The sequence below is a fragment of the Vanessa cardui genome, chromosome 16 (genome assembly GCF_905220365.1).
Source record: "Vanessa cardui chromosome 16, ilVanCard2.1, whole genome shotgun sequence".
Lineage (NCBI taxonomy): Eukaryota > Metazoa > Arthropoda > Insecta > Lepidoptera > Nymphalidae > Vanessa > Vanessa cardui.
Window position 1 is genome coordinate 11881197 of NC_061138.1, and position 102186 is coordinate 11983382.

The following is a 102186-nucleotide window of genomic DNA, read 5'->3' on the forward strand; positions in this document are numbered from 1 at the left end:
TGATCCATTAATGCGATTATTAACATAATTCATCCTTTGTGTGGTCCGAGCTTTATAGTTACGAAATCGGTTATTATTCAATAAAGCAGTGATGCCCTAGCGGTAAAAGGCGCTAGATTTAAAAAAGGCGCGAAATTCCCATCGACAAAAAAATGGCGCCTTCTGTCAAATGTGGACTTTTTTTATACTAAATTGAGCAAAATAAATTAGATTCAGTATATTGATAAGATGGAACGGCTGTATTGAATAAACTTATTACTTGACCATCACTTTAAATAATATTAATGAATATTAATTAAAATTGTATTTTCAAATAAAATAAAATAAATAAATATTGTTCATTTTTAATTATCTGACTATACATAACCATATTCAATATTTTCTATACTTTAGAGTCTTGAAGTACTATAATCGTTTTAAAAATAAGCTTTGTATAATATAACTGAGAGCCGGTTGTGTACAATTGTACAGTTTAATTTATTTTGTATGTGAATGTACGTTCAGTAAATTGTAACGAGTGAAATGAATAATCGGATTCAGCAACGATTTTACTATCGATATTACTGGTAATCAAGTGTATCATATATTTAATGTATCGAATGTGTTGTAACCATAGACTAAAGAACTATAGAAAGGAGTATTTAATTTGATTAAGTTCCTACCCAGTGCGACAATAGCATAATGTTGCTATCAAATATTTATTGCAGATTGATAAATGTTGTAGTAAATATATCAGTATTATGGAATATTGCTACTGCGTAGGTCCATAATAGTGATTTATATTTTTGTTTTTATTTTGATTTGATATCAATCTGCAGCATTTATTTCATAGCAAGTTGCTATGCTATATCTGTAATAGCACCACAGCTATCTTGCTAATCAGCGTGGAACATATGAGAGATATAATCATAGTTTTATTCGCACATGTCCTGTCATGTCATGACGAATTAAATAGGAGAGAATGCTAAAAATGTCTAGAGCAGTTCAAAAACCTCGGACCGTAGACAATATCTTTAAATCAAAAATGTCCAAAAAACATTAAGTAAATTTTGCTGGACGATTTGTATTTTGTTTTTACTTTTTCAGCAATTAATGAGGTGTTATTATAATGTTCATTTCATTCTTTAACTGTCTATGGTTCAAGCACATCTGACGTTAATACATCTATGTTAGTTTAGATAACAAAAAATGTAAATTCCTAAAATATTCGCATGTGGCTTCTGTTTTAAATATGATATAATAAGGTAAAGTAAATCCAAATTGATAGAATTGAACGGCGGGTTACCCGTTATCACATTATTAAATCATTTATCATTCATTAACACAACAAGGATAAGTTGTTAGAAATGATACTTAATATTGTATTATAAATTAGAACTTGTATATAAAATCATACATTTAAATGTAAATTCGTATGAAATAATGATTCACTATTATTATTAATACATTGAAGCAGCATTTGAGTGCAGCGCATATCTTAAACCTAACTTGTAAAGGAGGCTATCGAATATTTAGAGCCACATGCATAATACTATTGTATTATCTACCGTTTAATTAAAATGTTTCAATTTTTTTAATTTGCTACGTTTTTTTTATTTATTTATTTTTCATAGTCCTCCAATCTTGAGCTAAAGGTATTGAAAATTTCAAGGTTAAGTCATTGTTGAATTAAATAAAAATATTATAAAATTTCACCGTAACGAACGTTGCCCCAGTAGATTTAATTAAAACGTGCTAGACACATTTTTTTTTAATTTGTTTTATTGATGAAAAAATATTACTGTCAGATCATCCTCTGTTAAAATCACCAATGACAACACTGTCTGAAGTAATTTTTGCTAATTCGTTAAGTTTCCGTTTTTTTCTTATACGAGAGTTTTTATTCCTTATTGTACTCAGACAGATTTGCTACGAAACGCATATATTACAACACAAATTAGATGTAGCATCGGAAAATGCAATGGAATGAAAATAAAACCGATTACTGTCGATTTACACAACCAATAGAAATAGCTCCCTATCGCGCCATTAGACGCTATTCGTCGCTATAGATTCACGCATCAGAGAAAGCAAGTGCATGTAAATCGACGCGTCAAATTGATGAATATATTAGGTCATATGATATTACAAGCTATTACATTTGTGCAAAGACCATATTCGCATAAGAAATAAATATTGATAATTTGGGATAGCGTATTTAATTCGGATGTGATCGGTTTTACGAATTTTGCCGATGCGACATCTAACTTGTGTCGTACTATACGTAAATATAGCTAACTATTATCCTTAGTCGAGTCGAGAGTACTTTTAACTAAATGGTAATAATTGTATTGATCTTAACTTTTTTGTTCTAACTAATATATACGATTTTACGAATTTGAAATTACTTAAAGAACCTCTCTTTTTATTCTTACAAATGAAAAAGTGTAGTACGTTTTAGTCTTGTCAAAACAGTTTAGAATCTTCAATAAAAATTTTTGAATAATTAATATGATTTTATATGATCCATATTTTTTTTTTCGTTTCGATTTTAGGTGTAATTAATAAATTTAAAGATAGAATCACACCAATAATCGTGATAAAATCTTAATAATATAATTATGTTTGTAATCAAGGTATAACTCTCTACAATTCGATTATTGATCAAGTGCCGGATACTTAATTTTGTTTGAAACTTTCCAAAATGTTTTGAATTATAAAACATTTTAATTTTATTAAATTAATGATAAAATATTTAAATGATCGGTGTGCTGAAATAGAATAGAATAGAAATGTATCCGGTATCTGATCAAAAGTCCAGTTCATCTATAGTTTAAATCTATGGCAACTATGTGTTTTTTTTTTAATATATAGTAATACAGTTCCTCGACCATCACCAGTCTCTCGTGAAAAAAGCTATGCAAGTGTATTCATTATGGGGTACGGTAAATTGTAATTGTGTAAATATATTATGATTGTTTTATTTAAGTTCCTTAAATATTAATAAAATGTGACGAATGTAAAATAATAGAAAACTTCACCAGACTTTATGAGATAAAGTATTAATTTTGATTTTTAACCATTAGAGATAGATTTCACCACGATACCCAATACAGACAGCGATTTCTAACTAGCCAGATTTTCTTTAGAATAACAGATAATTAATGAAATTATTAACATTACATACTAAGTCACTTAAATTGGTTTTGAGTAACTCAGTCCAAATGTCTAATTTCAAATTCCTTAATGCAACTTATGTTTATATTGATATGAAATAACGCTATTAGTACTTTTTCAAAAATGTACATAATATTTATTTTTAAGATAAATTACCTGTTTTCGAAAAAAGTTACTTTGAATACTGGTTTCAGAAATATTGCTTGATTGAAAAAATATTGTTTTATGAGACATAAAGTATAACTTATGTGAGCGTGATGGAAACAAATAAAATTAATTTTAAATTGTGGTGTTTTATTCTAAGTAAATATTTAATTAACAATCCTCAGTGATGTATGTATTTTCATAAAATTATAACAAAAATATGTTATGAAATTCACTCATATACTCATTACATGGATACTTAAAACAGCTAAAATTCAGTATTTTTTTAAACATAAAAAGTTTTTGCTGGTTTTTCATCACATCAAAATAATCTCTTTGGGGTAATTCGACCTCCATGGTCGAGTGGTGTGTACACCGGTTTTCTTGGGTACGCCACTCTGAGGTCCCGGGTTCGATTCCCGGCCGAGTCGATGTAGACTACCATTAGTCTGTCTTAGGTCTGGGTGTTTGTGGTACCGTCGTTACTTCTGATTTCCATAACACAAGTGCTTCAGCTACTTACATTGGGATCAGAGTAATGTATGTGATGTTGTCTCATATTTATGTTTTAAATTATTTTGTGACATACCTAACTTACACTGACCAGAAAGCTATGTCAACGCGGTATTAAAGAACTCGCTTTTATTATCAGGGATCTATTCTTTTCTTCCTAACTTATTTTTTATGACATATTATTATTTTATAAATGAACGGTGTTATTAAATATAAATGAAGATTATAATAATACTATCTCTGAAGACATCGAAGAAATAAAATGATACAGATTCAACCAAATTATAATTTATTAAATTTTTCTATCACATTAAATAATACTTTAAAAATTCGTATTAAGTTACTTAAAACGAAATATTGAGAAGGAATGTAAAAAAATTGATTACTTAATTTAATAAGTAGAAAATAAACAACATGCCATCGATGAAAATAAATTCTAAAATCATAAAAGTATAAATATATTTATATTATCATAAACATTTTCTTTATAACTGTATACCTACTTAAGTATGATTTCATATAATGGTAAACATATATATAATTTAAAAAGCAGTTGAATTTTATTTTGAGATACTTATAAAATAATAGACACTAAAATATAAGATATAATATAAATGATGGTTTTTCCTCTTGTTATTTTTTGGATTAGTCTGTTGTCGAATCGTAAACCATTTTATGGAATTACTAAAGAAATAGATCTTCATTTTGACACAATTGCAATATAAAAAGGCGCCAACTTGACACATACAAACTTTTTTTTTGTAAATCATGCAACGACTGTTTATTCCAAGATGTCACAACAATTAACCGGTTTATTTTGTACTGGTACCTACATTCAGTAAAAACGTAGATCTGGAGGTCTCTTAATATTTTTCTTCTTTTAAATTGACTTTGGTTATTTAATGAGGAACTCAAAGATAAATAATTATAAAAATTTATACATATTTTATAAATAATACTATATATTGTTAATTAATTGTAAAAAATAATTATGCTACTATTTCTTAAGTTGGGACCACTGGTAAGTTAGTTAAGTAGTAGTAACATAAATGTTACCCTACACTAAGGTCAACTTCTAATCATGCACGCGCGTTTTGATCACTATGTGACTACTTAAGTAATTAAATTACAGCGATGGCTTCTAAATTAAATTACAAGAACAGTACGTTAACTTGCTAAACTAATAAAGAGATAAATAACGGTAACTCGATAAACTTAGCGTCGGTGTGGCCCCAGCATTATATAACGGCTATGAAATTTTAAAATTTGAATTTCGGTTCGAATTTCAAACCGACAATTTGAAAAATTAAATAGATATCTAACTAGTTTCACCGTAATTTTCAATATAACTCCATTCTTTTTGAGTTTAACATCCGTAGTTCTAGCTGATTGAGGTGATGGCGGGCTCCTAGATGCGGTCGGGCGCATAGAGCGGCTCCCAGTGCGCCGGGCAATGCAGGAAGTACTTGCGACACGCCGTGCAGAACCGGCGCCGATACTGTTCTGGTGAGACCACGGTAGGCTGGCCGGAGCCCAGGTTCTTCTTCACGAGATGCTCCAGTTTCTTATCCCACGTGAACGTGCGGATGTAGTCTATGGGTCGGTATGTGAGCAAAAACGATTGACAAACCAAACAGAGGATTGCACGGATGATTTGCGTAAGATTTTGGAGTTAGTAGCCTGTGTAACTGTGGCCTTATAATTATTTATAAGGCCACAATTACACACACCATTATTTAGGTTATAGACACAATTTATCGTTTACCTTACCTTATGTTACCTTACCATGTTATTAGAATTTTGGTGAGCTGAATAGTGGGGTTATTGAATAAGGATGCTCAATTTTTTCAATTTAATTTAAGGTTATTTTGAAAAGTAAAAATGAGTAAAAAAAACGGAGATTTCAATTTGAGTGTGAATAAACTATAGCAAATTGTCAATAGTCTAGTTACGTAAAGTGATACCGTGCCAATCTTAACAAAACCATTATTAGTATAATTTTTAATTTCTCTCAGCCTTGACACACACAGTATAGGTGATACTGTGTGTGTCAAGGCTAAGAGTTCCGCTTTGTAATTTGGAGCTGAACAAGATTAAGCTGTTTTAATGGAACCCAGATCAACAACTCGCTAGAAAATCGTTGTGTACTATACAATAGCTGAGGGGTACTAAACAATAGCTAAGCTAAAAGCTCGCATAATTGTGTTGGGTTTACAGTAGTCTTTGGTTACGTGATTAAATGGGTTTAGACTAGTCTATCAGGTCTGACATCGGAGATTCTCTAATGTAAGCGAAACCAAAAGAGTGTAGGGACAAGTACGGCTCACCGATGACGCCGAGCACGAGCGTGCGGCCGTGCAGGCCCAGCAGCAGCGAGTAGTCCATGACGCCGTGGTCCGCCAGGAAGCGCGTGTCGCGCTCCACGCCCGCCCACAGCGCGCGCGCGCCGCCGCCGCCCACGAACAGCTGCTGCTCCCAGCGCACTGCGGGCGCGCGCCGCGGTCAGAGCGGGGGGGGGGGGCACACAGGGGGGAGGGGGGCGCACTGCGGGCGCGCGCCGCGGTCAGAGCGGGGGGGGGGCACACAGGGGGGAGGGGGGCGCACTGCGGGCGCGCGCCGCACGGTCAGAGCGGGCGCGGGGGGGACGGGTGAGGGGGGGAGGGTGATGGGGCGTCACTCACTGCGCAGCAGGTGGTCGTCGAGAAGCACGGCGGTGGCGGCGGGCTGGTGCGCGGCGGGCATGCGCGGCCGCGCGGCGCCCTTGAGGTCGAAGCGCTGCGCCACCGGGTGGCCGTACCACACGTGCTCCGTCACCAGCACGCCGCTGCCCGCGCCGCCCACGCTGAACACGCCCAGGATGCGCGCTGCGGGCCAGGACGACACTCTCGACTGAGTCTCACTTAACACCGACCCACTCGCAACAGTCTCACTCACTGAGAGTGCGGCTGGTACGACAAGCCCTCGTCACTCGCAACAGTCTCACTCACTGAGAGTGCGGCTGGTGCGACGATCGCTCACCTAGTAGGCTCGGCAACTTTTTCTGGCGGCAGTTGGTCACGTAGTTGAAGTAGTGCGGCGCGAATTCGAGGAACTGCTGCCACTCCGGCTTGGTCATCTCCTTCAATACGTATCGGTCATCTGCAGATAATGTACTCTTCAGTCATATTATTATGCCGTGATATTATATGGCATTCTGAGTCATCACATTCACATTCTGAATCATCACACAATTTTGTATATTGGTCCGAGGGTGCATTTAGTAATCAAGGTAACTTTACACAAATAATTGAATATATGTAAAAGAAAAATACCACCCACTGTTTAATCACGAAATATCAGAAATTTTAAGACCCATAAATTTAAAATTTGACAGGTAGGTTCCTTATAGGGCCTTATACACTATCTGCTAAGAAGGCACTTTACAAAACTTCACATCTAAGGGAGTAAAAACGGGGCTTGGAAGTTGGGTGAAGCCGCAAAATCAGCTAGTGTGCAATAAACGAAATTGCTTTATAGTAAGATTCAAACCTTTGGTCTTGTTAAACGTAGACCCCGATTTACCGCCCCGGGCCGCCCACGGCACGCAGTGTGCGAGCGACCTTATGAACCCCTCTTCGATTTCACATAATCCTTTATCTGAAACAAATTGATATATTGTACTCGCGATTTTACCTGTACTGTGAATACAATAATAACAAGTACTTAAATCTAATAAAATTAAATTAAATTAATTTTTTTATAATGCCAAGAATAGCGGATTTACCAATAGGCTAAGTAGGCTGGAGCCTAGGGCGGCAGATTTAGAGGGGCGGCAAATTTAGCCCAAATTTGTTATTATCTTACAGAAATAAAAAAAAAATATAATTTTTTGTTTTCACATAACCTCCGTCATCTGTATACTCCGTATATAATCAATTTGGAAAAATAATCTAGTAACTGATAGAAATATCATCTAGTTTATAATCATACTAATATATAAAAACCGATGTAATGAGGACGATAGAACACAAATAATAAATGTTGCAAAAAACAGTAGGGGCGGCAAAAATTAAATAGCCTGCTAGCCTAGCTAGAAGATTTAGAAAATACTGGTAGTAATTTTTTGATTTGAATTATTTACTTACAGGCTGAAAAAAATCTGCAGAATAATATGCATCCAATCTTAAAATTCTATTTTTAAAAGGATTCCAAAATTACAATACAGAAACTAAATTTGTACGAAACAGACGTGGTGCAAGCCGTCTGGTTTCAACCACTCATCAGATATTCTACCACCAAACATCAATATTTAGTATTTGATGTTATAGTGGGGCAATGTAACTATACGCAGAAGGGACATAACATCTTACTTCCCAAATTACTGTCGCATTGGTAGAAATTGTTCAAATTTTATAAGGCACCAATTTTTTGAGTATTGTATATATAGATGACAACTGCATTAATTGATTAAATAAAAAAAACTGCCGATTCTCTATAAAAACAGGCACTTTGTTTTGGGTCGTTGTGCTGAACGAACGTGTTGTTTACATTGTTATAACTTTGAAATTCCGATTTGTTATTTTTTGTCATTTATAACGATTTGCTTATTGTTAATTTTGAAATCATGTACTATTTAGTACTAATTGATTATTATTTAAAATGTGATTTTAATTTCTATGTCTTGTTGTTGTGAAATATATTTTTTTCAAGTAGTTAGAACCACCCAGTGGTTAGAACGCGTGCATCTTAACCGATGATCGCGGGTTCAAACCCAGGCAAGCACCACTATATATATGTGCTTAATTGTGTTTATAATTCATCTCGTGCTCGGCGTTGAAGGAAAACATCGTGAGGAAACCTGCATGTGTCTAATTTCATCGAAATTCTGTCACATGTGCATTCCACAACCCGCATTGGAACAGCGTGGTGGAATATGTTCCAATCTCTCTCCTTAATGGAAGAGGAGGCCTTATCTCAGCAGTGGGAAATTTACAGGCTGTTACTTTACTTTTCTTTTACTTTACAAGTAAAACCGCTTCTGAATACTAAAAATATATTTATGAGTTGGGATGTTTGCACTAACTGTCCTTGTCTTTGAGGTCCTCACAGCACTTCCCTTCCTCCCAGTACTGTTTATTCTCCTCGTTGTAGTCGAGGGGCGCCAGCAGCATGTGCCTCAGCTTATGGAACTGGGCCGCGTAGTACACCCGGCAGAGGAGACCATCCTGAAATAAAAGTATAGATAATAAAATAAAAACAAATATTAATCATAAAAATCGACGGTGTGTATATGGCTTTATGTCTTCAGTGTTTATAAAGACGAAATGTTTAATTGTTAAAATTAAAAATTTCTTCAATTCTTTGTTTGAGTCGGAAATTATTAATTTATGGGATTGTTTTTGTCAATCATTGTTAATTCTGAATTAAAAGAGTATAAGCGAATTATCGAATCTTTGGGAGAAATTGTTATAAACATTTTTTTATAATCTATGTATATACTTAATTATTTATTCTTTCTTTGCCCCAATCAATTGAAACTATTGGACTTATTGGACTATGACCTTGGGACAATGACTAATCAACAAGACAGATTATAAGATATTCTTTTAAATCCCTTAAATCTTTTCCGTTATTTTTTTTCAATTAATTCATAATACATTTTAATTATTTCACGACGTGATCACGACTTCGTATAGCGACTATTTTTAATCGATATATTTTTATACAAATAATTAAACATCACTAGTGTGGTACCTTTAATAAGACTTCGATGTGCTCGTTCGCTTTCGCTTTGGCCTTGTCTGCTTCGCTCTTCTCTTTCCCGGCCGAGTTCTCACCATCGTCGCAATCGCTTTGACTTCTAAAATTTGAATAAAAACTTTTTTGACATTTAGGCTGTATGATATTTGCTTAGCGAAAAAAGAGTTCACAATCAAAATAGTTTTTATTGTAATATAATATTCTCGAAACAAATTTGATATGATCGAAAATAGTGCCATCTCTTTTCAACATATCGAGTTAATTAGAATATTGTCGTATCGTAAAGTGTGCACTGTACACCAGTTCTGAGCACCGTCAGCTCGTTTCATCCCCATTTAGGGATATGTATAAGTTGAATTACAAAATATAAAGGAGGCTTCCTTGATACCAAATACTTTTCTTAGTATTCTTTTTTTTTTTTTTTGTGTGTTGTGTATTGCTGTTGGCCCTACTGGCCTTCGCAGCGTCACCTGTCTTTCGGGCGAGAACTAATGTCCCCTGCCCTGAGGTTGAGCGCGGGGCTCTAAATTAAAACTAAGTTAAAACTAAAGTTCGTCCTGAGGGTGTCTCCTATGAGATCGCACCTCGGCTCAGAACGAAATCGGTGGGGTGTATAAGTTGAATTACTAGCCTGCTTAATACCAAATACTTTTCTTAGTATTCGTTTGGAGGGGCCTGTTAAGGAGGGTATCGACACTCTTACGTGGCGGTTTGAGGGTGTGGGGGGGGCGTGACCTGTGCTGCAGCGAGCGCTGGTAGGTGGGCGAGGCGAGCGCGGCGGCGATGACGGAGCCCACGTCGCCCGCGCGCACCGACACCACCACCAACCCGCTCGACACGATGATGCCCTCCTGCACACACCACTCACCACCACTGATACACCGCGCGACACTGCGCCGCGTACCAAAAGCCAAAAGATGGGCACTTTTGGGCGTGATAAAAAAATAATTCAAAGGGGAAATTTCAAACGATTCTATGTTTCAGAGATATGAGGATATTCCAGCATAATTAACAACTACGAAGACTTCGTAACAAATACCTTAAAAAATAACAACACCAAGAGTTATCTAATACGACACATACATACACTAGTTATTGAACACAGCGCTAAATCGTCCGCAAAAAAAGTTTAAAAATATGTACAATCAAATTTATTATTAAATTGCTTATTGATGGAAGAGGAAAAGCCATTTTTATTAATATTTATAGTAATTGTCCTGTTTTTACAATAAAATCGAAACGATTTTAACATATTGCAAATCTATGAACTCCGGTTTAACGGTATATCTGGGGTTACTATACAATATTTTAGAATTAATGAATGCTAATTATACACGAGAATATTTAATTATTCTATATATTAAGAAATTTTATCTATAAAAAATTATATCTATAAAAACTATTAATAAATCCATTTAGGAGATCCCTTTATCCATACAACTGGCTAGAAAAAAGAAACAAAAGCGCGCGAAACTGAATTAAGCCGCCATTAATTTATCTTTTTGGACGGTCGATATTGGCGCGACTTGTGATGTATTAAAAAGTGTTCATTGTGTTTCATTTGGATCTTAAAGCTCAATTGAGTAAGAACATACATACATCAATACCTATGTATAATTTGGTCATTTATTTACCTTAAGATGCATTCAAAGTTAGAACTATTTTTATTTTAGTAGTAAATTGTTTTAAGTATTTTAGTCTTGTCTTTTAGTAATCTATTTCACTCCTGTGTTCCTAATATAATTTAACTAGCGTCCTTGCTTAAATATACTGCATAATTTATTTAATTACGACATAACATTAGAAACTTCTAAAACTCTCAGTGTTTCTTAACTATTACAACAACATCAACAGCCTGTAAAATCCCACAGCCGGGCTAAAGGCCTCCTCTCCCTTTGAGGAGAAGGTTTAGAACATATTCCACCACGCTGTTCAATGCGGGTTGGTGGAATACACATGTGGCAGAATTTCTATGAAATTTGTCACATGCAGGTTTCCTCACGATGTTTTCCTTCACCGCTGAGCACGAGATGAATTATAAAGACAAATTAAGCACATGAATCAGCGGTGCTTGCCTGGGTTTGAACCCGTAATCATCGGTTAATGCACGCGTTCTAACCACTGGGCCATCTCGACTCTAGGGAACATGCAAATATAATATTCATGAAAAATTTGCTATTTAAATGTTAAAAAAATATAAAAGAAGGGCCACTGCAAGGTAATTAATTGATATAGTTTTGTTTTTTAACAATAATTACGAATTAAAGTAACGTGTAATGGAACGTATTTTAAAACACTAATAGAGCGTTCAGTGACGTCATTCCTGTAATGACTACATATTTGAGGTTATAGTTGTAAAAAAATGAACATTGAAACGAAAATTAATTGCGTTTTTCGAATTAAAATGGAAGTTGGGTTTGTGAAAGCAGACTCCAGATTCCTCTTTTCAGCTTGAAACCACTTTTATCTCTGTTTTGTGTCAGAAGGTCCTGTCAAAAACCATTTATTTGAAAAATTTATTGAAGTAAATAGGCACAAACATATGTCAACAAAGCTTATTTGCGTGGTATCGACAGCCCGTTTTAAATTTTTACAAAAAAAGTATCACATAGGTCGAGAAAAATGCATAAGAATGAAAGCCAGCGAGGACAAGTACGATCAAAGGGCATTCACAGACAACAGTGACGTCATACGACATATAGTGCCGTTTTCGCGCGAAAATTTAAATTGACATTTTGAAACCTCATTTTTTGCCGTAAATTACAGTGTTTTAGATTTTTAATATAGTTGTGGTCTATGCTATATGGAGTTCTTTAAAATAAATACAAAAATAAAAATATTGCATCTTCCCTATTGTTCATGTCCACCTTCCTATCGAAGAACTCTATCTATTAAAAAAAACCACATCAAAATCCGTTGCGTAATTTGAAAAGATCTAATCATATATAGGGACAGACAGCGGTAAGCGACTTTGTTTTATAATATGTAATGATTAATGAGTAAATATTATCACCTGATTGGATGGATGATTGTTGGAGAGAAGCTGTGATAATATCTGTTTGACGGTCTTTTTATCTCCGCGCTCTTCATCTTCCTCAGTACCTACATCACATAGTATGTTAACTAACCGTTTCTCAAACATATACATATCTTATATAATTGCCTCTCACCCGTATGTTCCTTATCCGTATCCTTTAGTAGATTTTCTGCAAAATTAATTATCATAATTTGAATAGTTTTTAAGCGAATTAAGTTACAATATATGCAAGTTATTTTTCAGTACTGACAGCAAAAAAAATTGAAATAAAATTTTTGAACTTCACTTTAAGGGAATTTAAAAATGTTTGAATAAGTTCCAAACTTTCTATGATGGCAGAGCGAAAATATTTACACTGATGCGAGATATTTATGGGTTATTTTTTTCTTTTTTTTTTACTGACAGTACGATAGTGCTCAAATTGTATAAGAACAGATACATAAATATATTGTTAATTTTTTTTATTACTTAAATATCATTAAGTCTCCGACTTACCTGCAACATCGCTGCTACAAGTTTCTGTAGTTTCTTCTAAATCCGGTTTCTCTTCCACTAAAGTTAAAATACACAAAATTATTTAATTACACAAAAAAATGTCTCGTAAGTGTCACGTTATGAAATGGCGTGTTTAATCTTTCCATCAAAACTATCAGCATTGATACAGATTCTGAAACGAATGAGAAGATGGTCAAGCGTATCTCTAAGTTTTCTCTTTGAGGGGAGAAGAAAAAGTACTACTCAGAGATTAACATTTACGTAATATTACTTTTTATAATAATATAAAATTTATGTAATATTACCATATTATATTAAGTTGTACTTTACTTGGTAAGGATTTGTGCAGGCTCGTTAACTACTACTTAGTTAACGAGCCTAGTGCGTAGATACCACACACTTATCAGATGATTTACCGTCAAACAGTAATACTCAGCATTATTATATTCCGGTTTGAAGGATGGGTGAGCCAATGTAATTAAAAGCACAAGGGACATGACATCTTAGTTCCCAAAATAATATTTCTAACAGGGCCAATGTCTATGGGCCACCACCTTCCACCAGGCGGCCCATTTGGCCGTCCGGCTACATATGACATCAGGAGTCCGTGTAAGTAGTGCGGGGCGTCACCGAGGTCGGCGGCGCGCGGGCGGTGCGCGTCGCGCAGCATCTTCTCGGCCGACACCACGCTGTCCTGCACGCCCCACAGCTTGCGCACGCGCTCTGCGCACACACACACACACACACATGTGCAGTCGGGGTAAGAAAACGTTCGTCACCTTAAGATCTACTTTCAGGTGCTAAGTATAAGGTACAATCTGCTTTACCGATCGAGAGTGACATATTGCGTCGTAATGATTTGATGTTTAGATTAAAAATGCACTAAGGCTCTGCGCACACACGCACACACGCACACATGTACAGTCGGGGTAAGAAAACGTTTATCACCTTAAGATCTGTTTTCGTGTGCGATAAGCTTTACCGATCGATAGTGACATATTGCGTCGCAATTATTTGATGTTTAGATTAAAAATGCACTAAGGCTCTGCGCACGCACACACACACACACACATATGTACAGTCGGGGTAAGAAAACGTTCGTCACCTTAAGATCTGTTTTCGTGTGCGATAATCTGCTTTACCGATCGATAGTGACATATTGCGTCGCAATTATTTGATGTTTAGATTAAAAATGCACTAAGGCTCTGCGCACGCACACACACACACACACATATGTACAGTCGGGGTAAGAAAACGTTCGTCACCTTAAGATCTGTTTTCGTGTGCGATAATCTGCTTTACCGATCGATAGTGACATATTGCGTCGCAATTATTTGATGTTTAGATTAAAAATGCACTAAGGCTCTGCGCACGCACACACACACACACACATATGTACAGTCGGGGTAAGAAAACGTTCGTCACCTTAAGATCTGTTTTCGTGTGCGATAATCTGCTTTACCGATCGATAGTGACATATTGCGTCGCAATTATTTGATGTTTAGATTAAAAATGCACTAAGGCTCTGCGCACGCACACACACACACACACATATGTACAGTCGGGGTAAGAAAACGTTCGTCACCTTAAGATCTGTTTTCGTGTGCGATAATCTGCTTTACCGATCGATAGTGACATATTGCGTCGCAATTATTTGATGTTTAGAGACAAAACGTACTAAGAGCTTAAGACTTGATGAGGGATTGAATTTGAAATCTGACGAAGGTTTTCTTAATCTGACTGTACATACATTTCTTATTGATTTGACATTTCTCGCGATAACAGTCACATTAAGAGGAATTTCGTTGCAACGTTTTATTAACAACAAGTAACAGATTAAAATATATTACGTTATTTTCACTTACTGCACTTACAATAGAAAAGTGTGTATATTACAAATAATTGAAGATACCAATTGGTAAGTAATAATGGATATATCATTTGTAATGTCTATATAGTCCTACACATATATAATATATCTAATGTTGGAATAAGTTCCAAACTTGATGACTATGACGACCTCCGTGGTCAAATGGTGAGTAAACCGGTTTTCATGGGTATGCTACTCTGAGGTCCTGGGTTCAATTCCTGGCTGAGTCGATGTAGAAGATTTATTAGTTTTCTACGTTGTCTTGGGTCTGGGTGTTTGTGGTAACGTTACTTCTGATTTCCATAGCACAAGTGCTTCAGCTACTTACATTGGGATCAGAGTAATGTATGTGATGTTGTCTTATATTATATTTATTTAGATACCGTCGTTACTTCTGATTTTCCATAGCACAAGTGCTTTAGCTACTTACATTAGGATCAGAGTAATGTATGTGATGTTGTCTTATGTTTATGTGTCTGTTACCCGCCAGCGAAGTGTGCTCGTGCGTGGTGAGCGCAAGATGCACTTGCTCCATATGTAGCTTGAACGACGCATAAGCCTTCTCGCTCTCTGGTTCCGTCGCGTTACTGAACGTCTCGTGGCCTGAGACAGCACCATACAATATTATAGCTTCTACTGGTGATAGGAGTCGAGATGGCCCAGTGGTTAGAACACGTGCATCTTAACCGGTGATTGCGGGTTCAAACCCAGGCAAGCACCGCTGATTCATGTGCTTAATTTGTCTTTATAATTTATCTCGTGCTCAGCGGTGAAGGAAAACATCGTGAGGAAACCTGCATGTGACAAATTTCATAGAAATTCTGCCACATGTGTATTCCACCAACCCGCATTGGAACAGCGTGGTGGAATATGTTCCAAACCTTCTCCTCAAAGGGAGAGGAGGCCTTTAGCCCAGCAGTGGGAATTTACAGGCTGTTGTTGTTGTTGGTGATAGGGTTTTATACTATAGTCTGTTCGTTAAGAATGCAGTGAGTTGTCATTGTTTACCGGCTTTACTCCGCCCTTTGACCAATCAAATCTTTTTAAATTACAAAGTCAAGTTCACATTTAATTAATTATTAACTGATATTTTTATAAATTAAATTTTGTTTATTTATATATTTATATTTAGTTTATTCAAGCTGTACACGTAATAATTAATGTAACTTATAGCTACTTAGATGACGTTGAAAACTCACTGCATTCTTAACGCGAACAGACTATAGTTCGTCTGGTATACTATTCCCTCATAAGATGATTTACCATCAAATTATAATTATTGCAACCCGATTTGAAAAAGCCAGTATAGCTACATGCACAAGGGACATAACATCTTAGTTTCCAAGTTTATGGTATTGGCAATAGTGACCATCTCCCATGAGGTGGTTAATTTGCTTTTCTGCCAAATAAAACTTCACTTAGTTAAACGCTTCCACCAACCCGCATTGGAACAGCGTGGTGGAATACGTTCCAAACGCTCTCCTTAATGGAAGAGGAGGCCTTATCTCAGCAGTGGGAAATTTACAGGCTGTTACTTTACTTTTTACTTTAGTTAAACGCAGTCATATTGAATACGTAAAGCTTTTTACTTTAGTTAAACGCTGTCATATTGAATACGTAAAGCTTTTTAATTTAGTTAAACGCAGTCATATTGAATACGTAAAGCTTTTTACTTTAATGTTGTCTTAAATTTTCGCGATTATTACACATTTAAATAAAACTAATTATAACGGATGAACTACCCGTGACCACGAACACTGCAAATTGCTCGAAACGTCGGGATGTTTAAAAATAATTAATATACGCGATTCATCCGTTATAATTAGTTCTTTTTACTTTAGTTAAACGCAGTCATATTGAATACATAGAGCTGTGTGCGCACCTCTGAGCATGAGGTCGTTGAGTTGCGCGATGAGCGCGTCCCGCATCTGGCGCGTGTCGTAGTTGATGGCGATCACCTCGGGCGGCAGTTGTACCTCGTACGTCGAGATCTTGTTGTATCTGCGGCAGTCGGACTGCTTTATTACAAGAACTTGCAAGCGTGCGGTGGAAAACACGGGTACTCATATAATAAATATAAATATGATACAACATCACATACATTACTCCGATCCCAATGTAAGTAGCTGGAGCACTTGTGTTATGGAAATCAGAAGTAACGTTACCACAAACACCCAGACCCAAGACAACATAGACAACTAATGGTAATCTACATCGACTCGGCTGGGAATCGAACCCGGGACCTCAAAGTTGTGTACCCATGAAAACCGGTGTACGCACCACTCGGTTGTCTATTAATTGGTGATAAGTTTTTGTACTTAGTATTATTAGGTACAAACTCGTTATTTCTTTGTGAATTTGTTTACGATTTCAAAGTGTGAATCCAAGAAGTATTCACGCACCGGAAGCAGGCGGTGGTGAGGCGGCTGACGAAGGCGTGCGCGTGCGCGTGCAGCGGGTGTGCGCAGGCGCGTGCGTATCGCGGCGCGGCCAGGCGCGCGCGCACGTACTGCGCCAGCGACAGGCGCAGCGCCGCGCGCGACAGCCGCGAGCCGCCCGACACGCCGCCGCAGCGCGCGCAGCGCGACCAGAACGTCACCTGCGTCAATTCGCTACTGAGTATCTCGCCGATTCTATAGGAAACCGGCAACAAACTCAGTAGTTAATCCTTTCCAACATTTTAATTGTGCGTGTGCATATGATATCAGGCCCGCCGCTAGCTGTTTTGTCGCCCGCGTGCAATACCTATGATGCCGCGCTTTTTTTCCCTTGCAAAAACGCATACCACTTTTCCTCCACATGAGGTGGGGGGCGCGGTGTATACCTGCTGAAAACCAACGTTAGCCACCCGCTCCGTCTTTTTGGATGATGTCACGAGATCGTTTGTGCATACTACCGTGACGTCCTGAAGGTAGGCTCACCTCTGCCGGGCTCCACTTCCTAGGGAGTTCTCGGGGTACAGAAACCCTTAACCTCGGGACATTTATGGCGGGTGGAGATGACATCCATAGCGAAGACCCCTTCTTCTGGTCTTCTTCGGCAAAGCGGGTCAGCAGCACTGTTCCCACGGTCCCGTAAGATAAGGGAGATTACATTACAAACATTAAGAGAGTCCAACCAAATAGGTGTATTTTCCATCCAAGTACAGAATCAGCAAACAAATTCCATACCATTGCATCGAGGAGTGAGACAAGCGAGACGTTATTTCCCCAAATTGTTCACTAATGCAATGAGGATATGTTCAAGACGTTGAACTGGAAAGGACGTGGCATCAACATCAATGGCGAATACATCTCTCTCGTGAGATTTGTAGACGACATCGTCATTATAGCAGAAACGCTGCAGGACCTACAACAGATGCTGAACCAGTTGGCTGATTCTTCTGAGCGCATCGGTCATGTTCAATGAACATGTTCTACCGGAACCGATTCAGATACACGGTACCGTCGTCGAAGTTGTTTTAAAATATGTCAACCTTGGGCAGACTTTGCGATTAGGTAGAAACAACCTTGAGGACGAGGTGAATAAAATAATTCAGCTGGGTTGGGCAGCGTTTGGGAAGTTACGTCGAATCTTTACATCGTCGATCCCACAGTGCCTAAAGACGAAAGTCTTCAACCAGTGCGTCCTACCCATCATGACATACGGAGCCGAAACGTGGACACTCACGGCAAGGCCGGTCCACCAGTTTAAAGTCGCTCATCGTGCTATGGAAAAGGCTATGCTCGGCGTTTCCCTGCGGGATCGCATCAGAAATGAGGCGATCCGCCAGAGAACCAAAGTCATCGACATAGCCGGATTAGTAAGCTGAAGTGGCAGTGGGCTGGCCATATTTGTCGCAGAACCGGTAACCGTTGGGGGAAACGTGTTCTAGAGTGGAGACCGCATCTCGGCAAACGTAGTGTAGGACGTCCTCGGGCACGGTGGAGTGACGACTTACGCAAGACGGCTGGCAGGAGCTGGATGCGAGTAGCGCAAGAACGATCTCAGTGGCGTGCAATTGGAAAGGCCTATGTCCAGCAGTGTACGGAATAGGCTGATGGATTGGATTAGATTTATTCATTTACTATAAATAAAAAAATGCCATAGAGCGCACGCAGGTAAGGTCTTTAAGGTCCTCCTCTGTTGGCATTGATGAGCTTCAAGCTGAGTTGGACAAAATGTTGCCCGAAGCTCCATCTACCATACAGGGTGAGGCCCTGATCCCTCATATGTGTCTACGCCCTAATTACCGTCCCTTGGAGGGCAGTAAACGCTCTTCGAGGAGACCTCTACGAGGGCCGAGAAACCTACAAGACCAGCATCTCGATTCGATCCACCGTAAACGACACTCCGACCTTAGGACCGCCATCTGAAAGGTTCGCTCCGTCACCGTGATGAAGGCGTCGTCTGTGTAGGACATCACACCCATCCCGATTAAGGTCGGTGTCCGCAGGAGCCGGTCAAAACCAACTACAGACGCTGGACAAGTCGTCCATTGCCCCCTCCCAAAGGATCACCTGATCCTGGATGCCCCAACGGCCTTCTGAGAGAGGAAGGCAACTCGTGATATCGAAGTGCATCCCCTATGGTCACGAAAGGACGACGGCGAGCTTGAAGTCCAGCGAATATCAGCTGATGTTAAATAAAAATATAAAATATAAAACGCCAAAGTATATATGTAAAATATAAAAAAAGACATGGGCAGCTACGAGCCCGTGGATGTCGTAAATTAAATTTAAAAAAAAAAGAAAGGATGGCTATTGAAGTCGTTCGCCAAGTCCGGTGATACCGTTGGGACTACGTTCCCTTGGACCACCGCCTCCATTGTCCGGGTCGTCAGGGTGTTTTTAGGGCGATGGTTGAGTGACCCGCCCTGTTTCCCGGAAATAGCTCCCCGAACAGTCACAGGAGATCTGGCGGTAGTTATTCCGTAGCAGGAGCGCCGTGTGTCCGGAGCTTCCTCGCAAACCACGATAGGGGCGCCCTTAACGCCTTTTCTAACTTCTTTGTCAACTGGCGATGTGCGGTCCACAGCTGTACCCCTAAGTTTGCGTTGAGCACGTTGCGCCTGCGACAGCGAACGTATGCCCTCCGCGCCCGGTTTGACGGTGCCCGTAGCTCTGCTATTTTGAGCGACCACCAATATACCTTACGGCGCAATACAATTCAAGCCGCTCTACGACAACGCTTATACAAGTACGCATAACCTAATCTACCAATTGATAAGGAAGCTTAAAGGGGATTCTCCTAACTTCGACACTACTGTTTTTCACAGGACAACAGACGACGGACTTTTAACTTTACTCAGTGCGATATTATTCGATGCTTTGAATAATTTATTCTTCTTAAGGATTTGTGGGTATTATAATAATGACTTGAATTAGGTACGTGATGTATTGCTCAATTTGCCGCCCCCTGGGCGTTGCATACCCGCTTACGGCGGCCCTGCATATGTTATTGACAAAAGAAGCGATTATTTTTTTTGATATCCTGCCTTGAAATTAATAAATATTAAACCACGCTTTAATACAATCTTGTATTGAGTAATATGTCATACTAGCTTTTGCCCGCGACTTCGTTCGCGTGGACTTCAGGTTCGTCCCGTCTAGTCTAGTAATCGCTTAAAATCGCTTCGTAAATAAGTCATTATTTCTCGTACAAAGTAAAGGATAAAAAATGGTTATTGTGGGTTATTCTAAGAGATAAACAATGACTTTTTTGTAGACCTTTTTAACTTGTACAATACTGTAGTACATTGTTTTGATCTATCTTGTAGGATTCAGTCAGCGTTTGCAATGTAAGCGCAAAAAATGTGTTTTTTTACGACCTCACATTAGAAAACTCAAAAATTGTAGCCTATGTGTTATTCTGATGTATAAGCTATATTGTGGTAAAGTTTCATTTAAATCCATTCAGTAGTTTTTACGTGAAAGAGTAACAAACATCCATACATCCATACATACAAACTTTCGCCTTTATAATAGTAGTAGGATTTTTATTTATACATTTTTTAATAGGCAGATTGAACGATCGACTCACGTGCTTACTCTGCTCCTCCTTGGCTTTGTCCACGTTGCTGTGTCCGATCGTGTTGCACGTGATCGTTATGCAAACGTCCTCGTGCACGAACCTGTTACAACATTACAGATCAACTGTCAAAAGATTGTCTACTGCCGTCTATGTGAGTCCTGTTTGGAGACGAGTCACTATAATAGGCTATTTGACAAAGCGAAAAATAAATTGTGAATTATTGTAATCAGTGTATATTATGAGTTAAAAAAGGTTATTTACTAACGAAAGTTGAAAATAATTCTTAATTCATTTAAAAATCAATAAATAAAAATGCATTTTTTCAAACGTTTGTCACGTGACACAAAACGCTCCTGATTGGCCGGGCTTGTGATGAAGTCACTTTCTTGTAAACTTTGCTTTTCTACTATATGTACCACAGATAAAAATACAGCAAAGTGTCGTCACCGACCCCATTGCAGCGCCATATTGTCCAAGTAGCGTTTTCGCGTGTTATTTAAATATGGAATTTTTAAAATGATATTTTTCGGCAAATATGCACTAGAAATAAAAAAATCAAATTTTAATGGGTTCCTTAACCTCTACTAAATAATATAAAATTAATTTTAAAAACCAATCAAATAGCCTATTACTAATGAAAAAGTAATTATAATTTAAGCATTGATCTATTGACACCAAATAATAAAAAAAGTAAAAACATAATCGGTGTTTATGTACTATATATATATATATATATATATATATCAGTGGATACAATAAATGAATAAAATTTTCCGCCTCGCATTCGTGGTATGCAATATAAATATGAATATGAAACTTATTTCACCAACTTCCTAACGTGCTGGTTCATCGGTATGTGACAATTGGCCGAAGGGCACTTGTGGTCGCCGTTGAAGCAGTACTTCTCCAAGAAGGCGCCCAGCGATATGTCGTTCCGACCGTACATCTCCATCGTCACAATCCTGAACAAAAAGAAATTCAGCTGTGTAACTTAGAACACACAACGAAACTTTTAGATCAACATTAAATGAACTCAACCTTGAAATAACATTCTCAATTCAGTCTAAAAAAATATCTTTGTGATAAATCACTTTTCAAAAAGCATTTCCGCCTCCGGTTAACACTTGTTACCATTTCATGGTACGCAAATACCAAAAAATCTCTCACTATCGAGACTCTATAGTTTATTTTTTTATGGTATAGGTTGGCGGACGAGCATATGGGCCACCTGATGGTAAGTGGTCACCATCACCCATAGACAATGACGCTGTAAGAAATATTAACTATTCCTTACATTATCAATGTGCCATCAACTTTAGGAACTAAGATGTTATGCCCCTTGTTACAGCAATACTGAGTACTGTTATTTGGCGGTAGAATAACTGATGAGTGGGTGGTACCTACCCAGGCGGGCTTGCACAAAGCCCTGCCACCAATTAAATATATATACTCGTATATTAGAACGAATCAAACGCAAGCGCGATACAGAATCCAGTCCTTTCATACAAAATTTACAATCTTAAGGGTGACCCACCAACTATGCACAACATATTATAGTACACAAGTCTGCACAAGAGTTCAGGCGCACGACTAACGGATATACGCGAATTCTTCTAACTTTCAGTCTCCGGATTGTTACTGAGAATTTTGCAATGGAACAAACCAATAACTGTTTTTATCAACAATCCAAGATCACACAGAGACATAAGATCTCGAGTCAATAGTTAGATAGATAGATAGATAAATAGATAGATAGATAAAGACTTTATTTGGATCACCCCACATGAGTAAAAATAAGAAGAGAAAAAAGAAATGACAAAAGTAACACAGAATTTAAATTAATTTATGACGTAGAAATAAAAAAAGAAAAAACTAGTTCACACCCTAGGTTGAACTAGTGGCTAATTGGTACCAGATCAACAAAGCAGTTACAGTCCCCTTTATATAAAATTCTTGTATCAAAAGACTAATAACTGTTAACAAAATAATAAAATTTTTTTTTTTTTGAAATTAACCATGGGTTAACGCAGAAGTCTGGCACGTTGGGCGACTTGCTGCTGTAACTGTATAGCAGCAGACTCAGGCGCTGATGGTTCTCAGGGGAAAGCGGATCCAGCGGTTCTGGCTCGGTAGGCTTGCTTGACTCTTCCTTTTCTATCTTCTTCACCACGGACGGATTGTATCTTGGGCATTCAGCTGCAAAGAAATAATTTCAGTTACAGATTAATCAATAAATAAAATGATATGACATAAATATATTTTGGAATTGGAAGGTTTTGGAATTGAGCATTCGTTTTTGAAATTTCCTCCACATAAACTATGCTGTATGGTCCTCACAATTTAGGTATAAGCTTACTACTTTTCTTTTGTAGGTTCAAAACCACCTGATAGCGGAGTACTAAGCTTCTACTAAAACTATCCTTCCAGGCAAGAATCCTTCCTCAAATAACCACCAAATTCTCTTTATGCAATGCACACTGCGTCAACAAATGATGAAACTAATATACAAAATATTTCTCACCTTGAAATTATTTAAAGAAAAGAAGACAATTTTTTTAAATGCTTAGTAGTTTACTTACGTTTATGGGTATCGGCCGCCAACCGACAGCCCGTGGCCCGGAAGTGTGCGAGAGACGCTCTTAGCGCGGGGTCGTCTGCGGGCGCTGTTATTGGTTGGTCGATGAACGGGTGGTTTGCCTGTGTAAAATGATCAAAAATGCCTGTTAACTATACAACACTACCTATCCTACTTCACAAGGGTAGCTTAAGAGTATACATAAAACGCTTCATAATAATATACATCTCCATTGGTTATGGTGTTCATAATTCCAATGAAAACCAAAACCATAGTGACCATAGTCACTTTTACTTGGTGGTAGGGCTTTGTGCAAGCCCGTCAGGGTAGGTTATTGTATTATTCAGTATTGTTGTATTCCAGTTTGAAGGGTGAGTGAGCCAGTGTAACTACAGGCACGAGGGACATAACATCTTAGTTCCCAAGGTTGGTGGCACATTGACGATGTAAGGAATGGTTTAGTTTTCTTACAGCTTCATTGTCTATCCAAACCTTTCCCCTTTAATGTCATCGTCCTTAACTGAAAACTAAATAAATTCCGTTTGATAGCTTTTTGAGTTTGCTGCGTGCAGACGCGGCGGCATGACTTTATTTTATCATATTTGTAGTGATTGCACTTGAGCATACATGAATACTAGGCGTGAAAGGTACCAAACAATGAAAACCCTTATATTTTAAATGAAGCTAAAGTCTATACTACTGTATAGTAGCAGTTTAGTGCCGTACCCGCGGGGCGCGCGTGTCTAGGCGGGGGGCGGGCGCGGGGGTGCGCGGCGCGGGCGCGGCGGGCGGCGCGCGCGGCGGCAGCAGGCGCAGCGTGGGCGCCGGGATCACGATGTTGGGCGACATCGACAGTACCACGTCGTCCGTGCACCATCTGCGCCAATGTGAGGCTGGTGATGGTAAGGCTTTGTGCAAGCCTGGCTAGGCTAGATATTCTATGGCCAAGCAGCGATGCTATATTGTTGTGTTCCAGTCCAAAGAGTGAGTCATTGTAACTACAGGCAGTTTTTTAACGTTTTGCCACGGTAGCATGCGTAAGAGATCCCGTGGCGGTGAGGGTACCGCTGGTTTTTTAGTGGGTAAACCCGGTGGACCTGGGCGTACTCGGCGTCCAGGAAACCGTGGAGTCCCACACACCCCCCCACTTTCCATCACGTGGAGGAAGCGCGTAAAGCGTTTTTCCAGCGAAAAAAAAACATAAAAACAAGGAGAGACATAACGTCTTAGTTCCCAAATTTGGTGGCACATTGGCGATGTAATTAGTGGTTAATATTTTTTAAAGCGCCAATATCTATTCGCAACAACCAATCACCGGGTAGCCCATATATCCTGCCTGTTCATGTATGTATATCTATGGTTTCAATTTTTTTTTGAATTTCAATTATAATTGGTCATAATATTTGTCTAACCTATGTTTTATTTTTATGACTTATATACAGAAATTTAAATTTATGAACATAAAAAAGAAATCGCCCAAAATCTTCGGAAATCTTATACTTATATAATTTGACCTACCTTTCGCTATGCGTATCAGCTTTCAACTTGGCCTCTTCTTTTGGCAGGAAAACATCATCATCTATGGACATCCTAGATTGAAGAGGATCGCTGAAATCTTTGATCGGAACACCGCAGCTCAGATTCTTATCGCTATCCGTTTTACGCGAGAAATTTTTAGATTTTTGCAAAGGATCATCTATTTCCGATGTTTTATTCGTTTCTGTATCACTGCGTTTATTTTCGTCATTTGATTCTGTTATATTATCGGAGTTTTCATGAGATTCAGATTCATTATTGGACGATTCAATAACTTCATTCGATTTTACTTCAGTTAGAGATTCAGTTTGAGTATTCCCGAAGATATTATCGTCCGCTTCCGATGTGTCGTTACTCGACTTGCTATCATCGTTATCGTCTTTGGTGTTTGAGTCTTTCTTTAACGTTTCGTCGACGTCATCCGTGAGCTCGTTGGGCGCTTCGTCGTCGATAAAGGTTCCCGGTTCGGGCAACACGGCCCCTATGTCGCCCCAGAATGCCTTCTCCAATTTCCAATTGTAACAGGCCAGCAGCATGAATTTGACGATTCTCTTCACGCGAATCAACTCCTGCAAGGAACCGCCTCTGAGCAGGATGCAACATCCCAGCTGAGGTTCCGCGCAGCCCTCGAGAACCATGAGCGTCTTGCTGGAAACTGAGGAAACCAAGTTCCTATATTATTTCAGTTTCATGGCAAATCTTTATCGAATTTAGATGGACCGCAATCTGGTCGGAAATAAGTACCCCAGACATGATAGTCTTTAGATTTCGAATTATTTATTACTTAAATTCCCATTTGACAGATAGACAGTTCATAAGATTGGATTGATTAACTTTAGAAAAACTAAGACATCTAATAATCTTAAAAAGAATCGATCACTATGTTAGGTGGTCTCTCCCTACAGAAATTTCGAATTATTTATTACCTAAATTCCTATTTGACAGATAGGGCATCCATAATATTGGATTGGTTAACTTTAGGAAAACACATACATCTACATCTAATAACCTAAAAAAGAGTCGACTACTAAGTTAGATGGTCTCTCCATACAGAAATCACGGTAACCAGGTCGTTTGGTTGTCTGGGGGCGCACTCACAGTTGCGCACGTAGAAGTTCCGGCAGGAGCCGAGGCGCGGCGCGCCGATGCGCGCGTCGATGGAGGCGAGGCGGTCGGCGCGGGCGCAGCGCGCGGCGCGGGCCAGCGCGCGCTCGCGCACGGCCGTGGCCAGCGCCACGCCGCGCGCGCGCAGCGCGTCCTGCACGCCGCGCGCCGCGCCGCCGCGCACCAGCACCACGTCCGGCCGCAGCGCCGCCACGCGCGCCGCGCACCGCGACAGGTACTCCTGCTCCTGCACGACACGCGCTCTATGCCTCCGACTTCACGACTTTCCGACTCCGCTCTTTTAACTTTGCCGTTTAGTAAATTCAAATCGTTTGTTAATAATACATTGGTAGAAAAAGCATACTATTCGATACAAGATTTTGTAGATGATAAAAAAGCGTGGAGTTAATACCTGTTGACTTCCAAGCAGGATACATTAATTGAAATAATTGTATTTAATTAACATGACGTTGTATTTTTTAAATGTTAAAAAAGAGTAACTACTGAGTTTCTTGCCGGTTCTTCTCAGTAGAATCTACTTTCCGAACCGGTGGTAGCTTCACTTAATTGTAAAATGACGATTCAAAAGTGCTTATAAACGCCTACTTGAATAAAGTTTATTTTGATTTTTTTTTGACTATTATAAAGGCGAAAGTTTGTATGTATGGATGTATGGATGTTTGTTATTCTTTCACGTAAAAACTACTGAATGGATTTGAATGAAACTTTACCACAATATAGCTTACACGTCAGAATAACACATAGGCTACAATTTTTGAGGTTTCTAATGTGAGGTCGTAAAAAAACACATTTTTTTTCGCTTACATTGCAAACGCTGACTGAATCCTACAAGATAGATCTAAACAATGTACTACAGTATTGTACAACTTAAAAAGGTCTACAAAAAAGTCCGTGATGGTATATTTATCTCTTAGGAATAACCCACAATAACCATTTTTTATCCTTTACTTTGTACGAGAAATAATGGCTTATTTACGAAGCGATTTTAAGCGATTACTAGACTAGACGGGACGAACCTGAAGTCCACGCGAACGAAGTCGCGGGTAAAAGCTAGTAAAGTATATACGACACTCGCCTGATCTACATTATCGGTGCTGTGTCTAAAATACTAGGAGGGCGGATCGTAGGTATATAGGATCGTATATAATATAATGTCTGTCTAGTCTTAAGATATTTTTATAAAATACGAAGCATGTTGTGTTCTCCTATAATTGTGAGTGCATAGGTATAGGTTAAGTTTTGTGAATGTATTAGTGTAAGTTTTTTGTGTACTAACGTTGGAGATCCTTATAAAATAAAATAAAATAAAATATACATCTATAGGATAGACTACCAAATCTATCTATAACAGTATTGAGAGTAACTAAATTTCAGGTGAAAAATATATTAAATATAATGTCCTACAAAGACGATAAATGGTTTTATACGTAAGAATTGTTTAGGTCTATTAGTCAACCTGCATTAGTAGTGGTTCCAGGGAGGTAAGCTTGCCTTCCACTCTTTGGTACGCTATGGAACAATCCAGAAGCAGCACTGTCGCATTCGAAATCTGCTTGGGCATTCCCCTGAAATAAGTAAAACATTCTGTTGACATCTAGTCTCGATAGAAAACTATATTCAACTAAATATGTTAGAAATAAAAATTTCAAAATTATAAGAAAAGTAACATTTCCATATCTCTTATTAACAAAGTCAAATCGGAATTTATAAAAAAGGTGCTAGCGAACCTATGGGCGACGTTCTTGGTCATGACGACTCCGGGTATGACGCAGCTGTCCGTCATATTACCGCCGGGCACTTTTGTGACTTGCACGTAGTTTCGGACATCGATGTCATTGCTCATCATATCTACAAATATCGGAGAAGACACATTATTAATACGCGAAACATACTGTTATATGATGATAGCGTTCTTCTGAATGATTTGGGGCACGGTGTCCAAGGTGAGACAGAGAATAGTCTAGTATTGAGAAAGACTTAGAAGTAAAACAACAACAACAACAACAGCCTGTAAATTCCCACTGCTGGGCTAAAGGCCTCCTCTCCCTTTGAGGAGAAGTTTGGGAACATATTCCACCACGCTGTTCCAATGCGGGTTGGTGGAATACACATGTGGCAGAATTTCTATGAAATTTGTCACGTGCAGGTTTCATGTTCATGTTCGATGTTTTTCCTTCACCGCTGAGCACGAGATGAATTATAAAGACAAATTAAGCACATGAAACAGCGGTGCTTGCCTGGGTTTGAACCCGCAATCATCGGTTAAGATGCACGCGTTCTAACCACTGGGCCATCTCGACTCATAAAAAACCTATTTTTATTGAGATGACCCAGTGTAAGCCAGCTATGAGACCAATGATGCTGATATACATATTGTTACATCAGACAGTTGACCTGTCTGCTTTTAGTGTAGTGTAAAGCAATCATTCAGATTAGCTTGACACGGACCGTACTTTTAGTGAGATAAAAATATGTCTTGACGACCTCCGTGGTCGAGTGGTGTGTACACCGGTTTTCATACCACCACTCAGAGGTCCCGGGTTCGATTCCCGGCCGAGTCTATGTAGATTACCATTAGTTATCTATGTTGTCTTGGGTCTGGGTGTTTGTGGTAACGTTACTTCTGATTGTCCATAACACAAGTGCTTCAGCTACTTACATTGGGATCAGAGTAATGTATGTGATGTCTCATATAAAAAAAAAAAAAAAACTAGTTTAATCTTGATATTGATGTGCCTCCGGAAAACATACAGCATTGCATGTGAAGAAGCAGTGTATACTTTGCCATTTAGTAACGGTCTTTTGAATATGTTATCTGTGGTACAGCTACCCTAAATGACGGTAGTAGAAAATCCAGCTAGGACACGGTTAACCGTTGGCGCTTTGATCGTCATAGCGTTGTGTACTTTCGCCGAGTGCGGTCGTATTCCGAAAGTACTTAAATAATCCGTAGAATATTTCGAAAAATAATTTTCCGAAGTGTTAGTGAACTAATATTAAATCAATACCTATCAGTGTTTTTGATTTTTAACGAGAGTGCACCGTGAAACGTGTAAAAGTTATAAGTGTAAAGGTAGTAAGTGCAGTGTACTGTAATGAATCACGCGCCGAGTGAGGTGGATGAAGTCATCGAGGCAAACCGGCCAAATGACTCCGATTCACCGACGACCGAGAGGGACCGAGGACGCGGGGAGGATGAGTCTTCCTGCTCCAGCGATGCGGCAAGCAGCGACTCTGAACCTCCGCGCAAGAAATCTAAACGTGATGCTCAGGTAACAGTCGATTCACGGATCGACGTGTTACACGAACAGGTTAGTTTCCTTACTAATTTAATTATGCAACAACAATGTGCTTTATCATTAAACACAAATGTAACCGGTAAAACTAATGACGTCTTTGAGCAACCTGAACAGAGTAAGGGCGATTTCTTGATCAATCCTTGTACTAGTACACCAAAATCATTAGATTTAGGTATTTGCAAAACTAATTTCGATGAGAAAAAAGTGTTAAAACCAGCCGATGAACAACGTTTAAAACAATTAATAGAATTACAACATTTCAATTCGTCTACGTGGCAACATATTCGATATAAAAAAGCATTAACAGACATGCTTGCATTCCCAGGTTTTTGTAACTTAAAAATTAATGACGAAATATGTTGCTTAAATAGAGGCAAAGATTTTCTTGCCTCAACAGAAGAAATTATGGCTGCAATTACCAATGCTTTATTATCCCAAAGGCAATTATTACAATCAGGCCTACAAGAAATTGTTAATTGGTCTCACAGTACTCCTGCAGAACTAACTCCTAATAATCTCTTCAATAAAATAAGCGAAATTTTCGGAACTACATCGTCGTCTTATAAATTATCTGAACAAACATTACAAATTGTGTGCGGTAAACGAGCTGAATGCATAGAAACTAGACGTAAAAGATTAATTAACGAAATTCCTGATAAAAATATTCAAGCAGCTCTTGTAAGCATACCCCCTAGTGAGGAATTCCTATTCGAGAAAACACAACTTATGTCGTTGGTACAATCCCTCGGAGGGCCCCACTACTGGTTGTGGCCTCAACAGGTGGTCAAAAATAGGACGCAGGCAAAAAGGAAGTATAACGAATCTACATCATCAACATTCAAACCTAGACCACAAAGACAAGATCAGAATTATCATCAAGATACCCACAAAAAATCAAACGCTAAACAAACATACAAAGGAAAGACTGACGCCTACAAACAACCCAAAAACCCGTCCTTTCGAAATAAAGACAAGAAGAAATGACTATCCGACACACTTCAGGGGGGGGGCGACTAAAGGCATTCAAAAACCGGTGGCAGGCACTTGGCGCGAACAAATTCATTATATCAGCAATCACGGGTTTTCGAATACCTTTTTGCAAAAAACCTCCTTTAATAATGCCAACAAGACGGGTTATGACCCGATTCGCAACCAAACCGTCTCCGGCCTTGACCCAAATAGTGCAAGACCTTTTAAAACAAAAAATAATGCAACCAGTTACAAAATTAACCCCCAGTTTTATCTCGAAGCTATTTCTCCGGAAGAAAAGCGACGGAACGATGAGACCGATTTTCGACTTACGAGAATTAAACAAATTCGTAAAGATAAAGCGTTTTCGCCTTATCTCTCAAAGTACAGTGCCAGATTTTCTTCAACCGGGGGACTGGATGATAAAATTAGATATCTCTCAAGCATACTTTCATGTAGCGGCAGCAAAAACACACTGCCCGTTCCTTCGTATCAGTTACCTAGGTCATTTGTACGAAATGACATGTTTGCCTTTTGGCCTGGCCTCGGCGCCACATCTTTTCTCTTCAGTAACATGCTGGGTCGCGGAGACCTTGCGTGCCAAGGGATGTCGTGTACTAGTCTACCTAGACGACTTCCTTTTGGTCAACCAAGACCAATCCAAGTTATGTCTTCAGGCCTCGGAGGCCGTGAGGCACTTGGAAGATCTGGGCTGGACAGTCAATTACAAAAAGTCGATCTTAACTCCGACACAAGACCTAGAATACCTCGGCATCCGTTGGGAAACTTTAAAGAACAGGATGTCGTTACCGGAAATGAAGATAAACAGTCTCAAAGCAAACATACATCGATCGTTAGTAAGAGGTCAGATCGCGCTTCGCGAATTGCAGAGCCTGCTGGGTCAGCTCAATTTCGCCAGTTTTGTCATACCTCGGGGAAGGTTACATTGTCGACAAGCACAAATCTTGCTTCGGTATTTCAACAAGAAACAACCACGGCAGAGAAAATTAATTCCCCACATGGTGTATCAAGAGATGAGGTGGTGGCTCGGCGCCACACTTCACTCTTCGGCAATTCACAAGAAGCCGGTTACCCATTTCCTAACGACGGACGCTTCCGATTTAGGTTGGGGTGCTCACTTAAATGGCCATCTAATGTGGGGAACCTGGTCTCCTCAACAACGGAGATGGCACAGCAACAGGAAAGAGCTCTATGCAGTAATGGCAGCTATCAGAGCAAACACTGCAGCCCTATGCAAATCTCACATACTCATCCAATCGGACAATCGAACATTAATTGCATACATTCGGAAAGAGGGCGGAACGAGATCGTTGACACTACTAGGGTTGACATACGAACTTCTAACTCTAACAGACCAGTTCAAGATAACTCTATCGGCACAATACTTACCAGGAAGGTACAACACCATAGCAGACCGATTGTCACGGAAGAAAGAAGTTGCAGAATGGCACCTCTTGCCCCAAGCAACTGGAGAAGTCTTCAGAAAATGGGGTCGACCAGAAATAGATCTCTTCGCTTCCAGTCGAAGTGCTGTAGTAACAAACTACGTATCAATAGATTGCAGAGATCAATCGGCAAGCTATATAGATGCCTTCAGCAGAACTTGGCAACACAAACTAGCGTGGGTGTTCCCCCCACCGAGCCTATTGCCCAGAGTTCTGGCACACTTGAACCGTGCGACGGGGACTTATTTGATAGTAGCACCGGAGTGGCCCCAGGCTTTCTGGCTGCAAGACCTGAAGGCCAGAGCGTTGGATCACCCACACGAAATACAGAATCTATCGAAAACGATGATAGACATGACAACATTACAAGCACCACCTCAAGTACATTTATTAACCTTGAATGTTTGGAAAATTGGGGGTGGGGTTCCCAAATAAAGAAGTGGTCTACCCAAGAGAAGGAGCTGCTAAAAAACAGCTGGCGACAGTCTACTTTAGCAACATACCTGCCTGCCATTCAGAGATGGTTGAAGTGGTGTAACAGTTCTCAAGTCAACCCAAAAGCACCTAATCCGGCTGATATCGCAAAATTTCTAATTTATCTTTTCTTAAATGAAAACTTATCTTATAACACTATTTTAGTTCATAAATCAGCAATATTAACTTTCTGTGGCCCTTTTGTAGAACAACAAGCATTTACAAGCTTCATCATTAAACATACCCTTAAGGCAATTGGGGTAGTCAAACCAAAATTAATTAGACCTTTAATTACCTGGGACCCTAGAATTGTTTTGGAATGGCTTTCAGCTAATTCACCTAAAGAATCGCTGTTTGAAATATCTCGTAGAACAGCAACAGTGCTGCTACTAGCTACTGGACGTAGAGTCCACGACCTTACGCTGCTGCGAATTTCCAAAGACAATTATCTTGACAATGGGGAAAACATATATTTAATACCTGTATTTGGGTCAAAAACTGACAGACATGATTTTCGTCAATCCGCTTGGAAACTGTCTAAACACCCTGATAAGAACATCTGCCCTGTTAGTTTAGTTAGGTGCCTAATAGAGAAAACTAAACAGAGAAGATCGGATATTAAAGGCTTAGATAGCCTTTTCATTACAATTTGTAATAAAGTTAAAAATGCTTCGCGCACTGTAATAAGCAACTGGGTTCGTACAGTTCTTAAGGAAAGTAGCATTGAAGCTACTCCAGGGAGTTGTAGGTCCGCTGTAGCTTCACTAGGGTGGTTAAATAATCAGCCCTTAGATGATATTTTAGCTCGGGGTAACTGGAAATCATCTTCTACATTTTTTAATCATTATTGTAAAGTAATTGAAATATGTAAAAATGATTGTAGTTCCTTTTTCAATACATTTACATCATTATAAATTTATATAAATTAAAAGTTATCAATAAATAATAATTAAGAAATATACAATTTAAAATGCGTGTTTAATAAAGATTAAAAATTGTTAATTAATCAATGATGTCATTAAAATAAAATTATTTAACCTCCAGGTTAAACTTTTATTTGTCTCATTTTATTATTCATCATAGCGTTGTGTTTATATGTGTGTATATATATGTATATATATTTCACCAGCAGATAACAAACACGTCTTCACATGCAATGCTGTATGTTTTCCGGAGGCACATCAATATAACGGTTTTACATAACAATAAAACCGATATTATGTGCCGAGAAGGAAAACATACAGCATTGCAGGAAGTCCTTCCTGGTGAAGACTATGACGATCAAAGCGCCAACGGTTAACCGTGTCCTAGCTGGATTTTCTACTACCGTCATTTAGGGTAGCTGTACCACAGATAACATATTCAAAAGACCGTTACTAAATGGCAAAGTATACACTGCTTCTTCACATGCAATGCTGTATGTTTTCCTTCTCGGCACATAATATCGGTTTTATTGTTATGTAAAACCGTTATATTATTGCAATATACATTATTTTAAACAAGTACAATTAATTTATTAATATATAGAAAAGAGTTTTTTCTAATGATAGAGGCAGGCCGGACAAATGGGCTACCCGGTGATGATTGGTTGTTGCGAATAGATGATGATAGAATAGTGATGTTGTCTCATGTTTATTTATTTATGTGTGTACCGGGCACGGTGAGCTCAGCGGCTTGCACGCACAGCGGGTAGAGCGCGCCCAGCCAGGCGGCCGGCAGCGCGTCGCGCGCCAGCCACTGCCGCATCAGCAGCCGTAAGTGCTCCTCGCCCGACTCCGCGATCGCGCGGCACGGCGCCTTGCCGCCCTCGCCCGCTACCGCACACAAGCGACTCAGTGCACCGCCCGGGGATTATTTATTTATTTTTTTATTTATCCATTCCTTCATTCATTCATTCATTCATTCATTCATTCATTCATTCATTCATTCATTTATTTATTTATTTATAGTTTTCGAAACACCATCGGCATATTCACAAAACATTAAGAAAAAGCAAGAAATAAATTCATGTACGGTGTGATACACTACTACAGGCGTTTACATTTTACATTTCAAATTACAAAAACATTACACTCCTACATTAATAAATCTTTAAAATATAAACAAAAATATGCAAGAATTATAAAGGAATAAAAAAAAAACAATTAGTAAATCACTCAAAATTAAAAACAAATAAAAGTAAAAAAATAAAAAATCTTAATACTAATTGAGCAAAAAGTCTAATTTTTTTCTTAAAACTATTGCTGTTATGGCTAAATATATCAATCTCATGAGAAGTGATATTATTGTAGCGGCTCATATAGCGGATCACTATTATGGTACGAGACCACAACATGTATAGATAGCGCACGAGTTGAATGCAGTCGGGGCGTGAGGTAAAAAGCGGGAACACCTCCCCCGCAGTGTAGTGTTGTTCCATCCTTGACAGCTATCGTACGCTTGCCGTGTTACCGCATTATTATTGTTGAAGTAGTGTTATTTTTTTATTTGAATAATGACCACCGATTCAACCATGTATGAATCTGATGATAATAATAATAAATAAATTTTTGTGTGTGTTTTTTTTTATTTCGTTTTGTGAAATAATTAATAAAAATGTATGATCAGTATTATTTTGCCTTTTTTTTTTCATTATGCTAACCTAGTAAAATTATCGATATTAATTACTCACAATATAATGAGTATTTTGGTCATCAATTATAATTAGGTCACAGCACTATTGAATTCCTGAGCTCTGCATTCAACTCGTGCACTATCTATACTTACCTTCACTATTGTCCAGCATGGGTTGTTCATCATCACTGGATGGCGTTGATTTTTGCTCTATTGGAAAAAAAAATATTTTATTTTTAATATTGGCATCACACATATATTCAACTGGCAACACTTTTAATCGTTACCTGTTTTCGTGGCCTTGATCAGTCTCGCTGAACTGTTGCCGAGATTGAGATCGAGGCAGTACGAAGACACGCTTTCAACGAGCCTGCTGCTGCAGTCTTCAGCATCGGCTTTCGATAAAGCGTTAAGATATAAATACACATTTATTAACATCAATTACTTACACTAAACAGTTAGTTATCTTAACAGATTAAGAAGCTCTTTTTCGAACACATTTTTTTTAATGAGTAACAGGAAGTTAAGAAGGCAACGGACGGTTAAAACTAGTCGTCAAGTATTAAGTTGCCGTCAAATAAAAACTACTTTAAATTGAGATGACCTCTTAATAATCTAATAATAATAATAAACATATGCGACAAATTGGCCTTACATATATGGAATTAAAGATATATTAATCAAGAACTGTTAGTAGTGGAAATAGCAGACCTTTTAGCAAATCACATGAGATATATAAATTATGATTTTGTTTATCTTTAATGCTCTTGCCGTTTGATGCCATTGGAAGCGGGATACAAGATAACCAAAACATAGATTTACAAATTTCATAGCTATTTTGCTGACTCAGCTATATTGTGCACTAATAACAGTTTATGATTAATATATATTTATTTATAATAGAACACGAATACATTTAACTACTAATTTTATCGCAAATCCATAGTGAATATCATAGACTAATCAAGCTCTCGACCAATGATACCACGACAATTTGGTGTCAAATGTTGTTTATTTAGAGTCGAGATGGCCATGGTGGTTAGAACGTGTGCATCTTAACCGATGATTGCGGGTTCAAACCCAGGTCTTTATAATTCATCTCGTGCTCAGTGGTGAAGGAAAACATCGTGAGGAAACCTGCATGTGACAAATGTCATAGAAATTCTGCTACATGTGTATTCGACCAACCCGCATTGGAACCAAACCTTCTCCTCAAACGGAGAGGAGGCCTTTAGCCTATAAGTGGGAATTTACAGGGTGTTCTTGTTGTTTATTTGGCTTTTCTCCTGCTATGGTTGGAACAGAGTATAAATACCCGGTGGCGGATCATTGGATTCGCTTTCTCGTGCCAGCTGTATGGGTCGATAGAGGCCGTAGTCTGCAAACTTCGCGGGTTCCGTCATGCGCTCCATGAAGCCATTGTTTAGGAGGGTCTGGCATAAAACTGTCGCTTGAGCTCTGTATAACACAAATTTCACAATAAAAAAGGCAAATAGGTTAGTGATCACCATATTCCATAAAAAAGTGAACTATAAGAAATGTTAGCCATCCTTATTCACATTCCAAGCAACATAAGAGAGAATAAAATACAATATTAAGAATTAGTAATCACCTGGTTTTGTGTGAAGTATTGTCAATTACCCACTGCAGAATGTCACAGCCGCGCCAAACGTTATTGTATCGTACCAGACGAAATCTGAGCATAGACAAAATAAAAAAATAATGTAAAAAGTAGGCGACCACCTACTACACCTAAGTGGTCCTAATCATGCAAAGACATTATCTGTGAGAAATATTAATAAACCCATTTGTCTCTATTTCACCACTCTTGTTATTTGTTATTTTTATATAATACCTGTGTTGTTGGGTCGGTACTGCAAAGTACAGTTGCCTGAATACATCATGTATAGATTCTCTAGTGGAGCTCCTAACTTCACAGGGCTCCTGTTCTCTGGCGAAAATGAAATCACGATTCTTGTGTTGGGTCTTGCTATCTGGGAATTTAACCTGGAAAATATTGAGAAGATTATAGAACGGAAGGCTTTAAAAATATATTTTCGTTACCATCTTTCCAGTGAGGACATTCCAATGGGCATATGCCCAAGTTTTGTCAAGGGTTTTATAGTGTAAATTAGTTTAGTAATGTAACTGGTTTGCATGTAAAGTAAAGTTTTATACAATGTAAAGAGTTGCACACATTGATATTAGGGTCTCATGAAGTAAGGTGAATTAGGCCAGGGATACAAAAAGAACATAGGGAATGTTATAGCTGCTCTTAACCCTACCCTCTCATGCAGAAGAAGACAAAAGTGGAAACTAATAAACTGGACCAAAAAATTTATAATATATACTCGTTGGATTGTTTAGTACCTGTAAACTCTCTTGTAAAGTACGAAGATCTGGTGAAATATCTCCAGTCATGTCATTTTCTCTAAGATATGTTAACACCACCTTACAGCAGTATGTGCATACCCTTAAACCTCCAGCACAACCAAATATTTGACCTGTAAATATTTTTTAAGCAATGGTCAATAAAAGAGATTTTACTAAGAATATATTTTTATTATTACATGCAACATTTAATGCACTTATATTAAAAGAATAACTCTTAAATCTATTATACAATAAAGTTCCTACTGCACATGATAGTTATATAATGCATTGATATTTGAAATCACTAACAAATTCATCACAAAAAAAAACAATTCTGATTTATTTTGTGGAAATACCAATACAGATAGAGACATAAAATTAAGCAGGTATATAAATATTGGTCATAACATAATGTATACAGGTAGCATTGAATGATTCAAGAGTACTTTTTTTTATTCAAGTGGAATGAAAATAAGTTATGTCAATCTTCATATATTAAATTAAAAATTATAATAAATTTATATTTCTCACCTGGTACTCTTTGGCTACAACAGCGTGAACAGAAGATCTGTCCACACACACGGCAATGGTGTCTCCTTCTCAAAGCACTAAATCGTGCCGCACATTCGTAGCATTCGCGCGAGATATCGTCCGGCATCCAGTAGCGAGCTAATTCTGTGTCTTCATATTTGGTGCCACCCTATAAACAATTAAAAGTTAAAATTGAATAACATTTTAATTTTATTTTTAATATATTATTCATTGAAAACAAAATAATTATACTGATAATTATTAAATAATAAAACGGTAATTACCCCTGATCCTAAAGCAGCAAGGCCGCTGATTCGTTTTAAAATATTTGGCAAACTCCTGCCTTCGTATTCAACAACATCATTCCCGGTTTCAGTTTTAATATCTTCATACTCCTTATCGTCGTTGACTTTAGCTGGTTCAATGTGTTTATCGTCACTGGGAGTTTTATTATCTTGACCATCCGCAGTTTCACTGGGTGTAAATATAGGGAATTTCCATAATTTATTTAAAAATGTTGTAACGCCACTCTGATTCGATTCTGACTCGAAACGAGGAAACTCTGTGAGCTGGGAAGTATCGTACTTCTCCATGTTTTAGAGCAAAATATTGCGTTAAAACTTCGCTGAATTACACTAAACAAAACTTTTTTTTTTTTTTTTTTTTTTTAATATATGGCTTTTATTTGTGCCAAGAGAGCACAGATTATTTCGCCAATGTCACGTGCGATGGAGAAGACACGATGGAGATTGAACGGTGCGGTCGAGATTGCAGGCTTAAATTAATTTTAAGGGCACAATAGTAGTAGACTCTCTGTTAACCCATAACCTAAAACAATACAATATATAAATAATTAGATAAACATATTACAATATTATTAAGACATCAAATAAGAACGATCACAAAAATATTTACAACTTAATTTTATTACGCTCAATATATTTACATAAAAATTTACAAAGTGGACTAAACACACACATTAACAAACATTCAACATTAATAGGGCGAGGAACTTTGGGAGGGAGAACGTCATATACGGGGTGGAGGAGATTGGGGCAAGAAAACAGTATATGGGATAAGGAACCTTCGTCAAGGCCACATTCACACAAAGAGTGATCTCTAACTCTAATTTTACAAAGATGAACGGGCGTACATGCATGTCCAAGGCGTAAACGGCAGATAGTTGTGGTGACCCAACGTTTAGCTTGCCTGTGATGAGAAAACCAAGGTCGCCTCGGAATAACTGGTTGTAGACTTGCGTAAAATCTACCTTTAGATTTTGATGAAACTTCCCAAACAGAGTTCCAGGATTTAACAAGATGAATTTTCGGTAGAGCACACAAGTCCTGTGTTGAGTTTTTAAAATGATCAAGAGAGCCAGTTGATATAGCAGATTTAGCAAATGAATCTGCTGCATCGTTGTCGGGAATACCAGAATGGCTTGGTATCCAGACAAGCGATAAATCTAGCCCTTTTTGATGACAAGAAAACAATGCTTCCCTGATCTTAAGGATGATGAAAAACTTTCGTTTACTACGAAACGGATTTTCCTTAATTGCCAACAGACAACTCAAAGAGTCTGTCAAAATTATCGTGTGTCTGAGGTCATGGGAGTGGACAAAAACGATGGCTTCTAAAATTGCAATCGCTTCACCGGTAAAGATGGATGATTCAGGAGGGGATTTAAATTGAAGGACAATTTTGAATTTGGGGATCCAACAGGCTGAGCCGACGCAGCTTTCAGGGGATAGTTTAGAGGCATCAGTAAATATAAGTAAATGATTTGACCAATTTTGATGAAGAAATCTTTGAAATTTTGAGTTTGTATCAGGGGCCCCTTTAATAAGACCAAGATCTGTAATGATTGACGGATTATAGACTAGAGATCTAAATGGAGTGGAAAAAAGAGGATTTGACTGGAATCTTAAGATAGGATGTGGGAGTGTAGTAAATTTTAAAAAACTGTCTAATAATAAGGATGGACTTCTAGAGCGAACGCAGAGTTGGGACAGTTCGCTTAGACGGGACCAAAGAGGATGAGAAGATAACTGTAAAGATTTTACTACAAAACGGTCGCATAAAAATTGTCTTCTCAGTTGAAGCGGAGGATCAACACATTCAACCTGCAGAGCGTTAGTGGGAGTAGTTTTCATAGCTCCTAGTATTATTCTGAGGCATTTGTATTGAATTTTATTAAGTTTTTCAGAAACGGATTTACTAAGTGGTTCTAAGACAAATAGTCCGTAGTCTAAATGACTACGAACTATTGCATTGTACAGTAGTTTAAGAGAATAGGGGTGAGCTCCCCACCAGACTCCTGAGACTGCTCTAAGGACGTTAATACCCTTTTCACATTTTTTAATAACATGCTCAGAGTGACAAATTCCATTCAGTTTGTTGTCGAGAATAATGCCTAGAAATTTCGTCTTGTTGGCAAAGTTGATGCGTTGATCCCCACAAAACAAGTCGAAGACAGGAATTTGTCTTTTCCTAGTGAACACAACTGCCTGAGTCTTATCAATAGACAAAGACAGGCCATGGTCAAAGAGCCATAGGTCAAGATAATGTAAAGCAGAGTTTAATCGCAAAGTTAAATTTTCAACAGATGTAGATTTAAAATATAAAACGATGTCATCAGCATATTGAAGTATGTTACAGAAATTATTCACAGACAATTCGAGATCATGGGTATAAATGCTATAAAGCAGAGGGCTAAGGACTGAACCTTGCGGGAGACCTTTCCAGACAATCCTGGGGGGAAGAATACAATTTTGGTATTTAACAGAAATTGATCTGCAAAAAAGCAGATTACATATGAAATGAGTAATCCTCGGAGGGATACTCAGCTGTTGCAATTTTTGCCTGAGTACCGGAAGAAGAACATTATCATATGCAGAAGTAATATCTAGAAAAACACCCACAAGGTACTCTCCGTTAGAGAAGGCTATTCGAATGTCTGTCGTAAGAATGCTGAGACTATCAAGAGTGCTCAAACCCTTTCGAAAGCCAAATTGAGAGGGCGAGAGAATATTTCTGCTTTCCATTATCCATTCCAAACGGTTTTTTAGGAGATGTTCAGTAACTTTCACTAGTGTAGACGATAAAGCAATGGGTCTATAAGAATTGGGGTCCAAAGGGCTTTTTCCCGGTTTTAGTATGGGGATAATAATTTGGGACTTCCAAGATTCCGGGACGATTCCTGTTGAGAAAAAAGCATTAATTATATTCAGATAGACGCATTTAGCTTTATCACTGAGGTTTATTATAAAGGAGTAGGGCACGCCATCTTCCCCTGGTGACGAGTCCTTCAGTCCGTTCAGAGCTGTGTGTAGCTCTGAGATAGTAAACGGACTATCCATATCATCTGAGGTAGATGATTGAGTAAAATTTATAAAACTATCTCGACATGGAACAAAGGGGGGAGCAAGTTTGGTAGTAAAATCATTAAGCCATACGGATGGATTATAGGCGTTTGGGTTATCAGAATCAAGGGAGCGGCGAAATCTCTTAAGATTTCTCCAAACTGTTTGAGGGGGAGACCGAGGACTAAGGGATTCACAGAAATTGGTCCATCCCTGTTTTTTCTTTCTGGAAAATAGTTTTTTAATTTTGGCATCTATATGCTGATATTTGATAAAATTTTGTGAAGTCATAGATACATTATATGACTCTTCGGCTTCAGATCTCTGTTGGACCAAGGAATTACACTCTTCATCCCACCAAGGCGGAGAGATGCAAATTTTTTTATTAAGATTTTTTTGTGGGAAATTGGAATCAGCAGAGGATTTAATAATATTAAGAAAAAGCTCGTAGCAAGCAAGAGCATTTTCACCGTTCACAAAATCAGGGAGAGAGCTTAACATGACATCAACAGAGTTAGAGTATGCTAACCAGTTAGCATTTTTAAGTTTATATTTAAGGAGAGGGGAGGATTTGGATGGAGCAATGGATCTGTTGTTTAATGAAAGAAGGATAGGGAAATGATCACTTCCAAACGTAGATGGAAGGATATTCCAAGATATTTGCGAGGAAAGGGATGGGGATGCTATGGATAAATCAATAGCAGAATTAGGATTTTGATTAGGATAAACCCTACGAGTCGGCGAACCATCATTGAGAATGCAAAAGTTTACATCATCAACAATGTCCACCAACAAGGGGGCAAATCCATCACAGAAATAGGAACCCCATAATGTATGGTGGGCATTAAAATCCCCCATAACAAGAACAGGGCTTGGGAGGGAAGAAAAAATGGAGTGTAATTCAGGAACAAGTGAAGGGTTAGGATGAGGAATGTAGATAGATAAAAAGGAGATGTTGAAGGCTTTGATAGCTACAGCATTGATTTGCTGGCTAAAAGGAGGTAAGGAAATTTGGGAGAAGGGAATGGAGTGCCTGATCAAGATGGCACAACCTGCATACCCATCATTTCTGTCATCCCTCAAACAGGAGAAACCCGGTACCCGAAAACGAGAGCCGGGAATCAGCCATGTCTCAGAGATGGCAATAATGACAGGTTTAAATGAATTAATAAGTGAGAGGAGTTCAGGTTTCTTACGACGGACGCTTTGACAGTTCCATTGAAGGAATCTGATTGGGGCCATTATTAAGGATTGTAAATAGCTGGGATAAATCATTGGCAACGTTGGACGGTAATGGGACATCATTACATGTACTGAGGATATTTAGGAGGATTTTGGTGAGTAATTCCAATAAATTAGGATTATTATTAGGTGGGGAAGGCTGAGGAACGTTTAGAGCGCAACCATTAGGAGAGGAGGAGGGGCAATTGGCAACTATGGCCTGATGGGCGTGTTTATCATACCCCTTTCCTTGAGGAAGTCTAGGGGAGGGAGAGCGGACAACGGTTTGTCTGTAAGATTTAGTAGGACTAGGGGTGGACCTCGAAGGACCAGGGATGGGTGGGACGTATGCAGGAACAGAGAACAACTCTTTTGCTACCTCAGCATAGGATCTGCGGACATTAGGGAAGCGAGAGGCAGCTTCCATGTATGAGACATTATCTTGTGCCATTACAATTTTAATCGATTGCTGACGAGAATACTCAGGGCAATCCTTATCTGTGGCAAAGTGTTTGCCAGAACAATGTAAACATGTAGAATTATCTTTAATAACCTCACACGAATCACCCGTATGAGATTGAGAACATTTAAAGCACCTGGGAGTAGATCTACACTGAGTCCGAATGTGGCCATAACGACAACAGTTTAAACATATTATTGTGGGGAGATTGTATATTTCAACGGGAAGGGATGTATGAAATGAATATATTTTGCTAGGAAGGATTTGACCTTTAAAAGTTATGACTACCGATTGAGTTGGTACCCAAGACACAACTCCTTCGTTAATAGTCTTCCGGTTAAGACGCCTCAATTTTATTACTTCCCCACATCCATGAGGAAGCTCAATTGATTCAATTAGATCCTCCATAGACCAGTCTACCGGGATGCCTTTTATTAGACCCATTCTGGTAATATTATATGTGGGTAAGTTAGCAGCATATTTACAGAGTGCTAGAAGTGGGTTTTTTAGGAAACTATTTGCAGCTTGTGCTGAAGTAAACTGTATTTCTATTTTGTTCCTACCAACATTCTTAACACCATCATTCATAATAGAGCCAATCTTGTGTTTATGCAGAAATTGTCCGAATTTAATGGCTCTAATAGAATTACCTGCAGCTGGATCAGCTACTTCCCGAGAGACATGGACAATGAAGGGACCTTTGTCGTCATCCGTGTAACTTTTTGGGCCATCAATAAAGGAAGGATTAACATAAACATTCTGGATAGAGGCACTAGCGGTAGAAGGGTGGATAACTGTTTTCTTTGAAGAGGAATCAGGAGAGCAAGAAGACTTATCGCCGGAGCGTTTGCGAGAAGAGGATGTTGGAGGATCAGTTTGACATTCTGAACCCCCGGGATCAGGAGGTTCGGGAGGTGGATCGACATCCATTATAAACTAACTACTGTAACTTAACTAATATACTATAACTATAATCAAAAGAAAAATAACACTTACCGAAACCGAATTATGTTAGTAAAACCCAGAAACCATAAAATTAAACTATTTGCACTGAAAATTCATAAAAAAGTTACACAGAATTAATATAAAAACACAGATATCTCACTAACACGTGTGTCAACCAAAGCTAACGCAAGCGAAAAACAAACAAAACATTAGTGCGATTTGCAAATAAAATTGACATTAGAAACTAGACGTTGACAGTGATTTGTTATGACGTAGGATTGTTATCTATTAATGATAACTTTAGGTGCAAATTGAGTATGAGTGCATTACTATGTAAGTTTAATACTTATGTCATTTATACAGAAACATTAGTTTTCATTCATTTATATATATTTATAATAATTATATTAATTATTAATTCGTTTTAATCTGATACTGTGTTACAGTATAGTGTTTGTTATATGTTTACTCTACATATGTAGGTATGTACATAATTGTAAATTTGACATTTGTTTGTGACAACTGACATTTATAATTCATATTACTCTGCTGATTCTGCAAACGATTACCAATTATTTATAATTAACATTATTTCACATTCCATATATTTATTATCAATAAAAAAGTAAGTAAAAATGGGCGAAGTATCGTTAGAAACATCCGCCTATGCAAAACTAATACTACATGCGGCGAAATATCCGCACTGTGCCGTGAATGGAGTGCTACTTGCTGATGGTACTAAAATCAGATCGGGAGCCAAAAACCAAGACTTAGATATTGTGGATACGGTGCCATTGTTTCATCATAGTCATTATTTATCCCCAATGGCAGAAATTGCCCTCACACAGGTAACATTTTAATTGCTATTAGCATAGCCTAACAGACAGACTGAAATTATAATTAGAGTATAAGTAATTAATATTTCTTTAGTTTCTATTCCTGAGCAATTAATTTTTTTTTTTATTTGTAGATAGAAACAATAGCCCAGGCTGATAACAGAGTTATAGCAGGTTATTATGCTGCCTGTGAGAACTTCAGAGATAACACAGTTGAAAAGTGTCCAGGGCAAAAGATCGCTGAAAAGATTGTTGAACACTTTCCATCAGCTGTCTTCATAGTCGTAAGTGTTTATAAAACATTATGAAATCAATAACAAATGTTATGTGTTTTGGAGTAATTTTTTTTAAGTATTACTATTTTTCTAATAAACTTTTTAATTTAGATTGATAATAAAAAGTTTGTGCAACATTTGGAGACTCCAGCTATAAAGCTGCACAAATACACTGAAGGAAAATGGAAGCCAAAGGATGCCAACAAAGTGCTGTTCCGTGAGTATATCTTCCTTTATCTGTATCTCAAGTAAAATTCCTTACTTTTAAATCAGTGGTGGCTTTATTTAGTTATATCATTGCCTCAACAAATTAAAAAAGTACTGATATAAGACGTGTTGTTTAAGTGAATGTTCTTAAAATTATAATTTTTAGTAAATAAACTGTTTCAACTGTTATGTTATTCAGCCACTTAAGAAAATAATAATAATAATAAATATATGTTTTCAGAAACACCATATGTATTGGAAACTGTTTCGCACTTACTACAGCGTGGTCTACAGAAGGACCTTATAGATTTTGACAACTACTTGGATGATCTCTCACAAGATTGGACTAATCTAGGCATTGAAAAACTTATTGCCAGTATAAATGCATCAAACTCTATAGATTGTAAGGATAAGGCATATTAACATATGGTATATTGTGTTAGTTAATAATCAACCTTTTATATATCTGGTGGGTTAGGAAAACCGCAATTTACCCGATAACTGGGTTGCAAGCTTTAAAGAATATACTTATGAAAATACATCATTTATTATATATAAATTTTTTCTATTTCAAAACTAATTAAAGTAATAGAATGTTTGCCTAGAAATTCCCACCAGGATTACAAAAGGTTTATATTTTATATATAAGGTTAACACAATGGTACTAATTCTATTGTAAGCAATCTATAATTAATCTATCTATTAATCTATAATTAAGCTATCTCTTTCTTAGGTATGGAATTTCCAAAGGTCTCTCACTTCCCATATCTTAAATACTGATTAAAGTCATAATATAGTATAGCAGGTAATCACGCAAGAGCAAATGAGTCACTGTTTATACTAAACTAATTTATAATATATTATCTAGACTATTAATGCAACAGATTATAAATGCCAAATATGTTAATCCAGGTTTAACCATTGGTTAAAAATTGAAGTTTAATTTAGAGATTGTTACAAGAGTTAGTACCAGTGTATGCTGTATAATTGAACAGAATAAATGTAAAATGGTATAGGTAAAGTTTTATTGTTTTATTCCTGGTAGAATTGTTATATTAATTATATGACTTATATATGTCACTGAGACATGTTTAGCGGATTTATTTTAGTTATTATTAATTGTTTTGTTTAAGGACTGTTCTTTACCGAGAATAATTGAATTACTTACTGGTATTTGTTTTGATTTTATAAAAAAACCTTCTATAACATTCTTGAATGAATTATGAAGAAATAATTATGAAATTATTTCCATGAACTGGCTTCAAAATATTTCAAAGCCAAAGTTATTTCAATAGGGTACAATGGAAATTGTTTTACATATGTAATATGAATGTATAAATAATCTGAATATTTAAATAGTGTATTTATAAAGCATTTATAGGTCAAAATGAAACAAGATTTATTATTTTTAGTAAAATTATTTATATCACACAACATTATTAAAGTAATCTTCTATTAACTTCTTACATTTATTGATACCTCCCAAGTCACCGGCTTTTCCCTGGAATTTACCATTCTTAAAGGCACCTTTACATTTTAGGATATCAGTTATTCTGAAAATAATATAAATAAAACTGTTATGTTGTTGTTCAAACTGGAATAAAATTCTTAGTAGTGCAGCGTGGTACCTACCCAGATGGGTTAGAACAAAGCATATACACTATATATTTATGTAAATCTAAATTTCTGCATTTATCAGTCCTTATGCACAAATTTAAAAAGCCGGCAACGGCATAATAGTCAAATATTTTTCTGTGTTAAATGTCTACCCCTATTGTATGAAATATAATTATGTAAAATGAGAAAGTATTAGTGATCCAAATTACATTCTTATAAAAACAACATAGAGTTTATTCATTAATTGACTACCTACTATATTTAAAGACACTTACTGCTGCCCTAACGCTTTGAAGTCACTTTCTGCACCTTGTATAATAATTTGCCCTTCTTTAGGCTTATCCTGGTCTTCGGACGCCACAAAAACAAATATGTCTTCATTTTCCAACCCCTTACAAATAGCTCGGTTGAAGTCAGGGTTAGCTTCCTTTTTAAACATAAATAAGTATTTTGGTGTCGGTTGAGTATTTTTTATTTTATCAACTTCATATTGAGCTAACTCTGACAGAACATTTTGTAAATTCTTATTCGTTATTTTCAAGTTTCTCTGCAATTTCGACACTAATTCCTCATGTTTCACTGGTTCATTCCTGTAAAGCAAATATATATATATATATATATATATTTAATATACTTTATCCGAGAGGGAAGAGAAATGGACCTTATCATCTTATAATATCCATTTCAAAAAATGGTAGTGAAAACCACCTTTAATGTTGTCTGTGATAAATGGTCTTTAATCAATCAGCATTACTTAATATTAAACGCCATGTTTTCACTAATCCATAATGAATATCATAGATTATTCAAGAGCTTGACTAATAATATCGCTTCAATTCATCATTTTAAGCGTTTGTCTTTGCTTCTCCAGTTGGAATAGGTTATAATTATTTATAAAATTTAATCCCGATTTTTTGTTTTTCCTGTTTTTGATCGCGTACTTTTTTAAGTTATTTATATAAATGAAATTAGTTGTACCTATTCTTATATAATAATAATGCTATTATTCCTTTTTAAAAGTGTTGTGGACAGATATTTTTTGTGAAATGATATTTATACTTACTTTAACAATCCTATTAATGCCTTCTCTCTGTCCAACATCCTTTGGAAAGATTTCGTAACACGATTACCTACAAGAAACCTGAGATTTGTCTTGCCTTTCTTCCCCGGTTCGACACCTAATAGTTTTATCATTTGCAACTGACTGGAACAATGTATAAGTGACGAATTTTTATAGTGTTCTTACTTAAAAAGAATCGCGATTCATTAAAAGCGATTCTCCAGTGGCGGATTTATCAATAGGCTAAATAGGCTGGAGCCTAGGGCGGCAGATTTAGAGGGGCGGCAAAATTAGATCAAATTTATTATTATCTAAAAGAAATTAAAAAAAAATCTTTTAACTATATGTATACACATTACGTCCGTAATCCGTATACTCGTCACTATATAGCGAGTTGGAAAAATAGTATCTAGTATATCACCTAGCTTATAATCATACTAATAAAGGAAAAAACCGATGTAAGGACACAAATAATAAATGTTGCAAAAAAAAATAAATATGGGCGGCAAAATTTGAATAGCCTACTAGCGGCAGATTTGTAAATCCGCCACTGCGTTTCTCCTTGAAAGACAACATAATGGAAGATGCGTAATGTAGCGAATATGCAAAGCTGTTAAAGTAATTTTAGCTCCTAAAGTGATGTATACCTTAAATTAGTAACATGTGTGCCACAACACATGTTCTCGTCAATATCACCGATGCATATCACGCGTATTGTATCCATGCAGTCTTTAGGCAGTCCTCTTGTGTGTGCCTAAAAATATTCAAAAATAAATCTGACTTTATATTAGCTCGTGGAACAGGGATAACCCTATGGGAACAGCACGAAAATCTTGACTGAGAATAAATCCAGTATTTTTTGCCCGACATTTTTGGATGCCAATTTGGCTTTGTCATCCAATAGACCACGGAACTATCGGAATATCGGAACCGGAATCTTCTCAAACCATAGAGATACAACAAATGATTTGTTTTTAGCAGTCGTCCAGGAAAACCTGTAGTTATATATCGGTCCACCAAACCACATTGACGTAAAATAACCCCCGAACCTTCTCTTCAAAGGAGGCTGGTACTGTTTCTACTGAACTAATATGAACAACAACATATTAAGTGCTTCTTGTTTAAAAAAAAATACTTTGAACATTCAATGCTTTCATGCAAATTTATGTGCTAGAAAATTAATAAAATAAATCTTTCCAAAATGTCACAAGGGTGGGCACACTCAGCCTAATATGAAACCTGATAATAAATAAATTATATAAATACCTCATTTAAGTCAGGATCATTTGCTTTTAAAAATTTTACAGTAACAGGTGTGGCCGAACGTATGTGTTTGTTGCACTGTTCTTCAACAACCTGTATGGTATCATCACCGACTGATGTTGAATCAAGTTCAACGAAACATTCATCCGCACCCAACCACCAACTGGTTGTGGGTAAATTGTGATCTCTTTCCAATATCGCAGATAGTAAATGTTGACCTAAAACCATGATATACTAAACAGTGACGTAATTTTTCAGTTCTATTAAAAGCACGACAAACTCCTAAAAATATTATTTCTAGGTTTATAATACATTTATGAGCAAACCTGAGTGTTGCTGCATATGATCAAACCGTCTAGACCAATCAATTTTCTGTACTACATCCGTACCAATTTCTATTGGTTGCTGGGTGAAATGAATAGCTTGATCTCCTTTCCGAAGCACTTGCAATACTTCTACATCATTTAACCAGCCTATATCAAAAGGCTGTAAGTTACATCATAAAAATTAAGTCTTTATTTTTTTAAATCATTAAATTTTGTAGTCTTTTTAAACATATATGTTTACCTGGCCTCCCCCGGCTGGGAAGAGTATTGTATTTTCTAAAGTTATTTGGAAACCTTCAAACTTGGACACTTTGCCATATTCAACTATTGGCTCCTTAGTTTCTTCACATTTAATTACTTTGGAAGTGAACTATTGGAATATAAGCATAATTTTATTTTACAAAAATATAGTCAGTAAGTATACATAGAAGAATATTTAATGTGTATTTTATGAAATGGTTTAAGAAATTACATAATTGCATCATTCCAGTTATAAGTAAATAAACTGATAAATTATCTAATTTATGGAAAAGGTAATTCTTTAAATATGGTTATAGTATAAAATAAAGCAAAAATATTATATACATGATTTTTTTTTTATTAGATTAATTATTATTAAGAATTGAACAGACAGGCTTAAGGTTACCTCGGTGAGAAAACTGTCTTCTTGACACTTGAATACCATTTTTTAAAGTATTTGTATTCTTTTATTTAAAAATATATATGTATAAATCGGCTTTATTTTTTTTTAGTATTATTATTTATTGCAGGTACTAGATTTGTAGTCTGTATTGGCCACAAATCAAATAAGAAACGGCGAAGCCGTTTAACAAAATTAAAGAAATAAATACATTATTTTTATTACAGAAAAACTGAAACAACCAGCGATAAAAACTAATTAATTGCAAATGAAATTTAAACATTCATATTTCATACTGACATTGACCGCTATAAATCCGTCTAGAAATGTTACGTCTCAGAGTGTCAGTAAGCACAGGAATAAAAATAAGATCAGCATAATATGATATAAATCAAGCTAAGAAAATTTGCTGTTGATTTTCATTTATTAGTAAGAATTTATAAAGTTAAAATTTGAGTCATAAGCACAAATGAATGAATGAGGAAAAAAAAAACTGTAAGACGGAAGTCAGTTTTGGGCTTACACTTTTGTTCAGCGATTTCGGATAACAATTCTCACTTCTCTAAATGATTTAAGGAAGGATTTAGCGTTATATGCTCAACTTTTAAACTTTTTGTGAAAGATTATCTGTTATCAGCGAACAAGTATTTTGCCATCAATTGCTTTAAAGTAATCGCAATTTTAATAGCATCACTTATACTTATACAAAAAGTTTTGTCCAATTTCAAAAAAAGACGTATATCTAACACGTGGAATATCATATCAGCCAAGACCCGGAGCAGAAAATATATATAATAGTATTAAGTTCAACGTAAATAATTGTTTTGTATATATACAAAATTATCATTATAATATTTGTTAAATTTAGTTATAAGTGTATCTAAGTGTAAAGTTTATCGAGGAACAAATATAATTACAAATTTATTACATACACGTTCCAAGTCATACCTAATAATAAAAGAATTCTTATCGAATTATTAAATAAAAAAAATAAATTATGTTATATTTTTTTTTAATTAAGTACAAGCTATTTATTTTTCTTATAATTATTAAATACTTGATCCAAAACCGATATGGCACAATCGACATCATTTTTGTTGATACACATGGGTGGTTTTATTCTCAATACCTGAAAATATAAAAACAGTAAGTAACAGGCATTCATATTAAACATTCATTTATTTTAAAGTTTTTAAACTCACATTATGCCATCGTCCTCCAGTTCCGATTAGGATACCCAAATCTTTGATCGATTCCAGGATTTCACTCGCGTCCTCCGAATTCAATGGCTGCTTCGTTCCCGGTTCAACTAACTCTATTGCAATCATAAGCCCTTTACCGCGAACATCACCGATCACAGGATGGCAATTTTGTAAATCCATTAATTGTTCGAGAAAATATCGTCCAGTATCTTTACAGTTTTGTTGTAGACCTTCCTCTTCAATAACCTGAACGTATGAAAGTCATATTTTTTATGAAACGTAGAAGCTCTCCACTATAGAGATTACGTATTCTTTTCACAAAATAATATTTATAAAACGGTTCAATAAGGTTCAATTGTTTATTATGAAAGGCTTATTTTGAAATATAAAAGCTTTCAAACTATTTTGTAATACTTATTAATATCCACTATAAACAATTATTAAAACAGTTGGCATTATTAAATAGATCCTATTCATATACATTTACCTCCAAAACAGCTTTCCCAACTGCAGCGGCCATTGGATTCCCTCCGAAAGTATTGAAGTAGGAGTTTCTATTATGAGCGTCGGCTATAGCCTTTGTTGTGACAACCGCACCGAGTGGAAAACCGTTACCGATTCCTTTAGCCAAAGTGACTATATCTGGTTGCACACCATGCCCCTGGAAACCCCAAAATGCGTCGCCTGTGCGACCGAAGCCGGTTTGCACCTGATGACAAATAATATTTTACAATGTAATCATCAACCATGATAACCATTAACCTTTTACGCTAAATCAATGTCTGTTACCTCATCAGCAATATAAACACCTCCATGTTTTCTTATCAATTCAACTGCTTTCCTAATATATCCCTTTGGAAACTGAACTGCGCCGTTTACACCCTGGATAGACTCCGCAATGAATGCTGCAAGTCTGCCTGCAGGTACTGAATTTTCTATAAGCTGATCAAATCAAAATACATATATTACAGATAAAATTACTATTAAGATGGCTAAGATATTGTATAGTTGGTTCTTTATTAAGTATTCTTATGTAGACCCTACTAGAACACATATTTAGGAAATACAAAAATCACTATAAAAATAACACATATATTATTTAAATAAAACTAGTTATAACGGATTTGAATCGCGTATATTAATTATTTTTGGCATCCCGAGGTAGGTCTACCCGTGACCACGAACGCTGTAAAGTGCTCGAAACGTCGGGATGCCAAAATTAATATACGCGATTCAAATCCGTTATAACTAGTTTTATTTAAATGTGTAATAATCGCGAAAATTTAAGACAACACAACACATATATTACTTATATAAATAATAATCAACTGTCATCATTAGAATTCTGTTACATACCTCTGAGAGCTGATGAACGTATTTATCAGAAGTCACGCAGTCGCCCTCGCAGGTGCACGAATTTTTCACCTGAGAAATGGAGTCTCGACAACCGCCCCAAATGCCCCTGTAGGGATCTGGTAGCATCGCCTGCGTACGTTAATTCATTAAAACTAATAATATGATTTACTTCTCAGCGTAAGTGGTAAATATGTCTTAGAACACAATATTTTTAATTTTTTTACAGTCTCAAATTTATTCGTAGATTTATACGTAATATATTGTATAAATCATATAATTTTATTTTTTATAATTAAAAATAAATGTTAATTAAAAACAAAACTCACATGATGCATGCCGGAAGGTATTGGAACGGGCATTCGGAATGATTGCATAGCTGTTAATCCCATCATAGTACTGGAATAGCCGTGGTAACAACTTTGTAAGGATATGACGTCATTGCTGTTCGTGTACGCCTTGGCAAGAAGTAATGCGAGATCGTTTGCTTCTGTTCCGCTGTTTACTAGGTACACTACCTAAATTTTATCAAAGAGTATTAGTGAAGCATAATTATTTATATAAGGTATGAAGCGTGCATGTCTAATCGAGACAAAAAAAGATATTCGCTATATGTGGTTTCGCTTTTTATTTGACATAAAAAAATAATTTTAAAGTTTATCAATTTTATCACTTTTGACCCACGTACTTGAGTTTCACTTAGATCTCTAACAACCTACCTTTAAATCCCCAGAAAACTTAGCAATAAGTTTTTCAACGTATTCATAGATTTTCGGATGTCTATAAATGTTCGTTACGTGCCAGAGATTGTCTATCTGTTCGTGCAAAGCAGCCGATACTTTACTAAAATCAGAAAACATTGTATTCTAGAATTAATTTCATCAATCATACATCTGTGTCCAAGAAAATAAATGTTGGACAAAAATCAAATACCAAATGTTTGGAAACTCACGGGTGGCAATGTCCTACCGATACTGTAACGATTCCTCCAAAGAGGTCGAGATATCGTCTTCCATCATGATCGAAAAGCCATTGCATGTGTCCCTGATGAAGCACCAATGGTCGCTTGTAGATATTATATAGAGCTGGTGCTATGTTGTCTGCTTTTATTTTGTCCGTCTTTTGGACAGATGGACCCTAAAACCAAAATAATTTACATATCGGATTTAGAACAAGTCCGTGTCCTGGGCAAATTTCATAAGTGGGTGAATTTCAACAGGTCCAATAAAATCTTCATTTCCGTGGATTTTTTATTCTGCAACTTTAGAACAAGAAAAAATAGTGTTTATTCAAGTTTTTGATAATATATGTATTCTTGCTTAATATCTAGCAGATAGCTTAAAAAACTAACTCGATATACAAGATTAAAAATTTCGTGCCGCGGCGATGAAACATGGATGCACGGCAATGAAACATGTGTCCACGGCAATGAAAGAACTGCGCCACGGGAATGATAGAATCAATCCACGGTAATGAAAAAATCCATGTCTCTGAGAGGGAAAGGCATACACATACACATGCACTCTTTTTACCCTCTTCTCAATAATCTTCTTGCATAGGAGTAAAATTAAATAAAATTTTAATAGAATCAAAGCAACACAATCATTTATTTTAAGTTATTTCACACAAAAATTAACAGAACAGAAATTAACAAATAAAAATAAACTTTTCTAAAGTATGCAATAGGTATTGCTAACAATATATACTTAACACAACATAATTTTACAATTCGCGAATAAACAATTATTTATAATGATTAAATCAAGTCTGGACAAATCGTAGGGCCTACCAAATCACAGCCTTATTATCAACATAATATTTTTTACCTTTTCTCTATTAAATCTTATATTTAATACAGACTTACAGTATTGGATTCAACAAGATTACACCCTTTGTCTACGGTTCGTTTTTAGATATGATAGATATGTGTAGTGTAGCAAGAAAGATAAACCATACAAAAGGGTGTGAACTTGGTATGTTCATCGTTTTCCAATAAAGAAATCTTATTATAGAATACAATCAGCCTTTCTAATTAACACTTACATCTAATTAATTGGAACATCAGCCTACAAACAGGAATATCAGCCTTTCAAATTTACTCGTCTCATTATTATTATCTATACTTTAATATTAACTTAGATCACAAAGATATATTTTTGCACATCACAAATCAAAATAGCCTACTCATCTTCTTTTTTTAAATACTCCTCTCGTAAAACAGGGTCGCTTCTTAATTTTTCACGTCGCTTTTGTTCGGCCAATCTTCTTATTTCCTTTCTCTCCTCTTCCGATAGTTTCGGTTTAGGCATCTTGGTTTTCTAAAAATAAACAACCCATTATTATGTTTATAATTAGACTCTAATATATGTGTATGTGACTGTAAGTTTGTGCGTGTGTGTGTGAGTCTTTGTGCGTGTGTGAGTGTGTGCGCGATTGTGTGTGCGTATGTTTGAGTGTCTATTGTGTCCAAATGTATATAATTTCGTAAGGTTAACGTGGAGATATATTTTTGTAGTTGAATGTACATTACAGATTGTTTCTTTCCTTAACTATACCGTGGCGATGAAAACATAAGTCACGGAAATGAAACAACTGCTCATGGCAATGAAACTAAATTGTTTTAAAAGGCATGGCAATGAAATTTCGTTTCATCACCGTGTCTTTTTTTCATTGCCATAGCAAATTTTGGCCACGGAAACCATGGCAATGAGAGCACGGCGATGAAAATCAAGGCAAAAACATCAAGTAGCCAAAAATCTATTAATTATTCAGAGTAATTAACACGTCACAAATAAACATAATACAAATGGCATTCTATCGAATGCCTAATCAAGAGGACAAACTTATTCAAATAGAAGTTAGGTCTATCCACGGCGATGATAGAAAAAATGTCCAGTAACATAAAAATCGAATACTTACCTTTATAGCGCGAAAACGTAGGCACGTATGCACGTGCTTCCACGTGGAGCACCGAGCGAAACTATCATGCAACGTTTAGCGCACAGGTGTGGGGGACGCAAGTCCTTATATAAAACAATATTCTTAAATATATTTAGGACACGGCGATGAAAGGTAGTTCTAGGACAAATGTATTTTTACTAACCATTCTTTGTATTGTTTAAATATATGAATAAATGTATTCCGTAACAATACTTTAACTGTTCACGTATCAATTAAAACTTGGTTTTAATATAAATAACCAATAGATTTTTATCAATGACGTATAATACACATCGAGGTAATGTGTGGACAAACACGGCAATGAAAGATTTCGAGGTGTAACTTTTTTTTTTGAGCTTCTATTAATCCTATTTAACTTCATATTTAGTGCTACACATAGATTACTATATCACCTAACCAGAAAAAAATGTTAGAACATTATAACCATGTTTTATAGTACCGATTTCATTGATGCCACGTAATTTTTGTTCCTGGGAAATTCACCCAAGTAAAGCTGCTGTTTCTGTACCTGATTGTTTGATTCTCATTGTTTGGTGTTCAATCGGATTATACGAGTAAATAAATAGGTAATGTCTGTTTTTATTAGTTTTTACAATCATACTTGTCCGTTATAAATTATAGCCATGCATTAGTCTCCTTTAAGATTCGCCGATATGCCCAAAATCAGCAGTATTTACATGGTTATAGCTTTTACAAGAATGTCTGGGTAGGTACAAACATTTTATTGCATAGGCTATAACTTATGATGTCTTAAACCCCAAAGATATTGGCGAGTGACGATGGATGGATGAAACCTGGAATAACTGGAAAATTGTGAATACTTACTGAATAGGCATTTGGCGTAAAGTCACATTTTGGTAAGGCAGTTGCAAGCTGTCTTGTAAATATTTTGTAGTAATATCTTGTTACTGAAACGTAGAAAAATAAAATAACAAATTAAGAAGATTATTCTAAATTTTCGTAAGTAATTTATATGAAACAAAAACATTGCTTTCCATCGATACCTTTGTTCGCCATTACTGTTTATTGGCACTGTTACCGTAAGACTACAATAGAATAAAATTAAATTTGAAACACTCCCGCGACCTTTGTCTCCGGAATAAATTATCGCACTACAATATTATTGAGGCGCATTTGGCATAATCATTTCATATATGTTATGATTATTATTACTCATCATCATCACTACATATTATTAAACAAAGTTCCCTGGCCGCGTCTGTCAGTCTGTATGTATCGAAACTACTTAACGGATTTTCCTGCGGTTTTCACCAGTAGACATATTCATTCATATTTCATATCCATATATGATATTCATAAGGATGAATGGATTAATATGAATTCATAAGGAAGGTTTAAGCATCATTTATTAAGGATTTTTTTTTAATATAAGTTGAAAAAGGACGACAATTGTTAAGCATGTCGGAAAAAAAAACAAAAATAAATAATTATATTTATTTTAAAAAAAACATCCTTTGTGCGGTGTCGGGCGGGCCGCTCTAAGAAGTCTTACTTCTTAAGTCTTCTTAAGTCTTACTACTTATAAGAAATAGATTTAGATGCGGTTTTTTCAATAGATATAGTGATTTAGGGATATAGTTTGAAGTTGAAGATTAATATTAAACACAATTTTACTTAATCGTGTCATAGTGAATATGTTACTCTTATAATATAAATTAATATTAAAAAAAAATAATAATAATCAATTTTTAATACTCTTATAATTTAAATTAATTTCTCACCATTAATTAGCACTAAAATCTTAAGTGAAACTTGTGAACGACCAAACTTTAAATAAATTTTACGTACAATGCTAAACACAATGTTTTTTTTATGATTTTCCACAGTATGTCAAAGTTTTACTTATGCGATAATAGAAATGTTAATCAAAACGGCATAATAATCATCTTTGTTTATAAGCATTGAACTTAACGTATAAGACAGATGACCTCTCAGTAGATTCATAGTTTAATATATGTATATATATAGATTATAGGTACTTATTTGATATTAATTTTATGTTTACTACAAATTGATATTGTTTTAAAATGATAACAAGTTTATTTTTTGCAAAGTAAGCATTACTGCTTACTTTGAAAAAAACAAACTGTGATTTTAATAAGATTTTATTGAGATTGAGTCTTTCTACTACTGAATTGGACGAAATATCAACCAAAACCAGAAATGAGGATAAGTTTTAATGTAAATATATTTTATACGTTATTTTATACTTAAGTTAATTTAATACTAGCGACCCGCCCGGCTTCGCACAGTTTTTCAATCGTAAGACAATACAACGTGCTGTGTCCCTGCGTTTTAATATTAAATCTGTAAAATCTTCAAAGACCCAAATTGATGTATATTAAATACATAATATTTTAAGGTATGGTATATAAAGTAAGTTAAAATGAGTATTTTTTTCACGTATAAAGTAAAGGATAAATAAAATCAAATCAATTTTATTCAAGTAAACTTCACAATGAAGCGTTTTTGAATCCTCAATAATTAAATACTACCACAGTACCATTGTAGATTATCCCTAAGATTATCTTTTTATGTATACTATAGCAGACTTTTTTAAAGATCTTTTTAAAGTGTACTATACTGCAGTATATTATTTTGATCCATCTCGTAGGGTTCAGCTAGATTTTGCAAACTAAGCTCAAAAAAGGTTTATTTACGACATATTATATTGTGCCCGTATAACATATTTATACCTTCCTCTCAAATCAATCTATATATTAAAAACCGCATCAAAATCCGTTGTTTTAGATAAACCATATACCATTAGATAAACCACTACTTGTAAGATAAACCACACTCACATTCGAGTTTAAATACTCCCGCAGTTTGTAAAGGAATATTACTCTTGATAGGTCTCTAACACCTGGGATCCACTTATTAAAAATTTAAAATCCCAAATCCAACAGACTGCAAAACCTAAAGATACAGTCAGTGCCTTCTGCGTGCAACCGGAACGTTACTCAAGATACCAATTGAGAAATCGTTGGCGGTAGTTGTAAATAATATTTATTTTGTTCTTCAAATAGACAAATGCCACCTTATTCTATCCGTGAACACGAACACTGTAAAGTGCTCGAAACGTCGGGATGTCAAAAAAAAAATAATAATATACGCGATTCAAATCCGTTATAACTAGTTTTTTTTTTCAACAATATTGTTTTTTATTTATCTTTAATAGTTTTTAAAATTGCGTCTTGTCCTAAATAAAAAAATCTTTTTTCCTTCCTCCATTCGTATCTTGGATACTCTACTGGAATCAGCCCGGTTCTAAGGGAAGTTATTAAAAATTACAGCGCTAGAGTCTTTACAGGGAAAAAGTCATCAGAGTTTAATATAGATGTAGTTAAATAAAAATATAATTGTTTATAATACTATATCTTATATTGCTATTTTTGTGTTGTTAAGATAATTTTATTTGACCCGCATTACAAATTTGATACACCCGATATAAATTGGGAATGGAAAAATAATTTACATGATACAAGATTTTGTAGATGATAAAAAAGCTTGGAATTAATACCTGTTGACTTCCACGCACGATACATTACATACATATATAATTGTATTTAACTAATATGATTGTATTTTTAAATGTTGAAAAAGGGTAACTACTGAGTTTCTTGCCGGTTCTTCTCGGTAGAATCTACTTTTCGAAACGGTACCACCGTTCACTTAATTGTTAAATGACGATTCAAAAGTGCTCGTAAAAGCCCATTTGAATAAAGTTTATTTTGATTTTGAATTAGGCGCCTTCACTAACAACAACTAACTCGGCCTACACTTGATCAATCAGCAATCTCAAGGACTTAGTTGGCCCTGTAAGCGCCACGAGAATTAAGGGACCAACTAGGATATGAAGGTTACGTTGGATATGTAAGTAAATCAATAAAGTACTATTATAATAAACAATAGTTTTAGAATTTTTTCATAGAAAGTTATGCTTTTACGTTTTGTTATTTACTGTATGTAAAGCGTAAATGTGTTGTATTGACATTTTATTTATAAAAACTTTTTTATTTTTTGAAAACTATTTTATTTTGATTACAATTGTGGTTTAAGTTATAAAGTTACTACATGTATTATACATGCACATTAAATATATATAACATAAACAATATGAAGTACGCATTTTTTTGTAGATGATGACAAAACCGATAAAATGTAAAATACGATTTTATTATATTGGTATTACATTTTGTTTTGAGCAATACAATATAACAAATTAAAATTAATTCAAAATATATTTTAATAGAACATTTTAAAGATATTATGTGAATACACATTAAAAACGGTAAATTTTTCGATTTAATATTTAGAGCACTGTCGCACTAGTGACAAGTGTTCCTTCCACGTCAATCGAGTTGGATATAAAATTGGCATTGGTGAGATTAAGTTTACGCGGTGGTGGCCGTATTGTGTCGAGTGAAGTGAATGGTCCTTAGTCACCTCTAGATATTGACTTGTTTTCTTTAGAAGTCTTAAAATAAAAACTTATAAAAAATGAAACTAATTTACCTCACGTTATTGGTTTTACCAGCGGCATTGCTTTGCTTCCAAAGTGGTGAGTATTACGCTACTTTTTAATAGAAAGTATTTGCGGAATTACGTGGCATTGCATTCGTTTTATTTTAGAAAGAAAGTTCCTATAAATACATCGACATTTGATATTATAATTGTAATTATTACCCGAATGAAATGAATTGGTATATTACTAATATTATAATATAATATGGTTAATAAGGAAAGTTGCTTTTTAAACTTCTAAATACATTTTGATGCTAAAATTATTAATTAAGCTATATTACACTCCTATATATCCTTATAACCCGTAAAATATAGTATACAATTACAACACTTTATCATAATGCTATTTAATTTTGCATCACATAATATTTACTTGTATATCCAATTTTGTGTCAATGAACTTCATTCCTATATGTTTCCCTAATACAATATGTAATTTATATTACTTACTTTATATAAAATGTAAGGGCTCCATGTATTTTATTGTGTATATCAAAATCAATGAATTATTAAAATTCTGTGATAACATATGTTCATACCAAATACATAATCAAATGAGGTTTTATATTAGATAACTTTTTATTCCAGCCAATACAATCCTCGTTCGGGCAGATGAAGATGAATTAGATGATGTAGTTGACATTGAAGGTGAAGACAACCAGGTTGTTGGTGAAGATGCACTAGGAGATGATGATGATTCAGTAATTAAGTCTTCACAGGATGTAGACACAAACATTCTATTCATTAAACCAATCTCCAGTTATGGTGATGTGGCATTCGGTAAGTGTTAAATGAAAGTGAATTTATTCATAAAAATATTTTCATTGAGCTTAACATTCTAATTACATATATCTTTAAGTGAGCTTTGATAAATTTTATGTGGTTCTAAGTCAGAAAGCAGACCATTATTTTAATAATATGAAAAATTATTTCAAATTGTTCAAATAAATAAAATTAACAAGTCACATGTGACTTTCTAAATCACTCAAAATAGTTTCAAACCAAATTACTACCTAATTTCAGTCAAAATTCGAACAATAGATTAATCTTTACTTTAAATTATAATTTCAGACCTTCAAGCCGGATTTCCAGTAGAGTTCCTTGTTGGTTTCGTCAACAAAGGCTCAGAGGATTACATTGTTGAAACCATGGAGGCATCCTTCAGATATCCAATGGACTACACATACTACATTCAGAACTTCACAGCACTGCCTTATTACAGAGATGTGAAGCCAAAACAAGAGGCCACATTCGCTTATTCCTTCATCCCCAGTGAATCTTTTGCTGGCAGACCTTTCGGACTCAATATCCAGCTTAACTACAGGGATTCCAGTGGAAACTTCTACCAGGTATTGATATGTTTATAAAACGAAATAATAAAAATGTTTTTCATATTTTAAGAGAAGCAAAACATACAATTTTATATGTCAACAGTTTTATTATAAAAGCTGTGTAAAGCACTTTAATGATCGCTAGTAATATTAGCTTATTTAATACAAATTGGGAATTAACTTCTACTACCTATTTAATCTTATTTACAATTTATCTTATGTAATCTACAGGAGGCTGTGTACAACCAGACAGTGAATATTGTTGAAGTATCTGAAGGCTTGGACGGAGAGACTTTCTTCCTCTATGTATTCCTTGGAGCAGCGTGTGTGTTAGCTCTGGTACTTGGTCAACAAGCTCTATCATCTCTTGCCCGCCGTCGCTCTCCTCGTGCTGCCCCTAAACCCCTTGAGACTGGTACAGCTAATGATGTTGACTATGACTGGCTGCCCAAAGAAGTTGTAAATCAGCTTAGTAAGTACAAAAAAAAAACATTTAGAAAAAAACAAAATACACACCAAACAATTTTTTTTTTTTTTATTGACTTTTGTAATGTAATTTGAACTTTCTTGTTACAGAAAAATCACCTAAGACACCCAAACAGTCACCACGCTTGAGGAAAGCGAAAAGATCTGCTGGTGATGACTAATTTCTAGCTCTTAGTTATTAACTTAGGAACACCAACTTTTGCCTAAATGTAGGCTAAGATGTGTATGCGTAAAAACAAATAAAATAGGATTAGACAATAATAAGTTCTTTGTCTATGAAAAAAATCTCTAGTGTTGTCCCCTCGTGGTCTATTCCTATTTTGTATTGTTAAGTGAAGAGACTGTGTGGATTTTAGTTGCTAAAAGTGTCGAGTAAATTAAGGAACAAATAGTGTGGACAGCTTTGTAATAACGATTGCGATTATGAGAAGACATTATTTAATAAAACCGTTAATTTTTTACAATGTTTTATTCATTTAATAAAAGTACATCACACAAAAATCTAATTTTAAAATTATTTATATTTTGTTTTTTTTTTCATTACAATAACCGAATATTAAAACTGCTCAAATAATTTTAGTCATATAATACATAAAATTTAATCAGTCATACATATAATGTACATATATGAGATTATACTAACTACCGAAGCTGTCGCACGGCTACGGATTAAATTTTACCTCATGATAAAATAAATGACACAAATAGCGCCAAGAAATATAAAAGGATACAAATCATTTAAAAAAATGTAGAGCAAACATCAGGCCATATTTCGTAATTTACTGGTCCAAATAATAAAGTACAAAGTTTTCCCAAATATATTTTATATTTTGAGTCAAAACAATAATAAATAAAGTGTATATACACATATATATCTATATAAATATTATTTATATCTAAATCTCAACTTTACAGTTTATAGTAAAGTTTATTTTTTGACTAAAGGTCGAATCCACGATTTCAAAGCGAATATTTTCAGAGAAGTAGATTTATTATTACATACTTTTAATTTGATATAAAACTACAAAGCCTCCATTTCTGGTCTAATTCCTACTGACTTAGTAGGAATTAGACCAGAAATGGAGGCCAGTTGTCAGGGAAAAACTCACGAAGTCTTGGCAAAGACGAATTAGACGTGTGCGAGATTGTCCCGCTCGACCTGTTGGAACGATGTTATTTGGGCATAGCCAGAGAAGTTTTGCAGTTTTTGTTTTCAATCAATCAATCAGTCCATTTTTGTCAGCAGTCTTGCGTAAATCGTCACTCGACCGTGCCCGAGGACATCCTACACTACGTTTGCCGAGACGGTAACAGATAGAACACGTTTTCCCCAACGGTTATCGGATCTGCGAGAAATTTATGGCCAGCCCACTGCCACTTCAGCCTACTAATCCAGAATTCGATTTTTGTTTTGACCAATATACAGTTGGTAGATTGCGTAGAAGACCGAGGAATATAAGCAAACCATGCAGTTTTTGTGATCTACGAAAAAGCCTTTAATTATATATGCTGCCGAAACCTGAGCAGTGCTTGAGGCACTGAAGAGATGTCATATTGATTGGAGTTATATCGCGATGTTGAGACGCCATTGCAATCACTGTCCAAATCCAGGACTGTAAGATGAAAGCAACCAAATAGCGCTGAGGGGTTGGGCAGGGGGCATTTTGTTACCAAGACGCTGGATTAGACCAGTGATATTTTCACCTCAGAGTCAACAACTTACCAAAGTTGTTTCAGAGAGTATATTCTAGTGAATATCGGTCTCGGTTAATAAGTTTTGATAATATTAAGTTTATGTTCAACAGTCATATAGTCATATACCATTAGAACTCAACTTCGATACGTTCACGCAATTAACTAAACAAATGTATCTTTTGAGTGTATTACGCCAAATTATAATTTTGGAAAAATTGCATTTTCTGTTACTTTTACATTGATAAATTATCGTACATATTTTAGTTATTTCGAAGATAGATATATTTTCTTTAGAGACATAACGAATATTTAATATCTGTTTAATTAATAATAATAGAAACTGTAATTATTTATTGATTGATACTGATCATAGGTGAAAATAGCTGCTAATATTTTTTTTTTGATTTTTAAGACTATATTTTAGTTCAAATAAAACAGCTGGAAATTAAAAAAAATATCTTTTTTTTTTTTTTTTTTTTTGTGGCTTTTATTTGTGCCAAAGAGGCACAGATTATTTCGCCAATGTCACGTGCGATGGAGAAGACACGATGGAGATTGATCGGTTCGGTCGAGATTACATGCTCAAATTAATTTTGAAGGCATAATAGCACTAGACGAATTGGAGACCCATAACCTAAAACAACACAACAATAATAATTACATAAAAAGTAAATAAAATAAGGCAACTACTATTAAAATGCATAACAACAATCACAAAATAATTTACAACTTAATCAAAAAATATCTTATCCGATTTTGCTCATTTAGTTGTCATTTTCTATTTAGCTCGAGTAAAGCACAACACTAAACCGATAAATTTATAGTAGAAATTTTTAATCTGTGTTTCTGTCCTTTTTCGTATACGCTCGTTGCGTTGCACGTGTATTTTCCTTTATTCGCTCGATATCTAGATTCTAGAAAAAATGGACAAACCCAACGTTCTTGCCCGCGTTGTTAAAGTTCTGGGTCGTACTGGATCCCAAGGTCAATGTACTCAAGTAAAAGTAGAGTTCATCGGAGAAACCAGTCGTCAAATCATCAGAAACGTGAAGGGACCGGTCCGTGATGGAGACATCCTGACACTCCTCGAGTCTGAGCGTGAAGCTAGAAGACTAAGATAAGCGGTAATTCAGTGTTACTTAGTTCGTATACTTAGAATAGCAAAACTGTATGTGAAGATAACCTCTCATCAATTTTGATTTTATTCTTACCATCGAAATTTGGTTAGATTAATGTAAGCTAACTTGAATAAGTTTATGTATTACAATAATAAAACAACTAAAATCTATTCAAATAAACTTTAAAAAATGTTTTTCTTCATCAATTTCATTGAAATTATTTAAATGATCACTCAGTGTACTAGATAAAATACTTACATCAACATAACCTCAACTAGTTTGCTTAGTTTTGATTTAGTGTCATGGTTAAATAATATCATCGATGACAAGTGTTGGCAACTCAATCTTCCAATTCATGGTTGTAATATGACTAGTAATTGATATCTTTCTTGTTTCAGGGTCAGGAGAATCTTCATTAGGTTAAGTGCTATATGTATCAATCCAATTTATAATGTAAACATCAAAACCGTCAAAGATACCATCTTGTAACCAGCTAATATATAATTACTTAACAAATTTACGTTGTCTCATTTATAAAAACTATCCCAATTAATTATATTTTAGTTTTCAGAAGTAATATAACAAATGAAATATCTTTGAAAAACATCTTCAATTGAAAAATGTGTCTTATAAATAGCATTAAATATTACAGATATGGAATAGTAAATTTAAAATTGGAATATGTTTTATATTTCCAAAAGCAAGCTTAGTATGTCCTAAATTAGTAGGTAATAAAATTTAACAATGGAAGCTATAATAAAACCTTCGTCTATAATGATTACTAGACACGTATTGAAATACATTGATGATATATTGTAACATGTTCATCTTTGGTATACTTCATGTTATAATAATGATTGTTGATGTTTGCGGTACACAACTTGATTATATCATTTACATAATGCGAGAAAGTACCTATCGATACAAATTCTACTGTCACTTGTATGTATTATGGATAAATCATATAATCTTGCTTGACGGCAATGCGTAATTATTTATCATTGCATAACAAATATTAATTGAAACATAGATAATTATGTTACTGTATCTGTTCCCTAAAGAGGAAATTCTATATTTTTAATTACACCATCGATATCACAATATAATGACTAAGAATATACTTGATCTGAAGAACAGAAAACAAGTAAATGATAGGACAAAATCAATGCAAAAAGTACCTCATTTATTCTGTTTATTGAAACAGTTAATGTTTTGTAGTTTGTTTATAGTGTTACATTGACTAAAGTTTAATTATTATGTATTTAAATTCAAATTCATAGTTCTAATATGTGATGATGTTTACAACAGATTAGTGCCAAATGTCAATATTTATAGATCAAGATAGGCTAGTGCAAATAGTCATGCTACGTAATTAGTATTATCTGTATTTAGATAATATGGTATACCATATAATCTTGGGCCTTTCAATATGTATAGTTATGGGTTTCTAAGTTATTATAAAGTGATATTATACACAATTTTTTATATACTTCAGTGATATTCCCTTTATCTTATCATGATAAAAAATAATTATATGTATGTACGTAATTGTATCGACAAGCTAGATAATAAATTATTTCATAATTTATTGTTTTAAAAATAATATTGATAATTAGCATCTACCTTTGAGTTAATATATTAAGGTCTACAAGGAATTTTTAATATAAATTTTTACAGTCTAAAGGTTTATGAAAGGGCTTGGGTATATAAACAAATAATAGTTAATAAACTTTAAATTTTGACATTTTTATTCACAATATGATAACAGATATCTCTAACAATAACCATATAATCATTGCGATCACATAATTAATAAAAATAACAAATGAAATACATAAGTACATGTCAGTATCAGACTCCCTTATTCATACACCACAAATTGTAAATAAAATTCATTTTATTTACAAAAATATCTTATTTCGTATCGTTTTTTTTATGGATTTTAAGAAGTGGCAAAGACTCAAATCCAGTGGATTTTTACATTGACACTCGTTTTTCGGTTTCAGGAACACTTGTTTGCACTTTGAGCACGTTGGAGCTTACTCTTTACGGGAAGCGCTAAGTGTCATACTTCTCACCTTCACATTGGGTCGCCCAGAACAGGCAATTGCCGATACCACTATAACAGAACAGAATGATGGCCGCTAGGAATACAACACTGCAGACTGTACACGGCTTCCTCTCCAAGAAAAATCCGATTAGATATAACACCATAAACATGACGTGTGTGTTCACTAACGCCGGGTTTATTGGTTTCGGAATCAGAAGCACGGGAATCAACCATTGTAAACAATACATTTCGAAGGTATCGGCTCAGAATTTGATAGATTAACTTTTCTGCGTCTTAATAACACAAACTTTGACTTTCAGTGTAGAAATCGACATGTTTTGAATGATATCATAGTCGATCAGTTAAATAATGTCAAGGTATTAATTTAATATTCCGAATGTCGACATTTATTTTGACAGTGACAACATATCTAGCCATATTCCAAGCTACGAAATTACGACTGTCGAGTGTCGACTACGACTTACGAGTCAAATAGTTAAGTAATGTTACCATAATATTAAATAATATATCCCGAGCACAAAGAAGTGCTGTTACTTGTTATTTCTAAAATCTCATAATATAATTATCAATAATAAGTCAATCTAAAACTACCTAAATGTATTCAAAAAATATTAATTTTACTCCTATATTATAAAGCTTTTGTGTAATTTTTGCTCATATTATTTTCATTTTTGTAATAGCACTTGTCTTATTAAAGTACACAAATTTAATTATAATAATGAATAAAAACACAACATAGTATGTAAATGTAGACTTTTCACTACTATTTTGAGTAAAATTAGAATAAAACTTTTTATTTTATTTAACGTTATCTATTTTATTACAGATAGTAGTTGTAATTTATAAGATTTCATCACTTTTAAATATCTCAAGTCTGGCAGCGCATTAATCTTTTATAAACTCTGAATCGGAATCATTTATATAAATGACATTTTAAGGACCAATTTTTGAAATTGTAATACGCGGTATTTTTAATATATAAGACCAGTTTATTTTTCATATAAATTGAACTTACTGTACCTTAATATATCAAACAGTTATATCTAACATATTTTAGAACGTATTTTAACCTAACTTACGAGTAGTTTAAACATGTATCTCTAAATGTATTACCTTATGTGTCTATCGATAGTAATATATGTAGCTATATGATTTCATTAATAAAATTATATGTTCTACTTAGTCAGTTAATATAACAACATATTTGAATAATATATTTTACTTATAAAAAAATTATAAAAGATTTGTACTCAATAATAATTTAAAAATGTTTGATCTTTAAAAAACATATACCTTCATGAAGTTTAGTTAAAAATCATGGAAATTAAAACTTGGTAGCTATTATAATCCCAATTCCCTATCTTCATTTCATAACAATTTCATATTTTCAATGCAAGCTAGTTGGAACAGCGCCAGATTACAAGAAGTAAAATGAATAAGAGCATATTTACTACCAAAACCTATCGCTGCCGAGCTTGAAATCTATGTAATTAGTTAGGGTTGTAATGAAAACTCAAGAACAATAAAATAGTAAAAACATGATTTTAATATCTATACAAACTTTTTGGTTCATTTATGTTTAAACATTTAAAAATAGAATTAAAGAATTACAAACAATGTCCAAGGCAAAAATACACTTATATTAAACAGTCATTGATCAAGCATGTATAACACTTCTTAAGCTTTCAGTAATAATAACTTTGCTATCATTTTTTTCCTGACAATTCAACGAGTACCACTGCCAGGGGAATATTGGTGTTCATATTTATTAAAAAAAATGTAAGAATACAAAAACTCACAAATTAGGCCTGAAAGCATATCACACCTTTTTGGGCATCCGTTTAAAAATCACCGAATAACCCATAGTTTTCCATGCATTTCCTAACTATAGGGGTATAATCTATTCATGAAAATTTTACAAAAAAAAGTCACATACAAGACTATGTGTATCTAACTAGCTTTAATAATATGATAAAATTTTCTTAATATCCTTGTGGTTCTTCTATTAATTTGTATTATTGATCGTAATATTTGGTCATAAATAGGGCATTTATATAACGAGGGTCTGATGGGTACCTTATAAGGTCACAAAGGTCGGGCCAATATAGTAATTGCGTTGTCCTGTCCAGAGATTTTCAGTATCAGCCAAAGGTGAAAGTAGAGAAAATCGAATCAGCGATCGGTCAGAAGGCTATCGTCTTTACAGCATCTGTAGTATAACGATAAAAAAATTTTTGATTCATTCTTTATTCAATTTAGAAGTAAATGGAACAAAAAAGTAATTAGATATAGTACACGAATATTTAGTTTTTTTTTTGCTTCAGCTTTTTCCTCAGCGGCATCGGTTCTTTTCTTATCTCTTTGCTGTCGAAACGCTTGGCCCTTGGAGTAGTGGTGCAAAAAGCTTCATCAAAAGTATAACACCTCGCCTCATTGCCTCCACTGGTGACAGGAGGGCTGATTCATATTTGTATATATTCAAGCATTTAATGTTATTAATTCTTATGTTAATAAATTATATATTTACAAGTATTATAATTAACAATAATCAGAACTTCTTAAATTCTAATGGATTAAACGGTTCAATTTTACCTTTATACAATATAAAACCCGCAATATATTTTCTTTTTTTAGCCCTAAGATATTTCTTATAATAATAATTAGAGGACTCTTAGAAGAAATCCTTCTTGACCGTCTTTATTATATTGGAAGAGAGCTATTACGAACGTATGCGGCTGAAGATTAATGGTCAAAGGGATACAAAAAGCATTCATATATAGCCAAGCTACCTATTTTATAAAGCTCGTTTTTATCACGCATGCGCTGTGAGGACTTAGGAATTCCCTCCCCCTTTATCCCACAGTTTCCCGCCAGTGACGTTCGACACCCTCGTCGGCCGGCATTCGTACAAATTTTGTGAAATTATAGAAATCTTTAACAAGCCTCTAGTTGTGATTCGATTTAATCGTCCATAAGCGTGTACAAGAATATTTAAGTCGGAACTTTTCAAATATGGCCAAAATTCAATTGGAATCAATTTGTGACCAATTACGGCATGCAGTAAAGGGGTCCATATTAATCATATGCCATTTACTGGTCCCTATTATGTGCCATGACAACGAGCACGAAGCTTATTAAAGTTTAGATATGGTATGACAATATTACGACAATAAATAATTAAAATATAAAAAAAACTATAATACAGCTCAAAATAAATATTGGAATTTGAATTGAAAGCAATCGAAAATGGCGAACACGGCTCATTTGATGAGACGGCAGAGTTCCCGGGATTTGTATGCTCAGCGTTCATTGGACCGGATGGAAATGAAGGAGTTGAGGGGTCGTCTGGTGACAATGGAGAATGGCCACCCGATACATCGAACTCATGTTATGTACGGCGCAACAAATCAGGCCTTTGAAGATACAAGTCCTAACAGACGCTCCTCTGAAACTCCAACAAGTAAGGCCAGTTCCGGAGACGATAGAGGGGGATTTAAGCCTGAGGGTGTTGAAATAGAACGTGAATCTTGGGACAGCAAGTTGACTTTCCTCCTCGCAACTGTTGGATACGCAGTCGGATTAGGTAACGTTTGGAGATTCCCGTATTTGGCACAAAAGAATGGCGGTGGAGCATTTTTGATCCCTTACTTTGTGATGTTAGCTATTGAGGGAATACCGATTTTTTATCTGGAACTGGCAATTGGTCAACGTTTGAGAAAGGGTGCTATTGGTGTCTGGCACCAAGTATCTCCATATCTGGGTGGAATTGGCATCAGTTCAGCGGTGGTGTCGTTCAACGTGGCGTTGTACTACAATTCGATCATTGCATGGTGTTTGTTCTACTTCGCGCAGAGCTTCCAGGCCGAGTTGCCGTGGTCTGAATGCCCTAAAAAGTATTTTAGCAACGGATCCTACACCACTGAACCGGAATGTGCTGTAAGTTTATTTTCATGATTATTGAATTAATTTATTTCTTTTATTAATCCTAGCAGTAGATTAAGTACAATGACAAAATGGTAATTGGAATGGCGGCGCTTTAACTCATGCCAATTACGATAACATTGTCTATAATTAAGCGAATTCACTCAGTCATTTAAGCTGAAGTCTAACGAACAATATACTATACGAATGAAAATCGTATTATTATATTGTTGTTAAATTCATTCATAAAAATGTTGATTTTTCTTTCTTAGTTGATTGTATTAGAAGCTTAAATAATCCTACTGAATGTTATTACGTTTAAATACATGCTCAATACTTAAACGACATTAAAATTAACATTAACGGTCACTTGCCTTTTTAGCAAATCTTTGTTATCAGCGTTGAATTAGGATAGCACAGGGATGAAAGAACTAAAAGCTGATTGGATAAATTAAAAAAAACGTAAATGGTCCATAATTAACTCAGTTTTGACGTATCAAACATTAAAATACGATTTACTATCTGTGTTCTATATTTCAAGTAAAACTTAAAAAAAAATGCATAAAAAATGTGCTCAAATAGCCTTACTTTGTAACAATCTTAATTAGAAGTCACAGCGTACTTAGATAAAGTACTGAGTTTAATGTCGGAAGATTCTATTAAGATTTTAAAATACTTTTAGTATTTAACTTTCCACATTAAGTCAAATTATTATTCTCACAGTTTTTGTTTAATTTAATTACATATATAATTGTTTCCTTATATAGTCTTTAATTTATACGAGGTACATCACTTGAATATAGTAATGGTGTGTTCTAGATCTAAATAAATGGTCATATCCCGTGGTTTGTGGCGTATTGATCTGGTTCATATTTCTTACAGTGCCAATATATAATATGTTGGTGAAACTACCTTGTGGACAATTTAGCTATCTATAATAAAGGACCAGCATTAAAATCTAGTACTACCCTGGAGTTAAATCGTAAACTTTATTTTAAATTCAGATATTTAAAGCATTGGTCAATCTCTGTTAAAAAACGAAATAAAAGCAATTTCAAGTATTAAATACTCATTATTATGGTGAAATTTGTATGAAGGAAACTTGAACTCCAAGAAAGGGACATAGATACTTTTTTGCCTAACATATAACAACCAATAATCTGAAACGCGAGCGAAAGTGAAATAAGAACACACACGCGCTTGTGTTAATGATAGAGTGTTATTTTTTTTATTTCTATTGTGTATTATATAAAAATATTATCATTCTGTTGCTTTAACTGTGTCAAATATTTACTGTACCGTTCGCGATATTTTTTTCATAAAAAGATACAAAGTTTTTCCTCCACAATATTAATATAGATCTTTGTACCAATATTTAGGTGGGCAAACATAAATTTAAGCCGCACTTTGATGTTATCAAATGTTGTCAAGAAGAGAATGGACGAAACTACCTAATGAAAAAAGTTCCGATTCAAGTATATCCTGCTGAAGTAGGTATTTAAAAGTGCCGTCTAGCTTTAGACTTTGAAGAAATTTTTTTGTAACATACTTCAGGTATATTCAAAGAACACTGGATATTATTAATTTTATATAATTACAAATAAAAAACAGCCAACCACCAACCAATGGGTACCAATGGGTTTCTTGTGGATATTCTGTGCAGTCAGTGACACTGGGTCCCGCATACTCACCACGAAAGTCAGATTTTCTAGTGTACATTTCAGTTGAAGTTTATGGCAGATCTAAGTAATTACATTTGAGCGCTGTACACTTTGTAATATTTTCCATTTGTGAACCAGTTTTTATAAAGCGATGTATTGACGATACTTAGAATAGTTTAACAGCCTTACTTCATTGCATAATATTCTATGATATAAATATTTTAAAATTATTTTCTTATAATAATAGCTTAAATTTCTATAGATAATGTTACCCACTAATATCAAACCTACCAAACTAAGCAGCTCTTACATCGAGCGGAATTTATCCCTATAAATCCGATTTCAGTAATAACTTGACATAAAGAACTCACCAGGCAAATCCAAATCGGTTGCGGCCGAATTAATAATCAATATCATGTAAAATATCGAGTTCCAGGTCAATTTCAATTCAGGTATGTTATAAGGTTAGTCAATAATCAATCGAAGGGTTGAGTAGATACCTTTTGATGTCGTATCGTAAACTATAGATCGTTATATGTACGAAAACTTCATTATATGTCCCTAACAGCTCGGTATATTTACGGTATTTTCTCATCGTTCCAAGCAATCCTCAAATTTCCTCGTAATTTACGTTGATTTGGTTAGAATATAAAATTGTTGGTGTGATAGTGATAAAATACTAAATTTTAATATAGAATCATTATGAAAAACACATTGATTCCTTGTGAAAGTGATAATAAAATACTAAATTTGAACATAGAACCATAGTCGTTGCTTATTAGTTTTAAAAATATCAGATAGAAATTTAAATAGTGTTGTAAAGATTAAATTAACCGGTAAATAAATGTTTCTTTATGTAGACTGAGTCTGTGTTATATATATATTGTAAGTCAGTTAATTCCCTTGTAGGCTTATCTTGAGTAATTCCAATGTCCGTATTATCTCACTAAAAATCTCGTTAGTGGTGCGTTAGTGATGTAAGGAATGGTTATTATTTCTTGCAGCGCCATTGTCTATGGCCGAAGGTTAGATAACCCGTTACTTAAGATAGCCCATTTACCTCCACTTTTAAAAAAATGGACGACTATCAAACTAATACTTGTTACATGATTTTAGAGTCAGATGTCGTAAATTATTTTCGTAACGAATCTTTAAAAATCTAAATATCTGTAGTACGAGAAAATATTAGTATCTCTTCGTTTTTATCTATACGTATAATAAAATTGGAGTGTCCGTTTGTAAGATTAAAATAACCGCTTTTTACTTAATGCAGATGCGGTACATAAACTAAAATAGTTGTTTTAATTTTAGTTAGTCTGTCTGTTTGATCCAGCTAATCTCTGGAACGGCTCGACCGATTTTGACTGGCCTATCAATGGCAGATAGCTGATGTAATAAGGTGTAACTTAGCCTCAACAATAACTTTTTTTCGAAATTCGAACGCGCACAAAGTCACTTGCACATATAGTTGTTATTAAATTCCGACCCAGTAGAAGCTGTACGCTTAACCAATTTGGTAAACACATCACGATCCAAAAGTGCTTGTGTGTGCGTTCATTAATAAAGCACATTTTCAAGCCTCACTTCATTTGTTACCGTGAGTTTAAATTTGCAACCGAATTTTAATCCAATTTAACCGAATTGATTAAACTGAAACACTTCATTTTGGCAGAGCCGGATTATCCATTAAGCAGTTGCCTACACTGCCTAATGAATAATCTGGCACTATCAGACTCTCTAAGCTGACCAAACACTGGATAATAAGGTACGGAATATTTTGAAGCCAATTATTGATTTTATTTGAACAACAACAACAACCAATGCAGTGTGATGGAATGCACATGTGGCAGAATTTCTATGAAATTAAACACATGCAGGTTTCCTTACGATTTTGTCCTTCAGCGCTGAGTACGACATGAATTATAAAAACAAATTAAACACATGTTTATTTAGGGGTGCTTGCCTGGGTTTGAAGCCACAATCATCGGTTAAGATGCACGTGTTCTAACCACTGGGCCATCTCTGCTCGTTTTGTTTGAATGGGGAGATGAAAATTGCGTGGTAGTAGTAATATATAGGGTACTAGAAACCGATATTTTAATCCGGCCCTGGATGCTGGATATCTATAAATACATATAATGAAATTGGAGTATCTATTTGTAATATTAAAATAACCGTTGTTTACTAAATGAATATGCATACACGGTACATATACCAAAATAGTATTGTTTAAATTTTTGCCTGTCGGTCTGTTTGTTTCGGCTAATCTCTGTAACGGCAGATTGTTTTTGCAATTTATCGAATTGTTACAGTTTAACTAATTATTAATTTTGGAGAGCGGAAAAAGGTGCGAAAATTCTAAAACATCTCTTGAATAGATGCGAAGTTTTGCGGGAGACCCACTAGTAAACAATAAAAGTGCGTGAGATTTTTTATTTCTCCGAAGTAATTAACAATAGTTGCGAATTGTATGGAAATAATTGTTTGCAATAATATAAAAATGTAGAATCATCATCATCATCATTTTCCTTCCCTTATCTCAATATACTTGGGGTACTTTCCTATCTGACGTCATCTCATCAGTAATATTCTTTCCAGCCCATTCATCATCTTTCACACAATCCATCCACCGTTTCATTGGTCGTCCCCTACCTCTGTATCTATCCACTTTCATGCTCAAGACCTTCCTCACAATATGTTCCTCATTCCTCATAACATACCGATACCGTGACAGCCGCCTTCCAAATAACTTGGCGACTATCGGTGCCACTTTCAAACTTCCTCTTACTTACTCAGTCTTTATTATATTCATTCGCGTAACACCACACATCCCTATCAACATTCTTATATCCGCTACATGCAGTTTCATTCATATCTTTGGCCGAACACTCTGATCCATATAAAAATATAGAATAACAATTGAAATAATTATTAAGTAATTTATTAATTTTGTATAAATTCATAAATACTTATATATGAATAGGCTGTCATTTAGGATTTCCATGTTCTAACTGGCCTAGTCTAAATGGAGCCGAGCCATGTACCGTTGCTGTAAACATTTCCAAATGATTACTCTCTGTAAACAATGAATTCGCTCCAGTGATATCTAGCGCGATGAATGGCTGACTAGTTACCGCCGTATTGTTATTCTATATACATTGATTTGCTTTCATTGCAATTTCTATTCAAATATAAACGTCCCCGTGAATATTCAGTGAAATGGTGTCAGTTGAAAAACATTTACAGTATGTTTAAATACGTCTCATATTTTATACATACTTCTATATATGTATAGATGGTATGTCGTATTGTGAAGTTCCAGTTTGAACTGTATGTGAAATTTGAAAACTAACCTCTAGGTCCCAGCATTAGTGGGTATTAGTTGGTATATTACATATTTACAATGTCTGTGGACAATTTTGGTTACATCAGGAAGTTTTACTTAGTTTTATCTATACATATAAAAAAATTGGAGTGTCTGTTTGTAATATTAAAATAGCCCTTTGTTACTCAACGCATATGTATTATATTTATATACGGTACATATAACACTGGATCTCTGAAACCGCTGGATCGATTTTGACCTGACTTTCACTGGTAGATAACTGATATAATAGGGAGTAACTTATGCTACAATAAATTTTTTTTGTTAAATTCAAACGCGTACAATGTCGCGGGCACAGCTAGTATTGAATAAAAATTATGTCCAAAATGGTTATTTTAGATTTTAAGTTTGTGCTTTATTTGGTGGTAGGGCTATGTGCAAGCCCCTCTGAGTCGTTATCACTCACTCATCATATATTCTACCGCCAATCAACAGTACTTATTATTGTTGTGTTCCGGTCTGAATGGTGAGTGAACTAGTGTAACTACAGTCACAGGGGATATAACATCTTAGTTCCCAAGGTTTGTGGCGTATTGGAAATGTAAGGAATGGTTAATGTTTCTTACAGCGCCAGTGTCTTCGGGCGTTGGTGACCACTTACCACCAGGTGGGCCAATGGTCATCCGCTAACCTATAGCATAAAAAAGTATATATTAATTGGTAGCAAAGCTAAACAAGCAAGTAACGAGAAACAATGTAATTTAACTAATTAAAAAACTAATTTGTCTCTTTGGCTACTAGCCGGGAAACGCTACGCCGTAGCACTAAAAGATACGAAGATTAATGTCGTAACTGTGTAGTTATTTTCTAATATAAATTTTCATTGTTTAATTTATCTATCATTGCTTGGATTGTTATACTTATTTCATCCAATATATGTATAATTATTTTGATTATTGTAATTATTTTAAAACATAGGTAGGCGGGTAAAAGGACACTTGATGGTAAGTGGTCACCGCTGTTCATAGAAATCAGCGCTGTAAGAAATGTTAATTAAGTTTTATACCACCAATACGCCACAAACCTTGGGAACAAAAGTGTTATGTTTCTCGAGCCTTAAGTTGGCCTATCGTTCTTCAAACCGGAATACATCAATACTAAGTACATACTAAGTACATACTTAGTATTGGTATGTTTTGTACATACACAGACGGGCACAAAGCTATACCACGAAGTAAGATTTTGAAAGTAGCAGATTTTATTGACGTAGCCATTCTACGCGTGGGTGTCACCGGTGACGTCATTGGTTCACGGATAGTAGGATTCAACAAAAGCATAATACGTCAAAAAAATATACAGACATCGAAACACAATCGACTGTATAGTATTTTAAACATAACTATAGTGAAATATTTTATTCATGGAATATTTTGGTTATTCGAAAAATCTGGTAACAAATGTAGCGGTGGTAACGCTTAACGACTCAAATATCCATCATGTATTTTGTAACGATTAACAAACGAATTTTAAATAAAACAGATCGATTCAATGAACAAAATCTACATTGAAACCTAATTTGTAATAAAATTTCATTAAGTCGCGGCCTGATTATCGCTATTTTGTCTGAACATTCAATTAATAACAGTGACGAGGCTGTGTCAATGATCACAATAATAACAGTTATTGTCAAAAAAGTAAAAAAAATCATCAATAGAATTGCTTTAAGTCAGTGTTGAAGTCCGTGATTTGAGCTGAGATGGCCCAGTAGTTAGAACGCGTGCATCTTAACCGATGATTTTGGGTTAATGAAAGAGGAGGCCTGATCCCAGCTGTGGGAAATGTACAGGCTTTTACTTTACTTTAAAGTCCGTGCCTAAATAATGACGTGAAACTATGGATATCTCAAGTTCAATTTTCTTTAGTCAATTTTGAAACAGTTAACTTACTTATTGATAGTCAAATCCCGTCTCCGAATGTGTCAGCTTGCAGTTTAATTGGATAATGATAGTTTGGGAATTGTGAGATCATTGTTTCGCAATCTTGTTTAGATCACGTCTGTCAAAATATAATTTATACAAGCCCTTTTGAATCTTCATTTAACAAACTATATTAAGTGAAGCTACCACCGGTTTGGAATTTATCTACATCAGTAAACTTACTTTAAACATCATGTTGTTTTTGTTTTAAATAAAGCTCGGAGCCTGAGGTTTATACTTGAAATAAAATAAATCAAAATATACTTTATTCAAGTAGGCCTTTATAAGCACTTTTGAATTAAAAGTCAGTAGTTACTCTTTTTCAATTTTTATAAATACACAAGCGACCCGCCCCAGCTTTGCATGTGTACAATGCTATTATATCACACGAGTAGAAACTTCTAAAATTATCAGTGTTCCTTTACTGAATTGTCCATGTATTATATACAAAAATCTTCCTCTCGAACCACTCTATCTATTAAAAAAACAGCATCTAAATCCGTTGCATAATTTTAAAGATTTAAGCATACAATGGGACAGACAGCGGTAAGTGACTTTGTTTTATACTATGTAATGATAGTCATGTAAGTTAATTAAATTCGTTGAGAATGGTGCCGTCTCTGAAATGTCGATACTGTAAGTAAATATACATAAATTATGATGCAGTACAGTAACAGAATTAAAACTTTATGTAATATTAGCTTTTATGTAAGATAATTGTGTAATTATACAATGAAAAAGTATAAATATAATAATAAATGTATTAAAATTAAACACACATAAGAAAATGAAATATTATTTAAAATGCTCACCTTCCATAAGATTGTCCTGTGGCATTGAACGCTAGACAACAGCGCCATTACCTCTCTAACTCAGTATTTGAGCTAAAAAAGCAGCACTTGAGTTACTAAAAGTGTCGCCAACTCATAGAAACAAATATTTTAACGTTTACTCAGCACCTTCAAGTTTTCATCAACGACAAATTATAAAGTATTGTCATTGCATCTGATGCTTTCTGATTATTTTAATGGCTTAGTAGAATACCCTCATTTATACTAGACAAATAACCAGTACAAATAAAAAAAATGCTTAAAGTATTTTTAAATTCGTGTGACCTCGGCTTTTAAATAACGAATAGTATTTCCGCTAACTGGTAACATTCTTTATTAATGGCCGTTATGAAGTTCTTTTTTAATTTGCAATTTATGTTTCCGAAATGTAATTAATCGAAATGTAAAATCTCACAAAAGAACGAACTTTCTGTATATTTTAGTAGGTTTATAAGCTCTTTAGAAAAGGATGAAGTATTTGAATAAGAACATGATAGAAAGGGACAGAAATAAGCTGCAAAATTAAAAATGTCAAGTACTTAAAAGAGCTATGAAATCGTCATATCGAAGTAAAGCTACGAACTTCAGAAAGTTGATTTTATTGAGAGAACCAGATCAGAAGACTTGGTAGTTAATATCTTTTTCAAATATTATAAGTTTATTGTTTGTATTTCTTATATAACACACACATATTTACATGAAAAAAAATATTTAGTTAAATTTACGTAATTCTCTACGAAAATTAATTAATTAAGTTCATACTATCAAGTATGTGTTTTTTAAAAGCCTTGACTATTTATATTTTTTAATATTAAATGTAAGGTTTTATTAAATAAAGGGAAAAGAATTTGCGAGTTATTAATATAGAAACGAATATCTCCGCCCACACTTGTTTAACTTCATAGAGTCGAGAACTGGTGTCATACGCTTAACTTTACTTAATCATCTTACCTAATAATCGAGTTGATTCTAACGGATATTATCTAAATTATCGTGAATGTATGTAATATTTTTTACATATTATGACGCAACTGTAGATATTCGTATTTGGTAAACAAAAAATACAGACGAATTGATAACCTCCTCATTTTTGAAGTCGTTTAAAAATACCAGAGTCTCAAGCCCCAAATTATATTAATTTTTTTTTATGTTATGGTTGGCGGACGAGCATATGGGCCACCTGATGGTAAGTGGTCACCATCACCCATAGATAATGACGCTGTAAGAAATATTAACTGTTCCTTACATCGTCAATGTACCACCAACCTTGGGAACTAAGATGTTATGTCCCTTATACCTGTAGTTACACTGGCTCACTCACCCTTTAAACCGGAACACAACAATACTGAGTACTGTTGTTTAGCGGTAGAATAACTGATGTGTGGGTGGTACCTATCCAGACGGGCTTGCACAAAGCCCTGCCACCAAGTAATTTTAAAATACCAGAGAAAATCGAGCTGCAAGATTATTTATACATATATGCGACGGCTACTATAAATGTGTAAGTTTAGATTTGATCCTATCGAAAGTTGACTAATTACGAAAAATAACAAAAACAAAAAACTTTAGTTATCATCGGATTGGGTTATTTGAATTAAATCTGGGTGGCGACTAATGGTCTGTTAATATATAATTAAAGAAAAAAACGTTTATTTGAGGTAACTTCTAAGTAAGAGCAATAAAAAAAATCCAAACGTAAAAAATTCAAGTAATCCAGAGACTTACTTTGCATAATCATGTTTATCCAAGAGCCTTTTCTGAAACACGCTGAATGTAATGGTACATTTGTAATGTTAAAATATTCAGCGACTTTTGCAAGATACACATAGATTTGAGATTTAATCCCAAAAATAATCTTCACTCAGAAAATTCCGAATATAAAGTCAATATACAAATGCTTGGTCGACACCTAATAAAGAAGATAACAAAAATACTTTGGAAAAAAAATATACCACTACGATACTTTTATATAAAAGAATAAATACATAACAAAATTGACATATTTTGTCCAAATTTAGATACACAGGACGATAATTAAACATGTTCCGATATTCAAATGGAGGTGGTCGGCCATATACACAAAATATATCATCTAAACTAAAGTCCTACACCATTCAAAGTTATAAGAAGTTTCATGCTTGACAGTAGGGCTTTGTGTAAACCTGACACCTGCCACCCACTCATCGAGTATTCTGTGACCAAACAATAATAATTAGTATTGTGTCGCCATAACGTCTTAGTTTTCAATGTCAGTGGCGCATGACGATATAAGGAAATGTTAATTTTTTTTACGCTGTCAATTTCTATAGGCTACGCTTACCACTTACCACTACCACCAGTTGATCCATTTTCCTATCCATATATATTATCCATCAATCTAAATAATGCAAAACGATTTTTCTTTATAGTTGCAATAAATAATAATAGTAAAGTAAAGTATCAGCCTGTAAATTTCCCACTGCTGGGAAAAGGCCTCCTCTTCCATTAATGAGCGGGCTTGGAACATATTTTGGAGTGGGGTTGGTGGAATGCACATGTGGCAGAATATCAATTTCAAATCAGACATATGTAGGTTTCCTCACGATGTTTTCCTTCACCACCGAGCACGAGATACATTTTAAACACAAATTAAGTACACACACACACACACACACACACACACATATATATATAGTGGTGCTTGCCTGGGTTTGTACCCGCAATCATAGGTTAAGATGCACGCGTTCTAACCATTGGGCCATCTCAATAATAACTGGAAGATAAATATTTAGTATATAATCGTCAATTAATTTTAATAGAAATATTTGGTTTTACACATTCGACATTGAAACATTCTGATTCGGGCGTTCTGATTTAAACAAGAACGCAGTCATACCAAAATATTGTCATGATACCATGCTTTTTGGCTGTAGAAAATATTGAGTTCTTTCCCAAACAGACTTGCATAAAGCTCTATCACCAACTAAACTTACCTATAACAGTTTTACTAATAACGTTTCTCTCTTTGTGACATAAATGATTTGACAATTGAGAAAAGAAGACGAAAGAACATGACATTGTTCAGTTCATAAACACTAGAACAAGATATATAGCTGATGCCGTAAGTAATATTTGGCTAATTAGCTAGATTTAATGAGTTAATGAGACAGCTGAGTGATGGAACACGCTAACTACTCGAATGTTTCGGGCAGTCGCGCATTATTGTTGTATTTTATTATATTGTATTATATTACAACGCCCGCCTTGTGGGTGGAAGTGTTATGCAATGTTTATCCGTTCTCAATAAATTGACAGTTCAAAGTAAACATTTTTATTTACAAATCTGGCTAGTCCATTCTGGGATTAACTTGGTTTTGTACAAAACACACAAATATTGTTATGTCTATGTAAGGAAATATGTATTCTGTAAATATATGCACTACAGAAATCATTTTTTCCTGATATTTTTTTTTTATTTTAGAGCTCATCTCACCACAAACTTTAAATTAAATATTGTTGTTATTGCATTATTATGTAAAATAAGCTTTTTATATTTTAAAATAATTAATCATTGCAAATTAAAGAAATAATCTGATAGTGCAGTTTCATATTGTTTTCTTGTTTATTTTAAAAGGATCTAAGATTATCTCCAAGTATATTCGATTATTTTTGTTACATTAATTTTATTATTCACATTTCAACATAAAAAAAATATATTCCCCAAAGAATGTCCAGTCTTCCCTCTTTATTTTTCCGTTGCCATAGTTACATAATTAAAGTCATTATGTGACTATGGCCAGTTATAACTCATGAATTTAAAAAGTTATTAGTGTATATATTACATAGTATTAAATAAATACATCATAATATAATATATTGGCTAATTAACCTTACAGCTCGGCCATCCTATCTTAGTGGGTCCTCCCACTAGCTCGTATAATTTTACATAGGAAGAAAAAAAAAAAACAAAAAGCAAAAAAAAAAAAGTAAACAGAATAATACTAGCTTAATTAAGGTATACAATTAATGATAATATATAGAACATACATTGGCCCAAAGACATCACATAGGGCGGGTAAAAGTTAATTACAAATCGTAACATCAATATTGTAAATTTTTAGGCTATTTATACAAATGATATAAATTTATTAATTGCATATTAAACATTACAACCTGAAAATCTATGTCAAAATCAGTATAATATATATAAATATAGTATAATATATATAAATGTACATAATCCATAATTACATTTCGAATTCATTTAGTACATCATATTCATGTATCATATTCTCATTATATAATCATTATCATAATCACAAATCTGTATCATAATTCAATTTCATTAATAATACTTCATTCTCATTCTCTATTTCTTTTTCTTGCGCAATTTGTCACAGTCTAAGGTCATCTGTGCGACACCGTTATCATGGTGCCATTCATTTTCTGCACTGACCAGTCACGACAACTTACGCTCAGGCCTTAAAAACTATCTTGCAATCATATGTGCGACATCCATTTCTGAATGCCATTCATTATCTGCACGGATTGCTCATATGTTTCAAATTTACATCAAAATATCAACATTCTTAGTAATGACACACACTACTTAAAATCATTACCTTAAATCTCAAAAAAAAAAATTAATAATATTGTAGGAATTTGATCAACTGAAAATAATAATCGTAAATAATCAATTGTTTATTGCATTACACACTTATTAAAAACAATCCATGTTATATTATTATTATCATTATAAAATAATATTTAAAAATATATATATTTTGTTTTATACTTATTATTCTTTCTCTAAATCTCTGACTCTCTAATTTCTGAACTCTCACTCTAGTCGCTGTCACTGTAATCACTGGAGTAACCTTTATAATTTATCCACGCATAAATCTTATATATCTAGTAAATAAACCCGAAAGCGATTCAATTATGCGATAACTGCTAAATTTTCTAATTCTAAGGAATGAATCTTTTGTTCATCGACTGAAGTTTTACAGCTATAATACGTTACAGGCCTCAGTAAACCGTCTGTATCGATTTGCAGGAGAATTTCAGACATGGATAGTAGAACTTGATACCACGTCTTCGCAACCCCTGTCAGTTTAGGCAATACGTAGTGAATGATCTGCTCTTCCCCCCAACCGTAAAGCCTTGCACACTCTTCAACCTTTTTGATCCACATAGACATGGTCTGGCTCTTGACCATAGGGTCAAAATCGGGAATCACATTACCGAGCATAGGAAATTTATTACTCTGGGATCGACTTTTGGATAAGAGTTCTACTAATGAGGCAAGAATCACTTGTGTGTCATTATTAAGAACATTAGTAGTACTCACGTGACCAGAAGCTGGAGGTGTACGACGCTCGCCGCTGCACTCTAAGCGTCCGCTGCGGCCTGTCCCGCTGCATCTTCCGGCGGAGCCCCGGCGAAGGCTGCGACGTCGATCGCCAGAAACTGAAGGTGTATGACGCTCGCTGCTAGACTCTGAGCGCCCGCCACGATCATTCCTGTTGGATCTGCCATCCGAGTCCCGGCTGAGGCGACGTCGATTCTGTCGCTTACAGCTGCTGCTCCGACTGCGACGTCGGCCACGGCTGCGTCTCCGGTTCGATTCATCACGACGTCTCGTAGACTGTTCGCGAACACTGCGACTTTTAACACGAAGAAATCCCAAGGAACAATCGTTCGATCGCATTTTTCGTTGCTCGTGCATTCCGCTTCGGTCACGACGACGTTTTCGCTGCCTGTGCTTGCTTTTTTTAGTAACTTCATCCATTTTTACGGAGATACTTTATCGACAATATCTATGCAACTCTTATAATTGATGATTAGTTATCGGCAATGTTTACTGAATATTGTGGGCGCAATACCTTTATCCCACTTCTGAGATAAAAGGATCTAAGATTATCTCCAAGTAAATTCGATTATTTTTGTTACATTAATTTTATTATTCACATTTCAACATAAAAAAAATATATTCCCCAAAGAATGTCCAGTCTTCCCTCTTTATTTTTCCGTTGCCATAGTTACATAATTAAAGTCATTATGTGACTATGGCCAGTTATAACTCATGAATTTAAAAAGTTATTAGTGTATATATTACATAGTATTAAATAAATACATCATAATATAATATATTGGCTAATTAACCTTACAATTTACTTTTTAATAGCTTATTTTTGAGCATGAAACGAATAAAGAGTTACAAGTACGTGTTAAATATTCTATATTTCTTGATTAAATATTTATATTACAAAGCCAAGTGTTAAAATAAAGTTTCACTTATAGTTTGTTGAGGAACGGTGCGATGGACGCAAGATCTTCGCAATCGGGAATCAGCTTTCCTTTGAACTGGATACAGGATTTGGCGCAGAGAGGCCCTTCGAACCACGAGCCGAACATCTTCTTGCACTGGGCGCAATTTTCCAAACAGATTTCCAAAGGATCCCATCCAGTAGCAATGGCTGGCGTGGCGTTTATGTGATCCACGCAGAAGAAGATAACCACACAGAAGAGAGCGTAGAAGATGACTTTTCCTGCCATTTTGATGTGTTTGTAAGTTACTTGTATTTGACGAAGATAAGCTGATGACTGTGATATCCCATTGGATTGCGGGCATTTTATACAAGAATCTTATAGTTCTCTTAAACGAACCGTGTGTGTAAACTACGGGTGGTTGCGTATTGTCCATTATCTAAATCGATTTCGTTCTAATTAGATTGTGGAAATTATAGATACACTATCCATGTACACGATGATATACTTCATCGGAAAACACTTGTCTTCATTGTTACTACGGTAGACTTAAAGTCGATTTCATTGCTTTTAATAAAAAAAGGAACGTCTGTGTAAGTTTTCATGTCCAATTCTACCTTACTGGGTATTTAATTTTCAGCATAAGCAGAAGTAGAAGCCTTCTTACCACTTTTCGTATTTCGAACTTTCGAATGACGAACTTAGTGACAAACATTCACTCCTCATTTAACCCCATTTAGAATTTCTCGCTAAGTTCCTGTATGTCGTAAATTTTACCCAGGTTTACGTTGTAATGCTTGGCATACAACAATATGTCAATCAGTCACATGAAAATTTTATTTGCATCATATAAATTGGTATTAATTGGCTTCAACTTATGACAAAAATGAATGACCAAGTAGGGTACATTGGGCACGATAATCTGTATAGATGTTTCCTTTTTTTAATTAGAAGCGTGGAAATCGACATTAAGTCTTCCGTTTATGAATAAAAACGAAGACAAACTTTACAGAATTCTTCCGCTGAAGTATACCATCGTGTACACGGCTAGTACATCTATAATTTGAAAAATCTAATAAGAAAAAAATCAATTTAGATAATGGACAATACGCAACCACCCGTGGTTAACACACATGGTGCGTTTAGGAAACCGGTAGATTCTTGTATAAAATGCTTGCGATCCAATGGGATATCACAGTTATCAGCAAATCTTCATCGAATACAAGCAACTTTCAGGCACATCGAAATGGCAGGAAAATTCACCTTCTACGCTCTCTTCTGTGTGGTTATCTTCTTCTGCATGAGTCAAATAAACGCCACCCCAGCCATTGCTACTGGATGGGATCCTTTGGAAATCTGTTTGGAAAATTGCGCCCAGTGCAAGAAGATGTTCGGTTCGTGGTTCGAGGGGCCTCTCTGCGCCAAATCCTGTATCCAGTTCCAAGGAAAGCTGATCCCCGATTGTGAAGATATTGCATCCATCGCACCTTTCCTCAACAAACTTTAAATTCAACTGGTTTTTTATACATGACTTTGTAACATAATAATTTTATCAGGAAATATATAACATCTTTAACACATACACGTAACTTTTTATTCATGCTCAAAAATAAGCAATTAAAAAGTAAACAAACAAGAGAGGAGTTATAAAAGAAAATTCGTTTCATATGGAAATCTAATTAGGGCGTTAATTTGCGCGCATTAATAATTAAAAACATAAACAAGCGTTGTTTTGTATAACAATGCCATTTAATTTAAATTGAATGGTGATATGAGCTCAAAATAAAGTCTGTTTGGGCAGGAACTCTTCATATTCTACATGATATTTTAATAGCAAATTTCCAAATATCCACCAAATAGCAGTACTTTTGTATTTCGATTTGGAGGAACACTGAGCCTGTGTAACTACAACCACAAGGGATATAACATCTTAGCATCCAATTTGGTGGCGCATTGGTGTGTAGTAAGGAAGGCGACGATGGCTATTTATCATCAGGTAGCCCAAATGGGCTTGCCGGGTAAATACCCGTCCGCCGTACCTACCAGCTTTAATTGCCAATAATATTAATAGGCTTAGTCTAGAAACATAATATATCCTTTCTCTGCTGTTTATGTGTCACTTATAGTACGACACAAATTACATGTAGCATCGGTAAAATTCGTAAAAGGATCACATCAGAATTAAGTACGCTATCTCAAATTATCAATATATATTTCTTATGTGAATATGATCTTTACACAAACGTAATAACTTGTAATATCATGTGACCGAATATATTCGTCAATTTGACACGTCGATTTACTTGCTCTTGGTTTCTCGGGTTGTACTGACGCGAGAATCTATAGCGACGAACAGCGTCGAATGGCGCGATAGGGAGCTATTTCTATTGGTTTTATAGATCGGCAGTAATCGGTTTTAATGAATTTGCTGATGTTACATCTAAGTTATGTTGTACTATACGTTATTCTCTCCGAATCTTGACTACGTTAACATGGCGTACATAAAGTATCAATATTTATGTAATCGGTGTATGATAATACGTATATATATTTGACATATTTGATTGTCATATTTAAAAGTGCAGGATATATTTTCTGTATTCTTATAATATGTATGTATATTTCATGTATCAAACTGGAACATAATATTTACCCTTCGTGACTGGTTCGACATAGTGATTTATATCAATAAATTTTCGCACATTTATTTAAGCGACACCAATAAAGCCTTAAGCCCACTAAGCTGCAGGCATCCGTAGGCTGGATGAAATTAAATGAACATAAAATTTTACCTAGTAACCACAAATGACGTTCAAAAGTCTTTAAAGATTTTTTACGATGATAATAATAACACTCATGATTATAACAAATAATAAATTTATTTATATTTTAAGTGATTTTTACTGAAAAGTAGAAAGTGTCATTTTTAGACGTAAGTGTGGAGTAGTTGTTCTCGAGTCGTGTTCATTCGACCCCGTAATCTGCCCAAGGGCCCTGCACTGAAGAAGATGCTGTCTTTGTTTTCCTTTTATATCGTTTCTTCTACGTTCGAGCGCGTTCTGAGAGGCTTTAACGTAGCTTTGACATTAACTTTCCTATCTCTAAGCTCCGAGCTAATTAATTATTTGTCTGTTACTGTGTGACAGTATTTATATTTACGTGTGTATAATTGAAGGAAGAGTGTTTTTCAAAGAGTGACGTTATAAGTCCTTTCTCTTCCCAATGGAATGGAATGGTCCCCATTTGTCTTTTGAAATATTGAAACGATCATGTTTGTCGTTGTCTTTATAAATATGGTTTGACTGAATGTGCGGTAGAACATTTTATTTATACATTTGTTGAACAGCTACGACCAAAATAGCTATGATATTAAAAAAACATGGCTATAAAAAAAAGGAAACCAACCCAAATATCTTTATTCGTAAATGGCAAATTTCTCTACCAGTACTACTACTCATAAATCAAGTAAATTTTAAGATGTTGATTTCAATCTATAGAACTACCTTCAGAGTATATTTTGTTTAACAAAAATTTTAAACTTATACAAAGTTTACAAAGGAACTAGTCGCTATTCTTGGAATAAACTTGCGCTATTCCGAGTACGGATAAACTTTGGAAGTGTACATTGAATCAAAAACTGGAAATGAAAATATTTCTGAAGTTTATTTCAAATTTCAGTGTTATGTAACGCGGTAATTTCTTGATTATAATTTAATAGAAATATTTAAGACAGGACCATAAAATAAACGTCACGTGGGTGGCAACTAACACATCTTATATAATAATACTTTAAATAAAACCTTCTCAGAAACACTATCTAATATAAATAGTAACCTTTACGAGTATTTAGTAATATTTTTAATTTAAATTTAAAAACGGTCTGCGCTTTTAATATTGTGTCTATGTTTCATGTTTATAATTTTTATATATAGATCATAATGTCTAACACATTACAATTTTAGACACATATACTACACTAATGTTTCAATTTTAAAGTATAACTTAAAATTTGTTGTTTTAAACTCAGTGGAACGAAAATTTGTCACGACATAGAGACAAACAAAATTATATTAATTAAATTTCATTCCTAATTTTACATCTACCTTGTTCTAAATGGGTAGGGGATGGGGAGAATGGGCTTATGGGTGACCAGTGATTGATCACCATCGTCACCTAAGATTTCATATCCTTTGTGCCTGTAGTTACATTAGCTCACCTTCCAAACCAGAACAAAATTATATTTTTTAATAACATGGTTGTTTGAATATAGAATAGTTGGTCAGTGGTTGGTACCAACCCAGAGGGGGTTGCACAAAGCCATGGTGCAAGGCCTTCATGTCAGGTGTGATACTAATATGATAAATATAACAACAACAAATAGTTTTATTTACGTAAGAATTATGAACACTAATTACTCATTACATAGGTACGAATAAAAATTAAAAATAGTTACTGTATAAATAAATCATGACTGTGTATAATGATGTTAAGAATACTACCAGCATATCCCCATTGAATCGAATTTCTGAAAGGGTTAAAAAAACTAGCCCCATTGTATATGTTAGAATTGTTTATTAGAATCTCCTTTTTCGATTAGTGAAATGTTTCGTCGTGCTGTTAAAAAATTGAAAGCAGAGTGCTATTTTTATTTTCTGGCGATAAAAGGCACTTCAATACCGCTTCGCGTTCGAAGCGTGCAATGCTATAAAGTCTGTCACACAGACACACTGCCTGGACGGTCTAGTTTAAAAGACTGCACGTTTTGCGATCTGGGTTATTAGTGATACAATAAAGGTTATCGAGAAGCACGAGACGCTCAAGTCGGATTCCTATCTCATCGAGATTTTAATAAAAATAATAACATGTATATAAGTTTTTTTTTAAAGTTGCATATATGTATGTAGATTCTGTTTAATCACATTTATTAACATAAGAATTAATAACATTAAATGTTTAAATATATACAAATATGAACTAAAACTAGTTACTGTATAAATCTTGACCGCTTGGAATGGTGGCAAGAATGCTAGCAGCATTTCCCCGTTTAAGTGCAAATCCGATCCTTTGGGCAAAAAGTTATAATAATATTATAAAAAGTTTACATATAAGTAATTATAAATATTTGGCTGTGCCAGCGACTTCCTACGTGTTTGAATTTAAAAAAAAAAAAATTCCCAGATTTTACTCTAACTTATCAATTATTAATTAGGCAACTTTTGTGTTATTAAGTCGTTGGTTCGAGGCACTCGACGTGACACCGCAATGGTGGCATGAGCGAGAGCTGCGCGCTACGTGACAATATTTGGACATTGCAGCTTGACTTTTTAGGTATTAATTCTAAAATAAAGGTAGCCCAAGTTACACCTTATTACATCAGCTACCTGCCAGTTAAAGTCCTGTCATATTTGGACCAGCCATTCCACAGATTAGCCGGAACAAAAAAAAATATTTTGGAATACTTACCGTGTATATATACATTTAGTAAAAAGGTGTTATTTAAATTTTAGAGAAGGGTCCTTCTCACCCACCAATTTTATTATATGTATGGATTAAAATTTCTTGTCCTATAAGATTATGAAAGTGAAAGAGAATACACGCTTATGTTTGCACACACACTTGTGCACAATAATAGACACACAGATTGCTAGATCTTGAGTCGGTCCAAACAAGTAATAAATCATCATGATCAACATAATTTAAGTCATAACAAAAGGCTAGGATAAAATTTCACTATGACCACAGCCTTATGAAAAATAATTACGTATTGTAACGGTTCCAGATTTCAATTCTCTTTTCCTCCCTTCGGTAAATGGGCATTAAATTTATCGTTTTCTCAATAATAAAAGGAAAAAAATGTAATGTGATATATTTTTATAAATCCTTATAAATACCGTGTACAATAAAACGCTACGGACTGTCGGAAGACTCAAAGTGACGTAAAACAATTACCGTACTGAAATAATTTATGATTAAAGGAAAGTAATAAATAAATATAGATTACAATAAATAAAAATCGTACAATTTCATAAATAAAAAAAATATATCTCTGTTTATTAATAAAATATTTTTTAGAAGCTACCCGTCTCAAGAGTTTTATCTCCTTCTTGATCGCACGCAATCAAACACACACATTCAATTTAATAGAAATCTGTCAAAATTCTAAATTAAATTTAAAGTATGTATTTATTTATTATATATTAAATAATGGATTATACCTATATGTATGTGATTATCTATTGGTATCATTACAGACACTACCATCTACCATCCAAGCTTCCTTTTGTTATTTTACTTGATTACATTTTACAGATTTTATTGTATACAAATTACAATTGTTTACTTGGTGGTAGGGCTCTGTGCAAGCCCGTCTGGGTAGGTACCACCCACTCATCAGTTATTCTACCGCCAAATAACAGTACTCAGTATTGTTGTGTTCCGGTCTGAAGGGTGAGTGAGCCAGTGTAACTACAGGCACAAGGGACATAGCATCTTAGTTCCCAAGGTTGATGGCACATTGACGATGTAAGGAATAGTTAATATTTCTTACAGCGTCATTGTCTATGGGTGATGGTGACCACTTACCATCAGGTGGCCCATATGCTCGTCCGTCAACCCATACCATAAAAAAAAACAAAAGAAAAAAAAAGAAAAACTGAAACAATGTGCTAAAAGTGAGGTATTCTTCTTTTTATAAATAACTTTGGTAGAGGTCATAATACAATCAAAAGCGGCTAATAGTTAAGACTTATAAGAACAAAAAAATATCCTTAAGATGTTTTCATTCAACGCCAAGTACTAGATGAATTATAAACACATAATAAGCACAGCAAATCCTGTGTTGCTCTACTCGAGTCGGCCACACAGCCAATTATAAAAAAAAGGAAAATCATTGTGTATCTCTTTTATCTAGTTTCAAAGGAGATAAGTTTTCAGTAAGTTATATCAAGCCTCATAGATATTAATGGAATAGAGTGCTGATCATCCGTTAATATCGCTGACTTAACAGATAATTCATCTTAGTCGTGCTGTCTAAATTCATCTCGACTTTATTTGAGAATTAGCCATTAAATAACGAAAAAGGTCAAGGTGACAACTATTCATTGAAACAATGTCTTATTTAGAGACAGACTCGTTTAAAGACGCCTTTGCTTACATGTTCATTGTGTTAATTTTATAAATAGGATTTTTAATACGATTTTGTAATTACTCGTTTATATAAATATATTTATTCAATGAATTTAGCTCATAAAGCTCGCGATGAGTATATTATTCAAGAAAAGAAATTTTAGGACAGTCAGTATATAATTTATCAGAAATTTCGATCTAATTTGGTATGTCAATTTTATTTATATTAATGTTATAATTTTGGGCGAACATCACTTCGCCCACGTTAATTACTCTGCAAAATAATGCTTCATACGCAGACTATAAAAAGTTACGTCAGTGTAAGCAATGCCTTTACGTATTCGGGATGAGTAAATACTTTATAATAAATGTTCCGTCGTATCTTTTATAATATAATGAACTGTCATTAATAAACCAAATGAAGGTTTATTTAAAGCAGCTCATATTGCAGATAGCAAATTGCAATAAAATAACAAAGGTATTAATTTAAATAATTTACATAAGCAATAGTTACGTTTCTTAAAACCAAGCACAGAACATGTATAAAATATTAAAATAAAGTTCGTTTAATTAAAATCACCTATTACAAATTTACATGCAAGTACATTTACTACAATTTTATGAAACTAATATTAGTTTCATATATTCTGGCATGTAGCCAAAATGAACCGATAGATGCATACTACGGTATAAAGCTTGCAATTGTAGAGCTACGCCTACGCGACTATATCCCAGCTACGAACTCGGAATCGTAGTCGCGTAGGCGAATCATTTCGCTTTACTGTAACGTGGGCGTCGTATTATACAGCAGACATTATGTTATGAATTATTTATTTATACTTTATTGCATTAACACTTAATTATACAAAAGTATTGAACAAAATTATCATGAATGCAACAGGCATTATTTATACTATGTTAAAAATATTATTATTATGAATGAATGAAGAGAAAAAACGACTGTGTTGCCGGCCGTTTTATTTCGTATAGGCTGACTGGCATATGATCCACCTAATGGTAAGTTAAACAGCTGTGTTATCTAATTATTTCGATATAATCTATATTTCCAACTGGGAGCTTGATTTATTCTTTCAAACGACTATTTGTTAAGACTTAAATGATTAAATAACCCAATAGCGTGTTAACTACGTTTGTGGGTATGCTTTTAATTAAGGGTACATTTCATTTAGCCTGTTAATACGTGTGGATCATTAGTAAATTTTAAACCACTCTCGCTTGTGATACGAATAGTTAAGCTGAATTTTGCCCGCGATTTTATTTCGAGTAATATTGCAATCCAGTGTACTAAATTTTTACTGCATTTGATTTCAATAAAATCTTTTTTATTACCGTGTATTCTTTTTATATGTTGTATATATTCCATACAATTTTCGTTCATATACGTTCTATTGCATAACCCATTAATTAATAACATATATCTGTGCTTTAACGTTGTGAAACGTCAAATTGTACATACGTTGTGACACATATGAAAATTCTATATTCTATATTCTTCTATATCAGAGCAAAATCACCCGTATATGTCAAGGTATTTGCGTGTTTTTAATCATGAATATTTTGACCGTATACATACATATCAATAGTTAACCTGAACCTTCGCGTTGCCATGATGAAGGCGAAAAACTGGTCTCCAGTACCAGTTTTGTCTTTGGGCACTTTTTTTGGTCTCAATGGAAAAAAATATTTTACTAATATTCGCACTCATACTCACAACCCCCCCCCCCCCCCCCCCCCTGGGTTTATATAGCACTTATCAACGCTTATAATAATGAAGTACCCATTAAAAACTAGCGGTACTCGGAGTGAATACCTCTTTGGGGGTATCGGGGAATCGTTGGTCCCTGTTGGCTTCTCCTCCTCTGCGAAGCACAAAGAAAGAAGGTATAAGCTAGAAGGATCATTGTAGAGAATTACTTTCAGTGCCCTTTGGTCAATGCTTCCACTTTACAAAATTGAATTTCAGTTTACCAAATATATAAAAAGGAAACAAGGCAAGTGTGTCACCATCTGCCACGCTCACCCTGCCCGTCGCGCGTATTGATTGCGCCCCTCAAAAGGCGCTATCAAAATTTTATTTATCCGTGGAAAAATTGTTTTCTACCTGGCGCTTAGAGCTCTTGCTCTAACTCAGGCTCATAAACAATGCCCGAGAGAATTGAGGATTTATTTTAATCCCAAAGTCATTAAATAGTAGTAACGTGTGTTTCTAGTCACTGGTTGTTAGAAGCCCTAGAAACTATACGTATATGGTTTAACGATAATTTAATATACATATAACGTGTAGCATCGACATATTTTTTATTACTTTTTTTTAATATTAATTAAATAAGTTATAATAATTAAGGCCTTAAATAATTTTAAAAATTCTTAGTTAAATCATTAATAAAATGGTTCATTTATTTGATTTGAGTGCGATGATCACACTACATAGATTTTCAAGATATGAAATATAAACCACCAAAAATAATTATAAATATTGTATAATGTCAAGAGAAGTAGGAGAAGCCACTTGTTTGCATACTCACATATATGACCGTTGAACTTTCTATGTATATAATATAATCTAGTTAGTTAACGTAAAAAATAAAATAAAAGGTATCACATGTGCATATAAAAAGTCAGAGGCTATATAAAATATGAAACAAATTGCTTTGCAATAAATGTGAATATCAAACAAAATATATCTCGAAGCGTAGCGTGTAGATTGCTACGCTATTTCATAATAACCGTCCTACATACGGTCGTAGACAGTATGATACAGAGTCAAAATAATATAGATGAAAATAACTATTTAAATTTAACAAAATTGTATAACATACAACGTAAATATAGTAACAGTTAACATTAAAGTTAAATATATTTTGATGAGCGTAACATTATTATGTATTTTGCAAATAATTGAAGATTTAATATCTACAGAGTTAAATTGAAATCTACAGAGTTGAAGTTGAATGGATGACAAAAATATAGTAAATATTGAGTACTATAACCTCATCTCTCGATTAATTAAAGCATTTGATAACGAAATCAGACGTCTAATAAACATTAAGAATATTAAAAATGACTTGGTAAAAGAAAGTAAAGTAACAGCCCGTAAATTTCCTACTGCTAAGGCTTCTTTTCGAATTCAAAATTTAAATTTGAAATTTTGAAATTTACAGGTTGTTACTTTACTTTATGTATATCATAAACAAAGTCATACAGATTTCCTCAATGATAAAGCTTATTATAACCCAATGGAGCTTACTTGGGTTTAAAGCATCGTTGTACAACTTTTCGGTACAACGATAGTTTAATATTGATAGTTCGGAAAATAACGCTGAACAGGTTTCAACTATAGATAAGCTTGTTATTTTATTAAAAGGGTGCAGGAGAAGCAAATATTATTTGGTAAGTTAGTCACGTTCTGCAGATAACGTATACAGATAAAGTAAGATCTTTATTGACGATTTTAGAACTAAATGCTACGTAGGTACTATTTTTACACAAAAGTAAGTACTTTGTTTCAACAAAGTGATATCGTATTAGTAAAGCAATACGATTTTTTTATGGATTAATTTGGCGGACGAGCATATGGGCCACCTGATGGTAAGTGTTCACCATCACCCATACACAATGACACTATAAGAAATATTAACTATTCCTTATATCGTGTATGCGCCACCAACCTTGGGAACTAAGATGCTGCCCCTTGTGCCTGTAGTTACACTGGCTCACTCACCTTTCAAACCGGAACACAACTAAACTGCGTAATGTTGTTTAGCCGTAGAATATCTGATGAGTGGATGGTACCTAGCCAGGCGGGCTTGCACAAAGCCCTAGCACTAATAAAAATTTGTTGTTTATTTTATAACATAGGTAATTAACTCCTAATGACTTTTGTTAAGGTAGTGATTAGCTGAACAATGTTGTCTTCTTCTTTTGAATATAAAATCAATGACAGACAGGGAGAAAACATAAACAAAGCTTATAAGGTCATTGACTTACACAGTATTACAATTAAAAGTGTATTATATTAAAACAAAATATTCGTATGAAATTGCCGAAATTCATATTGTAAAAAATATTCTCTCAGAGAACAATTTGGTCATCTAAGAGCATTATTTTTCAAACGTATATAAATATTTGAGTTTATTTTTGAGTCGAGATGGCCCAGTGGTTAGAACGCGTGCATCTTAACCGATGATTGCAGGTTCAAACCCAGGCAAGCACCGCTGATTCATGTGCTTAATTTGTCTTTATAATTCATCTCGTGCTCAGCGGTGAAGGAAAACATCGTGAGGAAACCTGCATGTGACAAATTTCATAGAAATTCTGACTCATGTGTATTCCACCAACCCGCATTGGAACAGCGTGGTGGAATATGTTCCAAACCTTCTCCTCAAATGGAGAGGAGGCCTTTAGCCCAGCAGTGGGAATTTACAGGCTATTGTTGTTGTTGTTGTTTGTTGTATAAATATTTAATTTCTTCTTGGTTATAACCTAAATCTGTTATGTTCTGATTATAAACTGTTATAATTATTGTTTTATCTCTATATCTCTATACCATTACCTTTATGATCATTATTGGATCAAATAATCCCATTATAGACTACGGAAAAATATAAAAGCTATTGTGCCACATCTGCGCGATCGTTTCGGCTTAATGAGTGAAATACCCCTTTCGTTTTCTTTCCGTTTCCGGCACTGTGACACAATTTTAAATTTGGAACAGCTCGTCGAGTAATATAAGGCCATCACAGTTCTATTTCGTATAATCCATTGATTTATAAAATTGATAGACGAACAAGTGAATGGGCCATCTATTTTTAGGTGTTGTATTTCTTGCATCTGTAGTTGCTGTATCGGAACAAAATAATAAGTATTCATGTGAAATTAAGAATAAATATATTCTCATGCGAAAATGTACATTATATCGGTAAGCTTACGTGCCAATACAGCTTACATATTTTATATTATAAACATGAAAATATAACGCTATATCATTTTATAAAGTTTCGTCCCTAAAGCATTACAATGGCTTTACAAGCTGCGGTCTGAGGGTTAGAAGTTAATTGTTTCGTGGTGACTTGTAAAATTGATTATAGATTTTTAATTAAATTTTTAGATGATTTTCATTTTATTTAGAAGTAACGAGTATATAGGTCATCAAATCATTATAAATTTATAAATATTTCTTTGCGTGCGATGTCTATAAGCGATGGTGAAAAAAACTTTTAATTACATTATTATTGTTACAGGCTAGCAGTCCGACCCAGTACTTTTGGTATAGAACCACTCTTCAGATATCCGAGGACATCAACTACCCTGAGACGTTCAATTACAAAATCGCGCTGGCGCTGATCATCGCCTGGATATTGGTTTACATGTGCATGATAAAAGGCATAGCTTCTTCCGGAAAAGTAGTATACGTCACCGCTACATTCCCTTACATAGTCCTCGTAATATTTTTCTTCAGAGGAATCACTCTAAAGGGCATGGGTGATGGACTTATCCATCTGTTTACCCCAAAATGGCATAAGATATTGGATCCAGTAGTTTGGCTCGAAGCTGGCACTCAAATATTTTTTTCACTCGGCCTGGCATTCGGTGGACTCATCGCTTTCAGTTCTTATAATCCAGTCGACAATAACTGCTACAGGGATGCAATAATGGTATCTATGACGAACTGCCTAACGTCCATGTTCGCTGGTATTGTGGTGTTTTCAATAATAGGATTTAAAGCCACAATGGTTTATGAGAATTGCTTGCGTTTAAGAAATGACACATTATTAGAGGTCTTTGGGCCTGCTTACAAGTCGATGATATTTCCGGAACCTGGTCAAAGTTTGGCAGTGGATTTAAATGGAAATTTAACAAATCTAGTAATGCCAAATCTACCGGAATGTGATTTACAGAAGGAACTTGATAATGTAAGTATAACAAAGAAATATTAACAAGTTATAGAATAAGAAAATATTAAATTGTGGTTAATCAAATAAGTAGCAGCATAGTATAAAATATACCGTTAATTAATGAACCACAAATGGTACTACAAGTTTCACGTCACGTGATTTAATTAACCCCTTTTTAACCGTTACATCACAGGGTATAAGGAATGAATGGAACCTTTAATCAAACGAAAACCGAATAATTTCTATATAACTTCTTATTATGTATTATTATTATGCTGAAATATGGCCAAGAGTGACAAGGGCCAAATTAGTTTTTAAAAGATAACAACTATGTAACTTGTTCTGTAACGGTGAACTTGACATCGACTAACAAAGATGAATTTCATTTTGAATTTCACTGTCATAATAAAATTTCGAATTACTTGTTTACAGACAGCTTCTGGTACGGGACTCGCATTCATCATATTCACGGAAGCAATAAATCAATTTCCTGGAGCTCAGTTTTGGTCAGTTCTCTTCTTCCTGATGCTCTTTACTCTCGGTATTGATTCACAATTCGGAACTTTGGAAGGCGTTGTCACTTCCATCGTGGACATGAAGCTGTTTCCAAACCTTCGCAAGGAGTACCTCACAGGAGGAATATGTCTCGTCTGCTGTTTGCTATCAATGTTATTCGCTCATGGCGCTGGAAGCTACATCTTCCTCCTTTTCGACATGTATAGTGGTAATATTCCACTGTTGATTATCGCCTTTTGCGAGTGTGTGGGCATAGCATATGTGTATGGAGTTAAAAGGTGAGTTTATTGAATTACTATTACGCTAGAAAGTTATTCACACGATTGAATAATTAATTAAAATTAAAATCTGTATTGAAACCTTTTTTCTAAAACTTTCCAAAAGTATTAACAAAAAAACGTGTTATCAATAAGTTTCTTTTTTCATCTATAAGCCCTATGATGTAGGCATACCTAAAAAAATATCAATCCTGGCTTTAAGTATTGAAGATGATTAAAACATTCGCGTGAAAATTAGAAGGATCATTGAATTTAGTGGCTTTTTGTCTGAAAGATTATTACATTAGGGATTACTGGCTGCCATTTTTAACGTAATTATTGGTAGCTAATATACATATATTAGGCTGCGTCTCCACAGTTACTGTCTGTTTTGTTTAAATGTTTTTTAATTTCCATTTGACTATGCTAAAAAACATTATTTTAATTAGTATCTCATTAAATGTACAGAAAGGTAAACTTTTTTATTTCATAGGGGATTTAGTTTATACGATCCATTTTACTTATAATCGGTTTTATATTCGGGCGTTTATTAGATTTAAGGCCGTTTCAATGGGATAACGACAAACAGAAATCCTTTCAGAACTGGTTTTAATACAGACGAAATTTTGAAAAGAGTCTCTTAAATGAGGTCGTTAAAAGTTCATAGTTTTATATATGTAGTTATCGTGATAGTAAATGAGCTATAAGTTATATTATTGTTGAAAGTATTTTTTGAAGATTAAATTTTATATTTAGTTACTGTTCACACTATAATGTATAGGACCTGAGTAATGAAGTCTTTTTAATTGCAGATTTGCTGATGATATCGAATTAATGACGGGCCAACGTCCAGGGATATACTGGCTAATTTGCTGGAAGTATCTATCACCTCTGGCTATGCTCTCTATACTTATATCGTCATTCGTCGAGCTGGCTATGGAGGGTTCGGGGTATGATGCCTGGATAAGCTCTGAAGGAGACACAGTTAGAAAACCTTGGCCGATTTGGGCAATTCTTTTGGTGTTGGTCCTTATATTGGCTTCAGTGCTTTGGATTCCTGGATTGGCAATTTGCAGGTAATTAGTTTGTTGGTTTTCACATAAATTATGGGTTTTACGAGAGATAATTTAGAAACAGTTAGCCATTTCTTAAGTATATATGTATATTTACTTACTATAGTTTAATTGCCATGGCTATCAGCTGAATGATATAGAAGAGAATGTCAACAAATTACCATCAAATGCGAATAATCCTTAATATTATAAAAATCTTCTAAAATAAAGCAAAATTCAATTTAATTTTTATGTGCTTAATATGTGTTTGTAATTCATCTACTGCGCGGTGGTGACGGTATACATCGTAAGGAAACCTACATGGATAAAAATCTGTAATGCGTATCGCTCAAACCATATTGGATCAGTGTAGTGTAGGCTGAGAATCTTCGCCGTTTTTATCTATGAGAATAGTGAAATACTAGCAATAAAATCCACTTACAATAATTTTTTATTTATTTCATTCGCGGTGAAGGACTGTACGAAACAAGAAATGTATCATCACCATTAGATATAATAATCCTATCATTATATCTACTGCAACATATATTTTTACGTGGCTCATATAATTTCATAATTTTACAATTTCAGATATTTTGGTATACCAATAATTGATGATGAGGAACGTGCTTGGTTCCCTGCTGAAGATCTGCGTGACTTCCACGGGATAGAACCTCGACCAGTTTCCACGATCGAGACTTTGCTGTTCTGTACCAGACCTGATGGTTCCGAAGGTTGCTGCTGGCCGGGATGCTGTGAAACAGACGATGAAGAGTAGACCGTAAAATGAGCACAGTTGAATAGATCCATTAATACCAACATATCGAGAAGGAATATCATTTTTCGACAGCTTGTATTTTTGATTTTATATTCGAGTAATATATTTATAATGTAAACATCTTGCAAACATTTGATAAAGTGTAATGGCTAAACCCATCGATGCTGTTTGGGGGGTGATTAGTTAAGCAATGTGACGACGGGGCATAGGTTATTATGCCAATAACACATGAACGAATGATTTAACAATTTTTCGTCCTCTTCTTTCAAATGTTAACCCAACAAACATTTTAGTCGTATAAGAAGAAATTACGCAACTAATAATTGTATAAGCGTTGTATAGAAGTCGTTTTATTCAGTTATTCGACTTAGTGCCGCCTATAGTTTATTCGACTTATAGTCGTGTGAAAACGTCGTAGGAACGTCTATACGACTGTTTTATACGACTATTACACGGTATTTAGTCGTGTAACCGTCTTTGCGACTTATATACCGCCGATAGTCGTATTAGAGTGACGTATAAAACTCCTATACGAATTTAAGTCAATATGACTTTTTCCCGACATTTATACAACTGAATGTCGTATAAGAGTTTTAAAATACACTAAATATTACATACACCGCCATTCATTTGCGTTTTTGTAAAAATAATTTTACATAATTGAAAAAGGATAAAAAAAGCTGGGGAAATATATAAAAAAGTGGCCACTTTAAGATTAAAGTTAAAAAAAATTATGCATTATTTCTTACCTCTAATTGTACTATATCGAATATAAGTACGCGACAAGTTACCTGTCGATCAATTGGAGATGGTTCCGTACAAAATTTAGAGAGTTCAGAGCAACGTAATATTAATCGAAGCGCAGAAAGTGCATTTAGTGATTCTATAACAGTTGTCATGATTTTTTAAATATACTTATATAATTTTAATTGAAATAATAATATTTAGTACGGTTTTGATTTTTAAATATGTTTTTTTTAATTGAAATAACATTTATTAGTATGTTTATTGATTCGGTTATAGACACCGTATTGTGGGACTTCCTGTCGTGGCGTGGTGTGCCGAGCTGGTACTGCTGGTAAATGCCTGGCACGAGAAAAACAAAAGGCGGTTGATTTTGATCGGGGAGTGGGGAAGAAAGCTGGATTGTGTATTAGTGATATTTCCGATTATGATAGCAGAAATGAAGCCCATGAAAATGATATACTTCGTGATAATCTAAAAAAATGGGCGTAAAATCTGATCTATTATATCACGTATAATTTTTTTTCAAAGCTGAACCAAAAATACTCAATAGTTATATAAAATAACAAGGTTTTAAACATTTGACAAATACTAAACTGAACTCTAATTTCGTTTTCTATGGCGGAATATTTACAAATCCAATAATGACATAAATTGAAACGTCGTTTAGAAGTTGTATAAAAGTCTTTTCCTGCACTTTAAGTCGTGTAAAGGTCATTTTTAAAACTTACTTTAAAAAATCTCAATAAAATATTATTTATTTAATGAATTACACTAGCGCGTTAATTACATAGTTAAAACTAGCGCATTATACTCGATCAAATTAATTTCCCATCAGATCAATATTCCTTGAACTTGAGTTTCAAAGTAAACACATTGATGAATAAATAAAAAATAATGTTCACAATCAATGAAGTTTGTCCGTGACAGCTT

At 34.8% G+C, this 102186-nt stretch overlaps 9 protein-coding genes across 9 annotated transcripts; 5 read left to right on the forward strand and 4 right to left on the reverse strand.

The window, feature by feature from the left end:
• Window positions 1-4351: 4351 nt before the first annotated feature.
• On the reverse strand, window positions 4352-44251 carry LOC124536052 (1-phosphatidylinositol 3-phosphate 5-kinase). Its single transcript, XM_047112467.1, has 34 exons — window positions 44123-44251; window positions 38212-38572; window positions 37928-38096; window positions 37394-37527; window positions 36879-37030; window positions 36636-36719; window positions 36339-36481; window positions 35311-35418; window positions 35177-35233; window positions 34063-34224; window positions 27930-28050; window positions 27659-27767; window positions 26176-26428; window positions 25060-25732; window positions 24268-24418; window positions 23546-23663; window positions 22982-23162; window positions 21797-21928; window positions 20976-21066; window positions 17357-17553; window positions 16837-16955; window positions 15438-15557; window positions 13715-13807; window positions 13085-13141; window positions 12723-12758; window positions 12566-12654; window positions 10288-10403; window positions 9547-9652; window positions 8876-9017; window positions 7342-7449; window positions 6832-6951; window positions 6495-6677; window positions 6141-6296; window positions 4352-5406 (listed from the first exon to the last, which is right to left on the reverse strand). Exons 2-34 carry the CDS (start codon window positions 38518-38520, stop codon window positions 5222-5224), a joined length of 4974 nt encoding a protein of 1657 aa, XP_046968423.1. The 5' UTR covers window positions 38521-38572; window positions 44123-44251; the 3' UTR covers window positions 4352-5221.
• A 181-nt stretch (window positions 44252-44432) lies between these two features.
• On the forward strand, window positions 44433-45931 carry LOC124536120 (ER membrane protein complex subunit 8/9 homolog). Its single transcript, XM_047112574.1, has 4 exons — window positions 44433-44763; window positions 44886-45035; window positions 45138-45243; window positions 45475-45931. Exons 1-4 carry the CDS (start codon window positions 44551-44553, stop codon window positions 45654-45656), a joined length of 651 nt encoding a protein of 216 aa, XP_046968530.1. The 5' UTR covers window positions 44433-44550; the 3' UTR covers window positions 45657-45931.
• A 646-nt stretch (window positions 45932-46577) lies between these two features.
• On the reverse strand, window positions 46578-56786 carry LOC124536121 (alanine--glyoxylate aminotransferase 2, mitochondrial). The gene is made up of 17 exons (XM_047112575.1): window positions 56660-56786; window positions 56481-56563; window positions 53647-53831; window positions 53414-53537; window positions 53024-53212; window positions 52698-52826; window positions 52131-52283; window positions 51829-52050; window positions 51342-51587; window positions 51227-51268; window positions 49741-49869; window positions 49500-49659; window positions 49177-49391; window positions 48558-48664; window positions 47914-48054; window positions 47126-47440; window positions 46578-46786 (listed from the first exon to the last, which is right to left on the reverse strand). Exons 1-17 carry the CDS (start codon window positions 56670-56672, stop codon window positions 46660-46662), a joined length of 2580 nt encoding a protein of 859 aa, XP_046968531.1. The 5' UTR covers window positions 56673-56786; the 3' UTR covers window positions 46578-46659.
• Window positions 56787-60027: 3241 nt separating this feature from the next.
• On the forward strand, window positions 60028-62481 carry LOC124536328 (translocon-associated protein subunit alpha). The gene is made up of 5 exons (XM_047112853.1): window positions 60028-60240; window positions 60792-60983; window positions 61275-61552; window positions 61766-62006; window positions 62111-62481. Exons 1-5 carry the CDS (start codon window positions 60180-60182, stop codon window positions 62179-62181), a joined length of 843 nt encoding a protein of 280 aa, XP_046968809.1. The 5' UTR covers window positions 60028-60179; the 3' UTR covers window positions 62182-62481.
• Window positions 62482-64547: 2066 nt separating this feature from the next.
• On the forward strand, window positions 64548-65350 carry LOC124536290 (40S ribosomal protein S28). Its single transcript, XM_047112807.1, has 2 exons — window positions 64548-64839; window positions 65232-65350. The coding sequence occupies exon 1, from the start codon at window positions 64639-64641 to the stop codon at window positions 64834-64836; it is 198 nt and encodes a 65-aa protein (XP_046968763.1). The 5' UTR covers window positions 64548-64638; the 3' UTR covers window positions 64837-64839; window positions 65232-65350.
• A 1208-nt stretch (window positions 65351-66558) lies between these two features.
• LOC124536289 (bladder cancer-associated protein) lies at window positions 66559-67354 on the reverse strand. The gene has a single exon (XM_047112806.1). The coding sequence runs from the start codon at window positions 67129-67131 to the stop codon at window positions 66892-66894; it is 240 nt and encodes a 79-aa protein (XP_046968762.1). The 5' UTR covers window positions 67132-67354; the 3' UTR covers window positions 66559-66891.
• Window positions 67355-69798: 2444 nt separating this feature from the next.
• LOC124536007 (sodium-dependent neutral amino acid transporter B(0)AT3) lies at window positions 69799-100719 on the forward strand. Its single transcript, XM_047112374.1, has 5 exons — window positions 69799-70840; window positions 97253-97924; window positions 98339-98700; window positions 99492-99755; window positions 100323-100719. The coding sequence occupies exons 1-5, from the start codon at window positions 70151-70153 to the stop codon at window positions 100507-100509; spliced, it is 2175 nt and encodes a 724-aa protein (XP_046968330.1). The 5' UTR covers window positions 69799-70150; the 3' UTR covers window positions 100510-100719.
• Window positions 84894-85154, reverse strand: LOC124536008 (eclosion hormone-like). Its single transcript, XM_047112375.1, has one exon. It carries the CDS (start codon window positions 85152-85154, stop codon window positions 84894-84896), a length of 261 nt encoding a protein of 86 aa, XP_046968331.1.
• LOC124536010 (eclosion hormone-like) lies at window positions 86113-86373 on the forward strand. Its single transcript, XM_047112376.1, has one exon. The coding sequence runs from the start codon at window positions 86113-86115 to the stop codon at window positions 86371-86373; it is 261 nt and encodes an 86-aa protein (XP_046968332.1).
• Window positions 100720-102186: the final 1467 nt, after the last annotated feature.

Excerpts from the sequence above, each read along its gene's own strand:
- LOC124536052 (XM_047112467.1), bottom strand. The coding sequence starts at position 38,520 with ATGGAGAAGTACGATACTTCCCAGCTCACAGAGTTTCCTCGTTTCGAG. Across the intron at positions 10,404-12,565 it reads ACAATCATCCATCCAATCAG|GAGGGCATCATCGTGTCGAG; the intron begins GTGATAATATTT and ends TGGTGTGTGCAG. Across the intron at positions 9,018-9,546 it reads ACATCGAAGTCTTATTAAAG|GATGGTCTCCTCTGCCGGGT; the intron begins GTACCACACTAG and ends CTTTTATTTCAG.
- LOC124536120 (XM_047112574.1), top strand. The coding sequence starts at position 44,551 with ATGGGCGAAGTATCGTTAGAAACATCCGCCTATGCAAAACTAATACTA. Across the intron at positions 44,764-44,885 it reads CAGAAATTGCCCTCACACAG|ATAGAAACAATAGCCCAGGC; the intron begins GTAACATTTTAA and ends TTTTATTTGTAG. Across the intron at positions 45,036-45,137 it reads CATCAGCTGTCTTCATAGTC|ATTGATAATAAAAAGTTTGT; the intron begins GTAAGTGTTTAT and ends TTTTTAATTTAG.
- LOC124536121 (XM_047112575.1), bottom strand. Across the intron at positions 53,538-53,646 it reads TCGGTAGGACATTGCCACCC|TAAAGTATCGGCTGCTTTGC; the intron begins GTGAGTTTCCAA and ends TTCTGATTTTAG. Across the intron at positions 52,284-52,697 it reads ACGTTCATCAGCTCTCAGAG|CTTATAGAAAATTCAGTACC; the intron begins GTATGTAACAGA and ends TGATTTGATCAG.
- LOC124536328 (XM_047112853.1), top strand. The coding sequence starts at position 60,180 with ATGAAACTAATTTACCTCACGTTATTGGTTTTACCAGCGGCATTGCTT. Across the intron at positions 60,241-60,791 it reads ATTGCTTTGCTTCCAAAGTG|CCAATACAATCCTCGTTCGG; the intron begins GTGAGTATTACG and ends TTTTTATTCCAG. Across the intron at positions 61,553-61,765 it reads CCAGTGGAAACTTCTACCAG|GAGGCTGTGTACAACCAGAC; the intron begins GTATTGATATGT and ends TGTAATCTACAG.
- LOC124536290 (XM_047112807.1), top strand. The coding sequence starts at position 64,639 with ATGGACAAACCCAACGTTCTTGCCCGCGTTGTTAAAGTTCTGGGTCGT.
- LOC124536289 (XM_047112806.1), bottom strand. The coding sequence starts at position 67,131 with ATGTATTGTTTACAATGGTTGATTCCCGTGCTTCTGATTCCGAAACCA.
- LOC124536007 (XM_047112374.1), top strand. The coding sequence starts at position 70,151 with ATGGCGAACACGGCTCATTTGATGAGACGGCAGAGTTCCCGGGATTTG. Across the intron at positions 70,841-97,252 it reads CCACTGAACCGGAATGTGCT|GCTAGCAGTCCGACCCAGTA; the intron begins GTAAGTTTATTT and ends TTATTGTTACAG. Across the intron at positions 98,701-99,491 it reads TATGTGTATGGAGTTAAAAG|ATTTGCTGATGATATCGAAT; the intron begins GTGAGTTTATTG and ends TTTTAATTGCAG.
- LOC124536008 (XM_047112375.1), bottom strand. The coding sequence starts at position 85,154 with ATGGCAGGAAAAGTCATCTTCTACGCTCTCTTCTGTGTGGTTATCTTC.
- LOC124536010 (XM_047112376.1), top strand. The coding sequence starts at position 86,113 with ATGGCAGGAAAATTCACCTTCTACGCTCTCTTCTGTGTGGTTATCTTC.